At 56.1% G+C, this 137,092-nt stretch overlaps 5 protein-coding genes across 12 annotated transcripts in view; 3 read left to right on the plus strand and 2 right to left on the minus strand.

The window, feature by feature from the left end:
- Positions 1-298: 298 nt before the first annotated feature.
- Positions 299-4,435, plus strand: LOC311629488 (diamine oxidase [copper-containing]-like). The gene is made up of 4 exons (XM_084897586.1): positions 299-1,887; positions 2,737-3,022; positions 3,777-3,909; positions 4,117-4,435. The coding sequence occupies exons 1-4, from the start codon at positions 303-305 to the stop codon at positions 4,384-4,386; spliced, it is 2,274 nt and encodes a 757-aa protein (XP_084753712.1). The 5' UTR covers positions 299-302; the 3' UTR covers positions 4,387-4,435.
- Positions 4,436-45,624: 41,189 nt separating this feature from the next.
- On the minus strand, positions 45,625-78,830 carry KCNH2 (potassium voltage-gated channel subfamily H member 2). 7 transcript variants are annotated; one of them, XR_014796130.1, is made up of 15 exons: positions 78,377-78,830; positions 75,476-75,706; positions 61,214-61,378; positions 59,389-59,916; positions 57,831-58,042; positions 53,105-53,533; positions 51,894-52,281; positions 51,401-51,600; positions 50,474-50,726; positions 49,310-49,503; positions 48,987-49,086; positions 48,148-48,233; positions 47,885-48,071; positions 47,405-47,582; positions 45,625-46,197 (listed from the first exon to the last, which is right to left on the minus strand). XR_014796130.1 is itself a non-coding variant. In XM_084896807.1 (15 exons), exons 1-15 carry the CDS (start codon positions 78,450-78,452, stop codon positions 46,048-46,050), a joined length of 3,456 nt encoding a protein of 1,151 aa, XP_084752933.1. In that variant the 5' UTR covers positions 78,453-78,830; the 3' UTR covers positions 45,625-46,047. The 7 variants fall into 7 exon arrangements, 6 of the variants coding, with proteins under 6 accessions (XP_084752933.1, XP_084752931.1, XP_084752930.1 ...); XM_084896807.1 differs by having other exon boundaries at positions 48,148-48,420; positions 59,497-59,916; XM_084896805.1 differs by having other exon boundaries at positions 48,148-48,420; positions 59,470-59,916.
- Positions 78,831-92,011: 13,181 nt separating this feature from the next.
- NOS3 (nitric oxide synthase 3) lies at positions 92,012-109,890 on the plus strand. Of its 2 annotated transcripts, XM_084897201.1 has the most exons (26): positions 92,012-92,186; positions 93,371-93,473; positions 93,767-93,915; positions 94,090-94,252; positions 95,520-95,611; positions 95,690-95,831; positions 96,045-96,184; positions 96,291-96,465; positions 97,052-97,153; positions 97,639-97,833; positions 97,923-97,996; positions 98,125-98,269; positions 98,452-98,556; positions 102,237-102,304; positions 102,662-102,778; positions 102,874-103,048; positions 104,673-104,805; positions 104,929-105,007; positions 105,126-105,313; positions 105,776-105,948; positions 106,188-106,398; positions 106,486-106,573; positions 107,476-107,597; positions 108,347-108,495; positions 108,783-108,977; positions 109,072-109,890. In XM_084897201.1, the coding sequence occupies exons 1-26, from the start codon at positions 92,026-92,028 to the stop codon at positions 109,231-109,233; spliced, it is 3,606 nt and encodes a 1,201-aa protein (XP_084753327.1). In that variant the 5' UTR covers positions 92,012-92,025; the 3' UTR covers positions 109,234-109,890. The 2 variants fall into 2 exon arrangements, with proteins under 2 accessions (XP_084753327.1, XP_084753328.1); XM_084897202.1 differs by lacking the exons at positions 93,371-93,473; positions 93,767-93,915; positions 94,090-94,252; positions 95,520-95,611 and having other exon boundaries at positions 92,016-92,186.
- Positions 109,891-110,199: 309 nt separating this feature from the next.
- On the minus strand, positions 110,200-118,729 carry ATG9B (autophagy related 9B). The gene is made up of 15 exons (XM_084897204.1): positions 118,543-118,729; positions 117,446-118,076; positions 117,234-117,315; positions 117,058-117,114; positions 116,754-116,915; positions 115,451-115,592; positions 113,307-114,061; positions 113,014-113,167; positions 112,641-112,820; positions 111,859-112,095; positions 111,548-111,681; positions 111,274-111,370; positions 110,967-111,090; positions 110,742-110,880; positions 110,200-110,580 (listed from the first exon to the last, which is right to left on the minus strand). Exons 2-14 carry the CDS (start codon positions 117,993-117,995, stop codon positions 110,756-110,758), a joined length of 2,799 nt encoding a protein of 932 aa, XP_084753330.1. The 5' UTR covers positions 117,996-118,076; positions 118,543-118,729; the 3' UTR covers positions 110,200-110,580; positions 110,742-110,755.
- A 1,551-nt stretch (positions 118,730-120,280) lies between these two features.
- Positions 120,281-137,092, plus strand: part of ABCB8 (ATP binding cassette subfamily B member 8) — a 17,655-nt gene continuing 843 nt past the window's right edge. The window contains exons 1-16 of the mRNA XM_084897203.1: positions 120,281-120,477; positions 124,490-124,802; positions 125,153-125,308; positions 125,383-125,477; positions 125,611-125,716; positions 127,375-127,536; positions 127,632-127,717; positions 127,830-127,927; positions 128,278-128,383; positions 132,124-132,157; positions 132,289-132,425; positions 132,588-132,682; positions 132,817-132,950; positions 133,628-133,775; positions 135,296-135,546; positions 136,099-137,092. The exon at positions 136,099-137,092 is cut by the window's right edge and continues 843 nt beyond it. Coding sequence (XP_084753329.1) covers positions 120,383-120,477; positions 124,490-124,802; positions 125,153-125,308; positions 125,383-125,477; positions 125,611-125,716; positions 127,375-127,536; positions 127,632-127,717; positions 127,830-127,927; positions 128,278-128,383; positions 132,124-132,157; positions 132,289-132,425; positions 132,588-132,682; positions 132,817-132,950; positions 133,628-133,775; positions 135,296-135,546; positions 136,099-136,224 — 2,142 coding nt within the window. The 5' untranslated portion in view covers positions 120,281-120,382 and the 3' untranslated portion in view covers positions 136,225-137,092. The remainder of the gene's footprint in view (positions 120,478-124,489; positions 124,803-125,152; positions 125,309-125,382; positions 125,478-125,610; positions 125,717-127,374; positions 127,537-127,631; positions 127,718-127,829; positions 127,928-128,277; positions 128,384-132,123; positions 132,158-132,288; positions 132,426-132,587; positions 132,683-132,816; positions 132,951-133,627; positions 133,776-135,295; positions 135,547-136,098) is intronic.

Below are 137,092 nucleotides of genomic sequence, written 5' to 3' on the forward strand. Positions count from 1 at the left end.
TGTAGCCACGCTGAGATAATGCACAGATAAGGGGAAAGTGGAGTTGACATAGGACCATCTACAGGGGCTGGACCATCTGCAGGAAATGAGGCTTACTGACAAGCGAGGAGAGTGTGGAATTAAAATCAATGGAAAGCACAGATCTGAGCAGCCTGGGGCCCCAGCCGCCTTAGGATGGCCTCTGCCTGGCGTGGTGGCCAAGGGATGAAGCTGTGTCTATAGGGAAACTACAGGGCGAGCCTAGTAGAAACCCTTGTCTTCCCATAAAACAATTAAGTTAATCTCTCCCGCATTTTTGAGCCATGAGGCAAGAGAGCCCAGCCCTCAGCTGGGCCTTGGCTGCCATCCTGATGCTGCAGACACTGGCCATGGCGATTCAGTTCCCCCGGACCCTGCGCAGCCAGGCCGGGGTGTTCGCTGACCTGAGCGCCCAGGAACTGAAAGCCGTGCAGAACTTCCTCCGGGCCCAGAAGGACCTGAGGCTGGAGCCCTCCCGAGCAGAGACCATCAACAAGAACTCCGTGTTCCTCATTGAGATGCTGCTGCCCAGGAAGCAGCAGGTGCTGAAATTTCTGGACCACGGTCAGAGGCGGCCCGCAAGGGAGGCGCGTGCCGTCATCTTCTTCGGAGCCCAGGAGCATCCCAACATCACAGAGTTTGCCGTGGGGCCCCTGCCAAGGCCCCACTACATGCGCCTGCTGCCCCCCAGGTCTGGGCACCGGCTGTCCTGGAACTCCAGGCCCATCACCTCGGCGGAGTATGTCCTACTGGACCACACCCTGAAGGAGGCCACCAGGCCCTTGCACCAATTCTTCCTGGACACCACGGGCTTCTCCTTCCACAACTGCCAAACCCGATGCCTGACTTACACTGACGTGTCCCCTTCTGGATTGGCCTCAGGAGAGCGCCGCACGTGGATCATCTTTCAGCGCACTGTGGAAGGCTTCTTCTTGCACCCCACAGGCCTGGAGCTCCTCCTGAACCACAGCAGCATGAACACCCAGGACTGGGCAGTGGAGCAGCTCTGGTACAACGGGAAGTTCTACCAAAGCCCAGAAGAGCTGGCTCGGAAGTACCGTGCCGGACAGGTGGACGTGGTTATCCTGGAGGACCTGCCCCCAGAGGGCCCGGGGGCCAAAGGCAAGGGGGAGCCACCCCTCTTCTCCTCCTACAAGCCACGTGGGCATTTCCCCAGCCCCTTCACCTGGAAGGGTCCCCACGTGGTCCAGCCCCACGGCCCCCGCTACAGGCTGGAGGGCAACGCCGTGCTCTACGGCGGCTGGAGCTTCGCCTACAGGCTGCGGTCCTCCACGGGGCTGCAGGTGCTGAACGTGCATTTCGGTGGGGAGCGCATTGCTTACGAGGTGAGCCTCCAGGAGGCGGTGTCGCTGTATGGAGGCCACACACCCGCGGGCATGCAGACCAAGTACATGGACGGAGCCTGGGGTTTGGGCACCCTCACCCATGAGCTGGCCACTGGCATCGACTGCCCGGAGACGGCCACCTTCCTGGATGCCTTCCACTACTACGATGCCGACGACCCTGTTCGCTACCCCCGGGCCCTCTGTGTCTTTGAGATGCCCATGGGGGTGCCCATTCGGCGCCACTTTGACTCCGACTTCAAAGGAGGCTTCACCTTCTATGGAGGGCTCGAGGGCCAGGTGCTGGTGCTGCGGACCACGTCCACAGTCTACAACTACGACTACATTTGGGACTTCATCTTCTACCCCAACGGGGTGATGGAGGGCAAGATGCATGCCACAGGCTACGTGCACGCCACCTTCTACACGCCCGAGGGGCTGCGCTACGGGATGCGCCTGCACACGCACCTGCTCGGCAACATGCACACTCACCTGGTGCACTACCGCGTAGACCTGGACGTGGCAGGTAGGACTCCCTGGCATCAAACGTCCCCAGATCAGACATCCGTGTGCAGACTCTAACTCCACTGTGGAGATGACGCTGTGCCCCCCAGGCACACCATCAGGAGAACGTGCCCTGCCAGCTTCTGAGCCTGCAGGATTGATTCTCTGTGCCCCAGGAAGGATGACCGGGAACAGCACTCAGTGCTGCCCCAAGGTGCATCAGCCTGGACCCTGTGTCTGCCCTGGGGCTGCGCTGACCCCTGGGCCGGGTGGGTCGGCAGAAAGGTGCACTCAGGGTAGCAGAGAGGACAGTGCCTCGAATGTCAGCAAGGTCGCTGCTGCCTGGCACCTGGAGGTGGATGCAGTCCATGGGGGTTAGTCACTGTGTCTCCTGGGTTAGTGGTGTCACCGCGGCGTTGGGCAGGATGTGGCCTGACATCAAGTCAGAACCAGCCTCCAGGGCCAGTTAGCCGACTCCCTTTCCTAACTCCAACCTCCCCACCCGGCACAACCCCCTTTTCCACACCCCGTACACAGCAGGTTGGACACAGTCCCTGCCTGGGGACAGAGGAACGCCCTCTGGGACTGCAGGACAGGCCACAGCCTGGGGCCCAGGGCTCCAAGGAACTGCCCACAGTCCCACCACAACAAGCACAGCAACTGTGACCTATCTCATCGTCCTCTGGTTTCCCTGGTGGTTTTTGTGTTCATTCCTTTCCTTCCCCCACAGCAGGCTCCATACGAATCCCCAACATTCTCTTTGCCCGTGATGTGCTGCTGGATGTGGTCTGGGGTGGAGAACTCAGTGTAAAATGGGGCAGGGTGTTTTGGGAGCTGGATCCTCATTCTGCATCTCCTTTCACACATGCAGGCATCAAGAATAGCTTCCAGACCCTGGGCATGAAGCTAGAAAACATCACCAACCCCTGGAGCCCGGAGCACCAGCTGGTCCAGCCAACACTAGAGCAGAAGGGGTACTCCCGGGAGCGCCAGGCGGCCTTCCGCTTCGGACAGACTCTGCCCAAGTACCTGCTCTTCTCCAGCCCCAAGGAGAACCGCTGGGGCCACCAGCGCAGCTATAAGCTGCAGATCAACTCGATGGCTGAGCAGGTGCTGCCGCCCGGCTGGCAGGAGGAGCGGGCTGTCACCTGGGCCAGGTGAGGAGGCTGGGAGGCAGGGGGAGGAGGGGAGGCTGGAGGCCCTGTCCTGTGTTTCCCTGAACCAAGTCCAGCATGCTAGAGATGAACCTGAGGACAGGCGGTGAAGGATTAAAGAAGACAGACAAGAGAACTCATCTGAAACAAGATGGAGCACAACCTGGCTGAGGAAACAGTGACCCAGCCTGCAAGCGGAAGCTTTGTTTTATAGTCAGATTCCACACAGCAAAACAAGGGGAGTGGTCAACATGTTTGCAAAGTTCTTCCGAGTTTCAGATCTATTTCTTTTCTCCAGCCTTGGTTTGGCAGTACTTGCTGCACCTCCCACAGCCCATTAGCTACCCAGGAACAAAGGTGGCTTATAAGGCCAATCTTAACTGTTTGGGAGGGCTCTGCCACAGGTCAGTCCAAGGCTTGAGCCTGTAGCCTCTCCCTACATTTCCCCGTATCTGGTGTGGCTGTTTCTGTCTGTGAGACTCTGGGTCTATGTAGCAGTGTATCTGGATATGTGTGTGCACGTATGTGTGTGGGTGTGTGTGCATGTGTATGTTCCAGGAGGGTGGCTCTGTGTTTGAAGAGGAGAGTGGACAGCCTGTTCTGAGCACCTGAGCCCCAGCTGACCATCGGTCAGACTGACAGACCCAGGAGATGATGTGGAAATCAGGGAAAGCACCGACATGGACCCTGCAGATGTTCCCCGGGTGCAGCTAGGCCACCCCAGTTCCCAGAGCCTCCTGGCTGCTCTGCCCGGCAGGTACCCCCTGGCAGTGACCAAGTACCGGGAGTCTGAGCTGCACAGCAGCAGCCTCTACAACCAGCACGACCCCTGGGACCCGCCTGTGGTCTTTGAGGAGTTTCTTCAAAACAATGAGAACATTGAAGAAGAGGTACTGGCCCCTCCTTCTTTCTGCCCCAGCCCAAGACTAGAGCTGTGCCCCGTCCTGTCCCGGGACCTGTGCCAGCAGCATCTTGCTGTGTGGACAGCAAGCTCAGTGGTCCCCAGACCTGCCCATTCCTTATAAGGAGAGCTGGAGGGATGGCTCACCCCTCACCTCTCTGAGCCCATCAGTGCTGCCCACCCCTCTCTCCCACAGGACTTGGTGGCCTGGGTGACAGTGGGCTTCCTGCACATCCCCCACTCAGAGGACATCCCCAACACGGCCACCCCGGGCAACTCCGCGGGCTTCCTGCTCCGGCCCTTCAACTTCTTCCCCGAGGACCCATCCGTGGCATCCAGGGACACCGTGATCGTGTGGCCTCGGGACAAGGGCCCCAACTACGTGCAGCGATGGATCCCTAAGGAGGGCAGGCACTGCTTCACGCCTACCCCCCTTAGCTACAATGGGACTTACAGGCCTGTGTGAAGGGCTCCTGCCCCCAGCTAACTCCTCATTACAAGCCCAAGTCCCCCACCCCACCACCCAGGGACAGATAATAAACCCTCCAGAGCTCAGCTCCAAGTGCTGCTTCTTGGGGGGGAGGGGGGGGAGGGCCACAGCGGGCAAGACACACCCCTGCCCTTCCTTGGCTTCCATTCACCTTGGTCTACTCCATCCCAGAAAAGACCTCCATTACAAAGACAAATGGCAACCATTGAAACAGGAACTTTACCTGTCACATGGGTGTTAAATGCCTCTCTCCAGAGAAGTGACAGCTCCCTCTAGGGAGTTTGTGGGGAACTCCGCTAGGTCACCAAGGGGCGGGCAAATTAGTGCAACTGTAGGGAGATGCTAAGGGAAAAATATAGCAAAATTGCCAATGCCTCTACCCTTGGACATATCGATCAAATGTCTAGGGCTTTATCCCAGAGCTCTGCTCACAAACACAGAAACAAGTGTGTACACAGAGAATCACTGCAGAGCTGTTTGTCATAGCAATGCCTGGAAACAACCCAAATGCCCATCTATGAGAGAGAGCTTGTAGGTCTGAATAAACTAAGGCACATCCACACAGTGCAATTCTAGGGGATCATAAAAGAAGCGTGAAAGAGCGTGTTCTCTGTACCAATGGGGAAACCTAAGGAGGAAAAGAACACTAGCATAGAACAATCTCAACAGCGTGCCAACTTCCGCATAAGAGGAGAATGTATATTTCCTTAAAAGTCTACAGACGTGTTTATATTGATTTATAAAAGCTCTAGGAAAGTGGCTACCTGCCCTCTTAGTCCCGTCAGACAGCTATGACAAAATGCCACAGGCCGGGGCTTCTGGCCAGAAGTCTATTGCTCACAGCACTGCAGGCTGGAGATCCACAAGCAAGGTGCCAGCAAAGTCACATGAAGTCCCTCTTCTGCTTGCAGACTCTTGACCGCTGTCTGTCCTCACCTGTCCGGAGAAGTGGGGGAGCTCTGTGGTGGCCCTGAGAGCACTAGTCCTGCCCTGGAAGCTCTTCCCTCATAGGAAGCCACTCTCAGAGGCCCATCTGCTCCTAAATCTCAGGGTCGGTCCCAGGCAGCATTTAGTGGGTGCCCAGCCATGCTTGTGGAGGGACTGAGGGACCGACCCACAGCTTAGTAAATGCAAGTACACAAAAGTACACCTACTCCTCAACCCCTGCCCTCCCCACCCTGTCCCTTCTTTGTCCCTTGGCCCAAAACATGATTTGGGCTGGTCCCTTGGCGATGACCACACTGTCTCCCCCTAAGGAGATGGCAAGAGAACCTGAGCCTTGCCCCTGAGAAAGGAGCCCCAAGTACCCCAGAGAGTTCACTTCTCCCTCTCATAAGATCCGGTCCCTGGTGGTCCTCACTGGCAACCAGTTTCCCACCTCCTTCCCTTTAGTCCCTGGAGTCTACTTACCAGCATTGCTCTCATGCTTATCCTTGCTTTAAGCCTGATGCAAACCCAGGATACATAGGGGGACAAAGACAAGGAAGCTAGAATCCCATTCCTCAGAAGTCTGGGTCACGCTGGGGAGACAAGCCAGAGAGACAGGGCAGTGCCACTGAGAGAGCTGTCCCGGACGGTCATCTCATTTTGAGACTGGAAGTCTGGTCTGGCCTAGAGCACAGCTGTGACCCCAGAATTCCCAAGGGCACAGCATCCGGGCCGGGAAGGTGGCTCTATCCTCAGGCTCTCCTTGGGTGGGAGAAGGGAGACTACCAGATGTCCCTACCCAAACCTTGACCCTGACTCAAGATAAGGAGACCCCAGAATCCTCATGACCAGGCTGACTGGGCCTCTGAAAATATAGGTGCCCTGGAAAAGCCCAAGTCCAGCTACAAGGGGTGGCCCAGCTCACCAGCCAAAGGACCAGGACTTCTTGACAGGAGCCTGCTAGCACTCACAGGGGCTGAAGGCAGCAGAGATGGGACAAGGTTTCTACAAGAACCACAGTTAGAATGGTGTCAACCACGAAGTCCGTGGAGTTGACTCGTGGATACAGTACTGGTGGCCTTTGTCTAACCCACCAGGTTCCCTGTGGACCAAACCTCCAGTGTCATCCCCCTTGCCACTGGGTGCCTCGAATCTTCCTTGTGGACTTACACACATTCCAGAATCAGCCACCTGTCCTTCCTAGTGGCAGAGAAGTCTCAGCTTACATATAAGCCAGCAGCCTGGCCTGCTGGGGACAGCAGCCCTCTAGGACCAGCAACATAACTTGTGGCCCCAAATGAAACTGCAGGCCAGGCCCCTGGTTCACAAGTTAAGAATTTGAAGGTGGTGCCCTGTGGTGTGGCTCAGTTGGTTCGAACTTCATCCCATGCACTGAAAGGTTGCCAGAACACATACCCAGGTTGCAGATTCGATCCCCATTGGAGCACATATGGGAAGCAACCAATGTTTCTCTCTCACATCAATATTCTCTCTCTCTTTCTCTCTCTCTCTCTCTCTTTCCATCTCTATCTTTCTTTTCTCTCCTCTCTAAGCATGTCCTCAGGTAAGATTACAAAAAGGAAGAATTTGAAGATGGTGACAACAGAGAATTAAACTAAGTGTAGGCCCTTCAGACTAAGGCCACATGCCCAAGAGGCTGGGCCTGCAGCCCAAACCCTGGCCTTAGCCATTCCCCAGGCCTCTTCCTTTCAAGGAGCAACATAGCAATATGGCATGTGATCTGCAAAGTACTTTCTGCCTCCCAAAAGGAAATAAATATCCAATCAATATGCCTATTGCCATAATATTTCATTTTTACCTAAATTCAAGCTTATGCAAATTGCAGCAACTATACACTTAACCCTAAATTATCATGGCAATAAACTATTTTTGCTAAAACGACATGATTAGCCCTAACCGGTTTGGCTCAGTGGATAGAGTGTCAGTCTGTGGACTCAAGAGTACAGGTTCCAATACAGTCAATGGCATGTACCTTGTTGCAGGCACATAACCACTAGGGGGTATGTAGTAGGCAGCTGATCGATGTGTCTCTCTCATCAATGTTTCTAACTCTCCATCCCTCTCTCTTCCTCTCTGTAAAAAAAACAATAAAATTCTCTCTGCTCTCCAAGTTAGGTGTGATGTCTGTAATTTATTACTGCACATGAAATGAGTTGGATGCTCTATTGCATTGCATGATCCCCTGTCCTGGGGCCTCTTCTAAATCCACATCGCGTAATCTGCAGTTTCTTCTTTCCATTTTAGAAAAATAGATAAAACTAACCTGCACTTACACATGGCCAGCAGTCTTACTTTTGGGCATTGAGCCAAGAGAAAGGGATTCCTATGTTCACAAAAAAAAAAAAAAAAAAAAAAGACAAAAAACCACAAACTATAAACTAATGTTCACAGCAGACTTATTCATCACTAGAGGCCTGGTGCACAAAATTCGTGCATGGGGGCTGGGTGTCCCTAAGCCCAGCCTGTACCCTCTCCAATCTGGCACCTCTCACAATCCAGGACTGCTGGCCAATTGCTTGCCTGCCTGCCTTCTGGATTACCCCTAACTCATTCTGTCTACCAGCCTGATCACCCCCAAACCACTCTCCTGCCAGCCGGATTGATGCCTAAGTGCTCCCCTGCCAGCCTGTTTGCCCCTAACTGTTCTCCCCTGCAGACCTGGGTCCGCCCAACTGCCCCTCTCTGTACTCCCAGTCACCCCCAACTTCCCTCCTCTGTCCACCTGGTCAGCCATAACTACCCTCCTCTGCACGCTTGGCCCCTCTCAACTCTTCTCTCCTCTGGCCATCTTGAGCAGCAATCTTCTATAATTGAAAATTTGTAGCCTTGAGTGGAGTCCAGAGCCAGCCAGGGTGTACAGAAAGCTTGGCGTCCTCCATTGCCTAGGAAATTGAAGCCTCCTGCTTGCTCCATGGCCATAGCCAACTTGGTTGGGTCAATTTGCACACTCACTCCTGATTGGCTGATAGGCATGGCTTATTGTGGTATGGTCAATTTGCATATTACTCTTTATTAGAGAGGATAGTGGACTGGAAACAACCCAAATGTCCCTCAATGGAGAAATCCCTGAACAAACTTTGTACAGCAGAGCACTGATCAGCAATGAAAAGCAATGAGCTTGTGATCCAGGCATTATGCTTGGCAAAAAGAAAAGTCCACCCCAAGACAATGCATCCAGAATGATATCATCCAGATGGTATCTCGAAATGAGGAAACCATCAGGATGGAGAGATGAGTAGGAGTGGGCGATGCATGTGAATAGAAGAGGGAGGCAGCAGGTGAGTTTTGCATCTTGATTTTTGTGGTGGATTCACAGGTCTACGCCAGAGATAAACATGGTGGAAACTGAGTCCCTTCTGTGGCATAGCTAGCAGTGTACCAACATCAAGGTCCTGTTGTGACTTTGTACACAGCACTAAGATGTCACCACTGGGGAAATCGGGATGAAGGGGACTCAGATTCTTGGTACTATTTCTGCTATCCCTTGTGATTTTATAATTATTTCAAAATAAAAGGATTTTTTTTTTAACCTGAAAAAATACATGTGGCATTCCTCAAGCAAAGCAGAGTAAACGTCTTGTTACTTTTTCAGGTTTCATATTCCTTTAACTCTAAATTGTTTGAACAGACACGGAACTCAGAAACGGAACAGATTAGTAGTTGTTGCCAGAAATGGAATGGATGACAGTGCTCAAAAGAAACAAACCCGTAATGTATGTACACATATAATACCTTAATAAAAAAAAAAATGAGAAAAGAAAAAAAAAGGTACAAACCCCAGTTATAACCATTTCTGGGGCTGTAATGTACAGCATGGCTGTAGTTTACAATACCTTATTACACATTTGAAAGTTGGTAGGAGCATAGATCCTCAAAGTTCTCATCACAGGAAAAAAATTGTGACTCTGCGTGGTGATGGGTGTTAACAACTTGTTGCGGTGATCATTTGCATTATTTACATGTTTCAAATCATCACATCATACACCTAAAACTGATGCAATGTAACATGTCAGTTACATCTCACTACAACTGGGGAAATGGAAATTTGAAAGGAAAGAAAGGGGTACAGCGTGAACAAATAGAGTGGCGGGATATTTCAATAACTCTCAACTTCCCACACTCAGGAGCTGGGGCACAAGAACAAAACACTGCACCCAAGCAACCCAGCCATTCCTCTTTCAGTAACAGTAAGGACCCTGAAGAAGGACAGAGAAAAGAAGCACTATTTTTAAACCTCAGGCAGCAAAGAAGCATATTTTACAAGGACACGTGAATTCAAGGGTACATGTCAAAAGAGCAAGGGGCTTGTTTCTTCATCACCTCCCTACCCTCCCTCTGCCAGGACTTCCCAGGCACTGAAGGCCTGTTGTTTCTGGGCTCCCTTTCTTTGTTCTAAGGGGCAAGGCAGGGGCGGGGAAGCGATTTGCCGGCATCGCCACCAGCTGGGCACTAGGTGGCGCCCTGAGCTGCTGAGACTCCCCTGCCAAAGGTTCCCACCAAACCCAGGCTCTGAGGCTAGCCTACTGTTTGCAACACTGGGTCCAAGTTCATGTTCCTGACAGGTGTGCCTGGGGAGGACCTGGAGGCCTGGAAGGCTAAAGACAGAGCGGCCAGATGCCTGCCTTCCTGCAGCGAATGTCTTCAAGGCACTCACGTGTTTTATCTGTTTGTTGCACCCCTTACTCTTTCTGTCCTCTCTGACTCTCCATCCCCAGGCCCCGAAGACCGTGCCTTCAAACCTCTCGGGTTGTCTCAGGCCACCGTGTGATTCACTTTTGAGTCAAAAGGGCAACCAGCACTCAAAAGGGCAACAGGGGCACCACCAACAAGCACAGGCACTTCTTTATTGGCCAGGAAAGCACCATTTGTTGAATTGGTGAATTGTTTTAATTCTGTGGATTAGTCTCCTCTTGTCTTTACTTGAAGTAACAGAACCATCTCCAACCAGCTTATAAAGGGAGACTGCATTGGCAGGACATAGCCAAGGAGGACTGCATGGTGGGAGCCTGGGCCTGCAGGGAACTGGTTGGGAATCAATGTGCGGCAGGCTGGTCCCTGGAGACAGCCAGGTGCCTGGCCAGAATCACCCAAGTGGCTTTCAGAAGTGACCAAAATGCTCCTACGGCCACCCAAACCCCTGGTCAGCTAGACTTGGCCACCAAACTCAATAGGTTAACAAGGGACAATGCAAGCTAGAGGAGAAACCGCTTCCCCCAGATCCCCACCGTCCCCACACTTTCTACTCTGGTCTCAGAGAGCAGATGATGCACCAAAGGATGCAGCAACCTCCTCCCTCTCCCCCACGCCTCAGCATGAAGAGCTAGTGCCACCCTCAGCTGGGAGCTGGCCTAACCTTCCCGTTCCTGCCCTTTATCATCCACCCAAACTGGGGAGGGAAGGGGGGCAGCCCCACACACCCACATCATTCACTTCTCTCCCTTCTGAGCGTCCAGCTGGTAGGAAAGTCTGAGACTGGGCTTTGGAGGGGCGCACAGAGCCGCCCCCATTTCCTGCTGTGTTGGGTCCTTCACCAGGCTTGGGGCCCACTCCCTAGTGATAATCCGTGTGACCTTGCTTGCCTTTGCCTTTGCTTCTGGTTTCCAAGGGATATCTTAAGCAGACGGATCTTTGATCATGCCCAATATTCCAGAAACCTGCCTGAAGAGCTTTCACTTGTAGGGCAGTAGAAAGATGACCTTCAAACCTTTTATCCTCACATTATTGAGGTAAACATTCTGGGATTTGGACAAAGCACTTTTGTAACAACTAATACAATATTTAAAACATCAACAATTTTTATCTTGGTGATTTTTTAAAAATTTTTTAATCGTCCAAACATTGTATCAAAGCTTTGGAACCATTACAAAACAAAGGATTATAAATGTCATAAAAGGAAAGGGGAATAGCAAATCTTTCAGCATGAGGGCAAAAACATCTAATCTTCCTCGACAAAAAGGGCTAGGGGTTCAGTGAACAATAACTTCTTATAAAGAGAGGCCAAGAAGTCTACTTGCTTTGAAACTGTTTAGTTTTGACCTTCAGTCTTACTGAAGTAGTCAGTCACTGTGCTTTAAAAATTCTTTTTCTTTTTCTTTTTCTGATCACATTTTCATTGACTTAAAAAGAGTGTCTTCAGCATTAGCTAGTATACCTAGTAATAGCATCCCATATGCTAATATCATTCCTAACATCTGAAATATGCTATTATTAATCATTAGATTAACAAAACAAAAATATAAAGAAAAAAATACATACACACACAACTCAATAAAAAGATACATTTGAATACCATTTCTCCTTTCAGTAGATACAAAATGGCCAATAATCATATCAAAAGATGGTGAGCCTTATTGTTCATTAGAGAAATGCAAATCAAAGCCATGAAGAGATGCCCTTTCACTTTCGCCAGGAAGGCTAGACTCAGACAGACAACAGCAAGTGCTAAGAGCACACAGAGCAACTGGAGCCACCATATGCCATCGCCGATGGGCATGTAAAAGGGTGCAACTTCTCCCTCCTCTGTAGATTGCCTCGTACTGGAGAGTGTTGGGGAGAAACCGTGAGTGGCTGCTCAAGGGTATCCTGTGCAAATTGACCTAACGGCAGAATGACCAGTCATTATGATGTGCATTGACCACCAGGGGGCAGACGCTCAATGCAGGAGCTGCCCCCTGGTGGTCAGTGCACTCCCATAGGAGGAGCACCACTCAGCCAGAAGTTGGGCTCACAGCTGGTGAGCACACTGGTGGTGTCAGGGGCCTCTCCCACCTCCACGGCAACACTAAGGAGCAGTGAGCATGCAGGTGGTGAGGAGCGAGGGGTCCGAGACTGCAAGAAGGATCCCAGACTGTGGGAGCCCCTTTCATGTCCTGTGTGGTTCAGGGTTTCAGTTCAGGGTTCGGGTTCTAGAGAAGGCCGCACACAAATGAAAGAGACTAGAAAATAATTAATTTGGGAAATGGGGGGCCAGGCGGGAGTCCACCACTACGGGGAGGACTACCACTGTTCTGGCCTTGCTATCCCTTTTATTTAGGTTATGAGATACAGGCATATCCTTTAGGCAGGAAATTCCAATAATAGACAATCAGAAAGAATTTACATATGACTAACAGGTGGAGGCTGCTTTAACTACCAATGTCTCAACTAAACAATGAGTGATTAACTCCAACCATTTAGACTTTAGAGCAATTAAGGTTGACCAGCCTTCTGGATTTCCTTTCCACATTTCTCTACTAGTGACAATGATCGGTTTCCGGCACTGAACTGTCCAACTGCCAGCTTAGGCCTGATCCCCAGAGGGCAGGCAAACATCCCCCCAAGAAGTCCCGGATTGTGAGAGAGTGCAAGTCAGGCTGAGGGAACCCAGCCTGTGCATGAATTCCATGCACCAGGCCTCTAGTTGGGATAATAAAAATGTTCCAGTGTGGCAACTGTTGCACAACTCTGTGAATATATTAAAAATCATTGAATTGTGCACTTTGAATGGGTGAATTATATTGTATGTGAATTACATAAACTGTTATATTTTGTATTTTATTCATTGAAATTTGGAGGAAGAGGAAAGGAGGGAGGGGGAGGAGGAGAGAGCCATCTACTGGTTGCCTCCTATCAAACCTACAATTCAGGTATGTGCCCTTGACCAGGAATTAAACCCATGACTCTTCAGGACATGGACCTCTGGACTAATGCTCTAACCACTGCGCAACTTCAGCCAGAACAAGCTGTTATATTTTTTTTTTTTTTAGGAGGGAGAGAAGGGAGGGGACTTTTCACTCTGGAGAGAAGCATTCAACTTCTTTTCATTGCTTCTAACATCACAGGATCTGGAGTTAGGAACCATTTGTGCCCAAGCCACAAAGCTCTCTGCTCCTACACTGGATCCCTGACTGTGAGCCACAAACAATCCATGTCAGGCTGAGGGATGAGGGTCCGGGTGAGAGTTATACCCAGAGGGCCTGACCATCAGCCACCAGCCTGGTGTCCAGTGTTGGTGGCCAGCAGGAGGCTCTGGGCTAGCAAGCCAGGTCACTGCAGGAACAATTTATCACCCAGAAGTAAGTAAACAGATGTAGACTTGACCATAAGCTCCAGCAGATGCCTGAATTTTCACTGTTAGGGTAGGTAACTACAAAGAAAAATGAGAAAGAGACAACAGATCATTGAATGAGACCTCTTCGGGGTCTGTGAATCCTTCGTAAAGCCCGAAGCTGGAAACACCACCCACACAGGACCCACGAGTACTGTGAGGCTACACTGCCCCGTGCTGTCTCCTCCCCTTCCAGCATCGCAGGCCCCGCAGCCCCACCCTGGGTTGCTCCCGTTCCCTCCAGGGATAAACTCCCCCCCCACCCCACCCCACCCCCGTTCACTCCCCCGCCCTCCCTGACAGGGGCACTTCCTCAGCCCCTCCCAGCCCTGCCCTGAGCCCGGGGAGGCAAGGCACAGACAGCAACACCTGCCTATCCTCAGACCCAGAGTCAGGCTGAACTGGGAAGAAAAACTTTGAACTGGATGTCGGATGAGAGTTTTAGATTAATTTGACAAGCTGTGAAATACCCGATGTAATGAAACATCAATGGTAGGGCCTGCCCCGGGGTCATGAGGGCCAGAATGGAAGACCTGGGCAGACGGAGGGGATGGGGAACCAGAGTCTGGGGTACCGAGCACAGAGCCCACAAACCCAGGGGCCCAATGGCTCTGGGGACGGAGGAGCTGAGAAGCAGGCAGGGCAGGCCTTGCAGAGATGGCACCACGTCCAGCCTGGGGGTGGGGGGGCGCCTAGCTCACCAGGGGAAGCTGGACAACGCCCCCACTCCCATGTCTGGAGCGTAGAGAGCAGGGGAACCTCTCTTTGCACTTTGCACCCCACCTAGCTCCCAGTGTTCAGTAAGGGGGCTCATAGTCCTGCTGGCTGCAGAAAACAGGACAGAGAGTGCTCCGAGATGCCTGGGTGGCCTGTTCCCCAAGTCGCATGGGCCAAGCCACGAGGAGGAGTCTGACCTGGGGGTCGCGGGCGCCTCGAACCCGGGGGCAGCGAAGTGGAGGCTGCGCCGGGAGGAGCCCCTTGCTGTGTGTACCTGTGCGCACTCACACCTGCCAGAGGCTCCCACGGGGGGGTGGGGGGGGTTGGGGGGTCCCTCTGCATTTCCCCCAGGACAGAGGACAGGCGGGAATCCAACCCCAGCCCAGTCCTATGGGAGGAATGCTGGGGCGCCCAGGCCAGGCTTGGCAGAGATGCCCATGGGAGGGCAGCAGGTGAGGCCTGGATCTGGATTCTGAGTGGGAAATGGCATCCCGTCCTACTTGAACTTCCTAGGGCCACGAAGACCCGAGAGAAGAGAGAGGACAGGACTTCCACCCTCTGCCCGCCTCCTTCCAGCCCAGCATGTCCTGCTGCTGTGTTTGTGGCTCTGCTTCAGGTGGAGGCACAAATGGAGAAAGCGGAGAGAACTGTCTGCTTTGCATGAGGCGGGGCAGCAAGAAAATTTACAAAAACCTGCTGCTTCCAGAGGCCTTTCCTGAGGGTATCAAGTGAAGGGAGCTTTGGGAGGAGGACAGGAAAGGGGAGTCCTTCTCACCTGGCCAACACACAGAAACCCTTCTGTCACCCTGAGCTTAAAAAGGATGAAGAATCATGAGGCTTCCCTATTGTCCGGGTGCTGATTACAGACGAGCAGGACTCTGGACCCCAGCTCTACCCATCAACCCTGTACCGAGCTGTGAGGTCACACCACCGCCACGAAACCCAGTTTCTTCCCCTGTCACATGGCAGGTTAACTCTAAGGCCCTTCCTTGCAGCCCTGAGGTGCGTGGCTTCTGGACCAGGCAGTCTTTATCCCCTGGCCCACCCCAGGTCTCATTCCCTCTTCCAGCTCTGTCTGCCTCTGACTCTCCTGACAACTCCCACACAGGCTTACAGGTCCCTCCCAGAGAACTAAGGATTGTCATGAACCTGCTGAATCCCACCCTTCCATGTATCAGGGATCTACACACACACACACACACATTTGCCACAGACACGCAAGCATCTCCTTTCCACTCTGGGGTAAGAGCCAGAGAAGTCACCTTCCCGCTGTTCTTGCTTTTGCTTCTCCCCCAAAGCCTCTGCTGTCTCGTCTTAGTGACTGAGGGCCCCGCTCACTACAGAGGCCAGGGCACAACGTCAGGGCTGAAGGCGTTCCGGCCAGCTTGGGTACCAAGAGGAGGGAACCCAGAGAGAGAAGGTGGGCACCAGTCACACACTGTGGGTGGCAGTCTAGGTGTACACATGCGTGTCCAGGTGCCAGGGCCTTTGTGCCAAACCTCTCAAATTTCCAAAACTCCAAGACTGGTTTTGGCAATTTGAGCTCAGCTTTGGCCACTGTTGGCCTGTCGGGTGTGTGCCTGTGGTCAGCAGAAGGAAGCATTCATCAGCCACCCGCCAGAGCCCATGTTGCCAGAGGCTCAGGACCCCACATCCTTGTGTCCCTTGCTGCTCATTTCCTCTCAGCGAGGCTGTGAGTCATAGCCTCCCTGCCCTCCCCTCCCAGCTATTGCTCTGACACCAGAGTCTGCAGAAGGAGAGGTCACGCGAATCTTCGATTTAGCACAGGGAGCACCCCAGCAAAGGTAGCTGGAAACCACTCCCCACTGTCTGAGCACCGCGGGACAGTGGGGAATTCCTGGAGCTCTCAGAGGTCCACGAACATTCAGGACTCCGGATCACTCATGTTGTAACTGGTTAAAGATGATTCAGGGAACCAAGATGACAGTGTAGGTAAATGCCTATACACGCTGCTTCCCACAGCCACATTAAAATAACTAAACTACAAAACAACCATCATTCAGAACTGCTTGAAAGCTGGGTGAATGGAAGTCCTTTCTGTTCTACAACTAGAGAAGTAGAACAGAAAGCACATTGAGACTGGTAGGAGGGGCAAAGGCATGGCTGGGCTGATCCAACATCCACGTGTGTCATTTTTTTAATTGGGAGGGTGATCTGTGGAGAAGCTGCCTGTGAGAAGCAAGGGGTCCCAGCCCCACACCAGACTCCCAGCCCATGATTCCAGAGCTGGGGAGAGAAGTCCACGCAACTATGGGCTGTAAAAACACATGGGGATTGTGGCTGAGTGACAAGGAGGCTGCTAGAGACCCAGGTGTTCCATTTAAAGGGCACACACACAAACTTAGACTCCCAGTACTAGGTGGCTTTGGGGGACCCAGACACATATGGGGAGGAACTGGATTGTCTGGCATTAGGGTAGGAACTAGGGGGTGGCTTTCTCCCAGACAGGGGTATTTGTAGGAGTCATTGTTCCTATGCTGGAACCTCCCCCATCATAGGGCTGACTGGTAACCATATCTGAGTCTCCATCAGCCTGGAGCACACTGGAGCATCCTGGAAATTCCCTGAGACCCCACCCTATCCAATTTGCAGCCCCACCCACGTTGTTTACAGCAGCTTTTCCATATGAATGGCCTGTGCTGGCTCAGGTATCAGACTTAGCTAAAATCTCTCAAATAAGCAGCAGCTGGTAACAGCATGCAGGCCTCCTGCTCACTGCCCCCTGTGACTGCTCTTATGTTTTTTGATGGTTGAGAAAGATTCCTCCTAGGGCTTTTCTGTTCCACCTTCAAGTCTGTGTGACCCACCTTTCCCCATAGATGGTGGACAGGCCTTAGGGAACTGGAAGGGGCTCAGCCTGCTGCTCAGGTGGGACTTCACACTCACCCACTGGAGAGGGTTTTCCTGGCAGGTGTCCTGGTGCTCAGACCACGTGGGGCCCATCTATCTCAAGTGCTTGGTATTCTTGAAATGAATTTGAAGCACAGGGCCTTCCAAAGTGACTGTTTTGAGACATCTTTAGATAATTGTATATCAAGAAAGGGTGGTTGATGTGAAAATTAATGAGGGTTTAGTAAAAGATTGAGTTGTAATAGTTTTCTCAAAGCTGCATAGGTGCATGATATTAAATCCTATAAAACTCAATGTGCCTTGATCATCTTATTGCAATAGCAATTTACATAAAATGATTATTGACAGTCCAAGCACAAGGCAAGTTTTTATCTGTTTGTTTGTTTGTTTGTTTGTTTAATTTTATATTACAAACAATTGTTTAAACAATCAGCTTCATCATTTTATAATCACAGCTTATAAGTGAGTTGGAAGTCTGCGAGAGCCATCGCTAAGAAACCAGAGCAGGAGAATTTAGCATGATGTCTTACCATTATTTTAAAATTAGCACTAGCATAAGGTCTGGCTGCAAAAGACTTCGATGCTAACTGGCAAGGAAATCAGTCATTAGGGAAACAGTCTGGAGAGGGTTCGGGCAGCGAAGTGGCCGTATGTGATGGCAAAGCTTCCTCTTCCAGCTCCGTCAGGTGACGGGGAGCTGCAGGCGCTGAGGGGCCTTGCTGATTAGGGGCACTAGGAAGGTCAAATGGGGCCATTTTCATGGTCTTGAGTGGCCTAAGTGGAATGAAACTCTTAGCAAATGGGAGAATGGCCAAGTGCTTTATTTAATGTCAAACTGCCCCAGGCACTGTGACTGTCATTCATACAAGTTTGGCTTTCTGTGGGGCTCTGAGTGGCCCTAAAGAAGAGCTATGGTCAGGGCTGGTGACAGGAGTGTGGGGAATGAGGGCTGGGTTAAACAGCAATTAGAGACATGGCCCAGCTGCCCTCCCTCCTCCAGCCCGGGGTGGGGAGGGGGGGAGAGAGCAGAGGGGGCTTCCTTGAGGTGCTGAGAATTGGCTGGAGCCCCATCCTGTGGAGAATAGGGTGTGCCCATTGCCTCCCCATCTTGGAGTGCTGAGGGCGGAGGCTCCGGTTCCAATCAGTCCCCCAGTGACTTGTGACTCTGCAGGCACTTGTCCCCTAAGCATGCTGTGGCTCCTGCCACCTCTCTATCCCAGAACCCCACTAGCCACAGGCTGTTGCCTATAGCAGTTGGCAAATGCAGATTTGGGGGGTCATTGAGAGCACAGGGGAAGTTATCTCACAGCACAGCCCAGAAGACCACAAAAAGAGGATCTCAGGCATTACAGCCCAAAATTCTTGGCGTCTTCTTGTCCACATCTTTCTCACTGGTTGACCTTCCTCATCTTTCCAAGACATTCTTGCTTGGTTCCCATCTTTTTAAAGACCCTTCTCTGCCTCCCCCACCCCCATTTCCCTGGCTGGTTCCCAGACACTCAGATTGTCTTTGCTGATGGACAGATCTATTTAAGTTACTCCAGGCTGCTCTCAGCTGACCTTGTCCAGGTCTCTGCCCTTCTTCTTTTAAGTGGCCATCCCAGGCTAAGGGGGCACTATCCAGACCTGCATCTGATGGGCCCAGGACTAACGATACCACGAGAAGGGAGCAGTGCCTGAGGCAAAGTTCTCTCCCGCCCCTTCCCTCACAGCAAGCCCTTCCCGCACAGTAATAAGTAATGGTTCAGTAAGACAGCAGATGGGAGCATGGGGAGGATCTGTGGATGGCTTGGCCCTGTCCAGAGGCTCCTGTCACTGTTCTTCCACGCAGGTAGTCCTGACAGGCACAGGAGGAAGGGGCATGCTTGAGCTCAGGCAGAGCTACGCGGCCCAGGTCTTAGGAAGATCTGCTCTCGTGAGCCATTAAGCTTCTCTCCTGTAGAGGCACAGCTGCGGCTCCAGCCCAGGCCACCCTCCTGTGACCTCAGGCATTTGGTGAAGCAGCAGTGTCTGGTAGGGACTGGAAGAGACCCCGCTCACATCACACAAGACCTGGGGAGAGCCTGGGGTGAAGCACTGCTGACTGAGGACAGACGCCTCAATTCCCACTAACTTTTTGCCAACAGACTGGCAAGCACTGGATGTCTGGGTAACTGTCACATGTGTGGTTTGGGAAGGAATAAAATGCAGAAAAGCTGCAAGTGACTCTGGTGAGGAGGCAGCTCCTTTGACTCATTGCTTGGCAAGCCGCTGCTGCGCTAGGACGAGGCCTTGTCTCTGCACCATCCTTGCCGCTCAGGGGAGCGTCCTCGGAGAGGGAGCAGGGTGCCCTCCTCCGTGACGACACGTCCACTCCCACCTCTCGCCTGGACATGGGCACATCCTTCCTGCCCTTCTGGTGTGCCCGTCCTTCAGCCGATCTGCAGTGTGGCTGTGCCCAGGATCCTCAATTCCCAGGGTTTTCCCCCTGGATGCTGATGCCTCCAACCGAGGGGGAAGCGTCTCGGTGCCTTACTCCTCCTCCAGCTGTGTGTTGGCCAAGGACAACTTGTAATTAGTGGGAATGCCCACTCCCTCTTCAATAGCAGGGGCTCCCCTGACTGTGAGGCCTCTGGTTCCAGTTCTTGGCATCCTTTGTCCCCACAAGAAAGCTGGAAGCTGCCCCACGTGGGGCCTGGGGAAACGCCTTTCTGTGCTACCTGCTTACCTGAGATTCTGAGCTCACCTGTGGGCCCTGCTTGAGCACCAGGTGGTGTGCTCCAGATGCCCCTTAAAAGGACTGACCTTCCATTTCTTAATGAGAAGCCAGCGGAGCACAGTTTTCTGGACTAATGCTGTGTTCTCTGTGCTCTGAACGAGGGCTCAGGAAGGGGTCTTCCATATGCCCTGGCCGGTGTCGCTGAGTGTCGGCCCCACACCAAAGTCACAGGTTTGATTCCCACTCAAGGGCATGCACCTGGGTTGTAGGTTCCTTCCCTGGTCAGGGAGCAAAACAATATCTCTCTCTCTCTCTCTCTCTCTCTCTCTCTCTCTCTCTCTCTCTCTCTCTTTCTTTCTCTCTCTCTTCTTCCCTCCCTCCATCCCTCTCTCCCTCCCTGACTCCCTTCCACTCTTTCTAAAAATAAAAATAATAATAAAAGGAAAGATATCTTCAAGTGAGGATTAACAAAAGCTAAAGAAGGCAGGGAGATGGGGAGATTCAGTAGCCACAGCAATGCCATGCTGTAGGATTCTTTTCAGAACCTTTCTAACACAAACTTTCCCTCATAGGGAGGAATGCACAAATTGGGATCAGAGCCCAGCAGGGTCTCATCTGTCCGCTGGCTCCTCAGACAGGGCCAGTCTGATGAATTCAACTGAAGTCACACTCTGACACATGGCAGCAACCTGTACAGTGGGCTGGGGCTGGGGTTGCTCGAAAGCCAGCCAGGGGAGCGGAGGGATGAGAGTGTGAAATGCTCATATGAGTCTTAGTCCACTCAAGCTGCTATAACAAAAGTACCACAGACTGGGTGCCTTCTAAACAACAGACATTTCTTTCTCACTCTCTGGAGGCTGAGGAGTCCCGGATGGAGGCAGGTGCTGTGTCTGGTGAGAACCCACTTCTTGGCTCATTGGCTGAGAGGATGAGGGAGCTCTCTGGCTCTGCCCTCATGGCCTAATCACCCCCAAAGGCCCTACCTTCTAATATTCACCTTGAACATTAGGTTTCAAAGTATTAAATGGTTTGGGCGTTTGTTTATTTTTCTTGGGGGGGGGGGGTGTCACATATTCAGTTCATGGCAGATTGGACCAATCACAGCAGGATGATTCAATTAAACCAACTGACATACCCTTACATGGACTCGACCGCCACATTCTCCTTGGCCAGAGCGAGAAGAAAGAGTGCTATGAATGAACTATAAAAGATGGATTTGTTCCTGTAGAATTTAAAAGCTCATGTCAAGAGTTATAAATTATGAAACAGGTCAGGAATAAACCAAGTTATTTTGGGGCTACATTTTACAATTGTGGAGAAGGTGGCATTTTTCACCTTTGGCAAAATAAAGTAGAAATGTGTGCTAGTCTTGACTTCTCAACACGAGTATAAATTGCTTGGAGACAGGGTTAGGACTGGAGTTGAAATGAAAAGTGAGGGGCTATCTGAGAAAGTCTCTCACCAGAGGAGCACGTGAAAGGCCAGCTGCCACACAGCACTCCCCACCTCCTGCCTCCCTTGTCTCTGAACACAGCAAATAAAGACCTGGGGTTAGGGTTAGGGTGAGGCACATGGCCTGGGCTCCGTGAAGGTTGGCTGGATGATTGAAAATATCAGGGTTGGAGAACTAGGCTGTTGGAAAAACTCAATAAATGATGGAAAAGTAGCAGGATGAGCATGGAAACAGGCTCTGAGGGGCCAGAGGTCAGAGCTGGAAGACTCGAGAGCACTTGGCCACATCCATTCATTACAAGACCACGAAGCTGAGACGCGGAGGACATGCACCTCATCCAAGGTCACACAGGTCATTAGTGGCAGACAGGGCCAGGTCTAGAACACAGGTCTCTGGCCTCTCTATCTCACCAGATGCCCAAATTATGACCCTCCCAATCCTTGGGACTTGTTGTTATAAAAGCCGAACTAGACTCTTCTCACACCTCTTGTGTCTGGGAGTCTTCTCTGGGTTGGGGCAGGATTGAGTTGAGCCATTCAGCTCCTTCTACCTACTCTTCCAGGGGTGTCTCTGTCCCTGAGGGGTGCAGAGTGGAGGATCCTGGTCAGTCAATGTCTACTTGGACACCAGCATCTCCCCCCCAGCTCTACTGCCTCTCAGACCCTTCTACTACCCACTCTCCATGTCTGGCTCCCTGCTAGCTGGCCCTGGTCACAGGACCATCCTCAAGTGAGCTGTGAGGAGAGCCTTGCATCAGAAGGCACAGAACAAGGTTGTCTTGTCCTTTCCTATATCGGAGGCACGCCTTTCTACAGCCTTTGGTTCTCAAACAGAGGTGATTTTGCTACCCAGGATATGACGACATCTGGACACATTTTTGGTTGTCACAACTGGAGATGGGGGTAGGTGGCATCTGGTGGGTGGAGGCCAGGGATGCTGCCAAACATCCCACAAGGCACAGGGCAGCCGTCCATGACAAGGCTATCTAGCCTAAAACGTTAATACTGCAGAGGCTGAGAAATGCTGTTCTGTCCCTTCCCCTTACAATTGGTTGGGAAGAGGGATATTGCAAACTTCTTTTCCCCTGTCATGTGGTGAGTCAATTATGACTCCTACTTTGATGTTTTCTCATTGAAAGTGGAGACAGCCTTTCTATCCTCTACAAGTAACAGAAAAATTATTCCAAAAATCTGACTATAGTCAAGAGCATGTGCCTGCTAGCAGGTTCCTTCCCCTGGTCAGCAAACAAATATTTCACCATAGGAGAAAGGCAGAATATTATGCTAGGAAAGAACTTTAGGAATATCTTCATGGGCCTTTTTGGTTATTAAAAATGAGGTTCCTAGAAATAGGCCTGGCTAACTGGGCTGAGGCAGGGATGGAATAACAGAAATAATTTATGGGCATCCTGGAAGAGAGAGTTCAGGACCCAGAGATGAGAGGAAGATAATCCAGGGACTATGGAGACCCTGGCAGTAGAAAGCATTTTGGGGCGGGAAATGGCCAATGAATTTTTCAGAAAATTGATGCTTGATCTTCAGTGCTGTAGTGTTTCCTACCTGTAATAAAATCACTGTGCTGCACAACCTTTTAGAAGTCCACTACGCACATCACTGTGTGACAACAGTGCTCTGGAGATGCAGGAAGGGGAGTTTAGAGAGGAAGGAAGAGAGATAGAAACATTGACCAGCCGCCTCCTGCACACCCCCTCCCGGGGATGTGCCCGCAACCAATGTACATGCCCTTGACCGGAATCGAACCTGGGACCTTTCAGTCCACAGATCTATGCTCTATCCACTGAGCCAAACCGGTTTCGGCGCAACTTCCACCTTTTAGTCTTATGTAAATCCTTCCTGATGGGCTGTTATGCAGCTATTACTGGAATTGCCTGCCAAAAGGCTGTGGGTGTATCCCATAGTCTTTTTTTTTTTTTTTTTTAATATATTTTATTGATTTTTTACAGAGAGGAGGAGAGAGGGATAGAGGGATAGAGAACTAGAAACATCAATGAGAGAGAAACATCCACCAGCTGCCTCCTGCACACCCCCCACCGAGGATGTGCCCGCAACCAATGTACATGCCCTTGACCAGAATCGAACCTGGGACCTTTCAGTCTGCAGACCGACGCTCTACCACTGAGCCAAACCGATTTCGGCTATCCCATAGTCTTAATAAAAGGGATAGCAAGGCCAAAGCAGAGTGAAGTCCTTCCCCTTGAGTTGGGCTCCTGCCTACCCCCCAATATTTCCAAATTAATATTTTCTAGTCTCTTTCATTTGTGTACAGCCTCCTTCAGAGACCGAACCCTGAACCTTGCACGATGTTGGGGGAACGCTGGAACCTGCAGCCCCTCCCCCTGGATGGCCCCACCCCTGGTTGACCCCCCTATCTCAATAGGGGGCGGGACTGGCCAGCCAACCTCCTGCAGCCCCTCCCCCCACCCAGCCCTACCCCAGATCAGTCCCCCAACCCCAATCAATGGCAGGGCTGGTTGGCCAACCACTTGTGGCCCCTCCCCCTAGCCACCTCTACCCCATGGGCCCCTACCAACCTAATGGGCCCACAGCCCTTCCCCCAAGCCAACTCCACCCCCAATCGCCCCCCACACACACACTCCAATGGGGCAGGGCCAGCCGACCAACCACCTATGGCCCCTCCCCCAGATTATTGTCATAAATAGCAAGATTTCCTTCTTTTTATGGCTAAATAATATTTCATTGTATTATTTCCTTTATAAGTGATGTGGACGACTTAGCCATTGTTCAAAGATATTTTTCCTCTTTAATGTGCATTTGTCTGGCTTTTGTCATTGTCAGCTTATGCTGGGATGATTTTTTTCTTGGGGGGGGAGAGTGTACCATTAAGTACAGTTTTATGTATTTTTATTTCAGAAACAATTTTTCAAAATTTTAGTTTTAAGTATTATCTGCTTTTCTTCTTGGGATTCTAGTCTATAAATATTTGTTTGATCTTCTTCACCTATCTCCTGTTACTTTCTCTGGCATTCTTTTTATTTTTTAACTCATTCCTTTTAACTAAAATGTTTTCCTTTTTCATCTTTTATTTTACTTAAGCCTTAAGTCTTAAGGCATTATCCATTGTGTTTATTTGCATTTGTGATTCTTTTAGCTTGATCTTCATTTCTGAAATAATTTTGATTTCATGTGTAATTCTCCCCTCTCTTTTCATACTTTCCTTTTCTCCAGTCACCTCCTTTCTGAGCTTTTCTGATTAATGATGTTCTTTCCCAGCTTCTATCATTTTGTTTATGTTAGCTCATTTTGGAATGTTAAGTGACCAGCTTCTTTTACGTTCTGTCCTCGTCACTCTTATCTGTCTTTACTGGCTGTGCGGATGTCATGCTACCCCCATCTCTTTTCTTTTCATTTTATGTGTTCTCACTTGGTATTTAGGAAGATTTGAATTATTGTTCTAATGAGTGTATTTATTCTAATACCTTTACATGACACATTTTGTTCCTAGTGTTACTTACTTTTTATTAGTTCCCTGCTAGGAGCGATATTAAAATGAGCTGGTAACCTTTCCTTCTCACTCCCCTGTGTCTTCCTCAGCATATAATTGGAAATAACATTCTTTTGCTTCCTGTTTCTACCTTTGAGGCAACCAGCAAGCTGATTCTACACTTGACGTTCCTTCCCACTCTCTCCCTCCATCATTTTTGACAGTTGAATTATATCTACAGCATCAGACACAGCAGTTCCCTTCTCTGGTCTCCCATAATTATCACTGAGTCTGGGCACCAGTCTTGCTGCCTGTCCTTATCCTAGAGGAGGTGTCAAGGAGGTTCTTAACAGAATTCTCATTAATTTTCAGGTGTGCCCTTCAATATGTTGACTCATCAAAATGAATGTAGAGAGGGGGCAGGGTCATTCTCTGGTCACTTTCTCCTTTAAAGGATGCCATTAAAGGCCTGGGACGGAGACAGGTCTGCCCCAACATGGTCTAGAATGTATAAATCATTTGTTCCTAAGTGTCCTTAGTTAGGGAAGATAATATCTTATGATTCACTAGCTGGTTATAAATTGCTCAAATGGTTTGGCCTTGTTTAATTATTTTGTCTAAGTTTCCTGCATCCCGCCTGCCAAAGAGTTTCCCTAGCTTCTTACTATCCTGCCTCAGAAGTATGTACCAAGTGGTATTCATTAAATGCTAACCAATCATTGTATCCTGTGTGTTGGAAATGTCCTATTCAGGGCAAAGTGTCCAGAAGAGCAAACATAATAAAGATTTAGGGTCTGGCTGAAACCGATTTGGCTCAGTGGATAGAGCATTGGCTTGGGGACTCAAGGGTCCCGGGTTCGATTCCGGTCAAGGGCATGTACCTTGGTTGCAGGCACATCCCCAGTGCTGGGAGGGAAGGTGCAAGAGACAGCTGATTAATGTTTCTCTCTCATCGATGTTTCTAACTCTCTATCCCTTTCTCTTCCTCTCTGTAAAAAAACAATTAAAAAAAAATTTTTTTTTTAAAGATTTAGGGTCTGTATTGATTTCCTAGGGCTTCCATAACAAAGTACCACAAACTTGGTGGCCACAGAAGTTAATTCTCTCATAGTTCTGGAGGTTGAGGTATTGTCAGGCCACACTCCTTCTGAAGGATCTAGGGACAAATCCCTCTTGCCTCTTCCAGCTTCTGGTGGTAGCCAGCATTCCCTGGCTAGTGGCCTCATCACTCTGATCTCTGCCTCTGTCTTCACATGGTCTTCTCTCCATGTGAGTGCCTGTGTCTCTTCCTACCTTATGAGGACTCCTACCAGTCACACTAATGCAGTATGACCTCATCTTAACTTGATTTCACCTGCAAAGACTATTTCAAAAAAGCTTTCACTCACGGGTTTTGGGGGACATTATTCAACTCAGTACAAGAGTGTTAGACTACATAGATGTATAATGGAGGGTGATGGTTCCTAGACAAAGAAGAACCAAAATGTCTCCAGAAGAAGGGAGTCAGAAAATGTCAGCCCGCTTCCTCCCATCTTGGTCATCAATCCTGAGGCATGTTCCCCATTAGTGAGGCATGGCTGTGGTGACATGTTCTCTCCAGGCAGCTCAGGGCTCCTCCTGAGGCCCAGTGTGCCCTTGGCTGCGTCCTTTGGGCTCATCTCCATGTGGACCTTACACAGGGCTGGGAGGACATTTGGTTGGCTTAGCTCCCTGCCAACCTTCAGAAAGCTCATCACCTGGGAAACAGTCAGAGAGAAGCTCTCTGTGTCCACGCCCAGGGGTAGGAGCAGAAAGAAGGGCTATTCTGTGCTCCCTTTTCTGACCATAGAATTCATATAAAGGAGCTTCTTTCTAAAAGCCTGAAATGCTCACACAGGCAGAGAAGGAAACAAGGAGCAGTACAGGTGCCAAGAGCTATAAATTTTCCCTGTCTGTATGGGGCCATTATTCCATTGCTGCAGGCACTCGCTTGGCAGCTCAGAGCAAATCAGTCACATTCAGTCCAGGTGGGTGCACTGGTGAGTTAATTAACCGGATATACAGAGTCCAGGGTCCTAGCTCTGGCTTGGGGCCTCTGCCCAATTCTCAGTAGTCTAGAAATATCCCAAGGAACTTTTCCGACTGATAAGTAGAATCACTGTAGCCATACCTTTCTTGTTCTGCCTCAAAGCCACCCTCTTATCAGTCTATTTGAACAGCAGCAACAACAGAACAACAGTGACTCCACTCCAACCCACCATTTCTGGACACTGGGTGTATCCTTAGAGCATCTGCAGCTGCTTCACAATGAATTCAGGGGAGTCTCTTAGTTGACATGGTCTTATGCCTAATTAATGTGCCCTTTGCCTTTATAAAGCATTTTTTAAGAACTTAAATTCCATTGGAAATCAACTCTGTATTATCTTTGCAACCTTTCTGTAAATCTGAAGTTATTCCAAAATAAAAGATTTATTAAAATAATACATCTTTAAGAGAGAGAAAAAGCTAAGCCACAGTTTGGAAGACGATATTTGCAATGCATATGACCTACAAAATACTCACATTTAGAGTATACAAAGAATCCTTACAAATTAATTTTTAAAATGCAGATAAACCAACAGAAAAATGGATAAAAGAATAGAACAAGCATATTTACACACACCTCCAAAAAAAATGGCCATTAAACAGAAAGAAGTGCTTTTTATTTCATCCAGGACATGCAAATAAATTACTTATTTATTAAAATATTTTTTTTTTTATTTCAGAGAGGAAGGGAGGAGATAGAAGCATCAATGATGAGAGAATCATTGATCTGCTGCCTTCTGCGTGCCCCCTACTAGGGATGGAGTGCGCAATTCAAACATGTGCCCTGACCAGAAATTGAACCTTGACCTCCTAGTCAACTCTCAATCACTGAGCCACTCAGGCAGGGCTGAATTACTTGTTTAAGTATTTGTTGCTACTTGTTTTTCCTCTCCAGACCCTCCAATTATGTGTAATTTGGAGCTCTTTCACCTCCTCTCACATCTGCCATTTTCTCCCTTTATTGCCATTTGGTTTGCTTGTCCTAATTTATGTCCTCCTTGTCCCTGTACTCAGAGATGTCTGTTCTCTCTTGTACTGTTTCCAATGTTGTCTTCATTTCTGGGATGATTTTATTTTTGATTCTGCACTTCCCTGAGTTTTGACAACTTGGCTTTCGTATCCTTCTGTTTTCTCACCATCTTTTTCTTGAGCTGTTGCTTCATTAAGTTTAACAAATTCATGGCAAAATATTTGGATACAGTTTTTTTTTCTGTTCCTTGCAACACATTTTTTATGAGTAGTTTTCATCTGCCAGTTTTTCTTTTATTTTCTATGCTACTGTGTTTTTTTATGGTTGTTTTTTGTTGTTGTTTTTTGTAGTTCTAAATATTATCCATATTTGAAGCAGGTGAGTTTTTCCTGACCCAGATATCTTCAGAGGGTCCATAAGGATTAGAGTTCGGGGCCATTCCAGCCTAGAAAAAAATTTTCCTTATAAACTGTGTGTGTTTTTTATTTGAGTTTAATTCTTACTTTTCCCTACTAACTAGATAAAGAAAGGTATGGAGCTGGGCTTAGGGGAGGAGAGGAATTCCCAGCAAACAAATCAATTGGGCACTGTACTCCTTTAAGAAGGGGAGTGATGGGAACATTAGCTTTGGAGTCAGGCAGGTTTGGATTCAAATGAGCTCTAGTATGTGCTGGTTGCTGGTTGCTGGTTATGTGACCTTGGACATTGCTTAAAGTCTCAGAACGCCAGTTTCTGCATTTATAAAATGGAAGTGATATTACTTATAACCTCCACACACAGGGTTATGGAAACTTAAAGAATATGCAAAAGCCGAAACCGGTTTGGCTCAGTGGTAGAGCATTGGTCTGCGGACTGAAAGATCCCAGGTTCGATTCCGGTCAGGGGCATGTGCATTGGTTGCGGGTACATCCCTGGTGGGGGTTGTGCAGGAGGCAGCTAGCTCTCTATCTCTCTCCCTTCCTCTCTGTAAAGAATCAATAAAATATATATTTTTTAAAAAAGAATATGCGAAAAAGCAAATCACTAGTTATGGAAAGCAAGGTTATCTGCCAGGGCAGGCAGGATATCAGAGGCTTGATGCAACCATGGTTTGTTTCTTGCTAGTGCAAAGTCCAGGCTGCTCAGCTCCATATGGTGAGAGATGGAGTTGGTTAATCTGTGGCTCTGTCTCTCAACATGGGGTCTGCACAGATGCTGCCAAGTGGAACTGGAAGAAACATATCTGCTCTTTCTGCCTTGGGTGGAGCTGGCCACATGGCCTCCCCAGGACGCAAGGGAGGCTGGGAAATATAGGGAGCACAGGGATATTGGGGGACACTAACATTTACTCACACAGCTCGGTGCTTCAGCTTCGGTGCTTCACTCCACCGGCATGATAATGTTTGCCTTTCATCTACCATTTCCCAACAATTCCTTTAGAGTATCCCAACATTGCCTCGGCTGTAACAACAGGAAAGGGATTTTCACACTTTGAGACTCAGGCCAGTAGGGGGGAGACCAGGCATCACCCAGAGGATGTGGTGGTGAGGTTGGCAGCAGGGAAGACATTTCTAAAAGAGACTGTAAACATCTCTCAGAAAAACAAAGGGAACAGTAAATAGGTTGGAGGAATTAGAAACTCTCTCTTTTTAGGACAGAGGGAAAGAACTGGGGCTAGTGATAAATACAAATTCCCTCCTCTTGGAATATTCCGCCAGATCCACACAGAATGGAAACCCTCCCACTGCATCCCAGAGGCGCAGGCCTCTGGGCAGGGACGAACAGGTGCTGCTTTACTGGACAATGTTTATTTCCGTGATGAACCGTCTTCCTGTACCTTCCATTCGTGGGTCCTGTTTCTTCTCTGGGCAGCCCCACCCTGTGACAACAACTCCATGCGTTAGGCAGATACTCTCTTCCCCTCAGCCATTTCCTCTTCAGGCCGAACAATGCCCATTTCAACCACAGCTTGCAGGACGTACGTTTGAGATGCTGGCCACAAAAGGCTCGACAGGCCTCACGACGGGCCCAAAGGTGCTGGTCTCATTAGCCTGCAGAGCTTCGGCCCTGGGCACCCCACTGGGGAGGGTGGCAGGGGGGAATAGAGGCCCCTCAAGACTGAAAGAAAGCTTGATGCATAAAATCAACACAAATGGTAAGAGACAGTGCACCTCTGAGCCAAACATAAGCCAAAGAGATGTCGTTAGCAGAGCTAAAGAAATAATGTGATGGGGAAAAAAGGGATTTGGACATAGACGCAGCACAAAACAGGGAGTCAGAGACGAAAGTTGGCAGTGTCTGTCCAGTACAGTCTGGGGATTGGGGCATTGAGTCTGAGTGACTTGAGCAATCAGGTCACAGAAGAGCTGGTCAGCATGGGCAGAAGAGTCACCAATGCTCCTGCGTGGGGTGAAGTACCCTTCAATATCAGCCGCCTGGCTTGGATCTGATTCTACATTCACCAAGCAATGTTTAGATTAATAGTTTCACTTCCAGGTTCCCTGATACTAGGGAGGAAAATGTTCTGGTGGGAAGCACGAGAGTTCATGTCACTGAAATGCGATTCTGTGCACTGAGAATGAGTACAGTGGTGTTTGGTTAATATCTCAGTAAACTGGGAAATATCAGCAATTCCCTGCTGCAGTGATTACCCATGGGTACTGTGCATCACTGACAGTTGCCATCCATCTGTTTTCCACTCTTCCTTATTGATTGAGTCTCTTGTGTCCAGCTAAAAAGACTCATTTCCTCAGACTCCCTTGCAGCTAAAGGTAGCCATGTGCCACAGTTCTGGCCAATGCAATGTAGATTGGCCTATCTGGGGAGTGTGTTTCTTTTCTGAATAACAAAAGTAAAGCCTTAATAGGAGAAAGTGTTTTTGCCCTTTTTTCTTCTCTCTACCTAGAACATGGATGTGAGGCCTGGAAATACAGCAGCCATTTGGTGACAATGAGGACAAAAGCCATATAGAAGGATGATAGAGAAATCAGACAGAGGGGATCTGCTCTTTTATGACATTCATGAGCTGCTGAACCAGCCCTGAATTGCTTCTCTCCAGTCATTGTTAGAAAAATAAGCCCCTACCTGTTTAAGCCAAAATGGGTATGGCTTCCTACTATTTATAGCAGAGCATATTCTTCAGGGATACAGGTTGTAGGTGGAGCTTGTGAGTTAGCAAAGCTGAGAACAATACTCCAGAATGTGGCTAATTGACACAGTGATGCATTTCTGATGCTCTTTGGTAGTCATCTCAGTTTTCTTCTGATCATAAATATAGCTCATATATTCTGTGAAAATTCAAATGAAATAGTAAATCGTAAAGAATAAAGTAAAAAAGTCTCTCTAAAGCTCACCATCCAGAGATAATCATTGCTTGCACAGAAGTAAATGCCTTCATAGTTATCTGTAGGCCTATTTAAGTAATACGTTTTTCACATAAATAGGATTGATGTAACTTGCTATTCATTGGACAATGATGGATATCTTTCTAGCAATTTTGTGAAGAAAAGTTATTCTGGTTATTGTCTGATTAAATATAGATCCTCATTTTTAATTTTAACTATTTTAATATTAAAATACTGTTATTTAATTAGATATACTATAATTTAGCCAGCCAATCTTTGATTTTTATCTAGTTTTTTATATTATGTACTAGAGGCCCAGTGCACAAATTTGTACACAGGGGTCCCTCAGCCCAGCCTACATCCTCTCACATTCCGAGAACCCTCAGGAGATGTCCGACTGCTGGCTTAGGTCTGACTGCCTCTCACAATCGGACATCCCTCTCACAATCCGGGACTACTGGCTCCTAACCATTCACCTGCCTGCCTGATCACCCCTAACCCCTCTGCCTGCCTGCCTCATTGCCCCTAACCTCTCTGCCTGCCTACCTCATTGCCCCTAACCCCTCTACCTGCCTGCCTCATCGCTCCTAACACTCACTTGCCTGCCTCATCACCCCTAACTGCCTCTGCCTCGGCCCCTGCCACAGCAGCTTCATCTGGAATGATGTCTGGAAGGTCGTTCAGCTGTCTGGTCTAATTAGCATATGGGCTGAAGTGAAAGTTCTTGGGTAAACATCTTTGAGAACTTTTCTGATCATTTTCTAGAGATGGGCTTACTGGCTCTGAGGGTTATACAAGTGTACCTGTGTCTCCCATGTGCCCTCCAGGCCCCACTGCTGCCCACTGTGTGGCCCCTGCATTACAAGGTCATTCTAGAGACACCCTGGTTTGCCCTTCCATGTGTCTAATCTCTATGGACCCTGAGATTACTCAGCAGGGGTTTAATCACCACCTTTTCTCTAACACGTGCCCACAACAGCTGTTTTAGTTTCCACATTTCTTAAACTCCTAGTATGGGCTGAATTGTGTCCCCTCTCAAAATCACATGATGAAATCCTAACCCCCCAGTGCCTCAGACTATATTTGGAGAAAGGGCCTCTAAAGAGGTAATTAAGATAAAACGAGGTCATATGGGTGGGCCCTGATCCAATAGGACTGGTGTCCTTATAAGAACAGGAGATTAGGACACAGACACATGCAGAGGAAAGACCATGTGAGGACACTGGAAGCAGTTGGCTGTCTACAAGCCAAGGAGAGAAGCCTCAGAAGAAATCAACCCTGCTGACACCTTGATCTCAGACTTCTAGCCTCCAGAATATAAAACATAAAAAATCTGTTGTGTAAGCACCCAGCATGTGGGACTTTGTTACAGCTACCCTAGGAAATGAATGGAGACCCCCATCCCACCCTCTGGAACCACACTGAGGAGAGGGTTCCTTTTCTGTAGACCAGAATTAAGCTCAATTCAGGCTGTGTTTATAAGGCATTCTAAAAGATTCAGCTTTCTAAGGGAGACATTATAATAGACTTTCTTTTTAAAAAAAAAAATTATTGATTTTAGGGAGAGAGGAAGGGAAAGGGAGATAGAAACATCAATGATGGGGGAGAAGCACTGATTAGCTGCCTCCTGCATGCCCCTTACTGAGGATCAAGCCCGCAACCTGGGCCTGTGCCCTTGACTGGAATCAAACCCGAGACCCTTCAGTCTGAGAGTTGACACTCTAATCACTGAGCCAAACCAGGTAAGGCTAGCCTCTCTCTTGAAGAGGTCTCTCGGCACAGTTCTTTACTACACACACACACACACACACACACACACACACATACACATACGAGAGGTTGACAAAAAGAGGTTAGTCTGCAGGCCACCTGGGGCTGTAGCTGCACCAGTGCTTTTCTCCAGAGAGCCTGGCTTCTCCTTGCCCAAGCTGATGGACAGTGATGACAATAGATTTCAATGCCCTTGTCTTCATTGGAGGACTTGAGAAGAGGGCTTCCTCTGTTCTCCCACACAGGTATTGTAAAGTAATGAGCATGCAAAGTTTCTAACCAAACCATCCAATGTATAAAGAGGGAATATACTAATTGACCATCACTCCGTCACAAAGATGGCTGCACCCACAGCTGAGCCCAAGTTCCCATAAGGAGCTTTAAAGAGCAATTAGCAGGGGCCTGAGGCTACACCCTCCCCCACCCCCGTGGGACTTGACAGATGACCTCAGGCCTTGCCTCCCATCCAGCAGGGCTTGACAGGAGACCTCAGGCTGCACCCCCCACCCTGGCGTTAAGCTAGGGAACCTCAAGCCACAGCTCCTGCCCCAGTGTCAGGCCAGGGGACCTGAAGCCATGGCCCCTCTCTGGCAGGGCTTGAAGGGGGACCTCAAGGTGTGCTTCCCGTCCTGGTGTTGGGTTAGGGGACCTCAGACAGCTCCCTCTGCCCCAGCACCAGGCCAGGGGACCTCAGACCACACACCCAGCCCAACAGGGCTTGACAGGGGACCTGAGGCTGTGCCCCCCCAACCCTCGCCTGACAGGGCTTGACAGGGGATCTCAGGCCATGTCCCCCATCTGGCGGGGCTTGATGGAGGACCTCAAGGCACGCTCCCCACCCCGGTCTGAGCTGGAGGACTTCAGGCCATGCCCATGTCCTGGCGCCAGGCCAGGGGACCTGAGGCCATGCTTCCTTCCCAGCAGGGCTTGTCAAAGATAGGACTGGACAGGTTTGGATCTAGCCCAATAACAGGGGTGCTGGCTGGGTCTGGGTCTCACACAATTTTGAGGTGCATTTGGTGGGCAGAGACTCTGGATCCCGTGGTATGCCCAGACTCTGACAGGAGGAAGATTTTCATATATATTTTACTAATTTTCTTTCATCTCTGACACTTCAATTATAGATAAATGGCAAATAGCAATATTAAATTATTTTCTCTAATTAATCCCCTTTTAATGTGCACTGGGTCACTAGTCTATAATAATAATGTAATATGCTAATTAGACCAGGCAGCCGAACAACCTTCCAGATGTCATTCCAAACATAGATCTGGGTGAAGCTGTGATGGTGGGGGCCAAGGAAAAGACAGTTAGGGGCAATAAGGCAGGCAGGCAAGCAGTTAGGAGTGATCAATCAGGCAGGCGAGTAGTTAGGGGCCATCAGGCAGGCAGGTGAGTGATAAGGAGTGATGAGGCAGGCAGGCAGAATGGTTAGGGGTGATCAGGCAGGCAGGCAAGTAGTTAGGGGCATCATGCAGGCAGGCAGAGTGGTTAGGGTCAATCAGGCAGGCAGGTGAGTGGTTAGGGGCAATGAGGCAGGCAAGTGGTTAGGGGCAATGAGGCAGGCAGAGTGGTTAGGGTGATCAGCAAGTAGGCAGGCAAGCAGTTAGGAGCCAGGGGTTCTGGATTGTGAGAGGGATATCAGACTGTACATTTAGGCCCGATCCCACAGGGCTCCTGGATTGCAAGATGGTGCAAGCATGCTGAGGGACAGACATACCCCATGCATAAATTTTGTGCACATGGTCTCTAGTCTATAATAATAAAAGGGTAATATGCTAATTAGACCAGATGTCATTCCAGGTGAAGCTGGGGCCGGAACAAAGTCCAGGTCTTGGGTGCCTGTGGGAGGGAAGCCAGCCCAGGGCCCAGGTGCTTGCAGGCAGCCAGAGGGAAGCCTGGGTTCCGGGTGCTAGAGGGAAGTCGGTGCCAGCAGCCGGGGGAAGGAAGGCCTGCTCTTGCATGAATTTCGTGCATCAGGCCTCTAGAGTAAGACATAAAGACTAATGAACATCCTGGCCCTCCCATTTATCCACTTGTTATCATCTCCATTAAATATCTTGTGGGCCAGGACATCCTAGGCCTTGGGGTATTAGTCTCCCTTCAGGATAGTTTTCAAAATCCAAACATTCACAAGTGGGTAATATTATCATTGACAAATGGCCAAGGGCCATCCCCTACCCACCACTTGCGTAGGCTCACCCTGCTGTTCCCAGCACATCAGCTCTTTTATTTCCTCCTGAACAAAAAGAACGGGAGATTTCTGTTTGCATTATTTTTCTTTTAAAAATTTGTAGTAAAATACACAGAACATAAAATTTATCATTATAACTATTTTTGAGTGTAGAGTTGAATACATTCATATTGTAGTGCAACCGTCACCACCATCCATCCTCATAACTCTATTCTGTAAAACCGAAACCCTATACCAAATAATAACTCCCTATTTCCCTCTCCCCAAGTCCCCTGGCAACCACTATTCTACTTTCCCATGTTTATGATTTTGACTACTATAGTACCTCATAAGAATGGAATCATACAGTATTTATTTCACTTAGCATAATGTCCTTAATGTTCATCCATGCTGTAGCGTGTGTCGGAATTTTTCTTTTTAAAAGCTGGATAATATTCCATTTTATGTATTTATTACATTTTGCTTATCTATTCATCCATTAAAGGACCCTTAGATTGTTTTCAAGTTTCAGTTCCTGGGAATAATGGTGCTATGAACATGGGTACGCAAGTATCTCTTTGAAATTTTGCTTTCAATTCTTTTTGGTACATACCCAGAGGTGGAATTACTCAATTACATGATAATTTCATTTTTAACTTATTTTAGGAAACTATATTATGCTCCATAGTGGTTATATTATTTTCCACTCCTACCAACACTCACAGGGTTCCAGTTTCTCCACATCCTTACCAACATTATTTTCTGTGGTGTGTGTGTGTGTGTGTGTGTGTGTGTGTGTGTGTAGTGGGTATTATAGCATCTCATTTGATTTGCATTTCCCTAATTATTACTGATATTGAACATCTTTTCATGTACTTATTAGCCATTCGTAATCATCAATCGAGAAGTGTCTGTAAATCCTTTAGCCATTTTAGGTTGTTGAGTTTTAAGAGTTCTCTATATGTTCTGGATATTGATTCCTTATCAGATATATGACTTGCAAATATTTTTCTCCCATTATTTGGGTGGGTGGTGTTTTTTTGATGACCCCAAATTAAAAATGAGACTTCCTAAAGTCTCACCTGTCTTTGCTCTTGTTGTCACCTGCACTTTGGTGTTATGTCCAAGAAGTCATTGCCAAGGTCCATGTGTAAAGAGAGCATTTCCATTTGTTCACACGTTGTTTTCTAGGCTTTCTCCACATCTTCCTTTGGCTCTTCAAGCACCTTAAAGACAGTTGTTTCAAAGACTTCGCTTAGTATGTCTGCCATTAGGGCTGTTTCAGGGACAGTTTGTGTTGAATTGTTGTTTTCCTTTGATGAAACACCCTTTTTGTTTGTATGCCCTGTGATTTTGTTGTTGTTCCACAATGAACATTTGAATCTAATCATGTAGATTCCTCCTTCCTGAGGGTTTGCTTTTTTCTTTTCTTTTGTTTTCTTTTTTTTATTGTTGTAGGCTGTCTGTGTGCCAAAGATTAGCCTGAGGTGCAAACCTAATGTCATCTCAGGTTTTTTCTGAATCTTTTCCTGGGCATGCATGGTCACTTTCTAATTCCCTGTATATGCAGTTGTGTTTTTTTTAATTTTTCTTTATTTATTAAGGTATTACATATGTATCCTTATCCCCTCCTTGCTCTCTCCAACCCCTCAGGTCCTCAACCCCCCTGGTGTCTATGTCCATTGGTTATGATCATATGCATGCATACAAGTCCTTTGGCTGATCTCTCCCCTTCACCCCTACCTTCCCTCTCAGGTTTGATGGTCTGATCGATGCTTCTCTGTCTCTGGATCTGTTTTTGCTTATCAGTTTAGGTAGTTCATTATATTCCACAAATGAGTGAGATCATGTGACATTTATCTTTCTCCAACTGGCTTATTTTGTTTCCCATAATGCTCTCCAGCTCCATCCATGCTGTTGCAAATGGTAAAAGTTCCTTTCTTTTTACAGCAGCGGAGTATTCCACTGTGTAGGTGTACCTCAGTTTTCTAATCCACTCATCTGCTCATAGGCACTTAGGCTGCTTGCAAACCTTAGTTATGGTTAATGTGCTGCTATGAACACAGAGGTGCTGCAATTGCATTTTAATGTCCTAGTCTTTTATGTCAGACTCTTATGGAGGATAGAGTCTTACTTATGAAATCTTCCCTGAATTCAACCTCAAGTATCAAATACATTACAAAAACACATTATTGTATGTTTTTCCCTCTTAGTTTTGTAGTTATATCTTCTCCATTGAGATCTTTAATTTGCTTGGAACTAGTTTCCCCAACAATTATTTGCTAAACAAGTTCCTTCTCCCCTGACTTGTGGTAACGTCTCTCTCATGAACCAAATTCTTATATATACAGGGATCTATAGCTAAGCTCTCTATTTTGGGTTATGGTGCAAGACTTTATTTTTTTATTACGATGGCCTTGGAGTATGTCTTTTTATCTGATAAGGTCAATTTATTCTCACCCTTCTATTCTAAAATTATCTTAGTAATTTGGGAATTTATTCTTCCTTATAAATTTTAGAATAAGTTTAAGTTCCTAAAAAAGTACAGTTGGAATTGATTAGGATTATAATTATGATGATACTTGGGTGGAAAAGACATTTTTATATTACATAAATTAGTTCATTTGCTTAGATCTTCTTTTATCTCACTTAATAGAAGGTAAAAATTTCCTTCATTGAGGATGATGTATTTTTTCTTATATTTTTAGAGATTTTACAGGTTTTGTTGCTATGATGAATGTTATCCTATATTCTATATCCTACGTTGTCATATATTCTAAGTGGTTATTTTGGTCTAGAGGAAGTGCTATTGGTTTTTGGAAGTTGATCTGACATTTATCCAACAATGCTTTTATTAGTTCTAATAATTTGTTCAAATTTCTATGTAGATCATCATATTGTTAAAAAAAAAAATGACATTTTTAATCTCTTTCCTCTCAATTCCTATGTCGCTTATTTCCTTTTCTTGTTTTATAGCATTGGCCAGGACCTACAGTTTTTGTTACGTAATAGCAGTGCTAATGGGCATTCTCCTCTTGTTGCCAATCTTGATCAAATGTTTCTCAAGTGCCAGTAGGTATGATGATTGCTGTGGGTTGTGATATACAGCCTTTAAAAGGCATGGAGAGAACGCTGGCCATGAATCAGGCTGTTTTGGCCTCAAAACTGAGACCTGCCACTTACTAGGATGACGATGACAAGCTATTTGACCTCCCTAAGTCTGAGTTTCCCCATTTGCAAAATTGGGAAAATAACCATACCCACTTCCTGGGGGAGCCACATGGTAGGCTGTCAAATGTAATAATTTGGAAAACGCTTAGTAGAGACTAGTAATTGTCAGCTATTGTATTCTTAACCCACACAAGGAATATCATGAATGCTCACAAAGTTTCACGAGATTTTTAAGGATATGCAAAACGCTTTTGGTAAAAAGTTAAACAAAAGCTATAAACAGACTAAGTCAACATTTATTTTAAAATGTTTTTAAATCTGCATAAATAAAAGATTAAAGAGAACGATATTGAAATGAGGGGTTACAGGTGGTTTTTAAATGATCTTTTTATTTTTCTGGGCTTTTTTAAAATTTTTTTCTCATGAGCACAGGATGGCTTTTATTATCTTTAAGACATGTTTTCTGGAAACAAAAACTCAGTGTGAGTCAGCAATGACAAGGCTGCCAGGAAAGCTAGTGCCATCTTTGGCCACCCTGGAGAACAGATCCAGGGCCGGAGGGACGGCTTGCAGTGTTTGGCACTGGCCAGACCCTGTCTAGATCAGCGTTTTGTTTAGCTCTGAGCATAGGTAACCATGGGGACCTTAAATGTCAGGGAGGAACAAAAATGTGGTGAGTGTGTGAGGGCCTCACAATCTAGAGGAAAACAGGGCTGCAGAGGCAGGGAGGGAGTGAGGCCAGATTGGGAGAAGCAAAAGAGTCCCCAGCTTGCGAATGGGGGACAAGATGGCACATGGGGGTTGGGGTAAGGGGAGAAGAGATGGAAATAGAGGTGGGGAGAGGAGAGAGAGGGAGAGGAAGAAAGGGAACTGGGAGGGGAGAGATAGAGAGGGAGAGGAAGCGGGGAGAGAGAGAGATCAGCATGGGGAGGGGACTTCTGAAGGACCGCAGCTGGACCTAGGGCCCATCCATTGCTTTCCTTGTCCCTGATGCCTGGAACATTCTTCTGGGCACCAGGTAGTTGGCTCTGAGTTGCAAGGGGTCCCTGGTCCATTGATCCCAGCCAACAGGGTGTCCTTCTGGGGAGCTTGCACACTGGCCCTGGGGACAGAATTGCCCCCCAGGTGAGGATGAACTCACCTTGGGGGGGCGCAGGCAGCAGCTGGGCCCTAACCTCTGATGGTGGCCTGTGCTGGTCCCCACCAACCTGTCCTCCTCCAGGGCCTGGCCCTCTAATCCCCTGCACCCACCAGCTTTTCAGAGCAGATTTCTTGTTTCTTAACCTTCAGGCTGGGTTTTATCACCTGAAACCAGAACGGTCCAGAGGAACGCAGCATGACAGATGTTAGTGGTAAAGAGGAGCTAAAATGAGAGGCTCCAAGGAGGCTTCATCTTGGACTTCATAGAGCTCCTTTACAAGCCCAGGCTGCTTTTGTAAATATATTTTTATTGATTTCAGAGAGAACAGGAGAGAGAGAGAGAGAGAGAGAGAGAGAGAGAGAGAGAGAGAGAGAGAGAGAGAGAGAGAGAAACATCAATGATGACAGAGAATCATTGATCAGCTGCCTCCTGCATGCCCCACATTGGGGATGGAGCCCAAAACCCTGGCATATGCCCTGATCTGGAATCAAACTGTGACCTCCTGGTTCATTGAGGTCAACACTTAAACACTGAACCATGCCAGCCAGGCCCAGGCTGCTTTTTCATAAAACAAAACTTCTCTCTTGCTGAAGCCACTGTTTTATTTTTCTGTTAAATTCAGCTGAACTTAGTCCAGATGAAAACATTGTGATTCTGTGATGTTTGTCAAGCTGCAGCCTGGCACCCGGGAGCATTTCCAGGCGCTGCTGTGTTGATCTCTGGGGCAAGTACGCGTGAAAGGCCAGGTGCTCCTGGGAGCTGAGGGCTAAGGTGAGATTCGTCACCTGGTGCACATATGCCAGACAGCACCCCTTTCAAGGAAGGTGCAGCATAGCTGGAAGCTGGCATGCTCTCCTGGGCTGTCAGGCTTTTACCAGAAATCCTCACCCATATGCTAATTTGACTTCAGTCCCAAATCATCATTTTTTAAAAATCTTTATTGTTAAGAGTATAACAGATGTTCCTCTTTTTTCCACCCAAAACCCACCCAGTTTCTGCCCCACCCCAGTCTTCACCATCTTACTGTCTGTATTCATGGGTAAGATTTTTGGTTGATCTTATCCCACCCTCTCTCCCCACTTCCCTCTGAGATTCGTCAGTCTGTTCCTATGGTTCCATGCCTCTGATTCTATTTTATTCACCAGTTTATTTAGTAGATTTCTTGTTCATTTATTTTGATTTTTAGATTTAATTATTGATAGATATGTATTTGTTGCCATTTTATTATTCATATTTTTTTTATTTCTTCTTCTTCTTCTTCTTCTTCTTCTTCTTCTTCTTCTTCTTCTTCTTCTTCTTCTTCTTCTTCTTTTTCTTCTTCTTTTTCTTCCTCTTCCTAAAAAATACCCTTCAACATTTCATGTAATACTGGTTTGGTGGTAATGAACTCCTTTAGCTTTTTCTTATTTATGAAGCTCTTTATCTGACCTTCAATTCTAAATGAGAGCTTTGCTGGCTAGAGTAATCTTGATTGTAGGTCCTTGCTATTAATCACTTTGAATATTCCTTGCCACTCTTTTCTGGCCTATAAAGTTTCTGTTGAGAAATCAACAGACAGCTGTATGGGTGCTCCCTTGCAAGTAACTATTTTTCGCCAAAACTGGTTTGGCTCAGTGGATAGAGCGTTGGTCTGCAGACTGAAAGGTCCCAGGTTCGATTCTGGTCAAGGGCATGTACATTGGTTGTGGGCACATTCCCAGTGGGGGTTGTGCAGGAGGCAGCTGGTCGATGATTCTCTCTCATCGATGTTTCTAACTATCTATCCCTCTCCCTTCCTCTCTGTGAAAAATCAATAAAATATATATTTTTTTAAAGTAACTATTTTTCTCTTACTGCTTTTAAGATTCTCTCTTTGTCTTTAACACTTGGCATTTTAATTATGATGTGTCTTGGTGTGGTCCTTTTTGGGTTCCTCTTGTTTGGGATTCTCTGCGCTTCCTGGTCTTTTCTTTCACCAGGTGGGGTATGTTTTCTGTCATTATTTCTTCAAATTGTTTTTCAATATCCTGATCACTCTCTCTTCTACTTCTGGGAATGGGAATGTTGGTACACTTGAAGTTGTCCCAGAGGCTTCTTATACTATCTTCATATTTTTTTATTCTTTTTGCTCTTCTGATTGGGTGTTTTTGGTTTTGTTTGTTTGTTTTTTTGGGTTTTTTTTTTGTGTGTGTGTGTGTGTTGTTGTTGTTGTTGTTTTGCTTCTTCATATTCTAAACCATTTGTTTGATTTTCTGAATCCTCTATTGTTGAATCCCTGTAAATTATTTTTTATTTCAGTTATTATGCTTAATTTCTGACTGGTCCTTTTTCATGTCTTTGACATTCTCATGAAGGTCCTTGAAAATTTCATGAAGATCCTTGAGTAACCTGATAATCATGATTTTGAACTTTGTATCCAGTAGTTTGCTGCGTTCCATTTCTTTCATTTGAGACATGTTTCTTTGTCTCCTCATTTTGTCTGCTTCCCTGTGTTTGTTTCTATGTATTAGGTAGAGCTGCTATATCTCCTGGAATTGGTAGAGTGTCCATGTGTAGTAGGTGTCCTGTAGGGCCAGTGGCTAAGCCTCTCCAGTCACCTGAGCTGGGCACTCTAAGTGCACCTGTGTGGGCTATGGCACAGTCTTGTAGTTGAGCCTTGATTGCAGTTGGCATCACTAGGAGGAGTTGACCTCTAGGCCAATTGGCTTTGAGGACCAGCTGCAACTACAGTGGAAGAGCTACTGTGCAGGGAAAACCCTTATGGAGAAGGACTTGCTTCAGTGGGACTTCAGTGTTCACTGAGTTTGCCTCATGAGTGTGTTGCTTATGGATGTGTAGAGTTGTAATCTAATATGGTCTGAAGCTTTCCATAAGTGCACTGGCTCTAGGGCCTCCAGGGAGGTGCAAAATCAGTCCACTGCCTGGGGCCACCTATCAGGAGCTACAGAGGGATCTGCAGAGGTACTTATTTGGTACTTATATTGGGCTTGGAAATGCCCATGTGAGGACCAGCTGTGATGCAAGGCAGGCCAGTCCTACTACCAGGTCTTATACCTTTTATTAATAGGTTTGGGACATGCTGTCACCAGTTGCTGCTTGTTTGAGAGATTTTAGCAAAGTCTGGAGCCTGAACCAGGACCAGCCATTCCATAAGGAAAAGCTGATGCAAATAGCTTGGGTGGTATGGGTGGTATGGGCCTCTTTTGGTTCCTCTTGGATAGGGTGGGTCTCAAGAAATCCTCAGGGCAGAGCAAACAATGTGCTCCAGGCTAATGGAGACTCAAATATGGCTGTCAGTCAGCCTTGTGATGGGGGAGGTCCTGGAACAGGAACAATGACTCCTGCAAGCACCCCTGTCTGGAAGAAAGCCACCCTGGAGTTTCTGCCCCTATGCCAGACAATCCAGTTCCTTGCCATATGTGTCTGGGTCCCCCAAAGCCACCCAGTGCTGGTATTCGAGTAAGTATGTTCACCAGCCCTTTAAATGGAACACCTAGGTCTCCATCCAGCAGGCTCTGTGTCACTCAGTCACATCCAGCTGGTTTTTACAGCCCAAAGTTGCAGAGACTTTTCTCCCCAGCTCTGGAACCATGGGCTGGGGGCTGGTGTCAGGCTGGAACTCCTTGCTCCTCATAGGAAGCCTCCACAGAGACAATTTCCCTCCCAATTAAAAAACTGGCACACGCAGTTGTCAGACCAGCCCATTCCAGGCCTCCACCCCTCCTACCGGTCTCAGTGTACTTTCTTCTAGATACAGGAGTTTTGAATGATGGTTGTTCTATATTTTAGTTGTCATTTTGATGTGGTTTATTGTCAAGTACCTTTTGATGTTAAGGATGTTACTACTAATCATAACCCAAATGCATTTAGTAAGTTGCTGAGTGCCTACTCTTGGGGAACCACTGTGCATGGCTCTGGTGGGGACAGAGTGCAGCACAGAGGCATGAGCCCCTCAGATCCAGCAGTCCAGTGTCCTGAGAGTGGGGTGAGGAGAGCAGAGGGTGGGGAGGTTGCACAATGGAGCTCCCAGCCCAACTGAGGGGAGCTCCGAGCCTTTCCTAAAAGAGTCCCCTGAGGACTAGCAGGAATTCACCAAGCAAAGGGTGCTCCAGGCAAAGAAGCAGAAGTATAAAAGTCTACAGGGGAGAGAAGGTTCTAGAAATCCCAAAACCTTGCAATGATCTCCTAGTCACTGCCCCTTGAACAAAGGAAGCCGTGTGAGCAAGGGTTAAGCCAGCAGGTGATGGTTCAGACCGCCTGGTTCACTACAGCTCCATTCTCAGAGGCTGTGGGCTCAGGCAGCTTCCTGCATCCATGGGTGCAGCCTCAGCCTTTGGTTTCAGACAACAGGAACAGTACTGGCCACAAAAGATGTGCTGAGTATCAGTTCCTCCCATTTGTCAATGAAATGTGAGATCTGGGCTGAGTGGGGGCAGGAGTCCAGGTAAGGACAGGTGTGGAGCTTGCACCTGGAGGCGGGCGGTGGCTGAGTCATGGGGCTGGAACACACCACCAGGGCCTCACTCGGTTCCCAAGCCCTTGGTGCCCAGGTGGAGCTGGGGGAGGCAGCCTGGTCCTCTCCCTTTGGTTCCAGCCCCCCCACGCCTGACTATGTTCCAGCTCTAAGCCCTTCCTGGGTGCTGGCAATCACATGGAACTCCTTCCTTGCCCAACACAGCTCCTCCCCCTCCCACTCCTCCTCCCTGGCCCTTGTGGTTTGGGAGAACCTTCAGCTCTGGACAACAGGCCCCCAGCAATTTGGTGCTGAACACTACACCACCACCTGGCCCCACCCCATCACCCAAGTTCTTGTGGCTCTGCGAGCCCAGGTCATAGGGGAGACCAGGGAGCAGGCCAGAGATATGGTCACCAGGCTGAGGGGCCAGAGCCCTGGGAAGGTGCCCCTCTCTGCTCCCACCAGCCATGTGAGGCCTCCTGCAGTCCTGCCTGTCCAGCCCAAAGACCTCTGTCCCAGGGAGGAGGGTGCTGCTTGCATTCATCCATTCATTCGTTTGTTCTACTGAGCATGCTCCGTTCTGGTGGCTGACACTGAACCTCCACCTCACGGGGCTGACAGCCCACATCTCATTGCCTGCAGGCCAGCAGAGGAAACAGCCCATTTGTCTGACCGGAGCTGTCCTAGGATGCACAGTGGCTGCACAGTGGGCCCCAGGCAGTGAGTGGGACCCACCTCCTCCTTTCTCTCTTCCTGAGGCCCAGGCATTAGTTGCCCCTTAGACATCCCTTCTCCCGGGCTACTGTCACCCTTTCTGCCTGGCCTACCTCTCTCTGCCACCCCCTCTACCCTGACCCAGAGTCTCATACTCTCCTGTCTCTTTGCCCTGGGCAAGAGAAATTCTTTCCCTCTCTCCTATCAGCCCTGGGCATAGCAAAGACCCCTCCAGGCTGCTCAGAGACCTGGTCCTCCCAGCACCCCCCATCCTAGGCAGTGACGATGGCCAAGTTTGACTTTTATCAAGGTTAACAAAGCCACCTCACAGGGTCAGGGTGTGGGACTAGGTGGGCTCTGGAGTCCTTTGGCAGCACCTTCGCCCACCAGCAGAGTTGGCTGATGCACTTGCTCCTCAGGGAGACTGGGTGTCCTTTCGGGACCAGCAGCCCACACACACCTGCCCACCCACACGAGCACATGTAAGGGCACCACCCTTCACTAGCCCCAGGGCATGTTCTGACTTGTCACCCCAATAATGGGAATGAGCCACCCTCTTTTGGCAGCTCATCTGTGATCAAGGATCACAGGTGATCAGGTGATCAAGGAGAGCCCACCTGCAGCCAGACACCAGGGAGCTCTAGTCAGGGCTAAGGAACCAGTGTGTCCACAGGGGAGTTGGCATATATGGGGCCCATAAGAATCTGGATTAAGGTCAAGATAAGGCCAAGTTGAGGGTTTAGGGGTTACGGGCCAAGACTTGGGCCAAATCCAGCTGCAGGTTACAGTCAGCATGCCTGGGTTTATGAACTGTGTAGAAGACAAGGGCATGGCTGCATTAGTGGTCAGTGTGGGATGGGCTTTGGGAACCAATACCAGGCAGCAAGGCAACATGACCTGGAGAGGCTGGGCCCAGGCCTGCATCCCATTAGGCCTGAATCCATAGGACTGCCTTCCATTAGGACTGCCTCTACATTCAAACAGCTCAGGTGGTACTTTGCTTCGCTGAACCCAGGGCCCCTCGGAGGCAGGAAACCCCAGCATTGACCTGTGTCAGCCCCAGGGATACCCACCCCCGCACATACACCACATTCAGACAGCGAGGCAGTCCCCACAGGCCCGACATGTGCATTCCTGCAGAGGCCAGTGGGCACGGACATATGAACGTGAACACGGGCTACTGTGTGCTGATGCCACGCCCTCCCAGCACAACTGGAGTCAACTCAGGATAATTATTTATTATTCATAGTCATCAGCATCTTCATTAATTATTCATATGATCCTTAATTATTATCCTTAACAATAAGAGCAGTAAATAGCAGAAAAGTCCTTGAGGTGCCTAAGGCCTAGGGCGGGGTGTCTCCAGGCAGTTAGACCAGCTACTGCCCCCAGGGCAGTGGGGGGACCACAGACCCCCGTCCACTACCCAGCACTGCCCCTGCCCCTCCCACTGCAGGAGGAGATGGTCCCAAGAGCTGGGGAGGGGCTGTGCCTTGAGTTCCTCTCCCCTTTGAGTTCCTCTCCCCTTTGAGTTCCTCTCCCCTTCATGGCCAGGGCCTCCTGGGCAGGGCCTCCGAGGGGAGGGGCCCAGGCCGTGTGCTGAACCCTAGGTGAGCCACGTGTCCACACTGGGCCGCCCTACTAACTGCCTGGGTCTGAGCCATGTCTGTGCAGGGGCTGGGAGGTGAGGGCGCCCAGCTGGCCCGGCAGGGAGAGTCGTCGAGTAGGGCCATCTTGAGGGATCTCTGGGGTCCCCGGGGGGAGCTCCTCACACACCATGAACTGGGAAACCTGCAAAGAACAGAGAGTGTAAGAGGCAAGGAGCCCTCAGAGGGGGAAGAGGGGAATGGAGATGCAGTCGAGTGGATAGAGAGGTCAGAGTTTAGAGAGGGTCAGGAGAAGACAGTGACAGAGGACAGGAAGACAGAGGGGGTTGGAGAGGACAACCTGAAGGGCCAAGGCAGGCAGAGCAGCACGGGACTCCAACCACAAGGGCGGCTCTGAGGATGGAGGTAGAGAAATGTACTGGGCAGGAGCCAAACAGGGCAGCTGGGAGCTGTGGGAGCTTCCCTGATAGGGGAGAACTCAAGGCCACAGCTACTCCCCAGGAATGGGGCAGCTGAATCCAAACCAACCCAGGACAAAGGGCCCTGAGTTGGGACAGAAGCTGAGACTAAAAGAGAAACAAGGTTCCTTCCTCCAATCTAGAAAGAACTCAGGGACCAAATGAGGAAGGCCAGGGGCACACAGGCCAGCAGAGGGGTTCCCAGGGGCTGAGGAGTCTGTGTGAGGTCTGCGGGGGAGGCTGTGAAGGGAGGCTGGCACATTTGCTGGCGTGGGCCCTGTGTCTGAAAACAGGAGCTGGCAGCAGAACCCCGGGGGGGACTGAGGGGAGGAGAAGATGCCAGAAGAAAGGGCAGATCCCAGGCAGCTCTGGCAGCCAGAGGGGCCCAGACACAGCTGTCTGGTTAGGAGGCCATTCAGGAGAGGACCATCTCCAGCAGGAGGAGGGCAATGGGGCCAGAATGCTACCCTAGGAACTAGCCAAACACTCAGGACAACCCTGCAAAGCAGCCAGAGTGACAGCCACTGGCTGCAACAGTCAGGTCTGGGGGTGCCCTTCACACCAGAGACCTAGGACCCTGTCCCAGGGGCTCACTGGCACTCAACACCGACTACCAGGCCTTGGGGTCAGTTAGTATCCCCTGAAGACCACTCGTGGTCACCACACGCCTGCGGTGAGCAGATCGGGCCTCCAGTGGCATAGGGGAGCCCACACCACTCAGCCTGCTCGTGCCTCTGCCCAGCTGCCTGGGGACCTTGGTTTGGGGGCTCTGCTGCTTTGTGCCCACAGCTCCTGGGCTGCCCTCCTTTCGGAGCACGGTCTGGGAGAGGCCGGGGCCCACGGCTAAGCAGAAAGGGCAGCAAAGCAGGCCTGGTGGCATTGGCTCAGAAAAGCAGGGCTGTGGTGCCATGGCGGAGGGGGGTTGGAACTCACCTGAGAAAGGGAGTACTGGGTGAGGGTGGGGATGGGGCTGACAGGCAGCAGAGGGCAGGTAGAAGTGGGGCCAGGGCCAGGAGTGGTCACAGCACTGTAGGTGGGCGGGACCAGCGTCATCTGCCTTTGTAGCAGCTGCAGGATGGTGGCCATGTCTGCACTGAGCCGGGTCTCCAGCCTGGGGCAAGAAGGAGGATGCTCTGGGTCCCGGGGAAGTGGGAACACCAGTAGCTATGACTCTGAGACACTCTTGATGGGCCAGCTGGTCAACCCCAGGTGTGTCAGCCCCTGGCTCAGCTCTGGATGGGCTCAGCTCTGAATGGGCCCTAGGGCAGGGCTGGACAGAGCACACTCTCCAGTCTCCGTACAATGCAGCCAGGAACCCAGAGATCACACTGCAATATCAGCACCGCACAACTCACAGACCCCAACCCCCAACACACCGCTGGTGCCCGATGGGACCCCAGGGGCTGCCCTCACCTGTTGAGCTGCCTCTGGAGAGCATCCAGCCTGCTCTCCACGTCACCCCGGGACCGCCGGCCGGGGCTGGAAAGAGGGATGTTGAGGAGGCTGGGGGCGGGGGCGGGGCATCGAGGCAGCTCCTGGTACTGGCGGCCCCGATTGTCCCCCCAGAAGCTGAAGATGTTGGACACTCCTGAGAAGGCCCCTGGAGCCAGAGAGCTGGGTGAGGGAGACCAGGACAGACGCCCCACACCCCCGCCCCCTCTCAGCCCTCGCCCTACCTGACAGTGGGTTACAAGTGTCACTGCTCTTCTCACAGTCCTCAGTCAGGGGCTCCCCGCCCGGCAGCTCTGCAGGGGGCCTGGGGCTGGAGAAGGGCACCAGGCGGAGGGGGCTGGAGCTGCGGCCTGGGCCTTCGTCGTCACTGCTCTCAGGGCTGGAGGGGCCACTGGACGGGCTCTCCCCCCATGGCCCCCCTGGCCGACCCCGGCCACTAGGCGTTGCCCCCACCCGGCCTGGCCCCAAGGCCGACACCTCCCCTGGCTGCTCCGGGTCTGTCGGAAACAGAGAACGGGCCTCAGAGAGGGCAGGAGGCACGGAGGAGATCAGAGTGGAGAGGCGGGAAAGGGGGAGGGAACCAGAGCAGGCCCTGAAGCCCAGGTCCTCTCCAGCCGCCAGCTGCCTAAGAGGGGCAGCGGCAACATTGGGCCGGCCTCTCTGGGTCCCCGGGCCCTCAGCCCAGGACCTGCCCCCTCGCTCTCCTTTGTCCTGTCTCTTCTCCCCTCATCAGTTCAAGGCAGCATCCACCCAGATACAGCCCTGGGAGGACCAAAGCAGCTCAGGCACGCCCCTGCCGTGAGGGCAGAGGGCTTCCTGGAGGGAAGTGGCCTGAAAAGACGGGCTATGTTTGGACAGCTAAGGTGAGGGTCAGGGAGCAGGGAAGGAAGAGGCAGGAATGTCTGTGGAGCCTGAACAGAGCGGCACTACTGGACCCAAGCTCCACCCTCCTAGTCACCGGGGCCCACCCTCAGCTCCCCAGCTGCCTCCTGGACCCTGCCCACGCCCCCTCCCTCCACCCTGTCCCCTCCTCAAGGGGCCCGTCTGCCCCCCGCCGCCTCACCCTTGTCGGTGCGCCTGCGGAAAGACAGCTTGCGCTTGCGTTGCCGGTGGAAACCACCCTCCAGCTCCGTGCTGCCGGGAGAGCCGGGGATCATGTTGGTCTGGAACCAAGGCAGGTGTCAGGGCCCTTCCACGCCGCCCGCCCTGCCCGGGGTCAGCTCAAACCCCTCCTTCACGGGGATGGGGGCAGTGCTGTGGCCTCTGCCTCAGGACAAGGGCGCAGGCTGGGTTTTACATCCGGGTCAGACTCTATACGGTCTGACTGGCAGGGGAGCAGGCCCAGGAGGTCAGACAGGGCGCAGCCTGCAGGGGCAGCCCACTCACGTCTCGCAGGTTGAACGTGATCTCCAGGCTGGACCAGAAGTGGTCGGAGAACTCGGGGTACATGTCCAGCACCTCCAGCAGGTCGTCCCGGTGGATCTTGTGCAGGTCGCAGTAGGTGAGGGCCCGCACGTCCCCGTTGGACTTGCCCGGCCTCGCGTAGAGGTTCAGAGGCTCCCCAAAAATGTCGTTCTTCCCTGGAGGCCAAGGAGGGGGGACTCAGCCCCAGGGCAGCAGCAGAGACAGCAGGCACCTGTCTTCCCGAATTCTCACCCCCTTCCACACCCAGCCCCCAGCCCCCAGAGCCAGAGACCTATCAGCCAGCCCCCTCCTCCCTCCGCTCGCAGCAGTGCCTGGGGCGGGAGAGGAGGGGAAGAGGAGTCCGCTCTCCCTGTCTCCGCTCCCCCTGCCTCACAGCAGGACCAGCCAGATGCCCGCTGTGCCCACAGCCCAGGCTTCCTCAGGTTCTCACTCCACTCTCCCCCTGAAACCCATGTTCCAAACCTCCCCTGGCCAGTCCCTGCACCCTCATAACTGTTTTTCAGACTAGATCAGAACATAGTAGGGACTCAAGGCCCACATTGTGTTTACTGAAAGAAGAGAGGCCAGCATAGCTTAGCACAGCACAGCGCAGCAAATACCCATAAGGCTGAGTGCTGTGTAGAGAAACTGGTTTCGGGTGAGTTTGGGGGTGTCTGTGAATTAAAAATCTAACGTGGCCCTCCGTGACAAGGAAGAAGGCAGGAGGCCCCTGCCCAGGCACACTGCCCGGGGGCGGGTACGGGTGCGAGGGGAGGAAGGGCAGGACTCCCTTCGCTTTGCTGCCTGTGCTGGGCCGGGTTGCGTAGGGTGAGGCTGCAGAGACTCAGCACATTTCCTTAGTAAAATCAGATGCATAACCGCCCTCCACTGCCCGCCCCGGAGCAGGCTTTGCTGTTGCTCTGAGGAAGCCAGGTGCCCTGCCTGTGGGAGCTCCTGAAGGGAAAGTCTGGGAGCCCTCGGAGCTCAGCAACCCTCCCCGCTGCGGGGCTCCTCTCTGCCCCCTGGGGCCTGAGCCGGTGAATTAAAGGAGCCCAAGGCCCTGGTCCCCAGACCCCACATCCGTGTCCTCAGAGGGCTCAGAGCACTCCAGGCCTCGGCAGACATTCCGCCCAGGCCCCACCGTACCCAGGATGGCCACGACGATGTCACCCCGCAAGATCTCGATGGAGCCCCGGGAGATGAAGTAGAGGGCGGTGAGCAGGTCCCCCGCGTGCACCAGCGTGTCCCCCGGTGGCGCGTGTGTGGTCTTGAACTTCATGGCCAGGGCCCGCAGGCAGCCCTTGGTGGCCCCGCGGAAGGGCTTGCAGTGCTGCAGCAGCGAGCGGTTCAGGTGCAGGCAGATGTCGGCCTGCAGGCACTCCGGGAAGCCCTTCAGCACCTGGGGGTGGGGCCCGCTCAGCGCGTCAGCGGGTGCTCTGAGGACCCCCATCTCCCCACCCAGAGACCCAGGGAGGAGCATCAGGGTCCAGTTTGGGTAAGATGACCAGACGTCCCACTTTTGGCGGGACTGTCCCGATTTTTAACAATTTTTCCCGGTTTCCGCGGTGTTTTAAAAAAGTCTCAATTTTTGGAAAGATTCTTTTAAATCTTTTGGACTTTTTTAAAACACCGCAGGACTCGGGACAAATTGTTAAAAATCGGCACTGTCCCGCCAAAAGGGGGACATCTGGTCACCTTAAGTTTGGGGGAAAGTCATGGGTGCTAATTCCAGCTCCACTCCTTCTAACTAGGCACTGTGGGGCCCGCCTCATTGCCCTTAGGCCCCATTGGCTTATGTGTTCTGTGGAGACCAGTCCCGGGCAGGGCTGCTGTAAGGATCCACCATAGTGGCCATCATGAAACGGCTGGTCACCGCCTGCCCCAGAGCGAGAGCTCTCCCAGTAAGTGCGCTCCAAGGGCAAAAGTGGGGACCTCCCTCTCAGGGACTCTGTAAGCACTAGCTGTGCCCGCCTGAACCACAGAACGTGAGGGTGATCACTGCACCCGAAGGCGTTCCCACCGCCATGCCGCTCCCTGCAGCCCGCCAGCCCGCCCTCCGGACACCGGGCTCACCGCGTTCATGTCGATGCCGTTGGTGTAGGACCAGGCGTGCTGGAAGTACTCCTCGAGGCGCTGGCGCAGGGGGTTGGGGATCTGGTGGAAGCGGATGAACTCACGCACCCGGAGCATCTGCGTGTGGTAGCGGGCCGTGCCCGAGTACAGCCGCTGGATGATGGCCGACACGTTGCCGAAGATGCTGGCATACATGAGGGCTGGGGGCGGGGGCGAGTGGGGCTGTCAGCATCCAAGGAACCTGCCCGCCCCTGCGCCAGTCAAGGACACATGGAGTCACGTCTCCATGTGAGCACGCTCGCGAGAGTCACACACACAGAAGCCCAGGCCTGCACACCCCTGGGCTCTGCCTGGGCCCCTACCCCCGTGTCCCAGCCCCCAAACACACCGGGATAGTGGTCCTGGCGTCTCCAAGTCCCAGGGCCCCGGTCAGCCCCTCCAGCAGCTACCCTTTCCTCCTCCCGGGGCTCCTCCAACCCCAGCGCCCACTCACAGCCGATGAGCATGACGCAGATGGAGAAGATCTTCTCGGAGTTGGTGTTGGGGGAGACGTTGCCGAAGCCCACGCTGGTGAGGCTGCTGAAGGTGAAGTAGAGGGCCGTGACGTACTTGTCCTTGATGGAGGGGCCGCCCAGGCCGCTGCTGTTGTAGGGCTTGCCGATCTGGTCGCCCAGGTTGTACAGCCAGCCGATGCGGGAGTTCACGTGCGGCTGCTCCATGTTGCCGATGGCGTACCAGATGCAGGCCAGCCAGTGTGCGATGAGCGCGAAGGTGCACATGAGCAGGAAGAGCACGGCGGCCCCGTACTCCGAGTAGCGGTCCAGCTTGCGGGCCACGCGCACCAGCCGCAGCAGCCGCGCCGTCTTCAGCAGCCCGATGAGCTGGGGTGGAGGAGACAGTCCGCGTGGGCCAACGGAAAGTGCCCTCGGGGGAGAAGACTTCCTGCCAGAACTTCCTCCTAACAGTGGAAGCACCTCCCACGCACTGAGCCAGCACAGGGTCCCGCTAATCTTGGCGCTAGCTTTGGGAAAAGGGTTCGAGGCCCCCACAATAAGAATGAGGAAACTGAGGCTTGGAAAGGCACAGCACCCACCCTAAGGTGGCTGGCCAGAGGTCCCACTAGCTCCCGGGCACTTGTATGTGCATTAGAAGAAGTGGCCTCGCCGAAACCGATTTGGCTCAGTGGGTAGAGCGTCGGCCTGCAGATTGAAAGATCCCAGGTTCGATTACGGTCAAGGGCGTGTACCTTGGCTGCGGGCACATCCCCAGTAGGGGTTGTGCAAGAGGCAGCTGATCAATGATTCTCTCATCGATGTTTCTAACTCTCTATCCCTTTCTCTTCCTCTCTGTAAAAAATCAATAAAATATATTTTAAAGAAGAAGAAGAAGAAGAAGAAGAAGGAGGAGGAGGAGGAGGAGGAGGAGGAGGAGGAGGAGGAGGAGGAGGAGGAGAAGAGGAGGAGGAGGAGGAGGCCTCTTTGGACAAACAAGAAAACAGCACAACAGCACTCCCTCTGGACCTTGGCACCTGGTGGGTGGCTGGGGTAGCCAGGGACTGGCAAGAGCCAGCTAGGGCAGCCTCCAGGCCCTTGCAGCCCTCTTTCTAGCCACCCTTCACCCCACCTTCTCCTTACCCTTCCCCCACACCCTCCAGAGGCCTCTGCTCTCCTCCCCTCCCCTCCCCCGGCCTCCCTGCCAACCCACCTCCTCCGAGCCCGAGCCGAAGATGAGCAGGTCGAAGGGGATGGCGGCCACCATGTCAATGAGGAACCAGCCCTTGAAGTAGTGGACGGCGATGCGGCGCGGGTGGCTGACCACCTCCTCGTTGGCGTTGACGTAGGTGGTGCGGAAGTTGATGAGGATGTCCACGATGAACATGATGTCCACGATGAGGTCCACCACGGCCAGGGGCTGGCAGGCGTAGCCGCAGTCGGGGGCCGCGGGGCCCTCCTCGGTCTCCTTCAGCAGGAAGGCAGCCGAGTAGGGCGTGAAGACGGCCGTGTAGATGACCAGCAGCAGGATGAGCCAGTCCCACACGGCCTTGAAGGGGCTGTAGTGCAGGATGGTCCAGCGGTGGATGCGCGGCGCCTGCAGCTTGTACTCGGGCAGCACGTCCGCCCCCAGCGACAGGACCTGGGCAGGCGGGGAAGGTGGCGGTGAGGGGGCGGTGTCGGGAGAGGGAAGGCGGGCCATGGAGCCTCCGGGGTGGGAGCAGGTGGCGTCTCTGTTGGAGCCTCCAGAGAAGAGGCCAAGCAGAGGAAGGAGGGAGGCCAAGATGTTCTGATCAGAATGCCCGCTCCGTGGCCAAGTGGCCACAGCCACTGGCCACCCCTCAATCTGGGCACTCCAGTTCCCCATGCTGCACAGGGGACCCCTGGCTGGCTCCCAGTCCAGGGCACCAAGCAGTAGCGCCCAGAATGGCTCCCACCAGCAGCACAGACCCCTGCCTGGGGGTGTGCTCCCATCCATCGATCTTGCCCACATCTCCCCAACAGCCCCCCCCCCCCACACACACACACACACACACATACACACCATGCCACTGGCCCAAGGATAGCAGCCATCTAGACTCAGGCCCTTGGCCCCCAGGGGAGAGAGACTAAAACACCCAGCCCTGGTGGGGATTGGTAAGGTATGTACACATATAACACCTTAATTTTTAAAAATGAGAAAAATTAAATTAAAATAAAATAAAACACCCCAGCCCTACTCCCGCAGCCCCCTCTCCCCTGGCCCAGGGCAGCCCTCTCCCACTCCTACAAAGGCAGGCAGAAGACCTGACCCGCAGAGACGTGCCCACATGCACACAGAGGGACGCGCACACGGTAGGCGTCCAGAAGTGCGTAGACAGCCAGCAGAGGCTCACCCTCACACCCTGCCGCACAGCGTCGGGCACAGGCAGCTCACCACCCAGACCAGGTGGCAATAGCACGCCACTCTCTCCCCAAGCCAAACTAGGAAGAGCCGAGGCCAACTTCACCCTGTCCCGGGAGCCTCTGTGTGTCTCTCTACGGCCTCCCCCTGCCCCTGAGAATCCTCTCTCACAGACATTTGATTCAACCCAGGAGCCCCCTCCCCAAGCTCTCCTGGCCTGGCCCACCCTTAGAGCCAAGGTCGCCAGCCCTGCTTCTGTAGCACTGACTGCCAGAGTCCCTCCTACCCCCTTCACCCCGCTCCTCAGGCTTCTGGGCTGGGGAGGGCCATGTGGGTGGAGCCTCAGAGTCCTACTCACATTCAAGCTGGGATCCCCTGCCCCACCCTCACCAAAGGGACTGTTTGGGGAACATCGCCTTAGAAGTAACCGGAAGTTCTGACAGGCAATAGTTAGGGGGTTGTCCTGGGCTGGCCACAGGCTCCAAAGGCACACGATGGGTGGCAGGAGCAGCTGGGGCCTAGGGCAGGGAGGGAGCGTGTGACTTCAGGTCCCCGCTCTGCCCTGCCTTCACCCCGAGCTGCCTGCTCCCTGAGGCAGAGAGCATGGGCAGTGGCCTTCCCAGGGTCATGCAGAGATTGAGAAAAAGGAACTGACCAGGGCCCCGCAGACAAGGGACAGTATAAGGTAACTGCCTGCTCCCCCCGCCCCATTAGGTCTCCTCCAAGTGCCTTAGAGGCAAAACCACACCTGATAACAGAGATCAAGTCCCTGTAGTGTGCCCATAGCAGGATCAACACCACCCTAACACATACACACACGCACACACGTGCACACATATGTGCATACACACACACACTTATGGGGCAAGCCTGGACACAAGACCTGGACCTGCAGACATCACCTCTCAAGAACCAGACCCAGCTCTGCAACCACCAGTGTACTGTAGGCCTTGGGCCAGGTGTGTAACTTCCTGTGACCCACAGAATACCATTAAACCAAATCCTGGATCCTCCCCCGTGGGTGGGCAGGATTCTCCCAGACCTGTCCACCAGCTGGGAGGAGCAATGAGCCAAGGCAGAGAGTGTGGCCAGGTGGTGGTGCAGCGGTGGGATTCTCAGACTGACTCTTGAGCCACCTCCAGCACCCCCTCTGCCACCCTCCCCAGGCTCTCTGACATGGGATGGAAAGGTGGCTCTCAGAAGGTACCTACGGGCTCATCAGCTCAGGCTGTCCCAGGGGAGCCAGGTGCCTCAGTCCAGCTACCCTCACCAGCATCCAATGTCCTCTGACCCCGCCCTCCTCAGACTCCGGCCCCGAAGCCTGGACCACTGAAGCAGCCCGCGCCTCCCTCACCACCACGGGTCCTCCCCCGGCACATGGAGAAGAGGGGCAGTGGAGCCCACGGCTCCCAGGCCGGGCCTGGCCGCTGCCCACTGCAGGAAACGTGGTGGGACGGGGAGGCAAGCTCCTCTCCAGGTCTCCCACCATCCTCTCCGGCACCCATTTCACTCCCCCCATCCTCCCCTCCCAGAGCATTTTGAGCTGGAAGAGTGTGGGCCATGGGAGCCCTCAGCGAGGAGAGTCCTGCAAAAACAAATCCTATCTGCCAGGCCCCGCAGGCCTGGGAGGAGTGACCTGGAGCCAGGAGTGGGATGAACAGGGCTGCGGACCCTCTGGCTCCCCACACTGTCCTGCTTCTCCCTGGCCTGGAGCCAGAGTCCTCGGGGCTGCGTCCTGAGTCAGTGCCCGGCCTGGAAGGGAGAGGGAGGGGCTGGGGGTCACCTACCTCCTGGGCCACCAGGCTGGAGATGCGCACGGCCCGCCTGACCCGGCCTTTCCGGGCCCGGGGCTGCAGAGCCCCAGTCCTGCTCGCCTTCCCGGCGGAGGCCGCCATGGAGGACGTGGCTCCCCCCAGCCTGCCTGCCCGGGGGCCCGAGAGCCCGGCCAGCGCCTCACCTGCGCCCCAGCAGCAGTCCCAGCCCAGGCTGCGCCCCAGAGACTGGCGGCCTGGCTCCCAGGGCAGCCTCTGGAAGGAAGCCAGGATCGCTGGGGCTGGGCCCCAGGGCCGGGGTCACCCTGGCAGGGAGCGTGGACGGCCGCCCGCCTGGCTCCGGCTGCCCATGGCCCCTGGTACAGGCCCGGCTGCCAGGGTGCTGCGCTCTGCCTGCCGCCAGCCCGGCCGCGGCTCCCCGGTCAGAACCTCGGCTCCTGGCCCGCCCCTCCTCCTCCCGTCCCCACCCCCACCCGCCAGCCCGGCCAGCGGCCCCCTCCCCCGCAGCCGCTCCGGGCTCCTGCAGCAGCCGCTCCTGCAGCCCGCACCCCTCCCCTCCCCCAGCAGCCCGGCCTGTCACCACAGATTAATGGTCTCCCCGACACCCCCGCCCGCCCGCCAGTCCCGTACCCAGCCAGCCAGCCAAACAGACGGCCAGACGGCCAGAGACGGAGAGACGGGCAGAGCCGGGAACAGCGGACACACAGGCACACGCACACGCACAGACCACAAGCACACAGAAGCGCACGCTGTGGGCCAGGAGCAGGGCTCCAGGTGGGAACAGCAGAGCCAGGGGCCAGTGCGGGAGGGAAAGGCAGCCAGATAAGGGGCCTGGGGTGCGGGGGAACATTCTGGACTCAAGGCCAAGGGGCTGGAGACCTGGCAGGGACCCAGGAGCCGGAGGCAGCGGGAGCAGGGCCAGGAGGAGGGCTGGGGAGGCCATGCCGGCGGCTCTCTCCCGGGGCCAACTAGGGGAGTCGCTGTGGAAGGGGCGGGAGACGGCCGTGGGGTTGAGGCACGGCGGGCCAGGGCCAGGAGCCCCTGCCCCAGGCTTCTCACCCTCTGCCAGGACTTGAGGAAGGATCTGGAATGGATTGGGCAGTGAGGGTGACGCAGGCGATCTGGCTGCCGGGAGGGGGCGGGAGACAAGGCTGGCCCTGACACCAGGCAGTGCTGGGACGGCCCCCAGAGCCAGGGGCTTGGTCACTCCACAGCTGTGCCCCCACCACCATACCCTCCCCTCCCGGCCTTGCTGGGGAGCAGGGGGGTGGGAGGGGCACCTCCAGGCCACCCTGGCCCCTAGCACCAGCCCCCACCCTCTCTCTCCCTGGCTCATCGCCTTGGCCTAGAAGAATCAGGACCCCCAACTTGGGCCTCTGTGGCCCCTTCTAATCAAAGCCTCCTGCTGGTTGCCCCTCAGTACTCCCCTCATGACACCCTAAGAGCAGACCCTGCCATGCCCCTGTGGCTGCCTTTTCCCACCACCCTGACCCTCTCAGGGACCCAGCATCACCTGCACTGTCTCCCTGGGCCTGTCACCTGTTCTCTGTACCCAGCCTGTCCCCCGGCCACCTGCCCTCCAGCCTCCTTTTCTCCGGGACCTCCCAGACTGCCCTCTCCCCCAGCTCTGGAACCCCACTCCCACCCCTAGCCAGCAGGTCTGCCCACCCTCAGGAGGCCTCACTGTGGCGCCCCCCCCTCCCCCCGCACCTTTGACCACAGCCCACACCCAACCCTTCTGAGCTCCTCCGAGCTGAGGGGAGAGCCAGGGACTGGGCGCCTACCTGGGTGACCTTCTCGGTGACATTGTGGGTCCGCTCCTTTATCTTGGGCGCTATGATCTCCCGGTCGCTGGAGGGCGACGCCAGGAAGGGGTCGCCCTTGAGGTCCACAAAGTTGAGGGTGATTTGGGGGATCTTGCTAATGGTGCGGTAGCGCACGAGGTCCGAATCTGATGTGGAATTAAGCAGGCCACTGCGCAGGGGGTGCATGGCCCCTGGGTGGGGGGAGAGTGGAGTCAGGCTGGCAGGCAGGGGTGCATGGGCCTGGGGTGGGGGGAGAGTGAGGTGTGGGTGGCAGGCAGAGGGTGCCTGGCCCTGGGGTGGGGGGAGAATGGGTGTAGGTGGCAGGCAGGGCGTGCATGGCTCCTGGGTGGGGGGAGAGTGGAGTGTGGGTGGCAGGCAGGGGATGCCTGGCCCTGGGGTGGGGGGAGAATGGGTGTGGGTGGCAGGCAGGGGGTGCATGGCTCCTGGGGTGGGGGGAGAGTGGGTGTGGGTGGCAGGCAGGGGTGCATGGGCCTGGGGTGGGGGGAGAGTGGGTGTGGGTGGCAGGCAGGGGTGCATTGGCCTGGGGTGGGGGGAGAGTGGGTGTGGGTGACAGGCAGGGGGTGCATGGCTCCTGGGTGGGGGGAGAGTGAGTGTGGGTGGCAGGCAGGGGGTGCATGGCACCTGGGTGGGGGGAGAGTGGAATGTGGGTGGCAGGCAGGGGGTGCATGGCTCCTGGGTGGGGGGAGATTGGGGTGGGGGTGGCAGGCAGGGGGTGCATGGCCCTGGGGTGGGGGGAGAGTGGGGTGGGGGTGGCAGGCAGGGGGTGCATGGCTCCTGGGTGGGGGAGAGTGGAGTCAGGCTGGCAGGCAGGGGTACATGGGCCTGGGGTGGGGGGAGAGTGAGGTATGGGTGGCAGGCAGAGGGTGCCTGGCCCTGAGGTGGGGGGAGAGTGGGTGTGGGTGGCAGGCAGAGGGTGCCTGGCCCTGAGGTGGGGGGAGAGTGGGTGTGGGTGGCAGGCAGGGGGTGCATGGCCCTGGGGTGGGGGGAGAGTGGGTGTGGGTGGCAGGCAGGGGCCGGCATGACACGGGGGTGGAGGCCAGGCCTGCAGAGGCCAGGCCATGGGGGTCAGTGTGTCATGGAAGCCAGCCCCAGGGCTGGGCAGAGTCGCTGAGAAACAGGCCAGGCTCCTCCCCACGTGAGGGAAGCGCCGGTGAGCAGCTAGGAGACAGCGGGGTAGGACGAGCCTCCCTGGGCTCTGTTCTGGGCACTGTGACCCGCCAGAGGGCCAGGTAGGGGCAGGGACCCCAAGGCTGCCCCGTCCTTCAGACCCCCAGGCCATCCCCACTCCAGAACCGAGCGAGTGGGAGCCAGCTTCATGCCGAGCAGGCTCTGAGTGCGCCTGAATGGACCACGCTGGGTGGGCACTGGGTGGGAGTCCACCAGTGCCTATGGGGTTTCCCTTCCCAGCACCCTGGACGGGTGGAGACAGAGCTGCGGTCCTGGAACTGGGCAGGCCGGCGGCGGTGGGAGGGAGGGGAGGTGCCCCCACTGGTGGCGGGCGGGGAGGTGCCCTCACCGGTGGCAGATGGGGAGGTGCCCTCACCAGTGGCAGATGGGGAGGTGCCCTCACCGGTGGCAGATGGGGAGGTGCCCTCACCGGTGCCAGGCGGGGAGGTGCCCTCACCGGTGCTGGCGTGGCGCGGGGGCGGGGGCAGCACCCCCGCGCGCATGGCCTCGATGTCGTCGGCGGAGGAGGCGCGGCGCACGCTGGCGCAGCTCTCCCGGGAGCGGGTCCGGGCCAGGCTGCAGGTGGAGCCCGAGGCCTCGGCGCCCAGGCCCGGTGGTGGGTGCGGGCCAGGCTCGCAGGGGGGCGGGGAGCCGGAGGCCACGAGCGCGCGCTGCTCCTCCGCGGGCCGCAGCCCCGCCACGTGGTTGTCCAGGGCCGCGTCGGGGGCCAGCGCCTCGCCGCCGGGCGCCAGGTCCAGGTCCACGTCCACCACCACCGCCCCGGCCCCCGCGGCCCGGGCGCGGCCCCGCCCCGCGGGCTCCCGGGCGGTCAGTGCCAGCATGGCCGGCAGCTTCAGGCGGAAGGTCTTGGCGCGACCTGCGGGGAGAAGGGAGCTGTGTGGCCGGGAACAGGGGCAGCGGGAGAGGCAGGCCCCGAAGCCGGAGCCCCTGCAAACAGACAGGGAGGCCCCGGAGCCGGAGCCCCTGTAAACAGACAGGGAGGCCCCGGAGCCGGAGCCCCTGCAAACAGACGGGAAGGTGGGGAGTGGGAGTCTGACAGTGGGCACCTCTCCACCAGACTTCCGCCCATCTCAGAAAAGTCTAGGACCCGCTGAAACCGGTTTGGCTCAGGGGATAGAGCGTCAGCCTGCGGACTGAAAGGTCCCAGGTTCTATTCCGGTCAAGGGCACGTACCTTGGCTGCGGGCACATCCCCAGTGGGGGACGTTCAGGAGGCAGCTGGATGGGCACATCCCCAGTAGGGGAGGTGCAGGAGGCAGCTGGTCGATGTTTCTAACTATCTCTCACCCTTCCTCTCTAAAAAAATCAATAATTTTTTGTTTAATTCTAGAACCCAATCTTACCCAAGGCTCTGAAAATAAACTATTTCTTGAGCCAAATACCCCAGTGGGCTCTACGCAAACCGTGGGCAACGCCACTGCACTGCGGGCAACATTTCCCCTACCGACGCCGGGAGCGGGCACCGTGCACTGTGACTTGCTGGGGGCCACACAGCACCTGGTGGGCTACCTCCAAACGGGACAGACCTTCTTGCCAGACCCTGCCAACGTGCAGCGGGCCCCAGCGGTAACACTGCCAGTTTAGGGCTTGAGAGACTGCGAGGTGGACTCTTTGCCACGGCTCTAAAGGGCAAATTAGGCTTAAACCCAGAGGCCACGTCCGGGAGGAAAGGAGTCAGCCCGAGTCACCGGGCACGAGGTGAGGGTTCCGTGTCCCCAGCCACAGTGACCATTCCCCTCCCATTCTCTCCTCAACCAGCCCAGGCCACCCCAGGGACAAGGACCGGGGCAGAGGTTCCCCAGGAGGACGTCTGAGTCCCTGAGAGACGGGCCTTCTGAGAGCAAAGGGAGCAGCTCCGAGGGGTGAATGCCCTAAGCCTGGGCTGCAGAGCGCACCACACCCAGAGGACGCTGTGGCGGGAAGCCGCGCAGGTGAAGCTAGGACACCGGGTGCAGTCTTGCCCAAGGACCTGCGGCTCTGCCGCTCTGTCTCTGTCTGTTCATTTTGAACCAGAGGGTCTAGGCCGTGTCCTCAGGAACCTTTGAGGGACCCCACACACATTCCTCCCTGCAGGCCATTGGCCCTGGGTAGCCTCGTGGCCCCAGAAGAGGGAGAGCTCGTTACTCCTGCCCAGTCCAGTGTGGCTGCACGTACCTGGGGCCAGCCAGCTGGTGGGAGGCCCACGGTGATTGGTGTCATGGGCCGGGGACCCCACCATGTCCTTCTCCATCACCACCTCGAAGTTGAGGATAAACATGATGACAGCCCCATCCTCGTTCTTCACGGGTACCACGTCCACCAGGCACAGGAAGCAGCTCCCTGTGGAGGGGGGAACATGGCCACTGTGGCACCAAGGCCCCCACGGGGCAGAGCAGAAACCCGAAGGCGCCCGTCCACGTCTGCCTCCCCCGGGGCTCACACAGTTCTGCCCCTTCCTGGCCAAGTGTCCTGACCCACCCACCCACCCCTGCGGCTTTGTGCCTGCCAGACCGAGCTTGTGGCCTCAGTCTACCTGCTCTGGCTTGCTGCTGGCCAGGCATTCCCTCTCTCTCCCCATGTGCGTTCTCCCTCACCCTGGCTTGAACTCCTTTCTGCCTCCACCTGGCCCTCTCATTCTCCCTCGCCTCTCAATGTATCCTTGTGACCCTCACACAGGGTAGTGCAGTGTGGGGATTAAGCCCAGGGTCTCTGGGTTCAAATCCCACCTCTGCCACTTAGTCATTTATGCATCATGCGCAACTTAGTTAACCTTCCTGTGCCTCGTTTTCCACATCTATAAAGTGGGAACCCTAGTCCCTTAGTCCCAAGTTACAAAGATGAAGTCACCGCATGCTGAGGGCCTAGAGCAATGCCCGGTGTACACTCAACACTGCACACGGGCTAGTGATCGCTCTCTGTCCCCATCTTGATCTCTCTGCGTTAGTCCACAGCAAGATGCACTCAGAAGTTGAAAGCAAGAGTTTCAAAACCTTCAAGCAATTCGATATTGCCACGATGTCCAAGCATGTGAATTTGTACTTCACAAAGGTCTGTGATGTATTAGAAAGAAAAGTGATCCTTCACCAAAGAGCCGTGAAGCACTGCTCCTAAATCTTGCATCACTGTCTCTCCTTGTCTTTCTTTTCTTTCTTTTTCTAAAAATATATTTTTATTGATTTCAGAGAGAGTGAGAGAGCAAGAAACATCAATGACAGAGAGAATCATTGATTGGCTGCCCCGGGGATCGAGCCATAACCAAGGCATGTGCCCTGCCTGGGAATCGAACCATGACCTCCTGGTTCATAGGTTAACGCTCAACCACTGAGCCACGCTGGCTGGGCTCCTGTCTTTCTCTTCTCTCCCAGTCTCTCTCTCTGCCTGGCTCCCAGGGGAGACCAGTCCTCCAGGCAGATGTCCGCTCTCTGTCCAGCGCACAGCCTCTCCCCCTCCTCTGCCGACTTCTGAAGAAGACCCTGATGCTCATATTAACATCCTATTCTTCTTTCTCCATGTTCCCTGCGGGCTCCAGGCTTGTCCCTCATCACGCTTTCTTCTGGGGACAGAGACTTCTTTTCTTGTCCACCTGCTCAACTGTCTTCTCTGAAGAGCAGGGACCTAACTCACAGTGTGTGTGTCCCCTCTGCTGGCCTAACTCCTAGAACAACACAGCAGGGAGCAGGCCTTGGCCAGTGGGCCAGAGATGGGGCGATGCTGGTGGGAACGGTGGAGAGGAAGTATTGGTGGTGGGCTGAGTCAAGGGAGGGCCAGCAATCTGGAGGCTCTCTGGATAGGCGCTGGTGGGGAGTGCGGCAGCAATGGCCTGAGCAGACCAGGCGTGAAGGGCCTGGTTTCTGCAGAGCAGCAGTTCTAACAGCCGTGGGATTCACCTTGTGGAAGGAGATCCTCTGCAACCAACTGAAACAGGATGGGGGTGGGGGGGGGTGCGCCTGGACCAGGTGAGGGACTGACAGGGATTCTCTGAGGTCCTTCCACTCACCTCATCCCAGGCCCTTCTGGCTCAGCCCTCAGAACCTAAGCTGGGGGCTCTGTCTGGATCTCTCATCAGCAGCCTCTACTGTCCCCTGACCTCTGAAATGGCCCAACTGAAGCACAGCCGTGGTGTTGGGAGCTGCAGGGGGCAGGACCCAGCTGGAGACTGTTTGGCACCCAGACAGCCCGCCTAGAGTTCATGTCCTAATATGGTGATGGCCAACAGCGGCCTGAGCAGGGACTGGCCCTGATCTGGACTAGAGAGGCCAGAGACCAGGAAACCTTAGCCCTGGAGATCCCAGCCAGCCAGCCCCAGGACCCCAGCATCCAAGCTCCTGGTCCTCATTCCTCACGAGAAACTTGTCCCAGAAGTCCAGAGTCTGGAACCCGGAAGAGCCCAACCTCTCAGGACAGCCTGGTTTTCTGACCTTGAGGCCTCCGCACCCTGCCCACTCCATTCAGACTCCTCAGCGAGGGAGTCAGAACCGCTTCTGCCAGCCCACCCCATGCCTGGCTGCAGAAACTCAAATAGAAGCCTCTTTGCAGCTCAGGCTCACCCCTGCCCCCAGACACACACTCATCCGCTGAGTCCCCTCAGCCTCTCTCCCTTGGTGACATTCAAGGAATTTTTCCTTTCAAATAGCCCTGTCAAAGCCCAGCTTCTTCCAAAAATGTGCCCTGGAGCCCTGCCTGGTGGCTGCGGGACGTGGCAGGAGAGAGGAGGCTCCAGCTGTTGTTCTCAAGGAGACAGGGCAGAAAGGAAAGCGGGCAGCTCTGAGGCGCTGCCTGCCCGCCCCCACCCCCACCCCCGCTCGCTTGGTTGGCTGGTTGGTTAGTGGGGTCTTCAGTGAGGTCAGACCTCTGCCTGTAAACATCACTCTCCCCCAGCCCTCCCGCCAGGCCTTCCAGTGGACCCCATACTGGCTGTGAGTATGGGAGGTGGGGCTCCCTGAGGGCAGCTGAGGTTCAGACCCAGGTCAGGGTGGGGCGCAGGGATAGCAGGAGCAGGGTCAGGCCTGGTCTCTGACCCTCACACGGCAGAAATGTCGGCAGCCGGTGGCTATGCTGCTTCTGAGACCCAGGCTGACACTAGCACACACAGTACCTTGCCCCCACAGTCCTGCTCTTGGCCCTCAATCTCTCCTCTTCTCCCTCACACCTTGCCCTGCCCCCAGCAGAGGCTGACTGCCAGCCCAGCTGTGTGAGGTTGCAGTTCCGCAGAGAGCCACACCGTGGCAGGCGCGGCCCACACTCCCGCCGCAGCCAGAGCCAGAGGGTGCTGGGAGGAGAGGGGTGGAGGGATTCCCACCTCCCGCCCCCGCCCCCGCCCCCCCCCCACCCGCTCTGCCCACAGATAGGATATGGGGTTCCCCGACTCAGGCTGTGGAATCAAAGCGCCTTTGCTCGTTGTGTCAGAATGACCTTGGGCAAGTCACCTCACCTCCCCGCCCCAGCGTCACGCCCACCCCAGGAGGCTGGAGGGAGGGATGACATGTGTGAAGCAGAAGCAGGGCTCATGGGAAGTCCTGATCCTGGAAGGAGGAGAGGGAGAGCCAGGTGGATGGGTCTCCCCAGTGGAGAGGCCCCAAGCCATCTGGCTCTAGTAGCTGCTGCCAAGAGCCCTTACTCACACCCCCAACCCCCAGCCCAAGCTGAGGACACCTGGCTGGGGGGGGGGGGGGGGGGGCTGAGTGCCCAGCCCTTGCCCCCTCCTGGAGTCCAGGGCACGCTGGGTCCTTTGGGGATGGAGACAGGAAAGCAGGCACAGCCATGCAGCTCACCAAAGGTCACTGAGGAGGAGGGGAGGAGGGGACAGTGGGAGGGGCCCGGGGGAGAACCAGGCCTGGACACCTTCCAGGTGCAGCAGGTGCAGCTCTTCCTGACCCCAGGGAAGGGGCCGTTGTTCACCAGAACACAATGCCGGCCTACACTCATCTGCTGCCAACCCTGGGCACCATCTTGCCCAGTGTCCCAACCCATGGGGGGAGGGGGGACCCACTCGCGGTCCCAAACTGGATTTCCCACCTCTGGGCACCCCCGGCCTCAGCGTTACCACCCCCAGGCCTTATCCATCAGGGCGGTGTGGCCAGTGGTGGAGGAGCCAGCAAGAATTCGAGGGTCCTTCTGCAACCCCCCAGGTCAGACCTCTGCCTGTAAACAGGTCATGATGCTCCTTCATCCCCCGCGAGCAGTCACTGAGGGCACCAATGCCAAGCATTTGGGCAGCACAAACCACACAGGCCTGGCACCTGCCCTCACTGCGCCAGGGAGTCAACAGGACCCCAATCCGGAGCCCGGGCAAGATGAGGAAGAGAGGATAACCGAGGCAGAGGGCCGGGCCGGGAGCAGAGGTGACCTGCCCAGCCACCAGGAGACCTGAGCCAGAGCTGTGTGACTGTGGGCAGGCCGCTCGCCTCTCTGAGCGTCGGACTCCCTGGGGCACCACGAGGATGCGTGGTTCCTGCCCTGGCCGCCGGATGAGATGACAGATGGCTTGCGGGAGCATCCAGAGCTGCAACGAAACAGGACCCTGCAAGGAAGGTGACCTCAGGGAGGCAGCCATCCTGGCCCTGGTTCCCTCCCCGTCCTGCTCCCAGCAAGAGGAGCTGAGCCCAAAGTCACGCTGAGGGCAGGAGGCTGGGGCCCCGGAGCCCTGTCCGCCCCCAGGCAGAGACGCTGTCTCCGCGCAGGGCTGTGCAGTGTCAGGTTATATTTAGCCTGGTGGCGGCGACAGGAAGATGCAGAAGGAGCGACTCCTGGACGGGGGCCATCGTGTCACTAACATGGCTCTCATGGCAGCCTTGGGCCTAGGGGAGCCAGGGAGGGACATTGCAGGCCCGGGGGGCAGAGTAGGGGAGCCTGAGGGGCCAGTCAGTGAATGAGTGTGTGTGAGATGGGGGAGGGAGAGAGAGACCATCTTCTCTGCTGCTCCGGGGGCTGCGAGGCAGACGCGACGGAGAAGACTCACTGCAGGGCAGGAGCTGGGAGCCAGGAGCCAGACCCCGGCTCACACAAAAGAGGCATCCCAGACAGACCTCCACCACCCTCCCTGTCTGACAGCTTCCCAGGGAGTTAGAGGCCATGCAGAGGGTCTCGGGAGCCAGTCACCTAGACCCCCCAGGCCCCCTGCCTGTGGCCTGCCTGCATCATCTCCCCCTCCCCAACCACAGGAGAAGAGCTTCTAGAAAAGCTCTGGCCCCGCCCGGCCCTGCGCCAGTCTGCTGCCTGCCCCTCAGCCTCTCGGGGACACGGCCTCCTGGTCTCTCAAGTGGAGTCACCACCCTGTTCCCAAGGTGCCTCGGGAGATAGAGCGAGGCTGTGCTCAGGCGGAGAAAGCTGCTGCCGTGGATCCATCCCCTTCCTCCCCTAGGCCTGCACTCCCCCTCCCTCCTCCGGCTTCCTGGAGTACGTCCCCACTGAGAACCCTTCAGGGTCTGCCATTCTGCATCCCAGCAATCCCCGCACACACAGACACCTGGGACACGAGGGGGCTGGCCTACAGGGCGCCCCGGCTCACCGGGCCTCCCACTCCCCACAGCCCAACCCCTCTCCCCTCCGACTCAGCCATCCTCCAGGCCCTGCAGGGTGCTGCCACAGAGATCGCCTTCACTGCTCCCTCCAGCCCAGGGACGTTTCTCACTGAGAACCCTTCTAAAACTATATCTCTAATTTGGGGGATAACTGCGTGCTGGCTTCTGGAGGAGGTTCCTGCCTCTCCCAGAGTCAGAGCCCTGAGGAGAGGCTGGTCCGGGGAGGAGGTGTTTGAGGACGTGAGGCCAGGGCCTGCGCTAATAGCAGGTGTGTGTGAACAGGGCCATCTCCCACCCGCAAAGCTCTTTCAGATCCCAGGGCACCAACTGTCCCTTCACAGCATAATCTGTCCACTTCACACCAGCGGATAGCAGGCCAGGACCACCGAGGGACTCGGCAGTATCTGCTGATGGGTTAGGAATCGGGTCAGCAGTTAGCGTGGCGCATGGAGGCTGCCCGCCCAGGAACCCCAGGAGCAGCGGGGCAGGAGCCTCCAAGGTGGGGTTTCTGAACCTCAGACCCTACCAGCCTGCCTCGCCATGTCCCCACACAGACGTGTCCACCAGGAGACAACCTGGGGGTCCTGCCTTCCCCCAGGGCTCGGCAAGCTTCCAGAACTGTGCCTCATCTAAGCCCCAGCACACCCCAGAAAGCCTGGGGGGCCTTGAGAACACCTCTCCCCAACCAGCTCTCCACCAGCTACAGCTTCTCATCACTCAACCGAGACTTGTAATCCCTCCAGCACTCGCCCACCTCACAGGACTCTGAGGTGTGGCACCACCGACAGGCACACCTGGAAGCTTCCTGAAAGGTCCAGTGGAACATTCTAGCATCAGAACATATGACAATGACCCAAACGTAAACAGAAAACCGGCATTATGTGCAGATGACAGGGTCATCTCCCTAAAAACCAACCAAATCAAGCTAAACTAGTAGAACAAAGGATGGCGTTCAATGCAGCTGCCTGGTACAAGGTCAGCCCACAAAAACAGGCAGCCTTTCTCTCCGCCAGCATAGAGCTATTCAAATAGGTAGCCCAAAATAAGGTCCCTTCCATAACAGCAACAGAAGGATAAAATATCTAGAAATTGACCAGGAATGCACTGGCATTTACAAAGGGGGGACAAAACTTTAAACTAATAAAGGATACAGAAATAATCTGATAAGTGGAAGGATAATACAGGCCCTTGGATAGGAAAATTACTATAAAGTTGTCCTTTCTCCCCAAATTCATCTATAAAACCAATCTAATTCCAGTCAAAATTATAGTGGGGGTTTTCTTTGCAAAGGACTCAATAAAGGTTTTTTTAAAAAGTTTATAAAGAAAAAGAGAAGCCCACAAATCTCTATGTCAACCATTAGAATGAAGAGTAGAGAGAAAAGCCCTAGCCCAGTTTGGCTCAGTGGATAGAGCATCAGCCTTGGAACTGAAGGGTCCTGGGTTTGATTCCGGTCAAGGGCACATGCCTGAATTGCGGGCTCTATCCCCAGTAGAGGGCGTGCAGGCGGCAGCCAATCAATGATTCTCTCTCATCATTGATGTTTCTTTCTCTTGCTCCCTCTCCCTTCCTCTCTGAAATCAATAAAAACATATATTTAAAAAAAAAAAAAAAAAAAAAGAATAGAGAGAAAAGATGTGCTTTTCCAGATACTAAGATATACTAAATGTTGTTGGTTTTTTTTTAATGTGGTTTTGATGCAAGAACAGACAAATAAATATTTGGAACAGGATAGAGAGCTCAAAGACAGGCCCAAGATATATGGGTAATTAACTGGCAATGCAGGGAGCCCCGCAAACCAGTGGAAAAGAACAGGCTGTTTACTTGACATGTTGGGAAAATTGGCTCACTACATGGAAAAAAATCGAACTTGATCCCTCAGACACCACAGACAGAGGTAGGCTCAGGATGGATCAGAGACCCAACCGAGGGAGGTGAAACAAGTAAGTCATTAGAAGAAGGGGGTGTAGACTTTGCAGCCTCAGGATGGTGAAGAATTTCCTCAACAAAACTTCAAAGGCACAAACAAAGCTAAAACACAGGAAGTGTGTTTGTATCAAAATTCAGCATCTCTGTTGGATAACGTCAACAGACAACTGAATGGGAGAAAATGCTTGCGGTGTCTCGGTTCAGCAGGAAATAATGTCCGGAATATGTATGTTGAAAATTTAACTGTGCATTTGCATTTCTAGAATACACAGGCAACTCCTAAAAGCCAGGAACAAAAGACAGCGGCTTCAGGGGAAGAGTGAGCAAAGGATACAAGCAGGTGAGTGACAGGAAAGCAAACCAAGAGGCTATCCAGCCTATGAGATGGATGCTCGAACTCAGGTGAAGTCAAAGAAATGCAAATTCAAGCGGCAAGCTATCACTTCCACCGATTAGACTGGCAAAACTTGGGAAGGTAGATAATGCCAGGTGTGGCGGAGATAAGGCGGATGTGTGGGCAGGTGATGGTGGCCGCAGCCAAGCTGGTACTCAGCCAGACAATACTTAGTCGAATTAGGTGCCCACAGATCCCATGACCCAGCTATTCCACCTCTGGGGATGTATCCCAAAGACACCCTCACGTGAGTCCAAAAGGGGCCACAGGTGAGGATGGCCACGGCAGCATTATTTAGGGAGATGCTGTGGGGGGCCCTCCCCGGGAGAAAATTAGGTGGGTTTCCCCCCACAGAATATGAAGCTCCAGACTGGGTGTCAGTAACAGCCTGGGTGGACTAACAGGCACACTCCTGCGTAAGAAGAGTGAGCGCCAGGATACAACAGCTAGCACATCCATTTACATAAATTAAACCTATTACGCATCCAGACAAAATACACATTTTGCAAGAACATATGCAAGCAGCATATTCACAGGAAGTACATTTCGATGGTTGCCTAAGGGGAGGGTAATGGGACTGGGGAATGAGAGCAAAAGGAAAAAAAGAAAAAAGAAAAAAAAAGCAAGTGAAAGAGAAAGCAAAAACAATAACACACATAGCGTGTTTGCATGATTTGAGGGAGAGGCAGGATCTGGGGCGGGCAGGGTCCCTTGCAGGACAGGGCAGAGGGGCACAGGGGTGCTGAGACCCTGGCTCGGCTAACTCCCCTGCCGTGTGGAAGGCAGGATGAGCCTTGACACTGGGCTCTGCCTTGTTGGCATCTACCATCTGATTTGGGGCACCTCTCACAGCAGTGCCTGGAGGGCAGGTGTTTGATGCCATTTAGCAAATGAGGAATTGGGCTCTGGAACCGAGCTGAAAGCCACACTTCTTGGGGCCCTGAGCCCATCGTGCCCCCAAAGGACTCTCAGCTGGTGTGGCAGTGTTCCGGCTGCATGTGGGAGGGCTCTAGAACTGGAAGAGCAAAACTGGGTTTGCGTGCCCTCTCAGGTGCCCACCAGCTGGGTCAACATGCCCAAGTCCCCTAGCCTTTCTGAGCAAGTTTCCCTCCTGTGAAACGATGGAGAGGAGGCCTGCCGCTCAGAGGGCTGTGAGGACCACCTGCCAGAAAGCATGCCTCCCTCCTGGAAGCCGGAAGTGCAGTCACAGCTGCCACCACCGCCTCCCCAGCTTGGCTCCCCCCTCAAGCCTCCTCTGGGTGGGGGGAGGCTGGGAGTCCCAGATACCTTCTCAGTACGCCACCATGTCCCCCACACACAGCAGGCTGGAGGACTCCCGGGCCCACCTTCTTTCAGCCCGGAAGCCTCCCCATCCTCCAATCCTCATCCCTCTCAGATATTAGTGTAAGGCTTTTCACAGAGAGAGACTGAGGCCCAGAGATAGAAATGATTTACCCGAAGTCACACAGCAGCTCTAACTGGGCCAGCGACTGCTCCCAAGTCACTGCAACAACATCCTGCCCATCTTATTCACTCATTTTTTTTAATATATTTTATTGATTTTTTACAGAGAGGAGGAGAGAGGGATAGAGAGCTAGAAACATCGATGAGATAGAAACATCGACCAGCTGCCTTTTGCACACCCCCTATTGGGGATGTGCCCACAACCAATGTACATGCACAACCAATGTACATGCCCTTGACCGGAATCGAACCGCAGACCGATGCTCTACCACTGAGCCAAACTGGTTTCGGCATATTCACTCATTCTTTCATTCATTCATTCATTAATTCATTCAGTGAGCAAGCAAGCAAGCAAGCATATACTGAGCTCACGCTATGCACTGGACACATAGATTCAACATGGATTCCTCAGGGAGCTTGCAATCTGGTGGGAGAGTTCTGACATGGCCACCTCATCCAGACTGTGAATAAGGAAGATGTGGGCCAAGGAGAAGACACCACCCAGCCCTCAGGTGCTTCATGTCACCTAGACAAAGAGAGGTTTGCTCCGGCCAACAGTGCACAGCACAGAGACCTTCAGGAACCAAGGACCCGAGGGGCCGCTCCTGTACTCACCACCTGTCCCAGGTGCCCTCCACTCCCCCTGCTCTGGCCTTGACCCCAGGGCCCTCCTCCCGTGGCAGGGAGCAAAGTTTCTGCTAAGCTCCCACACACTAAGGGGCTAGATAACTCCATGTTCCTCCCTGCATGTGGGGGAGGGGTGATGAGAGAGAATGTCTTTTTAAAGAAAAAGACTCATTCTCCCTCAAGCAAAACGTTCCCTAATGGAGGTATTTGAGGCACCCTGTGTGGTGGGGGTTGGGGGGCAGAGGGTGTTTAAGTGTGAAAGGGGTTTCTTAGAACCTGTCACGCTGCCCTGGAAGCCACATGTGGGCAGAAAACATGCTGCTCTCCCCAGTCTCACCCCACACTGGCCCTCCTGCGGCCCGCAGCCACCCTCCCCAGAGCTCAAGGCCATCGCTAAACTCTGCTCCCATCCCGCCCGCTCTGTGCAAATATTTACATAGCTCCTCTCCGGGGTCCACAGCAGACACAACACGGAGGAGCCGCCCTCCTGACACTCTCCAGACCCCGTGTGCCAGGAGCGCTCGCACCCTCAGCCTGGCGGGCCTGCCTCTCGCCCCGGGGACGGGAAGCCTCATCCGGAACTGGAACTGTGAACAGGGCGCTGCTCCCTCTCAGGAATGACTCCCGCCCGGGAGGAAAGGTGCTGGTGGGGAGCCTGGCACCACTCCTGGCCTCCTGCCACAGCAGGTGCTCTCCCCGCCCTGTCTTGGAAGGCCAAGGTGAAGGGCCCCTCAAGAGCAGTGCTCCCTGTGTCTACCCTGTCCTCCGCTGTTCACTCTAGGCTGCCCCCATCTCAGGGGTGGCACCAGCCTGGGTCCTGCCCTGCCTGCCCAGCTCGATATGCTCTGGGGCTGCTTCACCAGCATCCCAATACAGGGCTTCCACACACAGCACACTGCAGCTAAGGGTCTGGGGCCTGAGGGCCATGGGCCTGGGGAGGGAGGAGGAGAGTGGGGGTCTGAGCTTGGAGAGAGGTCAGCTGTGCTGGAGGAGGGGCATGGGAGGAGGTGGGGAAATGGCCTGGGTGTGTGGAGGATCATGGGAGGTCCATTGGAGTGTCGCTGGTGCCAGCAGTGCCTGCATCAGCTGGGGTCTGAATCTGGGAACCATAAACCAGCTGGTATGGGGCCACCTCTGGGGCTCAGGTTCCCCACAGGCACTGGGGGCACCAGGGCACAGGCTGGCCCACTGGTCCCCACTCCTCGACAAACCACAGCTCAGCTGTTGCAGTAGGTGCCCTCTGACCCTGTTACCATGGCAACCAGCCTGCAGCTGGAGCAGAGAAGCAGACAGATTCTTCTCTAGAGACACCCCTGTCTCCACCCACGCATGGGCTCCTGGGGACACAGGGACACGGAGACCAGGCCAGTGCAGGCAGAGGTATGGAGGAGCCAGACAGAGCCCAAGGGAGAAAGGCTCAGGGGGGCTGGTGGGGAGAAGAAGAGACAGATGCAGGGTGGAGGAGATAAGGGTGCCAGCAGGGAGGGAGCCCTGGGGAGAAGGAGAGAAGGAAAGCAGCAGAGACCACAGCACGGCAAGGCACAGGCAGACAAGCTGGGCGCTGCAGGAGGCGGGGCGAAGAGAGACAGCGGGAACAAAGGGACAGAGAGCAGGGGGGACCTCCACCAGGCCCAGCGGAGGAGGGCAGCAAGCGAGGAGGAGCCTGGCTCAGAGGGGTCCCCGGCCACCCCGCCAGCCTGTGATGGGGGATGCAGATGTCCTCCAGCAGCACCTGTGCCCAGGCAAGGCCCCAGGGCGCTGCAGCCATGCCACCGCCTGCCAGCCCCACACTGCTTGGCTCTGCTCCCAGGGCCACCTTCATCCTGGGCCTGGCGTGAAGGGGCATCGACGTGGGGCCAGCAGGTCCCAGGCACCTCGTGTCTCCCCCTCCACCCCACACACCCCCAGTCCAGCCTCCCTACCTCCCAACAATCCCAGCAACTAAGTAACAGAGCTGTCTGGCTCCAGGCCCTGATACTGCACAGAGCTAGGCCGGAGGCACCAACACAGCACAGCTGTCCGCACTGGCGCCTGCCAGCAAACGGCCCCGCCTCCTGCCCAGCCACCCACCGCCCCGGGGCTGAAGCCCCGGGACCCACTCCCCCGGGGCTGGCCCAGGCAAAGACCCCGAGACAGGCCTGGACAGAGACAAGAGGCGGCCCTGGCCTTCTACACCTCCGCCTCCCTGCTCTGCCAGGAGCGAAGGCGTGAGCTAGTGCACATAAGCACACAGCACAGGTCAGGCCACACAGAACCTCCCGAGGGGCCCGGCGTCTCACAGCAGAGGGGGGAAGGCGGAGGAAATCTGGGGCCAGGACAAGCCGGGACTCACATGACCTGAGGGCCCAGGCCAGACTGCTGGCCACCGGGAGCTACCTGAGCCCATGGAAACTGTAAGGGCAGAGCAGGGGGAGGCAGAGATGACTGGCGCCGGGTTTCCTGGGTCACAGCCTCATTTGGAGTAGGAATCTGAAGAGGACAAAGTGATTGGACCCGGGCGAGGGGCCTGGGTTCTAGTCTCCCTCCCTCCACAGATCCACTGGTAACTGGACCTCTGCTTCTCAGTTTCTCCACGTGTAACTTGAGTGAGCTGGATTGTGATCCTCAGGGGCACCGGGATTCCATAGGATCCTGCAGAAAGGTCCCTCTCTCCCAGAGGAGCCAACGTGAGGAGAGGAAGGCCTGCCCCACACACACCACAGCGCAGACAAAAGCACGCGGGCCCCCCACGCCAACGGGCCGAGCAGATACCTTATCCCAGGAGAAAGGGGTTCAAGACAGTAACCGCCTTGGCCCATGTTATATGATTTCTGGTGTTGGACCTGAACCTGAGACTTAATGTGTTCACATTCTGTTCATTACATCAGTGGTTTGCAGATAACCCTGTACAGGGTGTAATTGGAATCTGTAGATGCCCCTGTAGTTAGCTGGTGTCATTTTTAACATATGACAGCAAAGCAGAGTGGGGAGGGCTCTGACCACACAGACACAGCTCCACTTCCCGCTCTGCCAGTTACTAGCTGTGTGACTTCGGAAAAGTTTCTTAATTTCCCCGAACTTGTTTCCTCGTCCATAAATGGAGAAAAAGTTACATCTACCTCCCAGGGTTGTTGTGAAGATTCTGTGAGATAATGTAAGCGAAACATTTAGTAGCACAGTGTCCAGCACAGAGAAGCCACCAGCCGACGTTAGCTAGTACTAGATGGCCAGGCAGATACAAAAGCAAATCGGCTCTGAGCTGGGTCCTGGGAGACATCAGTGGGAAAGCAGACAGAGGCCCTGCATTCAGGGTTTCCATCTAGTCTTGCAGCCCCTGCCTCCGAGCCAGAACCCCCACGTGCTGCCAGCTAATCCTCTTCCAGGGTCCCCTCTAATATCGTGATGTCCCAGGCTGGGCACCCCTACCAAAGCAGGGCCATCGGGGAGGCACGAGCCTTCACAGGCAGCCCCGGCCAATCCTGTGCACATAGGGGAGGGTCCAAGAGGCAAGGCCAGGGCCTGGGCTACGGGTTCACTTCACCCAGCCCCAGGGGGAGACAGAGCCTGCTGGCTCCAGCAGGTAAGTTCCTAAGGCAGGAACCTGCGTGTTGTTCACTGCTCTCTCTGCAAGACCCTGAGTTCAGCCAGTGCTGCCGGTAAGCACTAAGCAGCAAGGTTGGGGCACCCATGGGCAGTCCAGAGGCACCTTCTGGAGCCTCCTCCTAGCCCCCTGCAGACCGCCCAAAGTCCTGTGCCTTGAACTTCCGGAGCAAAGCCCACCAGCCAGGATGGACACGTGCGGGAGCAGCCCAGCCCAGAGCTCTGTTTATCCCATCTCCGGAAGCCCGGAGCAGCTGAGCTAGGAGGCGGCGGCTGAGAGGAGACACCTGGCGCAGGAAGGGATGGCAGGCGGGGCCTCGACAGATGAGTGAGACAAAGGGAACCGGGGCTGGGAAGAGGCACACACCTCATGCCAGGTGCAGGTGAAGGGCAGAGGGGGAGCGGGGGGGAGGGGGGGGACCACGAGAGGGGCAGCAGAGACTGAGCTAGCATCCTCAGCCCTCCCCACCTTGGCCCTCAGTGGCTTCTCCCCACACCAGTCAGGCACACGGCAGGGGCTGGCTGCTAGGGTACCTAGAGGCCTGTGGCAGAGGTCAGCGCCCAGCCGCCAGCCTGGCCTATTCTGTCCATGCACGCCCCTGCCATCCCGGCCCCATCCACCTCTAGCTCATCGTGCCCACATCTGCCCAGGGAGAGAAAGGAATCAGAGGCGCCAGACCTATAGTCCAGCAGCCCCTTGACTGCCCCGAAAAACCATCCCACCAGAGTGAGGTGAAGACTCAGACCGCCTGCAGCCCCAGTGCCCAGCCCTGATCTCCCACCTGGCCCTTGGCGATGGCCCCAGCTGGGGTCACGCTACTATGGAACCGGCCCAGGCTCGGGCCATTTTCCAGCCTCCCCCATCCCCTGGCCGCCCCGCCCCCCGCGGCCCCGCCCCAGGCCCCGCCCCCAGGCCCCGCCTACCGTCCTTCCGGTAGAAGGCGATCTCCACTTTGCGCTCCTCGGCGCCCAGCAGGGCCTGCGCGATCTGCGCGGCGGCGCGGCGCTGGGTGCGCGGCCCGTGCAGGAAGTCGCAGGTGCAGGGCCGCTGCATCACCTCGGCCCGCGAGTAGCCGCACAGCTCACAGAAGCCGTCGTTGCAGTAGATGACCGCGCAGTTCTCCACCCGAGCGTTGGCGATGATGAACTTGCGGCCTGGGGGTGTGGGGGGCAGGGGGGGCGGGGGGATGAGCAGGCAATGAGCGAGCAGGGACCCCTGCCTCGAGGGCTGCAGCCCTCACCTGCATTCTCCTGTCACTCGCTGCCTCCTGCGCCCCCCTCCCCCCCAGGACTCCCGGCCTCAGGGAGCATCGCGGAGCCGGTCTCCAGAAAGGGGGCGAACGCAGCTGCGCCCCAACACAGGTGCCTCGCCAGCCCGTCAGGCGGCGCCCCCCCGGCCCCCCGCCAGGCCCTCGGGCTGGCTCCGTGGCTTCCCCCGGGCAGGCTGCCAGAGGCCTGCCGCCCCTCCGCGCCTGGGGCTGGGGCCAGACTGGGCGGGTGTCAGCAACGTGTGTCAGCAGCCGCGGCGGAGGGATAAACACTGGGCCTGGAGAGGGAGGCTGGGAAGGGTCAGAGATGGCGGCCAGCCTTCCCTTTGCACCGACTCCCTCGGCTTCTCTTCCAGACACACACACACACACACACACACACACACACCCATCCCACTGAGGGGAGCTCCCTGGACACTCCTTACCCCGGGGATCCCCAGGAAATCACTCCCCCAAGTATCAGTGCTTCCTGGCAGGGCCGTCAGGGGCTGGGGAGTGGGCAGAGGCTGAGGAAAGTCCCACGTGAGCACCTGCTAGGCTGCATCTCGTGTAACACTGACAACCCCATAAGGCAGCATTCTCTATTATAGATGGAGAAACCGGGGCTCAAAAGAAGTTCAGAGCCGTGCCCACAGCTTGCAGCTTGTACCTGACAGAGCCAGCTTCTGAAGCAGTTCTGGCAGAGGGTGAGGGAAAGGCTAAGGGCCACGGGCAGAAGCCCAAGATCATAGGAAGCAAGGAAAGGGGTCTGCAGCACCACCCCTGAAAACACCCGGCTCCGGGCGCGCTGAGACAGTGGCCCGCTTGTGAGAAGGCAGATGCGGGAATGTGAGGGCTGCCTCAGTTTTGCCCCATGGAGGAGGGCTGCCCCAATGGACCTTTTCAGCTAGCCTGGGCTCGCCCTCCATGCCTGCCCTGAGGCTGAGCTGGCAGGTGAGCAGCGGGCAGGCAGCGGAGCTGGTGCCAGGGAAGATGCTCCCGGGATAAGAGCTTCTTATAAATGCGTAAGTTTCCGGCCACGTTGGCCTTTAATGCGGGGTCTCCTCCCTTCACAGGGGGCAAGGCCTGCAGGTCGCAGCCCCGGGCAGTCCCAGGGGCAAGGCCTCCCTGAGGCAGGCGAGGCCACAGGACCTGGCCGCCCCTGCCTTCCTCCGCAGTCCCCTGCCCTGGCCTCCAGGAAGTTACTTTCTGAAGTTGGGTCATCTTTAGGTCAGTTCCCTGGGCCTCAGGCAGTGGCCACCCCAGTCAGGGCTCTCTGTCACCTACAAAGACCCCAGATCCAGCCTCCATCTCCACCTCCGTCCAAGGCAATCCACCCCCCAGCTTCAGAGGAGGAAGGAAAACCACCTGGCACCCGCTGCGGGCCTGGAGAGAAGAGGAGTTTCTTCGAAGGCAGGCCCCACCCTCACCCCTTCCCTGAGCTCCTGGAAAACTGTCAGAGGGACCTGACGGGCTCCTTTCGTCTCATGCCCCCATTCGTCCCCGATGTGGAAACTGAGGCTCAGACAGGGAAGAGACTCGCTCAAGGTCACGGTGGCAGAAGAAGGGCCGGAAGCCAGGCCCCCAGATCCCAGCGCAGGTGCCTGCACGCTCCCCTGGAGCTTGTGGGAAAGAAAGCCCCTGCCCCGGGGCCCTCCGCCACCGCAGCCTCCTCCCCTCGGGATCATCGTGTTCCTCGCTCAGACAACGCTGTGCATCGAGCTGACCCCTCCCTCTGCCCACCACTGCTACAAGCACACGTTGTCCTGTGTCCACAGGGTCCTGGGCAAGGAATGTCACCAGCGCTCTGCTCCCCGGGCCCTGGGCAGTCACACCCACCACGGTGCACAACACACACCGGGCAGGTGCAAAGCCCACGCCAGCACCCTCGCCCAGCCTGGGACGTTCGTTTCTGGAAGCCTCTCCTCCCAGGCCAGTTCAGGGTGCTGAGTCCCCACCAAGGGGCTCAAGGCAGGAAAACCCACAACATGGGAGCGCTGCATTGGGGCCGTTAGACCCTCACAACTGGGGTTCAGCCTATGCCATCCTCTCACCCACAGTGTGTAGCCCGGTCTAAGACACCTCCCCATGCCCAGGCAGGGCCACACTCATGGGTGACAGACACACATCCCACACACCCAGGAGCAGGTTAGGCAACGATCCTGCATGCTGACGGGCACCCCTACGTCCTGTTGAGGTCCCACAGTTTGGGAGATACCTACTCCCCTGTCCCTGCACCCACACAGCCCTCCACATCCAGGCACCCAGAGTGAGGGATACTGCACACCCCCATCCCGTCTCCCTGCCCCGCACACTCAGCGTCACACACCCTCCCCGTCCCGGAAGACTGAATTAGCCTCCCACCCGGCGCCCCAACACCGGGTCCCGCGGCCCCCAGCACCAAGCCTCGCCCCCCTCGACCCCTGGCCAGCGCCCTGAGGACACCAGCAGCCCCTTTGGCTCGCACTTGGCAGATGCACTCGTCCCAGGCACGCCCCCTCCCCCCCGCCCCCCAGTCACACTGGGAAGAGCTCGCCCCCCGCCCCGTGCCCGGCCCGCCGGCCCCTCCCCCACTCACTCTGGCCCTCAAACTTGCGGATGATGGTGTCCAGGAAGGTGTTCTGCGGCGCGACGTGGCCCCTCCGCACCGGCATCCTGAGCCCATGGGCGGGCCGGGCGGGCCCCCACCCACCCCGGCCCGGCCCGGCCCAGCACTGGGCTTCGGGTGGCCCTGCCTCGCCGTGGTCCCCGTACCCCGCGGCCAAGCCGAGCACGGGCGGGGCCGGGGCCGGGCTGCGGGCGTGGAGTGCCCGGCTGCGCTCCCGACTCCGGGGGACGCGGGCCCGGCCTGGAGCCGCCGGGCTCGGGCCGCCCTCACACCTGTCCGCCGGCCCCCGCCGCGCCGCCGCCCCGCTCCGCCGCGTCCCCGCGCCGCGCTCCGCTCCCCGGCCCCGCGCTCCGGCTCCCGCCCTCCGCGCCCCAGCGGCTCCGGCGCCGGCGGCTCGGGCTGCGCTGGCGGCTCGGCCCGGCCGCGGAAGGGTTAACGCGGCGCGCGCCCCTCGGCTCCGGCCCCCGCCTCCCTCCCGGCCCCCTCCCGCCGCGCCGCAGCGCCGCCCTCTCCCCACCCCCCTGCACACCCCGTCCCCACCCCCCCGCACACACCCCGGCACCCGCCCTGCCCATTGGCTGCGCCGCGCCGAGGGCTCCCCCAGCCCCGCGTTCTGCCCCCAGTCCCCGGGGCGCGCGCCCCAGGAGGGGCAGGGGCCTTAGGGAACCTGCAGGACAGGTGCAGCAGCCGGCGGGGCGGGGCCCGGGGATCCCGCCCCCCCCCCACCCCTGCGCCCCAGGGCCGGGGGAGCCTGACATGAAGGGAGAGGGCGGGTCCCTTTGGCCCGGCTCCCCACCGCGCCGGGCGCCGCCGGTGCACCCCGCACGCGCCTGGGGATGGCCGCAGGTGACAGGTCGAGGCCTGGGCCAGAGAGGACGACCGCGGGGTCCGGGGAGACCCGAGAAACGTGAAGGGCAAGACAGTCTGGAGGCCCCGGCCAACCGCGAATTGAGATAACAGTGGGTGAGATTGAGGGGGGCGTGCACCCAGCAGGACGCCCTCACCCACACGCACACACACACACTCACACACACTGACACACACACACACACACACACACACACACACACTGACACACACGCACACTGACACACACGCACACGCACACACACGCACGCACACCCGGCCCTCTCGGGGGTTACTCTGGGCCCTCCTCTACGGAGAGGGACATTCTGACAGTTAGCTGCGGGATCAAAGAAAAGCCCCCGAGCGCGAGGTTCCAGCCTGGGGATCCCCTGTGCTAGCGGCCCCCCCTCCCCCCACCCCCGTCTGCAGCTCGCGGCTGCGGGGCAGGCCCAATGGGCGGGCTCGGGGCTGAGGCGCTGCCGCGGCCCAGCCCCTCGGAAAGCCCTGGCCTCGCCGCGGCCCCTCCCCCCCGCCAGCTGGCTTGCTGCAGCTGCAGCTCCCTTATTTAGGCAAGGAGGCCTGAGGATGATCAAGGGCAGGCAGGGTGTCTGTCTGTCGCCTCCCTGTCCCCTGCCTGGGTCTGAGTGAGGGTCTCCGGGCGCGGTGTCCCTGGCTCCAGCAGCCAGGCAGGGCCCTGGGAAGGCCAGGGCGGAAAGGTGAGTGTTGACAGCTGTACCGACAGGCGGGGACGAGCCGGCAGCCTGCCGGGTCCCCTTCCCTGCAGCCCAGATCAGAGACCCGGCTAGATGGATGGGGCCAAGTGGGGGCCCCTGAGGGCTTGCAGCTGCCTCTGTCCTTGGAGCTAGGGGGTGGGCCTTGTCACCAGGGAGAACCTTCCTGGGATGTGGGGGAAGGGAGGAACAAAGGCCAGAGAAGGAAGCGCGGAGTCTGAAATAAGAAAAGCGAAGAGAAAGAGGTCTTACAGAGACCTATCTAGACTCTCACCTATCACCCCGGAGCAAAAAGACACAAACAGTGGGGCCAGAGGCCAGCAGGTGACACCCTTTTTTATTTGCTGGTGGGTGGGCAGTGACTCAGGGAGGCAGCCAGTGGGAGAGAAGGAGGTGGCTCTCCCAGCTGATGCTAAAAAAGACCAGTCATCTCATCCCTTCGGCCCTCTCCACCTCCAGCAGCTTCCCCTCATGCATCTTCACTTGGCCCCCAAGATTCCCAGGGCCTTCAGTGGCACAGAGTCCCCGTCCTTTGTGCTGGCATCAGGCACAACAGCCCATCTCGGGTGCAGGGCAAAACCCAGCCTATAGTCAGACTGGCCTAGCACCTCCCCCACCCTCCACCACCCCCTGGATTACCTCCAGGGTGATTCCCATTTGAGTGGTGTGTTCGCCCCTCAGATTGGGGATCTAGAGAGCGAGAAAGGGCCTGCAGTAATGATGAGCGTGGGAGAGAGGACATGACAGTGACATCTGCAGATAGTGTCCCTCTTTCTCCAGACCTAAGGTGAGGAAGAGCCAGGCTGTGGGGGCTGGGGGGCGGGGTGCTACTCATCCAGCCCAGACAGCTGTCCACACTCCAGTACCCATGCTCCCAGGACAGGCATCTGCTCTCTTCCTAGCTGCTTAGGCGGACAGAGGAATCTGAGGGGCCCTTGGTCTTCCCAAAATAAAAGTGTCACGGCTCAAAGCAGCCCTCCTGGGCACAGAGGCAGGCAGGAGCTCGCTCTCTCTCTCTCTCTCTCTCTCTCTCTCTCTCTCTCTCTCTCTCTTCCAGGAGGCTGAAAGGAGAGCCTGAAGGCAGTTTCACTGAGCCACCCCCACAGCCAAGAACTGGGACAAGTAAGGGAGGCTGTCAGATGGGGACAAGCTCTCCCCAAAGGCATTCTTCCTGGGCCCACAGGTGTCAGGCACCAAAAGGCAAAGGCAACATGTGGGCTGAAGCCTCCCTGCCCCTCCCCTTCCCACTTCCACTACCCCTGGACCTGGGGGAAAGAGGCAAGTGCCCAACCTTAATACCCGGAGCAACTGGGATCCGTCCCTCCCCAACTTCCGCTCACAGAGCCATCTGCAGGGACCGGTCCTGGGAAGAGCTCTCCCCACCCTGCCTGTGGCTGAGAGACCCTCGCTGTACAGACAGTGAGACGCTAGGCTCCTCCCAGCTCACAGAGACAATTTGAGGAGGAGAGTCTGTGGCAAACATCCTGCCCATCCCACCCTCTGTGCTGCTCAGTCTGAGGGAGTCACGCCAGGACATCCTGGGAGGAAGAAAGAAACTGCAGCCTCCCTCTGTGGACCCCCAAGGAGCGAGCCAGGAGAGCAAGTGACAATCACAGGGGCTGGGGAGCAGCTGGGGGGATGGTGCCTCAGAGCCCCTGGGAAGGGAGAACACCACAGCCTCCCTGTGCACGGGAGCTCAGAGTGCTCGGTGGGGCCTTGCTCTTCCTGACAGTGGGGTCCTGAAGGTGCAGGTGCTTTCATATAGGGCCTAGTTGAGGAGAGAAAGAGCAATGAAACTGCATGTTTCTTCTCCAGAAGTGGGTGCTCAGGGCTTGCTAAAGGCCAGAAAGGATGGGAGGGAGGGGAGGAGGGAGGACGGGAGGAAAGGACCCACCTGAAACCCATAGCCAGGAACCTGTGCTCCCTCCTTATTGCCACCTGCAGCCTCACAAGCAGCGACCCCATCACACAGACCCCACACACCCAGGCCATACCCCAGGTCTTCTCCCACCAACCTGATACATACCAATGACGGGGCTTTTTCCTTGCTGTGGTGCTATAAAACGAAGCAAATAAGATATGCTGAGGAGCCCTGGCCAGTGTGGTTCAATTGGTTGAGTGTCATCCGGGCACCTAAAGGTTGCTGGTTTGATTCCCAGTGGTTAGGGCACAAGCCCAGATTTTGGGCTCAATCCCCAGTAGGGGGCGTGCAGGAGGCAGCTGATGGACCTTACCCTCTCACATCATGTTTCTCCCTCTCCCTTCCTCTCTCTCTAAAAATCAATAAAATTAAAAATATAAAAGATATGCTGGAGACTAGGACTCAGAAGACTTGACTTCTAATTCTGGTTCTGCTACTAGTTACGTCAACAAATGTTTACTGGAGGCCTCCTGTGTACTGGTCCCTGCGCCAGATTTGGGGGGGAGGGGTGGACTAGAGAAGAAACAGACAGGAAGATAGCCCAGGATCTCTGCTCCAGGTACTCAGGCTACTGAGGCTGAGAGAGGCAGTAGGCAGGCAGAACTGTGCGGTCTGCGCTGAGTGGGGTTACCAGAAAGTGTTGGCCACATTCACAGGAGGAGTGCAAGAGGACCTGGCGAAGGGAGAAAGTTTTGGAGCATGTCCCTGAAGGTCGAAGGTCGGGATGAGGCAGGATAGAAGCACGGCAGGTGGAAGGGACAACATGAGCAAAGGCATAGAGACTGGAGCCATTGGTGGAGGACTGAGAAGTTTGGTTTTTATTCTGTGTGCCAAAAAACAACACAAAAAATAGTGGCAACTGAAATGTATTGTCTACAAACATAGAAATCACGTGTGTATTTGAACAGACCCTAGCATGCATTCTGTACCTAATAAAAGTCAGTTGAAGTATTGAAACACGTAAAATAGTTTGGGGAAACAGGCAGATACGAGGTGTTTCAGTTACTGTTGCTGCCTGACAGCTTTGCCAAATCCCATGGCTTAAATCAATGGCAGCATTCATTCTGCTCATGGGTCTGCCATTTGGGCAGGTGCAGCAGGAACCACTTGTGTCTGTTCCACTCAACTCAGGTCTGAAAGGCTCATTCACTCTTCACGTCTGATGGTTGATGCTGGCTGTCAGCTGGGACCTCAGCTAGGACCGGGGCCAGAACGCCTACACGAAGCCTTTCCTCGTGGCTGCCTGGCTCCCTCACAGCATGGTGGCTGGGTGCCAAGGGCCAGTGTCCCAAGAGAGGTCCAGGCAGCAACTGCACCACCTTTAATAACTCGGCCTCAAAAGTTGCATAAATAACTTCTGTCACAAGCATGGCCAACCAGATTCAAAGAGGGAAACACAGATTCTACCTCTCAGTGGAGCAGTGTCTCTGACATAGTATAAGAAAAGCATGTGTGACGGGATCTGTTGGCACAACCATGTTGGAGAAATAACATCTGCCACGGAGCTGTGCAGCAGTCCAGGAGAGAGATGCTGAAGACTTGGACCAGGTTAGAGCTGATGGAAAGGGGCTCGCTGGTTGTGTAACTTTAGAAGGATCTCTACATGTCACTTTCCTTATACCTGTAACAAGAGGAGACCAAACAAGGTGATCTCTCATATTCCTTTCAGCCCCAACAGTGAATGATTTCTTAATGCCACACAATCATACTTTCCACCCATCAATGTCTCCTCCATTTTCCCTCAGTACTCATCTCCACCTCCACCTCCTGTCTCTGCTCAGGGATCCTAGGTGCCCTTGAGACCAATGGTTAGTCCACAGATAGCACCCTGGTCCATCCTACATATTTATTTCAGAGTTTAAAAAGTGGACTGGGAGAGCCTTAATGACATGTGAGAAGACCCTCAGGCTCCTCAGTCTCCTACTCCCTTTGCGGTGTGCTCTTCACTGGAGGGTCTGCTGAGAGAAGACATGTGGTATGGAGTCCACCTGCACGAAGTTCACAATCTAATGGGGGAGAGGGACCTGATGGGCATGGCATGTCATGAAAAGAATCTGGTGTGACCCTGTGTAACTGACTGTATGTGGAAGGGGTCTGGAGGAGGTGTGCTCTGAGTTCCCCGGGGCAGCCAGGAGGGCTTCCCAGGAAGGCTAGCCCTCCTGATTGGGAAGGGTTTTCTCAGGCACAGAGGGAGTGAGCAACTTCCTAAAGCAAGATCCCAGCAGGAGTCCTCCCACACATCTACTTACCCCCCAATGCCTGAGAACTCAACAGACTGAAGGAGGAGGCTCAGCCTCCTCAGACACCAGGAGGAGCCCTCCAGAACTTAGGGATTTGAAGCTCTAGAATTACTATATAGGAGTCACTGATGGGAAGGGGAACCGAGTGTAAGGGAGACTAGGACATGTTACTATAGGGTGTCTATGAGGGACTGAGAAAATACTGAGGCAAACCCCTCATTGGTGCCACCCTGTGTTGGTGCCACCCTGCGGGGCAGCTGGCCTGGAAGGAAATCCCAGGCCTCTGGACGGCTCAGGTCCTGCAGGGCTGGAGCTCTGTCCCTGTCCGAGGTGCTGAAAGCCCTTCTTGCCAAGCTGGGCAGGAAAGCAGAGAGGGCCACTCGGGTGATTAAGAATGGGGCGTCCGTGGAACACTGTGAATTAGACAGTCACCCCGAAGCAAGAAAATGCTTTTGGAACTGGTCAGTGGCTCCAGGAAGCAGCATATGCTTTTGGGGGAAAGAAATGGGAGATGGGAGACAATGTAATACTGTCAACAATTTAAAATAAATAAATAATAAACATTTTTAAAAGAGCTTGCTTTGCTAATCGGTGCTAAGAAGCCAGCGTTCTCACTTCCATATGTCCAGAATGTGCCTTCCCCTCCACCCCCACCTAAGCCGTCAAGAAAAAGATATAACTCCTCCCCTGAACTTTACACTTGCAAGCCGTGGGCTTTCCCTTGGGGGTTTCTGTTGCTTTGTGAAATACTAGAGCCAAAAGGCAGCATTTTCCTATTTAAAAACACTCAGAGCCCTACAGACCCACAGAGCCCCAAATCCAGAGGTGGCTACCTCAGCCCACAGAACTGGCCCTGCTCATTCTGCTAAGTTCATCAGGCAGAACTCAGAGCCTGCCCCAGCCTGGGTCAGGGGTGAGCATGTGGATGCTAACCCAATACTGGTCCCATCTCCTCAGGTAGCTACCCCACCCCATGGATCAGCAGCCAACATGAAGGGCCAGAAAAGAGAACTCGGGTCCCCCAGGTCCCCCAGTCCATCATCTCCTCAGTCTACTCATAAACAGTTACCCACCACTTTCCATGTGCCCCAAGCTGGGTGGGACCCATAGGGTACTATGAGGCATACAATCCAGGCTCTGGGCCTTAAGAAGTTTTCAATAAGTTTGGAAGAAAAGATGCTCACACATGAAGACAACATACAAGAGCCAAATACAACTCATGGCAGCCAACACAGAAGTGCCTAAATCCCAAATACCAACAGTGGTGCAGGCCATGAATGTTTTGACTTCAGAGAAGGAAGAGACCATTTTAAGGCTGGAAAGGGTGGAACCTTCACAAGGAGTGGGGTTTAGGGAGAGATCCACTGAGTGAGAACAGAGGTCAGGACACCTCCTCTCTGTCCCTCTGAAGAATAGCAGCCCCGTGTTGAGCCTTCCTTAGGAAGATAAAGCTGGGGAAGGTGGAAAGGCAAGTGCAGAGGCTGGTCACAGTGCATGGGCCCAGGATGTCCAGGAAGAGAGGACTCTTTCTCCCCGGAAAAAGAAAGGCTTGGAGAGCTCCCCCTTCTGGATCCACGAGGCAGAACACCATCTAAATCAGGATCCTCCCAGGGATGGGGACCACACAGCCCACCAGGCGGAGGGCTGTATATGGCCCACGAAATCATTGGGTCTGGCCCTGTCAAGGCATTAGGGGTGAGTTCATTAGACGTTTGACCAAATGTAGCAGCCAAATTTTTAAGTGGATAATTATGTGTGGCCCTCGAATGGTGTTAGGAATATCCAAATGGCCCTGGGCAGGAAAAAGATTCCCCACCCCCGTTAGGGACTGGAGTCCGCCAGTCCTTCAGCAGCCAGGCTGGACTTAGAGCACCAGACAACAGAAAAGTCAATATCACCGTCAGCAGCAAACATGCCAGGAACATCTCTCTGCTGGTCATTGGGAGTCACGGGCTGTGATCCAGTTGGGAGAGCAGGAAACAGACCACACAACAACTGAAGTTACATCAGGGTTTGGGGTCAGGGTCTCCATATCTCACAAATCAGTACAGGGATCACCCCAGTTTGGAGAGAGAGTCTGGCCCTTCCCCAAGCACCTGAGACGCAGGGGAAGGGTTTATGCCCAGCCAGTCTCCGGTGATGGTTGCTATGGAATTTCCAGGCTGGGCACACTCGATGCTCAAAGCCCTGGTTCCCAAGAGACCCAGCACCACAGCAACCACACCAGGAAACTAAGCCAGCCAGAGGGATTGAAAGAGAGAGGAGGAGGAGAGGAGGAAGAAGGAGCGCAGGGCCTGTCAGACTGATCCCTAACAACTGGGACCTTCTATGTAGGGCCCCCATGGCCTGAGACAGGGGCCCCCATAGTCATCATTTGAGAGACCTCCACCTGAACCTAAAATCTCCTCATTTTCACTCTGGATTCCAAGAATGAAAGATAATTTCAAGTCCCCATGGATGTGACAGCATTCATATTCACAACAGTGTTCTTGGTCCAAATTAGCTTTGGAGAGGCAGTACCAGGTGAGGAGGCCAGTGAATGAGTGAGCCTCAGGACACACTGCCCAGGGACACATGCACATGTGTGTTTACACACACATGCACAGTCACTCACACTTATATACATATACATATTCAAATATGTATGCAAAAATATACACACTCACACCCATGCACACTCACACATAACTTACACACACACACACACACCCCACACAGGCACAGAATCTGCTCAGGATGTAGTCCAGAAGGCAGAGTCTAACCCTCAGGACAATCAAGGTCTCAGGAATTAGTGCAACTCCCCCAGGAGCTCCCATGGGCAAGGACTTAGGGTTCTGAACCTAAAAACTCCTCATTTTCACTCAGGATCACAAGAATGAAAGGTAATTTCAAGTCCCCATGGATGTGACAGCATTCATATTCACAGCCGTGTTCTTGGTCCAAATTAGCTTTGGAGAGGCAGGACTAGGTGAGGAGACCAGTGAAGGAGTGAGCCTCAGGACACACTGCCCAGGGACACATGCACATGTGTGTTTACACACACACACACACACACACACACACACATATATATATATATATGCGCATACATGCATGCACAAATGCACATATACATATATGTATGTGTGAGAGAGAGAGAGAGAGAGAGAGTGTGTGTGTGTGTGTGTAAACACGCATGTGCATGTGTCCCTAGGTGGTGTGTCCTGAGGCTCACTCCTTCACTGGCCTTCACCCATCATCCCAGAGCAAGGACTTAGGGTTCTCAAAGCCTCTGGCCCCAGGACTTTCCTACCAGGCTGAGGACCAAGAGGCAGAAGAGTGTCCAGAACAGGGGCCATCTGCCCTCGGAGCCCCCTGTGGGACAGGGGCCTCTGCACACCTCCCCAGCAGCTGCCTCGAGGGGTTGGCTCTCTGTGTCTTCAGTACACCACACCCCGAGTGTTCTGTGCAGAAGCGGGGAGGTTCCTCAAGGGAAGGGACCCTGGGTCCTGACAGGTGGGCTGAATTTCAGGCTTAGTGAACACAGCTTTAGGGTCCTAGAGGGCTGGGCTGACTCTCCAGCACACGGTGCCAGGCACAGGCCACACTAGCCCTCACTCACCCTGGTCTCATTATCTGTCTCAGGGTGTCAGGGCTCAGGCCTCTGCTCCAATCTCTTCTCGTTGGCTCTCTGCTGCCCCCATGTGGCTGCCTCAAGAAGAGCCGGGGCTGCTGGATGGTCCTCAGTGCCAGCTAGGAGCCCCTTTCAGACAGGCTGCGCCTTCCACTGCCTGAGCCCCAGACACCCAGACCCTGCCCAAAGCCTTTCCCCAAATGCCCAGCCTCCGCCTTGCAATGTGGAAGCTGAGCAAACCTTTCTGGACCCGATCTCACAATGCAGCATGAGTTATATCCTGAGTCAGAGCGGGGTGATCCCCTCCCCTCTGCCACTTCCCCGCTCCCTCCCCTCCTGTCCCCTCACTCCCCACCCAGGCCTTGCCAGCAGGCAGGAAGGAAGCTGCTCATAGTGGGGAGGGTGGGGCACTTCCAGCTCACACCGAACAACCCCGGGTTGGGCTATAAAGAGCCAGGGCCTTCCGCTCCCATCACCCTCCACCCCCACAGCCCCCACAGCCCTACACACACCCCTGTGGCCAAGGCCTCCCCTCGCCCAAGGTCAGAGCGTCCACCTCGAGCTCTGCCCAGCTCTGTGCTCTGAGAGGGAGGCTGGAGCAAGGTTTGCCATCCTCAGGGTCCTGGATACTCACCCATAGAGGGTTTGTGGTCCTCATCTACCAGGGCCAATGGGGGTTGGGGTCTGGGCCAGCCTTCCCAGTGGCAGAAGACACAGGCCCTATCAGAGGCCAAGGGGCTAGGTTCGCCAAAGCCCTTGACAGCTTCAGGTCCCACCGCTTAACGTTAAAGTTCTTCCCTATCCGTGGGACTTTAAATCTGTAGTCTTGAAAAAAAATTTTCAGAAATTATTCTTTTTTTAATATATTTTATTGATTTTTTAAAGAGAGATAGAGAGTTAGAAACATCGATGAGAGAGACATCGTTTAGCTGCCTCTTGCACACCCCCCACTGGGGACATGCCCGCAACCAAGGTACATGCCCTTGACCAGAATATCATAAAAACCGGGACCCTTCAGTCTGCAGACCGACGCTCTATTCACTGAGCCAAACTGGTTCCGGCTCAGAAATTATTCTTTAAAATGCAACTACTGAGAAGAGCATTCAGCCACTGGGAGGCAGAAGCCTTAATGCCCAGCAGGACGGCTGACAAAGCAAGGAAGACAGAGCTGGGCAGGGTCCTGCGGAGGAGAGAGAGCCCTCCCAGAGGCAGAGGAACCAAAACCATCAGGAATGCCAGGGTCCCCCGGTGGCAGTTAGGACACGTGGGGTGGGGTGGCCGCAGCCCCAGGACAAGTGGGAGGAGGGAAAGCCCCGAAGAGAAAGCTTCCTCCTTCAACTCTGTCTGTGCTTTGGCTTTCTCCTCCTCTTCCTAAAACCCAGGTGGCTCCTTGGGCCCAGATCAATACCAGTTTAGGACTAGCTGGCTCCTGCCACCAGCAAAGCTGTGCTGAATTGTCCCCAACCTCCCCGTGCCCAGAGAATGCCCCCTTCTGGGGCCCTCGCCTTCGCCAGCCAGACCCCTTCTTTTGCCCACACAGACCCGTCCAGCCTTGGCCAACCCCCTTCTCGGTGGCCCCAGCACACACATTTGCGGTGAAACAAGCCAGTGTACACAAAGCACCTACTCTGTGCAGGGTCCTGGGCCCAGCAGGATCCCACAGGAGCAGCGCTTGACCTGTTATTCCAGAGCAACACGGTCATTTAGGAGAGAAATTCCAGACACAGAGCAAACTGCCCCAAAACCACCCCAGGAGGAACCAAGCAAGTGATGCTCCGGGGCTTGGGAGCATGGAGGGGGTGCTGAGCAAGGCCTCCCAGGGGAAGGATACCGGGCTGTGCATGGACAGAGCCCTCTGGAAGCACCTTGAGAAGGAGTTAGAGGCATAAGAGACTGAAAGGCTGAAACCGGTTTGGCTCAGTGGATAGAGCGTCGGCCTGCAGACTGAAAGGTCCCGGGTTCGATTCCAGTTAAGGGCATGTACCTTGGTTGCGGGCACATCCCCAGAAGGGGGTGTGCAAGAGGCAGCTGATCAATGATTCTTCTCTCACCGATGTTTCTAACTCTCTATCCCTCTCTGTAAAAAATCAATAAAATATTTTTAAAAACCATAAGAGACTGATGGGAGTAATGCCTGTGAACAATGACAGGGAGGCAGGGAAAGTCTGGGATGGGATGCAGGCCTGACAACTATGAAAGGAGAGAGGGAAGGAGCAGGGTCCGGTGGGGAGAGCCTCAGACCAGAGTGAGCTCCGTGAAGCTCTCTGCAAAAAGACGGCCCAGAGGAGCCCCGCTGGGCAGGCTGGTGAGCCCGGGTGCCTCCTGGGGCTCAGTGAGTGCTGGAGCTTCTGGGCGAGCTCGGGCCTTGGCTTGCACTCTGGGCAGATCCTGAAGACATCTGCCACCTGAACCTTCGCAGCAAGTTCTCTCCCGAAGGGAGAGCCGGGCCCAGAGTTGCCAAGGCTGAGCCACAAGGAAGAGGAAGAAAGGTTCCATTTAGTCAGAGGGCAGAGGGAAAGGTCAGTATAGGCAAGGGCCCGGAGGCAGGAAAACACAGGGCTGTTTGGGAATCCGTGAGGAAGCCCGTTTGTCTAAAACAGAGGGTGTGAGCAACGCGCTTGGAAAATAGGGGGCCAGGCCAATGTGTTGAAGTGGCCTTGGCCTTAGATTAAAGATTTCAGGGTGAGCCAAAGCATGAGGTAAGCACTGCTTTTGAGGTGAATTTGACAGCAGTGTGGAACACAGAGGGGCGGGGAGCCCCCAGGTCAGGGAGGGGCGGTGGTCAGTGGTGCAGGCAAAAGGTCAGCAGGACCTCCGTATCTGACGCCTATGCCCACCTTGTCCCTGAGGAGGCCAGCCACAGTTCCACTAACTGGGGGCAAGTGGGGTGGGGTTTCAGGCTCCAGGGTCTTGGGGCCAGGTTGGACTCAGCACAAACCTCGTTTCTGCCCTTCACCTGCCCCTTTACTGAGATGGGCAACAAAACTCTAGGAGCTCAGGCTTATCCAAGTTTACAAAGCCCCCTCACCCGCCTCCCTCCAACCTGGCAGACCCTACCTTCTTGGTGTGACCCCAGAGCTACAGCACACCCCTTCCTTCCGGTTGATCCGCCAGCCACCCCCCCATCCAGGCCCACCCCAATCTATCCTCCACTGCTTTCCAAAGAAATCCAGCCAACACAAATCTATGTTTGTTTGTCTGCCTGTCTGCCCCTCCTAGGCTCTGCCTGTCCTGTCTCTCAACTTCCACTTCTTTCTTGCAGTTTCTCTTAGTCTCTGTGGCCTCAAACCCACAAGGCTTGGACCCCTGTAGATCCAGATTCCCCAGCCCATGGCCTTTCTCCAGCCCACATGTCTTAGAACTACAAATCCCAGCATGCACTACTCTCTGAGGTGTCTGGAGAGTGCTGGTGTGCACCATCTGCATTCTGGGAATTGTGGTTTGCCTGTCTCCATTCTCTTGCTAGTGCTCTAAGCTCTCCCCAGTGGGCAGTCCCACCTCAGCCCTGACTGCTGAATCTATCTGCTGACCTACCTCCCCCAGGGAAACATACGTCACTGGATGACAGGGTAGGGGGTGGAGGCCCTGGATGGCAGCTTCCTGCAATTTTGTGTCCCCCACTTGAGTCACAGGGGGGCAGGGTTCCAGGAAATTGGGGCTGGGAGGGGAAGGGATGCCCTAATGCCAGACTCGAGGACAAAAGGTCACTGCATCCCTGCTGGGTCCATATCCCTAAGAACCCAAAAGGACTCAAAGCAGGGTTGGGCAGCACTTAGATGTAGGGAGGGTGGGAAAGGAGGTGCCTGAGGGGACCCTAGAGGCCCCTGTGGTCACTGAGAGTCTGCGGATCATCCCTTGTTGCTGACATAGTGCTCACCTTCCACAGGACTCTTCAGGGCACGGCAAGGGCCAGGGGGAAGGTCTCCCCTGGTCAGACCCCACTGAAGAGCCTTTCTGACCCTCTGGTTGGCCACTCTGCCACCCCCTGGCCCTGCACCCCGGCTCCTGGACTCCAGCCCCAGAACACCGCTGGACACCTGGGTTCCCACTTATCAGCCCTAGTCCTTGGAGCGGAACCCAGGCGTCCGCTCCCCACCCTGTGGGCGGGCGGGCATGGAGCCCGAGGCTTTAGAGCCTCCCAGCTGCCTTGTTCCTGTCCCATTGTGTGTGGACGGGGCGGGGCGAGGGCCAGCGCCGGAGAGCCCCCTCCCCTTCCTAAGGAAAAGGCCGGGCTCCGCTCAGAGACGCAGAGCTGGAGCGAGGTCGACATGGGCAACTTGAAGAGCGTGGGCCAGGAGCCCGGGCCACCCTGCGGCCTGGGACTGGGGCTGGGCCTTAGCCTGTGCGGCAAGCAAGGCCCGGCCTCCCCTGCGGCCCCGGAGCCCAGCAAGCCGCCAGCACCCGTACCCCAGCCCGCGCCGGACCCCAGGTGAGCCAGGAGCAGGTGACAGGAGAGCCCGAACACGGAGCTTGGAAGGGGGGGAGCCTGCAGCCCAGCCAGGAGGGCCAGGGTGCCAGGGCAGAAGGGCTGTCGGTGTGGACAGAGCAGGACCATGAGGGTTAGGGTGTGAGGGGCCCTCGAACAGGAGACCAGGACCAGGGCAGCAGGCAGCAGGTGGAAGTTTGGAGAGGGCACCAGCTTACCAGCTTTAAATGCTGCTCTGCTGCCAAGAGCTGTTTGACTTTGAGCAAGTTGCTGAAGCTCTCTGAGCCTTCACCCCACACAGTGGAGCTACTGCGCACCTACTCCACGGGGCTGCTGTGAGCTTCTAGCTCAGGACCAGGCTCCCACAAACAGGAGGTTATTTAACGGAAGAAAGTTGCTGGGGGACGGTTACAGGAGACCCAGGAGACAGGCCTCAGGGAAAGGGAGAGCCTGGTACAGGTCCTTGGGTGGGAGGCTGAGGTCTTTCTCCCCTGCTCTGGGCCCCTCCTCCCAGTGGCCATCGACCTCAAAAGTAATGGGGCGGCCCAGCCCCCAGAAGGGGCGCCCCTGGGGCAAAGGTCCCCGGAGGGAGGAAGCGGGAGTCCAGGTGGGGAGCCGGGCTGGCGGGCGGCTGGCTGCAGGCAGCTCCGGGGAAGGTCTCTGCACAGGCGCACCGCGGCCTGAGGCCCTCCCTTCCTCCCGGGGGCTGGCCTGGCGGCTCTGGGAGGAAGTGATAAGGCCTCCGAGGCTTCCCTTCACACGATGGCTACTGTCAGGAGGGGTGTGAGTGAGGAGGGCAATCTGGGCTGAGAATCCCTGCCGGGCACCGGCCTCTACACCTTCCAGGCAGAGCTCATGGCAGCTTCGGGGGCTTGGACACCCTGTGTTCAGAAGGGGTGAAGTGGGCCCAGCAGGGGGGTGAGGACCCGGCCTTGGGCCAGCAGCCCCACGTGGAGGGTGGGGGGTGGACAGGGCCAGCGCTGCCTGTGCGGCTTCTGGCAAGATACGTAACTTCTCTGAGCCCCCAGTCCGGTCCCCCCTCTGCGAATGGGAGGCAAACATCGCCTACCTCCGAGGGCTGTCGGGAGGGGAGGGAAAATGTAAGAAAGCAGCAAGCCATGGGTGTTGGTGCTGCCAGTGGGGCCCTGGGTTCATCCAAAGGGAAACACACTCCCTGCTCCCAACAGCCCCCCGCTGACCCGGCCCCCGGAGGGGCCCAGGTTCCCTCGTGTGAAGAACTGGGAGGTGGGGAGCATCACCTATGACACCCTGAGCGCCCAGGCTCAGCAGGTAAGGGGAGTCCCCGCCCCGTTGGCTAAGAGCTGGTCCCTCCTGAACTGGCCAGGAGACCAGACTGAGAAGACCCGGAGGAGGTGAAGGACGGGCAGGGCACTCAGGACTCCCAGCCGCCAGCCCTTGCCCCAAGTCCTGCCCTCACCCAGCCCAACCTCATCCTGTTTCCAGTCTCCGCCCCAGCCCTGAACTCACACCTACTGACTCAACCTCCCTCTGCCCCCCACCCCTGGTTCCTGCACCTTGGCCTTGTCTCCCTGCCCTCTCCACCTCTGCTCCCACCAACTCAGGACGGGCCCTGCACCCCACGCCGCTGCCTGGGCTCCCTGGTGTTTCCACGGAAACTGCAGAGCCGGCCCGCCCAGGGCTCTCCGCCCGCAGAGCAGCTGCTGAGCCAGGCCAGGGACTTCATCACCCAGTACTACAGCTCCATCAAGAGGTGTGACCCCACCTGACCCCACAGCCCCCGTCCTCCCCGGCCCACCCCCCATCGGATATGGCCCACACGGAGCCCGAGCTCAGCGCCACGGGCCTCCCACACACACACACGGCCCAGGGGGCTCTCCACGCGCCCCCCCCCCCCGACTTCCCTCCGCTCCCCTCTCCTCCGCAGGAGCGGCTCCCAGGCCCACGAGCAGCGTCTCCAGGAGGTGGAGGCCGAGGTGGCGGCCATGGGCACCTACCAGCTCCGGGAGAGCGAGCTGGTGTTCGGGGCCAAGCAGGCCTGGCGCAACGCCCCGCGCTGCGTGGGCCGGATCCAGTGGGGGAAGCTGCAGGTGTGGCTGACCAGCAAGCACCCAGGACGGCGGGTGGGGGGCACAGAAAGGGAGAAGAGGGGTGCAGGCAGCTCCTGGTGCTTCCCTGGGGGGTCCCAAGCAGTGGGGAGATCCCCACTGTTCCCCCAGAGACGGGCGCCCCCGGGAACCCCGGCCCAGGTACACCCCCATCGCTGCGGCAGAGAAACACCCTCCTCACCGTGTCCGTGAGGGGCTGTCAGAGCCATGGAGCAGCCTTCTGGAAAAGCCCAGACTGCCTCTCCCATGTGGGCCTCCCTGGCCCAGCTAGTCCCCTCACCCCAAACACACTGCTCCCTTCCAGCCCCCCTTCCCATGCCTCAGCCCATGCCCACCCCCCCTCACCCTCACCTCCACCCCCCACCTCCACGCCCACCCTCACCCCCTACCCCTCCACCCCCAGTGCCTCAGCCCACGCCCTCTGTCACAGCCCTGCCGTGTGACTCAGAGCACGCCTGGGCTCCTGGGACAGTCGATGGCACTCAGGGGAGCAAGCTGACCCACAGGGGAACTGGCTCCTGACTATAACTGACCACCAGAGAATTTGGAATAAAGCCACGGGCTTAGCCAATCCCAAAGGAGCCTCCAGTGGAGGGAGAGCCATCTGCCTGACACGTGCATGGCCCTTTAAGTGGTTCAGAGCTCTAGCTCCGTTCTGAACCCATCAGAGCCTCCATATTCGACCCCACTCACTGCTGTATCCCTTCCTTGGCCCCAGGGCAGCCCCTGCCACCTCCTGCCTGGTCACCAACAGGAGGCCCCTCCGCCCTCAGGCAGAGAGGGAAGGCTCCCCTGGCACCAGAAAGCCAGCCCACGCAGCCACCTCCCTCCCCAGCGCCCATGTGCGGGGAGAGCCGGTGACCGCCTGGCGTCACCTGCCTCGCTTACACACCGTGAATAATAGGGAGCCACCACCCACACCTCCAGGTGGCCTCCCGCCCCTTGGTGCCCCTCCCCAGGGCAGTGACTGGGTCCCTCCGCTGTGCCAGGTGCCAGTCTTCCTCTGTAGGGTGGGATAAGGAGCAGACCAGGCCATCCGGGGGTGGGGCTCAGGGCAGGCAGGGTCCGTGTGGCTGCAAACAGTCAGGGAAGCTCCTGAGGAGAGAGAAATGGGCTCCCAGCAAATGGCCCCCAGCCTTCAGACGGGGAGATCCAGCTGCAGACGGAGGTCGGAGGTCGCTGGTCTCCCTGCCGCCAGCCCTCCTCCTGGGCTGGCCTCACCCTGCCTCCCTCCCTGCCTCGGGCCCAGGTGTTCGACGCCCGGGACTGCAGCTCCGCGCAGGAGATGTTCACCTACATCTGCAGCCACATCAAGTACGCCACCAACCGGGGCAACCTCCGGTGAGTGTGCGGCCTGCCAGCCCCACCCGCCCCAGGGCTGGAGAAGTGGGACTGACCGTTCTCGTTCTCTCCCGCCAGCTCGGCCATCACCGTGTTCCCCCAGCGTGCCCCTGGCCGGGGAGACTTCCGGATCTGGAACAGCCAGCTGGTGCGCTACGCCGGCTACAGGCAGCAGGACAGCTCCGTGCGAGGGGACCCGGCCAACGTGGAGATCACCGAGGTGGGCACAGCGCGGGGAGAGGGCCGGCCATCCAGCGAGGGCTCCGGGGAGGGTGCAGGGTGGGCGGTCAGCGGGGTCAGTGCAGCAGGGAGAGGGAACCTCACCAGATGAAGGATGAGTGATGCCAGAGAGGGGTCCCTGGGCGGGGCAGAGACCCAGCCCCTGAGGGTCCCGGGAGGAAGGGTGGCGATGGCTAATGAACGGCGCCCTCAGCTCTGCATCCAGCACGGCTGGACCCCCGGCAACGGCCGCTTCGACGTGCTGCCCCTGCTGCTCCAGGCCCCGGATGAGCCCCCAGAACTCTTCACTGTGCCCCCCGAGCTAGTCCTCGAGGTGCCACTGGAGCACCCCACGTGAGCACAAGCGGGAACGGCCCGGTGGAGGGGGGGCGGCCCCGCGGGTGGCCAGGCAGCAAGTCTGCCCAGGGGCCTGACCCCGAACCCGTGCCCCACGCCCCAGGCTGGAGTGGTTCGCGGCCCTGGGCCTGCGCTGGTACGCCCTCCCGGCCGTGTCCAACATGCTGCTGGAGATCGGGGGCCTGGAGTTCCCCGCCGCCCCCTTCAGCGGCTGGTACATGAGCACAGAGATCGGCACGCGGAACCTGTGCGACCCTCACCGCTACAACATCCTGGAGGTGAGCCCGGCTGCGGGGCGGGGGCGGTCCGGGCACTGGTGCCCTGCCCAGTAAACAGAGCCGCAGGATGCAGCAGAGGGAGAAGCGGAGCTCGGTCAGGCCAGGCTGCCCCCTAGGCCAGAGCTGCGAGGCATGCCCTCAAAGCGCCAGGGCTGTGAGTGCCTGCATGCGGGAATACAGCTGGCCCTTGAACACCACGGCTTTGAACTTTGAGGGCTAGTTGAGGAAACCAGCATCTATGAGGACCGGAGCCATTTGAACCCCTGATGTTCAAGGGATAACTGTATTAGTCGTTTTTCTGGGAATAGAACCTGTAGTTCTACAGCTTTCATCAAATTCTCAAAATGGACCTTGAAGCCAAAATTGGAAGACCCGTTTTAGAGATGAGAAATCAAGGCCCAGGGCTGGGAAAGCTCTGACCCAAGGTCTCTGCTCTGCGGTGCCCCTGCTGGCAAGGACCAGAGCCAGCACCAAACTAGGTAGTCAGGCCCCCCAGAGGGCCACCCACTCACCTCACTGAGTTTGAAGCAAAGATGCTGTCCGACAACTCCCCACCCCGTGCCTACCCACGCCCCTCTGCTCCCAGGATGTGGCTGTCTGCATGGACCTGGACACCCGGACCACCTCGTCCCTGTGGAAAGACAAGGCGGCCGTGGAGATCAACTTGGCCGTGCTGCACAGCTACCAGGTGCGCAGGCCCAGGTGGCCAGGGGGGCACGTGTGCGGGCAGGGCTGCCAGGCAGGGAGGCCCAGGGCTGGAGGCAGTGGGAAGGAGTCCCACAGCCGGGCACCACGGGCACACGGCACACACTGCTCCAGGGGCTGCACTATGGGCGTGTGTGTGCCGGGAGCCCAGCGGACGCGTGCGTGCTCAGGAGTTCTGGTCCCCAGGCGACCCTGAGCACCGACGTCTGTGCAACCCACTGGATTCTGGAAACTCATGCCAGCGAGCACGCCGAGCGTAGTGCCTGCTGAGCACTGCCAAGGGGCCTGGAGGGTTTAGGATAGTGGGCTTGGGGCGGAGCTGCTGTTGTCTGCTGAGCTTTGAGAGTGACCTGGTATGCTGACAACAGGGGTCACATGCGGTTGGGAGGACACGGGGTATGTCGGGTTTGGGGTGACGGGCAGTGGGGCCTGCGGGCTGAGCCTAAGCCACGCCCTCCCCTCGCCCAGCTGGCCAAGGTGACCATCGTGGACCACCACGCCGCCACCTCCTCCTTCATGAAGCACCTGGAGAATGAGCAGAAGGCCAGGGGGGGCTGCCCTGCCGACTGGGCCTGGATCGTGCCCCCCATCTCGGGCAGCCTCACTCCTGTCTTCCATCAGGAGATGGTCAACTATTTCCTGTCCCCCGCCTTCCGCTACCAGGTGCCCACCAGGCTGGCCCCCAGGGCGGCTCTAACCAGACAGCCCCCGGGCTGCTGTTCTCATTACTCACCCCTCCCCCACCCCCACAGCCGGATCCCTGGAAGGGCAGTGGAGCCAAGGGCACCGGCATCACCAGGAAGAAGACCTTCAAGGAAGTGGCCAAGTAGGTGCCGCCCTTCACCCACCCCTCCACGCCTGCCACTCAGGCCCCAAGACCTTGCTTGGCCCACGCGCCTGGGGAGACCCCAGCTCTGTGTGCCTGGGCCCCCCTCACCCCACCCTCGTCCGCAGTGCGGTGAAGATCTCCGCCTCACTCATGGGCACGGTGATGGCCAAGCGTGTGAAGGCGACGATCCTGTACGGCTCCGAGACCGGCCGGGCCCAGAGCTACGCGCAGCAGCTGGGGAGGCTCTTCCGGAAAGCTTTCGACCCCCGGGTAGGACTGACCCCGGACGGGCAGGGCTCTGAGGGGGGCAGCCCTTCAATACGGCCTGGAGGATGGGAGAGGGTCACAGGATCCCGGAATCCACAGGGAATCGGGGACGGAGTCGGGGCCTGCGTCTTGCCTGCCCGCGTGAGAAGGGCCAGGCAGTGAGGACATCTGTCCTCCCACCGCAGGTCCTGTGCATGGACGAGTACGACGTGGTGTCCCTGGAGCACGAGACGCTGGTGTTGGTGGTGACCAGCACGTTTGGGAACGGGGATCCCCCAGAGAACGGAGAGGTGAGGCCTGCAGGGAGGAGGTGAGGGGAGAATCAGCACCTGGTGGCTGAGCCAGACCCCCCATGATGGAAAGTGGGCGAGCATGAGAGTCCCCCAGGTGTGACCTGCACGGCCACACTCCAGCCCACCCCGAGCTGCTGGCTGTTTGACTGCGTCCGGAGGGGTTTCCATCCCCAGCGCAGGTGTTAACGCGCTCCAGGCGCCCTGCTCGGTGTGCTGGGACACTGACAGTGAGGGAAACAGGACTGCTCCATTTCACACGCAATCTCAGCTTCCTTCTTAACAGAAGCAAATAGCCCTGTTCAGATGTCAATAGGTTAGGTAACTTCACTTTCTGAACAAATATTAAAAGAAACAAACAAACTTGAGCACCACCATCCAGTCGGTTATTGTTAACTATCATCTTTCAAGCTCTCTGTCTCCATCCATCCCTGCCTCTGGCTTCTCAGTGCCTGAAGTAGGATGCTGGTGTCAGCCTGTCCCCTGCCTTGCTGCCTTGTTAGCCCTTTTAAAGAGAAATAGAACCATGAACTTTTTTTTTAATATATTTTATTGATTTTTTACAGAGAGGAAGGAGAGAGGGACAGAGAGCTAGAAACATCGATGAGAGAGACATCGATCAGCTGCCTCCTGCACACCCCCCACCGGGGATGTGCCTGCAACCAAGGCACATGCTCTTGACTGGAATCAAACCCGGGACCCTTCAGTCCGCAGGCGGATGTTCTATCCACTGAGCCAAACCGGTTTCAGCAGAACCACGAACTTGTGTTTAGTGTAAAAGTATTTACACCCATGTGACCGCAACACTTCCCAGATCTAGAATATTTCCATCACCCTAACAAGTTCCCATGTCAATAACTCCCCTCCCCCATCAACCCCTTCCCAGACAGCCTCCCCACCCCATCCCCAGCCCCGCAGGCCTTCTGACTTCTGTCGCCTGGTTAGTTCCATCTGCCTGAGGAAGGCAGGAAAGGGGAGCTTCTTTCGCTCGCCCTGCTCTCAGGCTTGGGGGGGGGGGGGGGCGCTGCTGGTGTGGTCTGTAGTGTGGGCAGCGGCGAGCAGCGGCGCTGTGTGACCACCCCAGTGTTTCCCTCCGCTCTCCTGCGGACCGACACTTGGGCCGGGTCCAGAGCTCAGCTATTGTGAGCCAAGCTGTTATGAACATTCCTGTGCAAGGCTTTTGTGGGCTCATGTTTTCATTTCTCTTAGAAAAATACCCAGGAGTGGAATGGCTGGGTCATCGGGGAGATGTATGTTTAACTTTTTTTTTTTAACTGCCAAACGGATGGAACTACACCCTTAACGCCTGTGCATTTCTCTGTATGCAAAGTGTGCCTCAAGTTTGGAGCAAACCTAGGAATACACCCCACAAAAAGTGGGATATATTCACTAAACGCAAAAACAAGAATATTCCTCACAGCATTGTTCATAACCCCCCCACACCGGAAATTACTCAAGTGGCTGTCAGCCGCAGACTGGATACGGAACCGCCTCACAGTGAGGAGAGTGGACAGATTGCAACCACACAACGTAGTGTAGACTCAAAACCACACTCGGAGTGAGAGAAGCCAGGCTCCAAAGCGCACACCCCGTGGGCCTCGCTCTGTCTAAAGCCACAAAGAGGCGGCGCGCACCTGTGCAGCTGTGCTCAGGCCAGCGAGGCCCCGGGGTCGGGCCGGTGACTGGAGGGGGCACCAGGCTGACTCATAGGACACTGGTGGCTTTTCTTGGTGGGATGCTGATTGCACAGTCTGTTCGGTTTGTGAACATGTCTGATTTTCTGTCTGTACGTCGCACTTCAACAAAATGTTTTAAAAATCAAATTAAGGCAGGACAGGCCAGTTATGTGAACCTGACAGACCCAGATACATCTGCAGTTGTTGAGAACCACTGGCTGCGATGGCCTGGCCGCATTTTGCTGTTTCCTGCACGAAGGTTGAGTAGTCTAAGCTGTGTCCGTGGCAGCGGGGATGTGGCTCGGCCTCCTGGAAGGGGTCCGTGCCAGCAGGACCCGGCGGTGCAGGGAGACCGTGCTGCTTCCGCCTGCAGCACTGGCTGAAGCTTTAGGACTCCTGATGCCCAGTGCGGACGGCAGCGAGGAAGCGCAGTCCTCTGGCCGGATGCAGTCCTCTGGCTCAGCAACCCCACTTCCAGGCCCACCCTCCTGAAACAGGCAAAGGGGAAGCAGTGTCTGAGCCTCTGAGCTTGGTCATAGACCACCCAGATTCCTCAGTCAGAGGGGGGTCTCATATGTGAAAGGTACATGTCATGGGAGACAGCATAGCCATGCAGGAGGGAGGTCCATGACAGACTAGTGATAAAAAGCAGGTAAAGTCCTGGCTGGTTTGGTTCAGTGAATAGAGTGTCAGCCTGTGGACTGGAGGGTCCCGGGTTCAATTCCAGTCAAGGGCACATGCCGAGGTTGCAGGCTCGATCCCCAGTAGGGGGCGTGTAAGAGACAGCTGATGAATGATTCTCTCTCATCACTGATGTTTCTCTCTCTCTCTCCCTCCCCTTCCTCTCTGAAACCTCTTAAAAAGCAGGTAGTTTAGTCCCATTTTTACTTTTAAAAAAATTATAAATGCAGGTATGTGTGTACAGACAACAGGAAAGGGCTAGAGCAGTGGTTCTCAACCTTTCTAATGCTGCAACCTTTTAATACAGTTCCTCATGCTGTGATGACCCCCAACCATAAAATTATTTTTTTTAATATATTTTATTGATTTTGTACAGAGAGGAAGGGAGAGAGATAGAGAGTTAGAAACATCGATGAGAGAGAATCATCAATCAGCTGCCTCTTGCACACCCCCTACTGGGGATGTGCCCGCAACCAAGGTACATGCCCTTGACCGGAATCGAACCTGGGACCCTTCAGTCCCCAAGCCGACGCTCTATCCATTGAGCCAAACCGGTTTCGGCCATAAAATTATTTTTGTTGCTACTTCTTAACTGTAATTTTGCTATATTTACATCGTAACGTAAATATCTGTGTTTTCTGATGGTCTTAGGCTCCTCAGCTGTGGTTGACAACCACAGGTTGAGAACCGCAGCTGAGGAGCCTAAGACCATCGGAAAACACAGATATTTACATTACGATTCATTAACAGTAGCAAAATTACAGTTATGAAGTAGCAACAAAAATAATTTTATGGCCCTGACTGGTTTGGCTCAGTGGATAGAGCATCAGCCTGTGTACTGAAGGGTCCCACGTTTGATTCCGGTCAAGAGCATGTACCTTGGTTGCGGGCACATCCCCAGTGGAGGGTGTGCAGGAGGCAGCTGATCAATGTTTCTCTTTCATTGATGTTCCTAGCTCTCTATCCCTCTCCCTTCCTCTCTGTAAAAGAATCAATACAACATATTTTTTTTAAAAATAAAATAATTTTACTGTTGGGGAACACTCGCGGAGGAACTGTGTTAAAGGGTTGAGGCATTAGGAAGGTTGAGAACCACGGGGCTAGAGGGTCAAATGCCTGTCAAGCGTTCATGTGCCTTCGGGTGAGACTGGGGGGAAGATACAGGCACAGATTTCCTCCTCTATTACTTTACACGTTTCTGGAATGTTCTCAAAAAGTCACTTTGAAAATTTCAAAACAAATTAAAAATTACAAATAGCAATGAGGTCCAGCCGGGTTCTGTCTTAAGCTTCCGTATAACTAAGACTGAACTTCCCCTCGCAGAGTTTCGCAGAGGCCCTGATGGAGATGTCAGGCCCCTACAACAGCTCCCCGCGGCCTGAGCAGCACAAGTGAGTGGGGGGAGTGAGGGGGGGGGGGCCAGGGGAGACGGGAAAGGAAAGCAGGTGTGAAGAGTTCCCCCTCTGTGCCTCCAACCAGCTGGTGGCCTGCCCCCCTGCAGGCCCCAGGCCTCTAAGAGGCGTCTGTCCCTCAGAGAGGGGAAGGAGGCAGAGCAGAGCCCAAGGCCTGGAGACCCTGGGACGCTGACCCTCAGCCTCCACCCCAAGACAGCTCCAGAGAGCAAAGCCCAGCCCAGGCGGGGCCTTTCCCGTCCCCAGTGCAGAGACCCCGAAGCTGTGCCCTGGCTGTGGGGCCTGGGCCCTGTCTCCGGTCCCCGTGTCACCCTTGTCTGTGTCCTCTCTCGCCAGGAGTTACAAAATGCGCTTCAACAGCGTCTCCTGCTCAGACCCGCTGGTGTCCTCCTGGCGGCGGAAGAGGAAGGAGTCCAGCAACACGGACAGTGCGGGGGCCCTGGGGACCCTCAGGTCTGGGGCCTCCGGGAGGGAGGCGAGCGGGAGGGCAAGCCCCGGGGCGCAGGGGCTGGACCGGGCTGGGTCCCCTGACAGCTCCCCGCCCCCAGGTTCTGTGTGTTCGGCCTGGGCTCGCGGGCGTACCCCCACTTCTGCGCCTTTGCCCGCGCGGTGGACACGCGGCTGGAGGAGCTGGGCGGGGAGCGGCTCCTGCCTCTGGGCCAGGGCGATGAGCTGTGCGGCCAGGAGGAGGCGTTCCGCGGCTGGGCCCAGGCCGCCTTCCAGGTGAGCCGCGCCTGTCCCTGACCCCTCACTGCTCCGGCCCAGGTCTCCCTCCCTCAGACCTGCCCCGCCCCGCGGAGACCTGCAGCACTATCCAGGCCTCACTGCCGCCCAGTCCTCTGCGGGTTTTGGTCCCTTCCTGTTCCTTCCAAAGTCCGCCTTCGTTTGGCTCAGTCCTGAGTAGTGGGTGGCACGGCCCTAACCACATGGAGCCTGCTGGCCGGGACAAGAGAGGGCAGACAGGCCCTGGCAGGAGGGGCCCGAGTGCACAGGGGGAGGGCTCAAGGGGGCAGGATGGAGGGAGAGGGAAAGGATCGAGAGGGCTGGGCAGAGGTGAGTGTAGAGCTGAGGCCGGCACAGAAACGGGGAAATCGAGGCCAGACAGGCTCGGGGCGGCGCCAGGAGTCCCAGGCCTGTGACTTTCCAAGCCGGGCTTCCTGCAGAGGCCGCTCTGCCTGGTCTGAGAATCACGCCTGGACCTGCAGGAGGCTGGTTCTCCCAGTGCTGACAGTGCTCTGGGCAGTGCTGGTCCTGCTGGGGGTCCCGGGCTTGAGTGCAGTGGGTGTGGGGGAAGGAAAGGAGGAGGGTGCCCAGAGGTGGGCTGGGCGGGCCGCCTGGCACAGGTGGAGGTTTGCTAGGGAGAAGGCCAAGCTGGAAAAACAGGCTCTGATTGGAGGAGAAGAGGGGAATGGAAAACAAGACTAGGAATCTGGACACCAGGAAGCACCGGAGGTCAGGAACGGGACAAGAGAAGGGGCACAACTGAAGTGGGGACCTGGTCTAGGGGCACAGCGGGGCGGGAGGTGCACCCCCTGGAAGCAGGAAGGCTCCGGCTAACGGGGTGGCAGCAGTGGGGGAAGGAAGGAAGGGAGGGGGCCCAGGAAGGAAGGAAGAGATATAAGACTTCACACGCACAAAGCAAGATTAGCAGGGCTGGCGGTGAGGGTGAGAAGAGAGGCAGTGACCCAGCTGGGTGAGCCTGCGATTGCAGGCTGGGGGCTGGCCACATGGTTTGCCAGACTTGTGCCTGAGCAGAAACTGATGGACGACAAACCCTCCAGGGCTGGGCTGCAGCGGCTCCTGCGGCCCCTGTTGGGTGCAGGGCAGAGCGGACTGCCAGAGGCCCCTCCACGGCCTCTTAAGAGCTTTACATAAAGTATCTCGTTTCATCCTCTCCGGACCCAGTGAGGTGTGAAGACAGGGACAGTTTACTGTGAGGGCAGGAGCAGCATTTGACTGCAGGTCTGAGCACAGAACGGCAGGCTCATTCAGCTGTGCTCCCATGTCCCAAGCACTGTGCTCCTGGGACACGAGACTAGCACTCCCCAGATCACAGCACTCGTGGCTGAGACAGAAATCTGTGCAGAGGGACCGCGAGCACCGCGGCCCAGGCGGGACGTGGCCTCCAGAAGGAGGAGCCACGGCCGCAGCCTCCGTTTCAGCCCCATCGTCCCTCCTGCCACGATGGCAGCCGATCCCAGGCATCTGTGAGCCTCAGGGGGTGCCCCCCACTCCCAGGCGCCTCCGCTCCCACAGTCCCAGGAAAGTGGCAGCTAGGGACCCAACAGGCCAGCCCCACCGCCCCGTCAGCCCCCTGAGTTTCACCGCCCCTGTCACCGCCCCTCAGGCCTCCTGCGAGACCTTCTGTGTGGGAGAAGACGCCAAGGCCGCCGCCCGGGACATATTCAGCCCCAAGCGGAGCTGGAAGCGCCAGCGGTACCGGCTCAGCGCCCAGGCCGAGGGCCTCCAACTGCTGCCAGGTGCGCCCTGCCCTGCCCTCCCGCTGACCCTGCTGGCCCTCTGGCCCCTCCAGGTCCCAGGACCAACTCTGAGGCACCCGCTCCCTGGCTCAGACTTGGTCTCCCGCCCCTCCCCACACCCAGGCCTGATCCACGTGCACAGGAGGAAGATGCTCCAGGCCACAGTCCTCTCAGTGGAAAACCTGCAGAGCAGCAAGTCCACGTGAGGAAGACTCCCCCGACACACACCTGTTCCAGCCCCTCCGTCCCCGGACCCTGGCCCCCTCCCATGCCCACATGTTGCCTCCCACTCCCTGTAACTGCCCCTCTCCTCCCCGCAGCCGGGCCACCATCCTGGTGCGCCTGGACACCGGAGGCCAGGAGGGGTTCCAGTACCAGCCCGGGGACCACATCGGCGTCTGCCCGCCCAACCGGCCCGGCCTGGTGGAGGCCCTGCTGAGCCGCGTGGAGGACCCGCCGCCCCCCGGCGAGCCGGTGGCCGTGGAGCAGCTGGAGAAGGGCAGCCCTGGTGAGGGGGCTCGGGCTGCGGCGTGGCACTGAGGGCCGGCTCATCCCCACAGCGCCAGGCTCCCGGGGTTCAGGACCCCGCCAAAGGCGGCCACATCAGCTCAGCTGGCCAGTCCACAGAGGAGGCTCCCCTCTCTGAGCCCGTCCCTGCACACTGTACCCCAAAGGCTGCCTCTGCCCCGGGCTCCTCCCAAAGCTACCCCGGCCCCGGCCTGCTCTGTCTGCATTCCGCTGCCCCGAGCCTGGAGTGGGAGTCAGTTGGGTGGGGGAGAAGTAGAGGAGCCCAGACCAACCCAATCCAACCAGGGCCCCCAAAGACACAACGTGGGGGCGGCCAGACAGTTCCAAGGGCGCGGTCACCGATGACACGAGGCATGGCCAGGCCCCATGTCCTCTCCAAGAAGCAATCACCGCCCCAGTCTGGCCGCCCCGTCCTCAGCGCTCCCCTATGCACGACCCCCAGGTGGCCCTCCCCCCGGCTGGGTGCGGGACCCCCGGCTGCCCCCCTGCACGCTGCGCCAGGCGCTCACCTTCTTCCTGGACATCACCTCCCCGCCCAGCCCTCGCCTCCTGCGACTGCTCAGCACCCTGGCCGAAGAGCCCGGCGAACAGCAGGAGCTCGAGACCCTCAGCCAGGTGGGGGGCCAGGGGTGTGGGGCACAGGGGCTGGTGGGGCTGGATGAGCGGGGGGAGGGGAGCCTGCCTGGCTAGCCAGCGAAGACCCGGCTCCAGAGTTGCCAATGCGTCTCCGATGCTCGGGGTCTGAAAGCGCTGGGCACAGAGACGGTGCCCGGGAAGGCGGGGCGTGGGTGGGGCCAAACGCGGAGTCAGCAGGCGGGACGGGAGGTTCCAGCACACTGCGCCCCGGCCCGCAGGACCCCCGGCGCTACGAGGAGTGGAAGTGGTTCCGCTGCCCCACGCTCCTGGAGGTGCTGGAGCAGTTCCCGTCGGTGGCGCTGCCCGCCCCCCTGCTCCTCACCCAGCTGCCCCTGCTCCAGCCCCGGTACTATTCCGTCAGCTCCGCGCCCAGCGCCCACCCGCGGGAGATCCACCTCACCGTGGCCGTGCTGGCATACAGGACCCAGGGTGAGCCTGGGAGGCGGGGCAGGGCCAGGCCCAGCGCCACAGGGGCACCCTGGAATGGGCCCCTCACTGCTTCTCCTCCCAAACCAGACGGGCTGGGTCCCCTGCACTATGGGGTCTGCTCCACGTGGCTCAGCCAGCTCAAGGCCGGAGACCCCGTGCCCTGCTTCATCCGGGGGTGAGTGAGCCCTTCGGGGGTGGGGGTGGACGGACAGGAAGAGAATGTCTTTCCGAGCCGGGGAAAGTGCCACATGGGCGGCCAGGACAGAGGGAGGACTCTGTGGGGGCTGCGCTGGGGGAGGCTGGAAGCGTTGGAGAGGGGGTGACTGGGAGCAGGGAAGACCACGTCATATATCGGGGGGGGGTAGGGGGGGTGTGTCAAGCTAAGCCACTTCAGAACGTGGGCTAAGCCATGGGCCTTTGGCCATTTGGACGTAGGGTTCCACTCTGACACGGCGGCTCCCGCAGGCAGGGCTGGGGTTCCGCCTGCGGGCGGGAGGCGCAGCACCTGGCACTGTGCCCGTTCAAGGACAGGCCCCTACCCGCCCAGGAAGAGCTAGTTCAGTTACCGTGGCATCAGGAGGACTCAGGCTACCCTCCCCTCAGCCGTGTCAGTCTGGCCCCACCTAGCAGCGAGGAGCCGAACGTCTCAGGGGGGGCAATGAAGAGTCCCCAGGATGGCACCAGCTGGGCCCAGTGACCCAACCCCATTCCGGAGGCGAAAGTACAATAAGCTGTGACCTACTCAGTACAAACACCGGCCAATGTGGAGACCAATGAGCACACTCAGGGAACTCATAAACAAGAGACGGCCTTCCCTTCCCTCCCCTAGTTTCTGAATCTCCTCAGCTGAGACATCAAACTGTCCTTCAGCTCAGGTGTGAGCACATTTCCTCTCACCAGCTGGCAGAGTTCAGTCACTAACCACGGCGTGCTCGCTACGGACTAGACACGGCCACAGCCCCTGACGAAGTATCCACTCGGTTGCCCACAGAAACTGAGCACTCTCTCTGCACCTGCAGAGGTGGTAAGAACGGGAAGCTGGGAAGCAGGAGGCCTGATGAAATGTCTGTCCGCTAGGGCTCCGTCCTTCCGGCTGCCACCCGACCCCAACCTGCCCTGCATCCTGGTGGGCCCAGGCACCGGCATCGCCCCCTTCCGGGGATTCTGGCAGGAGCGGCTGCACGACATTGAGAGCAAAGGTTGGCTGGGGCCAAGGGAATGACTGGGTCACCATCTGGGGACAAAGAGGTGGGGGCTGGAATGCAGGGACCTGGTAGGAAAGAGGGCAACGAATGGGCCAAAGGGCGAAAAGAAGCTCATTAGATCGAGGGGAGGGGAGGGCATGAGGCCAGGGCAGTGCCCAGGAGGGCTGGCCTCCTGGTGCTGGGCACAAAATTGGGGTTGGATTGGATTGAGGACAAAGAAAACTGGGAGGGGATGGGGCTGAGACTTCGAAGACAGGAATGTCCCCAGGGAGACTCACCCAGGTGAGGCCAGGACCCAGAGGCACAGGGTGTTCAGGATGGGCACAGGGTGCCCAAGGCCTCCGGTAAGTCACAGGAAGGGGGCTGAGGCTGGGAGGAAGGTCAGGAGTGTGGGAGCTCAGGGTGGGGGAAATATGGGTTGGAGCAGGGAAGGAGCCACACAGAATCCTGGAACTGCAGCTCAGACGGTGCCAAGGACAGCAGCTCTGAGTACTGAGCCCCAGGTTCCAGCGCCAACACTGGCCACGGGGCCCAGGAGAGGCACTGCCTCCGGTGAAGTTGGGCTTCCCTGTGAGTCAGGATCAGGCAGGAAGGCTTCTGAGAAATGCGTCCTGTGCTCACCTCGGAGCCACACAGCTCCCAGTGACTGTTTCTGCCCCAAAGGCGGGCTGTCAGCCTGGGCGGGAGTAGCAGCAGGAGGTGCACCCCGGAGGCCGCTCTCCCAACCAGCGTGCCGCTTGCAGGGCTGCAGCCCGCCCCCATGACCTTGGTGTTTGGCTGCCGGTGCTCCCAGCTGGACCACCTCTACCGCGAGGAGGTGCAGGACGCCCAGCAGCGCGGAGTGTTCGGCCGCGTTCTCACCGCTTTCTCCCGCGAACCCGACAGCCCTAAGGTGCGGGCCCCTTGCGGGCACAGGGGAAGCTAGGGATGTAGGAAGGACCGCTGAGCAGTGGGGGGGGTGGGGGGGGGAGGCGCCAAACCCCAGGCCCAAGCCCAGCCCCTCCCCTCCAGTGAACACCCTCCGCCTGGCCCCTCAGCTCCCGCCCACGCCCATCACTGGCCCAAGGCCCCTTGGGGTCTCACCCCCCTCCCCAAGCCCCGCCCCTGTTTCACCCACCTCTCTAGACCTCACCCCCGCTCACTCTGGCCCGGACGGGCCCCTAACCCTGCCCCCTTCAGACCTACGTGCAGGACATCCTTCGGACGGAGCTGGCTGCGGAGGTGCACCGAGTGCTGTGCATCGAGCGGGGCCACATGTTTGTCTGCGGCGACGTCACCATGGCAACCAGCGTCCTGCAAACGGTGCAGCGCATCCTGGCGGCAGAGGGCGACATGGAGCTGGACGAGGCGGGCGACGTCATCGGCGAGCTGCGGGTGCGAGGGCGAGGGCAGCGGCCGAAGTGGGTGGGGGCCGGGCGTGCTAGGCCGGATCTCGCCGCCGGGTTCTGACCTGTCGTTGTCCCCACAGGATCAGCAACGCTACCACGAGGACATTTTCGGGCTCACGCTGCGCACCCAGGAGGTGACCAGCCGCATACGCACCCAGAGTTTCTCCTTGCAGGAGCGGCACCAGCGGAGCGCAGTGCCCTGGGCTTTCGACCCGCCCGGCCCAGAAACCCCGTGCCCCTGAGAGCCCTCCTCTTGCTTTCCACCCAGTTCACGGAGAGAGGCCGTATCCATACGGGCGCCGCAGCTCTTCCTCGGCCTGCCCAGGCCCGGCCCCCTCTCCCTCCCTCCCCGCGTCTGTGTAGAGTCTGCGGACACTCGCCTAACACCTGGGGATGAGCGAGGTCTTTCTCCCTCTCGGCTGGTTCCCTACCTCGGGTCTCACTCAATCCGGAAGGCCCCTCCCCGCAGTGGTATTCCAAAGCCTCCTGTCACCTGCTTCGTGTTCTTTTTTAAAAATAGTTTTTTATTGCGTTCAGAGAGGAAAGGAAAGAGATGGATAGAAACATCAATGATGAGAGAGAATCATTGAGCAGCTGCCTCCTGCACGCCCCACACTGGGGATGGAGCCCGCAGCACGGGTATGTGCCCTGAGCAGGACTCAGAAGGTAACCTCCTGGTTCGTAGGTTGATGCTCAACCACTAAGCCGCCCTCTCCGTGTTCTTTGGGTGGATTTTAGATCTCCCTTTCCTCCCTCAGGAGTATCTTATCTTGAACCCTAACCTCCAAATCACTCAGATATTTATTATTGAAGATTCACCATAAGAGACTGGACCAGGTGTTATGAGAGCCACTGAGATGCCTCACCCAGCCCTGTGGATTAAAATTACAGAATGACAAGCTCTGTCTTTTAACTTGTGCGGACGTGGGGTGGTGGTTCTTGGAGAGCAGTCCTATCCTGCATACTCCGCTTTGACTCAGCTCTGGGAGTGAGGCTCTGTCAGGCACAGGCACTCCCAGGAGCTACTCCCTCACTCTTGGCTGAGAAGCAGTACCGCCCTCTGCTGCCAGGAATGGGAACACTGGAGACCAAGGTCGTAAAGATGAGCAACCCTTACCACTGGTTTCAGGCAGGATGGGGAGCCACACCCACTTCCTCAACCGTCACACCGATGCCGAACTCCAAAAACATCAGCCCTCGCTAGTCTTTCCACTCCCAAGTCCCCGTGTCCCCTCCACAAGTCCCATGGGAACCTGAAGAACCAGCTGCCTCCAGTCACGTCCCTCACTGTTTCCCGTACACTTAGCTTGGCCTCCCCACCTTGAAGCCACTCCCCAGGCACTGTCCCGGGACAGCTAATGGGGGTGAGGGTTCCCCTTCTCCTCTCCATGTGGGGATTGTCTCTAGGACTTGTTTCCAGATGCCCTTGGCATCTCCTCTCCTACTCTTTCTCTGCTCTCTGGGGCCAGTTGGTCATTGCCCCCCAAGTCCTGCCCAACTGAAGCATCTCTGGGGCATCCCCAAAGAGGGCGTGGCGGGTTCTTCCACTCCACCTCTTCCGATCTCCTGGGCTGGAGAAGCTGGGGAACCTGAGGGAGGAGAAGCCCCTTGGCAAGCAGTCCAGGGGGTTGGGTTCCAGAGATGACCACCCCCCTTGCCTCAAATACCCACCCCTGTTCCCATTCCTCCAAGTCTGATTCCATCTAACTTCCTCCTCATCCCCTCCCCCGCCCCATCAGACAATACTGACTCTGAGGAGCCCTCTCAGGCAGTGCTATGGGCCTGGCCAGGCTCCTTCTGAGAGTTCATGGTCTGAAAGCCTCCAGGGAACAGATTCTGGGTCCTCTGGGTTCTCCATTGCTGTCTGGGGCTGGAGGCGGGACTGGAGCCTAATGAGAAAAGCCGTCAGCTGGGCGGTGCCCCGGTGCCTGCTATCCGCCCAGGACCCGTCCCCTGCACACCCTGACCGCCTCACCATCACTGGACCAGGATGGCTTCTCCTCATCAGGCGAGAGCGTTTGCGGGGGGCTGGACCAGGGCCTGGACTGGGAGGAGGCTGAGGCCTCGCCCCACGGTTCCTGCTGCTGCTGCTGATGGAGCTTCATGGAAGGAAAAGGAATGAGGACTCCCTCCCGCTCCCAGCACGAGGCCCAGGCCCTGGGCTGGGCACAGAGGGCTGTGAACCCTCCTCCCCCGGCCCTGCTGGGTACCCCTTACCCCTCCTCAGCCTCTACTTTGGGCAGATGCTTTCTCCCCACACCTTTCTGCACCTCTGTCCTCACCTGGTGCAGGTAGATGGCATGAAGACTCATCTCAGCAGAAGCAAGCTCTGGTAGCTGGGCCAGCTTCGGGCCCCCAGTCCCTGCAGGGGACACACAGCTGGAACAGAGGGTGGCACAGATCAAAGACATGTCCCTCCCCCAGTATCCCACAGGGAGGGCCAGGCTTGACCTCCCCTTCCCAATCACCCACAGCGCTCCCACACCCTGCACCCTCCTCTCGGAGGACCAGCCCCACCACCCCTGCTCCCCTCAATTGGAGGCCCCCAACCCTCACCTGTGGTCCTGGCCAATTCGGGAGATGGAGGCCAGGAGGCTGGCAGTGGCTGCAGCTGGGCCGGGGGCTGTGGGGCTCAGGTCCCGGGGAGGCAGAAAGGGGTGCACCAAGAGGTTAGCCAGGAAGGCCTCCGGCTGGGAGCAAGGGAAGACTGGTCAGAATAGAGGACAGAGTGGGAGGAGGTCTCAGCAGGGCCGGAGAGCGGGCGGGAGCAGTGAGTGAGCAGGCTAATAAATACAAAAGGTGAGGCAGAGGGAGGGGAGATGGGCGGGGCGGAGGTGAGGGCGGAGGGCCTGCCAGGCTTGGCTCACCAGAGGTGAGGAAGAGTCGCTGAGTACTCCCGGAGTGACAGGGCTGCGAACCGAGGTGGCGCCCAAAGCGGCTGCATCCTGTTGGACCCGGCCTCGAAGCTGCCCCAGGAACTTGGAGCTGTGCCCCGGGGGGCGCCATTGGGGGTGCACCAGGGAGAACCTCATCAGGGAGAGCTCAGTCTTCCCGTCCTCTGCACGCTGAGCCTGCGAGGCCTCCGTCTGTCCCGCCGAGAGCCACTGAGAGAGAAAAAGCCGCGGACACTGCGTTTGTCACTGCAGTGGAGCCTCGTGGGGAATGAGGGGCAGGAAACACTAGTCCCCGAGTTCAATGAAAGAACAGAGGCCACAAGAGACACTTGCTCAAGGTCACCTGAAAATACAGCAGCAGAGCTGGGACCTGGGTCAAGGCCCAGCACAGAAGTTGGTGTGGGCTCCGTGTTTTGCCAACTACACACAGCAGACCCTAGGGCAAGTTGGGCCTTGGTGGGGAAGGCCAGTCTTACTCCAGCCCCAACCACAGACCAGCCCATTTCTCAGTCTCTCTGTGGCCTTCCCTCCATCACTGGCACCAGGATCACACACACACACACACACACACACACACACACGATGTCGTGTAATCCTTACACAGCCCGGTCCATTGGCTACAGTCATTGTCCTCAGGGACACTGTGGCACAGGGAAGGGAAGTGACTAGCTCAAGGTCACAGGTGGCAAGCCAGCGAACTGGGAAGCAACCCCTTATCTAACCACCACCCCGCACATCCTGGGAAGGACTCTAACCTGAGGGTGGCCGTGGCGTTTCACATCCATGAGGGCAAAGGAACAGATGTCACCAACCCCAGCCACATCCACAGTGAAATGATGGAAAAAGTCAATAATCTCCAGGGCACGAGGGCAAAACCAGAAGAGCAGGAACAGTGGGGTGAGGAGAGGGGACAGGAGCTCCTCCAAGAGGGAGACCTGGGGAGGAAGGGGGTTAAGAAGGGATTGCTGAGGGTGACCATGACCAAGAGGTCCCCAGGATGCTAGCCAGGGATGCTGGCCAGTCACTCCCGGGCTGCCAGCCCCGGGCCATTTGTCCCAAGCTCTTCCAGAGACCAGGAGGCTGCACAGCTTCCCACCGGAGCAGCCCCGCTGGGGTCTGGATCCTCACCGCTCGGTATTGCAGCAGCCGCGCCATCTGCCGGTAAGCGCTGGTCCTGCCGGCGGCCCCGGGCTCCTCTGGGAGGTAGTGCATGTGGGCCAAGGCCGCCTGCAGCAGGAGCTGCGGGGAACGCGCCTGGCACTGCTCCTCGGGAATGAAAGACCTGGAGGGCGGGGTCCGGGCGGGAAAGGTGCCTGAGGTTAGCAGGCTGTGCGGACGGGGAGGCAGGGCTGGGGGAGTGGGGGAGAACTCGGCTCCAAATCGGAGGAATGCCCCCCCTCCCTGGGCAGCTCCCGTCGCACCTGGCCACGGTGGCCGTGACCCCGAGCGCGGTCATGGCGGTGAGCACGTGCTCCACGGCGAGCACGTCCTCGTCGTAGACGGTGAGCAGGAGCAGCGCGGCGAGGAGCGCGCCCGCGAAGAAGACGAGCTGGCGGGCCAGCAGCGCGCGCAGGGGCGCGGGCGGCGCGGCGGCGCGCAGGAAGGCGGCGGCGGGCCTGTAGGCGCGGGCCAGGCGCGCGCGCAGCTCGTGCGGCAGCTCGTTGAAGTGGCGGAGCTGCAGGCGGGCCAGGCGGGCCCAGCGCCGCGCCCCCAGCGCGCCCGGCTCGCGCCGCAGCAGCTCGGCGTGGCTGTAGAAGGCGTGCAGCACCTGCCAGGCCAGCACCAGCGGGCTCAGCGCCAGGTTGGCGGCGGCCAGCAGCAGCACGGTGCGCCGCCAGCGCGCGGCCAGCGCGCCCCGCTGCTCCTGGCGCTTGTAGGCGTCCGGCAGCTCCCAGCCCCCGCGGAAGAGCGAGAAGGGCCCTCGGAAGAGGAGCAGGTCCACGTTGAGCGCCAGGCCGCGGCTGAGGAAGGCCAGGCTGCCTCCCCAGGGCAGCGCGCAGCGCGCGGGCAGCAGCCCCTTGTTGGCCAGCGCCACCTGGTAGTTAGTGTAGCGCAGGATGCGGTGGTGGACGTCCAGCTCGGTCAGCGGCCTCGGCTGCACGCACAGACCCCCGCTCCTCTGCAGCGCCAGGAGGCGCGACTGCACCTCGGCCCAGGGCACGGAACTGAGCTCCTCCTGGGGATGGGGGGAGGGGGAGGGTGAGAGCCGCCATCTGGGTTCCTCTGCACGGTGATGCCCACGCTCACCAGGACCAGAGCTACACCCAGAGCTAGCGCCTCCACCCCGCCCCGCCCTCCCCTCTGTCGTCCTCAAGTGGGAAGCCCGTCACCAGTCTGCCCCCCTTGCCCTTCCTAAACTGTGTCAGCACCTGGGGCACTTCCTACTTCCTTTCATCCCTGTCTGCATTGTTCCCCGTGGCCCTGCCACTCCTGAGGCCCTGAGTCATGTGCTTCCCGCGACACCTCATAAATGAAGCTCTTCAGGTATTTGCTCTCAGCTCCTTCAGAGCAGAGTTCCCTGAGCCTCCCTCCCTCAGTCCCACACACAGAGGACACTGCGGCCTCAGTGCCCGGGGGCCGGCCAGCACTCGCCTCTGGCCTCCACATGCTGAGAGGGGCCAGCCCCATCCCATGCCACCCCCACAGGAACCTTCCCAAGACACTGCTGTGTCCACGTCTGGGGGGGCCGTCAGATCGCACGGGGATCTCCTGCACACCTCATGGGAGCCCATTTTCACCCAGCTGCCCCAGGCCGGCTTAGACAAGTCCCTTTGGGCCAGCCTCTCCAGTCCATCCCAGGGTCTCCCCTTCCCCTGGCAGGAAGAGGGGAGGAGGGAAGAGAAGAGACAAGGAGAAAGAGAAGGGTGAGCCGTGGTCTAACTCCTGCCCTCGCTGCCTCTGCTTCCCTGGCCCTCGGACCTTCCCTGCGCTATGCTAGGGCTCCCCTAGAACCTCTCCCCTTGCTGTACAGGACACGCAGAAGGCTCTAGACTTCTAGGCGCAGCGAGGGAAGCTGGCTGCAGAGGTAGCCTTAGAGCAGTGCTTTAAAGGAGGGACTTAGATACAAAACAAGGAGCATGAGCAAGACAGGGAGGAAAGAAAGAGCAGAGCAGGACCCAGGGCCAGTGAAGGGGTCTGTGCAGTTGCTGGGTGCACAGGGGGCAAAGCCAGAACGGGTGTGGGATCACCCCACAGGCCTGGACACAGACGCAGGCCGTGGGCTGCTCTTCGCACTGCTGCCCACAGAGACTCGTCACCTCCCTGCTCCCAGCACCCGGGCTCGGCCTGTCTCCAGGCCTCCTGTCCTTCCAGCCCTCCCCTCCCCCCTCCTGTAAATATCACAAGCACGTGACTGTACGGAATTTTCTATAACCCATCTGAACCCACCTAGCTTCACTAGCGGGGGGCCCGTGTTTTGTAATGGTGGTGCCTCCTAACATTATTCGGGCCCAGAGCAGGTGACAATGAGGCCTTCCGCCAGCTTTCCAATGGCCCTTCTGTCCGTACAGCCCCTCCTCCTCCTCCCATCATGGCCCCCTCCACACAGACACACCACCCAGCTCACCGGGGGGATGTGCAGGGCCTCCCTGTAAAACACCTGGATGTCCCAGTAGCTGAAGAGGTTGCAGACGGAGCGAAGCAGCTGAACCAGCCAGAAGGCTGCAGCCAGGATCAGAAGGAAGACCAGAAGAGGGCTTGAGTGGATCCTGGGGGGTAGAGAGTAATAAAGCGAGAAAGTGGGACCCCCACAGAGAGGGAGACAAGGCTTGGGAGTGATGGAAAAGTCATGAAGAAGATCCAGCAAGACCAGCGGTTCTCAAAGTGTGGGGTCTCACACTTTGAAAATGTCTGCAAGGTCAAACTTTTCAGGTAATACTAACGTTTCTGCCCCTTTTATTCTCATTCTCCATGAATAGACATAGTTTTCCAGAGGCCACACTGACAGCCAGTGGAATGTGTGCTCTTAGGTTTTGCAGCTGTCCTCAGCTTTCATCTCTAATAAGGTGTCTACAAATATGATTCTCATAGGCTAAGGTTCCTGGAGTTCTCAATAAACTTCAAGAGTATAAAACAGGGATGGGGAACCTTATGTCTGCCAATGGCCATTCAGATATTTATAACATTATCTGCAAGGCCATAAAAAATTATTAACTTAAAAATTAACCTGCTGCCGAAACCGTTTTGGCTCAATGGATAGAGCATCGGCTTGGGGACTGAAGGGTCCCGGGTTCGATTCCGGTCAAGGGCATGTACCTTGGTTGTGGGCATATCCCCAGTAGGGGATGTGCAAGAGGCAGCTGATTAATGACTCTCTCTCTCATCAATGTTTCTAACTCTCTATCTCTCTCCCTTCCTCTCTGTACAAAATCAATAAAATATATTTTTTTTTTAAATAAATAAATAAATAAATAAATAAAAAATTAGCCTGCTGCCCTAGCTAGTTTGGCTCAGTAGATAGAGCGTTGGCCTTCGGACTCAAGGGTCCCAGGTTCAATTCCCGTCAGGGGCATGTACCTGGTTACAGGCACGTGCCCTGTGGGGGGGGGGGGTGCAGGAGGCAGCTGATTGATGTTTCTCTCTCATCAATGTTTCTGACTCTATCCTTCTCCCTTCCTCTCTGTAAAAATTCAATAAAATATATTTTTCAAAAATGAGCCTGCTATATTAGTTAACTCACCCCTAATGCCTGGGCAGGCCAGACCAGATGATTTCTCTGGCCTTACATGGGGCCAGATGTTCCTCAGCCCCGGAATAAACGGTCTCCTGAGACCCAAGTCTTGGAGAACCAATGATCCAGCCCAGAGACAAAACACAGGCGGCTCCTGTCTGCCCGTCTCCCTCACCCACCCCCACCAGTGGTCGCTCACCGCTGGGCACACTGGGACGACGGTAGGATGACATCCGACAAAGTCACTTTGCTGTGAGGCAGCCCACGTCTCGTTCGGTTATTTGGTTGCTTCGCAAAGAGAACGTCGTAATCCACACAGCGAAGGAGGAAGGTCGTGAAGGTGATGATGAAAACAAATTGCCTGGAGAGCCGGGAGTTCGGCGATTAGCCCTGAGAGCAGGGGGCTGCTGCCCCGCCTCCAGGCCCACTCAGTGGCTGAGCCCCGGCTGCTGGGGAGGCTCTGGGTGGACCAGAAGCACAGGGAATCCCGGGACAGCTCTCACCCCAGCTGGAAGACATCCTCCAGCAGGATGCAGGCAAAGCCGTTCCGCTGGTGGTAGCTGTAGATGTGGCAGGTGCGTCAAGAAACAAGCCTGAGGCAGGATGGGCCTTTCCAGAGCATACCCTCCCCTCACACGCCAATAAGTCCCCCACCCACTGCACCCTCACGTCCTGCCACAGATGGCACCTGCCCTGCCAGGTCCATACAAAGGATATCTTGGTGAAGAAGCTGTCCAGGTCCTGGATGTGGTGCCAGGAGCCTGGGCACAGAGGGGAGAGTGATGGGGATCAGCTCTCGTCTAAGCAGGCTTCCCACACCCTCACCCTGCTGCCTCAATCCCCAGGCCTTCCCAACCCACACACCCCCCAGCCCCACCCCCATACGCTCACCTCGGAGCCCTTCAGGCACATGAAGCAGGGGCTGCTGCTCCTCCCCATGGAGGGGTGAGTCTTGGGACCCCTCGGGGTCACAGTCCTCCAGCCGCTCATAATCCTGCTCAGGGATCAGAGGGCCTATCCGCAGCCCAGGATTGTCCTGGGAGCATCGGCGTGAAGGAGGGGCGGCCACCGAGGCCAGGGGTGGGGTGGAATGGGAACCCCAGGAGCGGGGAGCAGTGATGGGTGTCACCACAGGCTCTGCCCGTGTTGGGGGTGTGGCTGGGGTGGGGAGGGCACTGTGTGGAGATTGAGAAGCCCCTGGGGTCTGTACGGCTGGGCAGGAGGGCCCCAGGACTGGGGGAGGAACCGAGGAAGGCACACTTCTTGTGTGAGGAGCAGGGGACAGAGAGAAGATGGAGAGCCTCCCTCCCCCGGGCCCCCGGCGCGGAGGAGGAGGAAGAGGAGGCAGTGGCATGGGGAGGAGGGGCACTGATCCAGGCCCCAGGTCTCCCCATTGCCCGAGCTGTCCCCTGCTCCTCCCCCAGCCCATTCGCCTCACCATCAGGCTGGTGGCTTCTCCTGAAAGTTTGGAAGGATGGGAGCCGCTGCTGCTTCCACCGAGGTGTGAGGGGCCGAGCAGGAACTTTGACAAGACAGTGACAACAACACAGTGACTCAGTGGGGGCAGGCCCCAGGCATCCTAGCTCCCAGTCACCTATGCAAGCACTCACACCCCCTTCCAGGGCAGCCTGCACCTGAGCTCTCCGCCCCGCCTCCACACCTGGGCGGGGCATCAGCCGGGGAGGCGGAGGCTGAAAAACAGACCTGAGGAGACATCTAGTGTCCCATCCTCAGACCTCCAGAGGACTGGAAGGGGAGGCTAGAGAGTGGCAGCCAAAATAACAAAAGCAAAAAGAAAACCCATCAAAGGATTCTAGGACTATGGGGCCAAGATAGCAAATCTTTGATTTCTTAAAAGCATGTCTTCTCTCCCTACACACACACACACACACACACACACACACAAAAACACACACACACAGTGATCAACAGAGAAATGCTTTAAGACCAAGAACAGGAAGGAAGAAAGGAAAGGAAAGGCTGCCTACTTTGTCTGATGATGCTCAGGAAGGGAAGAGGGAGACTGCCCAACGTTGCATCCAGGTTGGGGGCACTGAAAGGAAGGAAGGGGAGAAAGGAGAGGCAGCTATTTGGTGTGTGAGAAGTGGGCTCTTGGAGCTTACAGTAGAAAGGTGGGGTTCCTTAGGGGGGGGGGGAGTCCATTATGTTTACTTCTTTATCCTCTTGAACAATGAAACCCTCTCCCCCGATCCCTGATCCAGGTTTTATTGGGCCCCTGAGAAGCATTAGGACTGAACCAGCAGAGGGAAGCAGGGGTCAGGGATCTGGAACAATAATTTGGATGACAAGGAATGAATTGACCGAGTTGTGTTCTTTGTTGACACATCAGTGAGGAGGAGGAGGCAGCTGGTCCGGCGGCTTGTCCAACGCCATTCTTGAGGTCCTGAATCACCAGGTTTCCTACTGAAGCCCATGCCTGAGGTGCTGACTCAGCCTCCCAGGTGTCAGGCCTCCTGGGCTGAGGGTTAGGGCTGACGTAGGGGCCAGTGCCCATGAAACGGAGAGTGGACAGATTGTTCACTGGAAGAATATGGAAGCAATCACAGAATTGCCCACAACATTTGAGTCCAGAAATGCCCATTTTTCCTTCTGTGCCTCCTTCCGGGGGGGGGGGGGAGGGCGGAAAACACAACTGTGATCTAGCCCAGGTCTAGCATAGTTTCATCCCTGATCAGGAGGCAGAGCTACGAAAACAAGACCTGTCCTTTCTAGAGATGTCACACTAGTGCCCCAAATGGAATCCCACATTGTAGAGGGGTGAGGAATTCCCCTTGAACTTTCAGACATCTGTCCAGATGGATTCTGTGGGGTTTCATCTGTTCTCCCTCAACCTCAATACTTTGCTACACTCACTCTAGGACCCCTCCCACCCACCCTCTCCATATACCCAGCCCGACCTCAGCCTAATCCTGGAACCTTTTCTCACTGAGTTCCACCCCACATTCATCCCTTCAAGCCCCCCTCAAGTCCATTTAAAGGGCACTTTTTCCTGCCGGGCATTTGAAGGGGATGGGGGAACAGGTGACTGAGACAGAGCCACTACTGAAAATGAAGTCGCAGCCGGTGGGGGAAGCAGCTACGACGCAAACAAGTAATTACACGGAAGGAGTTAGCACTAAACAGGTTCAAGAGCCGTGCTAAGGTGAGAGCCTTGTCAGCCCGGCCTGCGGTGAGGAAGACCCCTGTGCGGAGATGCGTCTGATAAGCCACCGCACCTCCATATCAGCGGTTCTCAACCATGGAGTAGAGGGAGTGAATCAAAATCACCCGGGGAGTTTTTTCTCAATTCTACGTGGCTCCCGCTCCCGGAATTCTGACCAGCCCAGGAGAGCGGGGTGGGTGGCAAGGCACGTGCACTTGTTTTGAAAAAGAACTCCCCAGCGGACTTTTGCCCCTTCTTTCCCCAGAACCAGCGCTCTGCAGTCCCAGGAGACCCTGGGGGCTCTAGAGTCCTCCGGGAGCACGGGTAGAACTGCAGGGAGGTCTTCAGCTGACGCGTTACTATGGATACCCTGGGTAGAGCGCACTCCAGGCTTCCACCCAGGCCCCCGTCAGGCCGCGGGCGAAGGCCCCGCCCCAATCTGTTAGGCCCGCCCACAGCCTGGGCGGGGCAGGTGGCTTTCTCCAATCACAGTTCCGAAGGGAGAACTGACAACGTTTTCTCCAATCATAGCCTGCAACGACATTGCTGCCAATCATCACCGAGTCGCGAGGGGGTTGTCGGGATGGTGGCCGCAGCCAACATGGAGTCCTCGGTGGGATAAGGGTGAACCTGCTGTTGCCGGCCGCTCCTGTTCTCCCCCCATCATGTTGGTGCACTTATTTCGGGTCGGGATTCGGGGAGGCACTGTCCTAGGCAGGCCTCTAACCCCCCTCCGCTTCCAGACATTCTCGTCCGTCAGGTAAAAAAAAAGACCTACTAAGAGCGCGGGGGCCATTGACCGGCTGGCCGGGAGATGGAGTCCCGGGCTCGCCCGAGGCCTGCTGGGAGTTGTAGTCCGACCGGGCCACGGGTGGAATGTCACTCCCCGGAGAATTGGCCTCAATTATTTATAAGGATGAGCCTGGTGCCAGCTGGAGGCTCCGCGCATCTGGGTCCGCTCTGGTGTCGGCTGAGGGAACGCTCTGGGGCCGCGACCATGCCCGGGCCGTATCCCTCCCCACCAGGGGGCGCCGAGCTGCACAGGTGGTGGCCCTTCCGGTGTTCCGGCCCTGTTACCTTCTTGTAATTGGTCTAACAATTCGGATAAAAATTACTCGGCTCCAGGCCCTGGCTTCAGCCTCAAGTTGTGAAGTGCAGAATGGACCCCAGGACAACCCTGCCGTAGGCAGCGTCTGGGTCAGACCCAGGTCCTGCCTCAACGACGCAGCTTTCGCAGTCTGACCTCGAGTCTTGGACTGCTGGTCTTGTTTGGTTTTCCACGGTGTGGGTTTTTTTCTATTTCATCTTGGATTGTAAACGTGTAGAATTAAATCATATTTCCTTGTGGGGGAAAAATGATTCATGCCCAGAGACACTTAGTATTAGTGGTGCTCCCAAGATTCAAAGTGAGCTGAACAAAAATGGTTCCTAGATGTGGGTACTTTCAGCAAAGACAGTCAGTCTAGTAAGTTGTCCATGTGTGTTCTTGTATGTTCACTGTGCACACATTGGTCCAAAGAGAGAGAAAGAGAGCGGTGGGAAAGGAAAAGGACCCTGAACGGAGACTCCAGTGTAAATGCTTTATGAGAAGTCCTGATTCCTTGTGATCCTGGAGTGAATAATCTGAAGGTCAAGCAGCAGCAGATTGCCAGGGTGGGTGGATGTGGACTTGTGCTTTGGTAAATCCATCCGATTGATACAGGGCAGGAGCTGGGTGGAGCTGGAGCCAGAAGTACTGGTGCTGGGAAGTAATCTGCAAGTTCTTGGCAGTGACCAAGCTCTGCTTAGACTCTAAGCCTTAGAGCCTTCCTTTGGAGACGATAAGAAAAGCTGGAGCCAAGTGGGCGTGGCTTAGTGGTTTAGTGTCGACCTATGAACCAGGATTCTGGCCAGGGCATTTGCCTGCACTGTAGGTTGGATTCTCAGTAGGGGGCGTGCAAGAGGCAGCCAATCAATAATTCCCTCTTATCCTTGATATTTCCATCTTCCCCCTCCTTTCCTCTCTCTGAAATCAATTTTTCAAAATATATTTTATTGATTTTACACAGAGAGGAATTGAGAGGGATAGAGAGTTAGAAACGTCAGAAACATCGACCAGCTGCCTCTTGCACACCCCCCACTGGGGATGTGCCCGAAACCAAGGTACATGCCCTTCATCAGAATCGAACCCAGGACCCTTCAGTCCCCAGGCCGACGCTCTATCCACTGAGCCAAACCAGTTTCGGCTGAAATCAATTTTTAAAAACCAACATATTAAAGAAAAAAAGCTGGAAACTATTAAAAGGTTTGAACAATCAGTAGGAAAAGAATAAGACTATTAGTATATTTTAAGCCAAAGAGAAACCCAAGGAAAGAGATCCAATAATATTCAAGTATTTGTTTATTCATTTGTTCAGTGTTTTTTAAATGTTCAAGTCATAACACAATAGATCATCAAATGAATTTAATGGGTTGGAACCATTTAAAAGTGAATGTAATAAAAAATAGAATACATATTTAAAAATAGAGAAAGTATTTTGTGAAGCATTTCAACTTTGTGTGACATATTTTCGTTGGGTACTGGGTTACTCTGTAAAGTGAATTTTTTACTGTCGGCCTCAGTAAATCTGAAACTTTGCAAACACTGCAGTTGTGTGTTAGGTCACGTGGTTCTGCATCTCTAATGGCATTCACTCAACAAACATTTCTTAAAGACCCATTAGGTTCCTGAGCACTGCTAAGTGGTGAGGATGCAATGGGGAATAATACAAGTTCCTGTGACTGTCTAATGGGGAAGTTGGACAATTACACGGGGGCAGAAGGAGAGGGAGCTCCTCTGTTTACGCCTTAGGACAGCCCTGGCTGGTGTGCTCAGTGGTTAGATCATTGGCCTGAGCACCAAAGGGTGGAGGCTTCGATTCCTGGTCAAGGACATGTACCTGGGTTGCAGGTTTGATTCTTGGGCCCCAGTCCCTGGTCAGGGCGCGTGTGAGAGGCAACCAATCAATGTAGGATTTTTCTCTCTCTTCCCCTCCTGCTCTCTAAAAATCAATGGAAAAATATCCTCAGGATATTAACAAAACACAAAAAACAACAACAATAAAAACCTTAGGACAGACATAAATTACTCAGTGAAAACAAGACCTAAACGCCAGGTCGGGCAGGTGTGAGTGGAGGCATAAGGTAGAGATGTTAAGAAGCATGGGCCTCCAGGAGGAAGGGAAGTTTGAGGTGAAGTCTGCAGTTAGGAGGGCCTGGAAGTATAAAACACTATCACCGAAAAGGATACACTCACTGCCTTGCCCCATTAATAATCTCATTTGGATTTTTGAGCATCCCACTCTGTACTCTTGGCTATGACTTCTGCTCCTAACAGGCCGCTGTAGCCAATCTTGTTCTCTTCCAGCCACATCCCTCTGCTATGATGTTTGAAATGCAACTCTGACTATGTCACATGCCAGCCTAAAAACTTGAGCTGGTCCTCACTGCCCTCCAAAGTCCAGCTGTTACAGGACTGTGGTGACTGCTGCCTGGCCACCTTTCCCCACTCCCTCAGACAGGGCAGTCCCTGCTCTGCACCAGGAGTGCCCCGTGCCCCTCGGTTCCCCTGCCCCACTGTCTGCCAGGAGGTGCTCACTTGGTCTCCTGTTCAGCGCCTGCTCTCCCTGCCTCACAGCGGAGCACTGGGCACAGGAGGCACACAATCTACATTGCTGTTCATAGACACAGAAGCTGCAGGGAGGAGGAGGTGATCCTGGCCTATTATGTTATTTGCATTTTTATTCTTTTTCTTCCTTTAGCTGGCAGAGAGGGAGTGTGTGATACTTTTCCCCCCTACATTGTCACATGAGCACTGGAGGCCTGGGAGGAACCAGGTGATGGGATGCAAAAAGCATTGACCAGCCCTAACCGGTTTGGCTCAGGGGATAGAGCGTCGGCCTGTGGACTGAAAGGTCCCAGGTTCTATTCGGTCAAGAGCATATACCTTGGTTGTGGGCACATCCCCAATAGGGGGTGTGCAAAAAGCAGCTGATCAATGATTCTCTCTCATTGATGTTTCTAACTCTCTATCCCTCTTCCTTCTTCTCTGTAAAAATTAATAAAATATTTTTTTTATAAAAAAAACAAAACAAAACACTGACCAGTAGTCGGAAGTCTTGGGTCCTGGCCCTGCCACACGTGGCCTTGGACACCTCACAGAGGACAGATCCTGGAATCATGTGTCTGGGTTGCCCTCTAGTCCCAGTTCTGCTGCTTGGGGACAGTTTATTAGCTCTGTCAGCCCCACATGATTTGTCGTCTATCAAGTGAGAATAACGGCATCTCCCTCCCAGGGACTCGAGGTGAAACGTAGACCATTAGCACTTTGGGGCAGGGCCCTGGCCACAGGCTGGGCGCTCTCCCCTCTTCTCTGAGCCGTGTGCACTCACGACTCCGGTATCCTCCACCGGAAGGGAGTGCCATGAACTAGCTGCCAGGGAGGGCGTCCCAGCTCTGCTATCCTGGGTCCTGGGATCTGACAGCATGTGGGATGCAGCCAGTCCCTGGTCCAGAGGTGCCTCCGGAGGCTGAGGGCCTGGCTGTCTGAGTGACTGCACGTGCCCCTGTCTCGTCCCGCAGCTACTTTGCATGTGGATGTTTGTTTCAGAAACAGGTTGCTTAAGAAATGCAGCGCACGGCCTGGCCGAAGGGAAGTGCTGCCCTCCAGAGGGCTCACCCCGGGCTCGGCTGGTTCGTGACCAGCTGGAGAACAGTCGGGGCCTCGAGCCATCAATGCCGTTCTCTCCCTACAGGCACTCTGATGGCCGCCACGGCTCCTATCTCCTCAGGGCTGTGGCCCAGCTGCGGTCCCAGCTCCGAGCTCGCCTCCCTCAAGTGCCACCAGGTCCGGGCCGAAGCCCCTCTTCCTGGTGCTGGGTTGGGGGAGTCCTCCTGGGCCCTGTGGTGCTGAGTAAGTGCCCCCGCCTCTGCCTGGTGGCACTGTGTGAGGCAGAAGAGGCCCCTCCTGCCTACTCCAGACCCCATGGCACGGAGACCCGCTTTAACTGGAAGCTCTTCTGGCAGTTTCTGCGCCCCCACCTGCTGGTCCTGGGGCCAGCCATCGTGGTGAGCTATTCCCCTAAACCCCTAAAACCAGGGATAGGGACCAACTCAGTCAAGGGTTTGCAGAAGCCCCGGCCAGAGCTGCGTGGGGACAGCTTGCCTGCCTCGTGGAGTCTTCAGCGACCTTGGGAAGCAGCCTGGGCTGGCTTGAAGAGGGAGGCCAAGGAATACCAGGAGAACCTGGGCAGGGGGGCTGGGTGTACAGGTGCAGGGGTCCCCAGGGCCTGGCAGCCTGAGCTTAGACTCTCAAAGAGGCACAAGAGCCGAAGCATGGGCAGCAGCAGGAGAGGAAGGGCTAAGGTCGGAGCTGGGGGTGAAGAGTCTGGCCCCTCTCGATGTCTGTGCTCCCCCAGCTGGCACTGGGTGCGGCCCTGGTGAACGTGCAGATCCCTCTGCTCCTGGGCCAGCTGGTGGAGATAGTGGCCAAGTACACAAGGGACCACATGGGCAACTTCCTGAGAGAGTCCCGGAACCTCGGCACCTACCTGCTCCTCCTCTACGGCCTCCAGGTATGGCAGGAGGGGAGGGCCCGGCGGACAGAGAAGCGCCCGGACGCCGCTGAGTGCCCCTGCCTCTCTCCCAGGGATTGCTGACCTTTGGGTACCTGGTGCTCCTGTCCCGCATCGGAGAGCGCATGGCTGTGGACATGCGGAGGGCCCTCTTCAGCAACCTGCTCCGGTACGGCCAGCTGCAGGCTGCGGCGGGAGAGACCCGGGGCCCCACGGGGGTCCCGCTGGATGTCTGGAGGTGGGGCCTTATCCTGAAGTAACGTCTCTCTCTCCCCCACTGCTGCTCCCGGGCCCACTGCCAGACAAGACATTGCCTTCTTTGATGCTAAAAAGACAGGGCAGCTGGTGAGCCGATTGACCACTGACGTGCAGGAGTTTAAATCATCCTTCAAACTTGTCATCTCCCAGGTCAGTGCCTCACTGGGCCAGCCCGCCCATCCTGTGGGCCCCACGCCTGGCGAGGGGTGGGTGAAGGACTGGGGAAGTTCAGGGAAGAAGGTGCCAGGGCAGTGTCCAAGGTCAGGATAAGCTGTTTCTCTCCCGTTCTGAAATCCTACCTCCCCCGGAAACCTTCCCAAGGACTCAGACAAGAGCCTTTCCTGGCCCAGCTTGCCAAAAGCAGAATCACCCTGGCCCCCAGGAGGCCTGGCACATTGGCAGCGCTGATGAGAATGAGCGATGGCTTTTACTATATTACTGATGTCCTCTCCTCGTCCATCCTGTTGGCACTGTGGCTGATGGATCACAGCAGACACCAGCCCACAGTGTCAGTTTCTAGAGCAGAAAGAGGCACACTGGGATCTGTCAGGGGAAGGAAGCCATGTCCACAGACACTTTCATCCAGCCCCTTCATGCCTACTTGTCAAGCAAGGGTTAAGGCTCTAGCCCGTTTGGCTCAGTGGATAGAGCATCGGCATGTGAACTGAAGGGTCCAGAGTTCAATTCTGGTCAAGGACATGTGCCCGGGTTTTGGGCTTGATCCCCAGTGGGGGGCTTGCAGGAGGCAGCTGATCAACGATTCTCTCACATTATTTTATTTTATTTTTTAAAATATATTTTATTGCCGAAACCGGTTTGGCTCAATGGATAGAGTGTCGGCTTGGGGACTGGAGGGTCCCGGGTTCGATTCCGGTCAGGGGCATGTGCCTTGGTTGCGGGCATATCCCCGGTGGGGGGTGTGCAGGAGGCAGCTGATCGATGACTCTCTCCCATTGATGTTTCTAACTCTCTATCTCTCTCCCTTCCTCTCTGTACAAAATCAATAAAATATATTTTTTTAAAAATATATATATTATATATATTTTATTGATTTTGTACAGAGAGGAAGAGAGAGGGATAGAGAATTAGAAATATCGACCAGCTGCCTCTTGCACACCCTCCACTGGGGATGTGCCCGCAACCAAGGTACATGCCCTTGACCAGAACCAAACCCGAGACCTTTCAGTCCGCCGACCGATGCTTTATCCACTGAGCCAAACTGGTTTCAGCTCTCTCATTATTAATGTTTCTATCTCTCTCCCTTCCTCTCTGAAATCAATAAAAATATATTTTAATAATAATAATCCTATATAATAAAAGGGTAATATGCAAATTGACCAAACAGTGGAATGGCTGGTTGCTGTGACACGGTCAGCAAGGACAGGGACTCAGCGCAGGAGCTGCTCCCTGGTGGTTAGTGCACTCCCACAGGGGGAGCGCAGCTCAGCCAGAAGCCGGAGCCTGGCTCACGGCTGGTGAGAGCAGGGCTCCACAGCAGCTAAAAATGTCCGACAGCCGTGGGGAGCAGGTCTAAGCTGTCAGACACCACCCCCATTCCCCCCAGGGCTCCAGGACTGCAAGAGGGCACTGGCCAGGCTGAGGCCTCTAGTAATAAAATGTCAAAAACCATTTACTAAAAAAAGAAAGGATTATGTTCTTGAGGCTAGTAGGCCACCAGTTGGCCTTCCAGGAGTGAGACCTGTATCCTTGGCCTTGTAGATGGAGAGCTGTAGCCAGCTGACCCTTCATAACACCCCCCATGTTGTGCTGGTGCCAAACTGCCTGCCTTCCTCCTTCCCTCTACCCAGGGACTTCGAAGCTGCACCCAGGTGGTTGGCTGCCTGGTGTCCCTGTCCATGCTTTCCACACGCCTCACACTACTGATGATGGTGGCCATGCCCTCCCTGATGGCAGTTGGCACCTTGATGGGCTCGGCTCTCCGAAAATTGTCTCGCCAGTGTCAGGAGCAGGTACCAGAATTCCCACCCATCCTCCTTAGCCTACCCTTTCTCTGCTGTCACTCCTCCTCACCAACCTGACTTCCTATCTCCTGGCATCTTTGCAGGTAGCCAGGGCAACAGGTGTAGCAGATGAGGCCCTGGGTAACGTTCGGACTGTGAGAGCCTTCGCCATGGAGCAGCGGGAAGAGGAGTGAGTCCCGGGCAGGGGTGGAGCCCAAAGCAGGGAGGTTCCCCGTATGCACTCCCATACCCTGCGCCCGGCTGGCTGCTTCCTGAGGGCTGGGCTCGGCCTCTGTCCCCAGACGCTACGGAGCAGAGCTGGAGGCGTCCCGCTATAAGGCAGAGGCACTGGGCAGAGGCATCGCCCTGTTCCAGGGGCTCTCCAACATCGCCTTCAACTGTGAGTGCGCAAAGGCCTCGCCTCGCCTGGGGGGCAGGGCTGGGAGGAGCAAAGGACAGGTTCCCGCAGGGCAGCCCTCAGCTGCTTGATGCCCTTAAGTGCCAGGAGCCAACTAGTCACGCAGGCAGGCAGTGGGCAGGTGGGCTGATGTCACAGCCGAGCTATGTGTCGCACGGCCAGGAGGAAGCAAGGACGTGGCCCCTCCCCTGACTACTTGTTTCCAAAGACAGGGCCGTTCAGGTGACTCACCGAAATTCTAGTCCGTGGAGGCACAGCAGGGACTGGAGCTGGGGTTCTGCCCTGTGCTTCCAGCTGCTTCCTTCCTAACCACCTGTCCATTCCCCACGCAGGCATGGTCTTGGGCACCCTATTTGTTGGGGGTTCCCTGGTGGCTGGACAGCAGCTGACCGGGGGAGACCTCATGTCCTTCCTGGTGGCCTCCCAGACAGTGCAGAGGTGAGTGTGCGGCGGGGCCCTTCCTGAGCAGCCCTGGGGTGGAGGGCCGGCTGCTCCCTCAGGGCTCAGGCAGCCCCTCCAGCTGCTTTGTTGACTCCACTCAGAAGTGCAGCCTTCACGTCAGCCTTCCAGACAACTCAGGAGCTGTAAAACGTTTTCTTGTGTTTTCTTTTGTTAATCCTCAGCCCAGAATATGTTTTCAATTGATTTTTAGAGAGAGTGGAAGGGAAAGATGAGAGTGGGGTGGAGAGAAACCAATGTGAGAGAGACACATTGATTGGTTGCCTCTCACACACATCAACATGGCTAGTGATTGAGCCTGCAACCCAGGTACATGCCCTGGATCGGAATCAAACCCTTGACCTTCAGTGCTCCCAATGCTCTAACCACTGAACCAAATTGGCTAGGGCAGATTTTTAAAATTATAGTAAAATACACATTTTTACTGACATGAAATTTGCCATCCTAACAAATATATATATTGATTTCAGAGAGGGAGAGATAAAAAGATCAATGATGAAATCATTGATCGGCTGTCTCCTGCGTGCCCCCCACTGAGGATCGAGTCCACAACCTGGGCCATTTGCCCTGATCGAGAATTGAATCGTGACATCCTGGTTCATCGGTCAATGCTCAGCCACTGAGCAACACTAGCCGGGCTACCATTTTAACCATTTTAAGTTATAGCTTAGTAGTGTTATATATACTCACACTGTGGTGTAACCATCACCACCATCGTCTTCAGAACTTTTCATCTTGCAAAACTGAAACTCTGTCCCCATTAAACACTAACCCCCATGCTCCCCTCTCCCAGCCCCTGGCACCCACCACCCTACTCTCTGTCTCTGAGTCTGACTACTCTGGGTGCCTCCTAAGTGGGATCACACAGGATTTGTCCTTTGTGATTGGCTAATTTCACTCAGCATACATCTCCCAGGTTCATCCGCAATTAGCCTGTGTCAGAATTTCCTCCTTTGGGGCAGAATAAGACTCGGATGACCACCTCCGTAAGAGCAGGCCTTCCCTCCTCTGCCTCCTCTCCCCGACCTGCACCCTGGTGGCTCCTGTGCTGGTGGCTCTGAGACCTGCTGCTCCTCCACCCCGCCTGCTGTGGGCAGCCCAGAGCTGGCTGACTGCCCCAGATGGCCTCAGGCCCCTTCCCTGTACTTCCTTCCCCGTACTTCCTTCCCCAGAGACAGCAGTGCCTTCCGCCGCTTCTCCACACACATCCCATGTGCACAAAAGTGTATAAAACGTATGTTTGTGTTCCAACAAATAGTAGGAGATTGAATATTACATAGTAAATCATGAAGAGTGAAGACTTGTGTTACCATCAACCTGGTCAAGGAAATGGAGCCTCTCCTTGGGTGAGGATTAACCAACCCCCCAAAAAATCTGTTTTTCCTTTATTTTATTTAATTTTTACAGAGAGGAAGTGAGAGGGATAGAGAGTTAGAAAAATCAATGAAAGAGAAACATCGATCAGTTGCCTCCTGCACACACCCTACTGGGAAGGTGCCCACAACCAAGGTACATGCCCTTGACTGGAATCAAACCTGGGACCCTTAAGTCCACAGGCCGACGCTCTATCCACTGAGCCAAACCGGTCAGGGCTGTTTGAAAAAAAAAAAAAAAAAAAAGGAAATAGAGCCTCACCCCAGGTGTCTTCCACCCCACCCCCCCACCCCCGCCCTATACCGGCTGCTCCCCATTCTGATGGCAATTGGCACCTAGCTGTGCCCCGTGTCTCCCACCTGTTCCTCACAGAATCCCTCACTGCCGGCCTTATTGTCCCGGGAAGAATGGAGCTAACCCCGGACAGGCAGATGGAAAGGACTTCCGTCCTCGGCCCCATTTTTCCCGGTGCTTTCTGATGTCGGCCTCTTCAGCCTCTACTCCTGGGTGGCCCCATCCTTCCCAGCCTGGGAGCTGTTCCTGGTGGCCATGGGACTAAGAGACTCTGACTGTTATAGTGCAGGGACTTGGGGCCTCTCAGTTTAGTCCTGAGGACCCTTATGAACCCTCCGACTCTCTTCATGCCTTCACCAGACGGCTTCCATGGAGCAGTGGCGGGAAAGTCTTATAAGGAGGGAAGCTGCACCCTCCTCAGACTCGCCTTCCCTTGGCCCCGCCCAACTCCCTTCTGGCCTGAGTACCAGCCCTCCTCTTCCTCCCCCTGCTCACCCAGCCAGTTAACAGAGTTCATGACAGACGTCTCACAGGCTGCTAGGTGGGCCGCTCCCACAGCCCCGGGCCTTGGGCCCATCCTTTTAGGGGCCGTCACCTCATGGGAATTTCCACCACCCACCTTGGAGGAATTGGGTTTCATTTTATTAAAGAAGCTGGTGTGTTTCCTCCTGGGAGAAGAGGAGAGAAGGGAGGGGTGGGGAGGAGAGGAAGGCAGTGCTGCCCTGCCTTCAGGCTGCCCAACCTTTGGACCCCATCCAGGTATTCTTTTTGGTGGTGTTGGGGCCCCCAAGTGATGGGGAGGCACCTAGACTACAGTCAGAGCCACGCCAACTGTCCATATCCTGGTCTCGGCTCACCTGGCTCCCCCCACCCCTGGCCAGGTCTCTGGGGAGAGCCGAGGCCTGGCTTCTGGGCCATCTCGGAGAGCAAGGTCATGCTCACCAGCGAGTCATGTGCATCTGGTTTTCGGTTGCTGCTGGCACCTCTGCCAGGCACTAATGGCTTCCAGATCTCTCCCTTCTCACCCACAGATAACGCTGCCTGGCTCCTCCTCACTCAGTGCATCCTGCTCCCTTTGGCAAGTGCTGGTGCTCTGAGCCCGCCAGAACCACTTCCCCCAGGCTCGTCCCCTCCCCCGCACTGGGCTGGAAGAAGTGAGATTGCTGAGGAGTCAGCCTTTCCTCAGGAAGGCCCTGTGCACGCAAGCACGCTGTCATGGGCCGCCCAGGCCGGTGCGGGCCTGGTGACTAAGAACAGTGACTCACCTCCCTCCCAGCAGCCAGCAGCCCTGCACAATGGAGGAGGTGGCCCGCTGTCTAGACAGATACACACACGCACCATCCCTGACAGAGGGCAGAGCCATCATAGTGTCCCCGGGGTGTCCCGGAGTTTGCCCTGAGGTGCACCTGTTTGATGGTTTGTTAATCCTCACCGGAGGATATTTTTTCATTAATTTAAAGAGAGGGGAAGGGAAGGGTGGGGGAGAGAGAAAAATCAATGTGAGAGAGACATCTATTGGTTGCCTCCTGCACATGCCCGACCTGGGCTGGGAATTCAATCTGCAACCCAGGTGCATGCCCTTGACTGGGAATTGAATCCTCAACCCTTGGGTGCATAGGCCAACACTCTACCACTGAGCCACCCTGGCCAGGGCTTCTGTTTTCTTTCTAAAAGAACTAACATCCATCCATCCCCCCCCCTTAGTTAGCCTTTGCTTCCCCCGTGGGTCAACATCTAGATCTGACCTGCCTTGTGGGCCTCACAGCCCTGACTGCTGCTGGTGGTGCAGGCCGGGTAGGGCCCAGCCCCACTGAGCCCTGGAGTCCTGGTCCTAAGGCGGTGGCACTCGTGAGCCTCCTGCCACGAAAGAAGGGATGTGGCTCCGAAAGGAGAAACGCCGGGGCCCAGGGCTTCTAGGGTTGCCCATTCCAGGACCATCCTCTGCGTTTGGCTCCAGCCCATGTTTCCCAGACACAGCCCACATGTTCCCCAGCTGAGACCCAGGCCTCCCTCTGGTGCCAGCCTTCTCAGCCCTTCCCTGCTCCTCACAGGTCCATGGCCAACCTCTCCGTCCTGTTTGGTCAGGTGAGTGGCAGAGTCGGGTGTGGGTCCGGTGGCCGCCAGGGTCACCTGTGTACCGCAGGAACTGGGTGTGGGCCGAGGGGTGCACACCTGCCTGCGTGTGACCCCTCACCGCACCCTGAATCCCCTCCTAGGTGGTGCGGGGGCTCAGCGCGGGCGCCCGGGTGTTTGAGTACATGACTCTGAGCCCGTGCATCCCGCTGTCCGGAGGCTGCAGTGTCCCCAGAGAGCAGCTGTGTGGGTCCATCACATTTCACAACGTCAGCTTCAGGTGTGTCGGTGGGTGGGTGAGGGGTCATTCCCTCCAGGCTGGGGCCTGCAGGCCAGTGTCCCCTCTAAATCAGCCCCCCGGTTACAAGGAGACTTCAGGAGGGACTGGGGCAACCAGGGACCAGGAACCTGACCTGACTGAGGGTGTCTTGGCTCCTCCCAGTTACCCCTGCCGCCCCGGCTTCCCGGTGCTCAAAGACTTCACCCTCACGCTGCCCCCCGGCAGGATTGTGGCCCTCGTGGGCCAGTCCGGTGGAGGTAAGAGAAACCCACAGCCTCTCACCCTGAGCCTTCCCTCCTGTGGTGGCCGCTCAAAGCCAACCCCTCCCCTGCCACCCCTGAACCCATGCCCCCCCCCCCCCGACCGCTGTCTCCCTGACCCTACTCCGCAGGAAAGACCACCGTGGCCTCCCTGCTTGAGCGCTTCTACGACCCCACGGCAGGCAGGGTCACCCTGGACGGGAGGGACCTGCGGACCCTCGACCCCTCGTGGCTGCGGAGCCAGGTCATCGGCTTCATCAGCCAGGTGTGGAGAGGAGGCTTTCCTCATTAACTCAGACGCTCCCTCCTCCTCCAGGCCCTGCCTCTCAGCTCTGGCTCCGGGCCTTTTCTCCTTCCGCCCCTCGTCCCTGCTCTGGGTGGGGAGGCTCTCCCCATCTTCGCTGGTTGCCCGGCATTCCGTGGGGTCTGGGCTTCCACCGCCGGGACCACCGCCTTCTGCCCTGGTCTCGCTCAGGGCTGCTCTCAGTCGAAGCCAGGAAGGGCTGGGCTGGCTGTGTCAGGATCCCTGGTTCTAACCGATCTAGAAGTGCCCTGTGATGTTGCTGGTGCTGCTGGCGGCCACTCCCTCCCTCAGCCGGGTCCGACACTGCCTCTGCTTGAGGTGGTGCCGCCCAGAGAGGGTCCACTTGCCCGCTGGGCGTGGGTTACCCGGGCACCTACTAACCCACGAGGCTGCCCCCACGGCAGGAGAAAGCCGCAGCGCACGCCCTCTGTGCCCATCCCTGCTGAGGGAAGGGGCTCAGCGGGGAGCCGGCCCCGCCCCCCCAGCTTTGATGGGCCTCTGTTCTCACTTGAACTGTAACTGAATTGGCCCTGCCTGCCCTCCAAGGGGTTCTGGTTTGTCCAAAATAGCCTCTCCTGACACCCCTAGGGCTGGGGCAAAGTCAGAGGGTTTCCTGTGGACTCCCCCTCCCACCCCAGGAGCCAGTCCTGTTCGGGACAACCATCATGGAGAACATCCGCTTTGGGAAACTGGGCGCCTCTGATGAGGAGGTCTACGCAGCTGCCCGGGAGGCCAACGCGCACGAGTTCATCACCAGCTTCCCCGAGGGCTACAACACCGTCGTCGGTGAGTGCCCAGTTCTGCTGGGCCTGCGGGGCCGTGGGGTGAGGCTGGGCTGAGGGGACAGGAACAGGCATCGCATCGGGGAAGCGAGGCCACAACTGCGGCCGTGGGGACGGGAGTCCAGGCACGAGCGGGCTGCACAGGCAGGCAGACGGGGAGGGCAGGCACCGGCCGGCCGCATGACAGTGTCCTGTCCACACCGGACCGCATGCAGCACAGGGAACCCGCACAGCCTAGGTGCGTGTGGGCTGCACAGCAATAAAAATCGCCAATGACTCATTTCTCAGAATGTGTTTTTTTTTTTAATCTTCACTTGAGGATATTTTTCCACTGATTTTTAGGGAAAGTGGAAGAGAGAGAAAAATCGATTTGAGAAACACATCAATTGGTTGCCTCCTGCATGAGCCCCGACCAGAGCCCAGGCCGGGGAGGACCTTGCAACCAAGGTACTTGCCCTTAACCAGAATTGAACCCAGGATCATTCGACCCGCAGGTCGACACTCTGTCCACTGAGCCAGACTGTCTAGAGCTCTCAGAACGTATTGAATTGTTAAGTGATGTGTAACGGTACAGGACCCGCCAGGGACACAGTGGTGGGGTGTCGGAGCCTCTGTGTCCTGAGACCCGAGCAGGGGTGTGATCCCATAGACCTTCCATCGTCTGGCTCCTGCGCCGCTCCTGTCCTCTCTGACTTAAAGGAGTGTCCTCTCTGACTTACCCAGCAGAGGCCTCTGTGGGTCTGGAAGATCCCCTAGACGCACTGAGAGAGTCCCCATGGCTGCTTGCAGCGTCGCTCATCTCAGAGGTCTTCTCTCGGCTTCTGGGGCGTTACCCCGTCTCTGGGCTCTGGCTCATGCCCCGCATGTCTCTGGGCACAGGCATCCCAGGTTCTCAGCTCTCTTCTTGAACTTTGGCCTCAGTCTAGCTGAACTTCTACCTCCGAGGGGTGCCCCATCTGTAGCCATCCTTCATGTCCTGTGTTACTGACCAGCGGGTTTGCTCGCTGCTCAGATTCCACAGCCTCTTGGGAGGCACAGTCGTACCTCTCCCCCGGCATGCTCCAGCTGCTCTGGGCTTCAGGCCGCCCTCCCTGCACTGACTGCTGTCACCTGGAGGCTCTTTGGCTCCGAGGCTGCCACCCCTGCTCTCCCCAAATGTGGTCTCCCCGGAACGCCTGGGTGGTGGGCTTTGAATCCTGCTGTGCTGTCACACCCCCAGGAGCCTCTATCAGGTCTCGGATGTCCCCGCGGCAGCAGAGAGCCGAGGCCAGGGAAGGCGGCTAGAACCTCAGGCCCCATCCTGGCTCTGACACCCGGATTCCTACCATGTGCACAACTCACAACCCCTTGCACGAGTGTGTGTGCATTTGCACAGGGATGTGGAAGCCGGTGCAGAGGCAGGGCCGGGGGGACCCCAAGGGGCCAGATGGGAAGTTCCCAGGAGACCCAGGGCCCCTTTGCAGGACCTCCCCCAAGTGCAGAGCTGAGGACTGCTTCAGGCCTGCCCTGGTCCTGTCTCCCCAGGTGAACGGGGCACAACCCTGTCCGGTGGCCAGAAGCAGCGCCTGGCCATCGCCCGCGCCCTCATCAAGCAGCCAGCAGTGCTGATCCTGGACGAGGCGACGAGCGCCCTGGATGCAGAGTCCGAGCGGGTCGTGCAGGAGGCCCTGGACCGAGCCAGCGCCGGCCGCACCGTGCTGGTCATCGCCCACCGGCTCAGCACCGTACGCGGGGCCCACCACATCGTCGTCATGGCCCAGGGCTGCGTCTGTGAGGTTAGTGGGTGCCGGGGGGTTGGGGCAGTGCTCAGCCGAGCTCTGAGGGTATGGCCAGTCCTGGGGGCTTAGGGCTATCTTCTACAAGCAGCACCCCATGTGGATCCAGAAATTTCTGCCCTTCGGTAAGTCCTGGCCTCTCAGGTCCCCAGAGTCTTCCTCTGTCCAGGGTCACAGGGAAGTGTAGTGTGCCTGGGGCTGAGGTACCGAAGAGGCAGCCCCAGGGACCAGCAGGAGCTGCACCCAGAGGCAGGGTCTGCAGCAGGCTTGGAGGCTGCATGGGGTCTGTTCAAGCCGAAGCTGAAGGTTTGCTGGGCCCTGAGCTGGGGGTCTTTGGGCTGTTGAGGGGCCTGGAGGACAGCAGGGAGGTGGGGCTCACAATACAGATGTGCCAGTGGCATCTGTAACCACTTGTGCTTTGGTTTCATAGTGTCCCTAGAAGAGACACTGGCCTAGGTGACAGTGAACCCGATTGCCGATATGAAGCCAGCCTTTGTAGGGCCTGAGCTCTGAGCTGTGTTGGGTGACCATCTGCCCCTCCTTCCTCTCCAGGAGGGGACCCATGAGGAGCTCCTGAAGAAAGGTGGACTCTATGCCGAGCTCATCAGGAGACAGGCCCTGGGTACCCCACCTCCTGAGGCACCCAGAGATCCTAAGAACTACCATCCAAAGTCCTGAGAGCAGCCCTCTGCAGTCTGGTCACTGCCAAGCATTAGTGCCCAGGGCTGAGGACTGAGCTCCCCAGAGGGCCGGGCCGGCTGTGGGCTGCCCCGCCCCTGCCCACAGTAAACCCAGGACAAGCCCTGGGCTGGAAGGAAGTTGAACTGCTGCCATCCCCTCTCCCATCTACCTCCTGGCTGCCTCTCCTGCCAGAGCCCTGTGCACAGGGAAGGAGCAGAGTCCCGGGCCCATGCTCTGTTCTCTCCCTCCCCACCTCAGGAGCTCTGCCAGCCTCCCTCCTACCCGACAGCGGGCCCCAGCTCTGAGGAGACTGCCTTCAGGGTCAGGGGGTGCGTAAGAGAATTCACCCTGGGGTTCTCCCCCGCCCCATGTCAGACCTCAATTTCCTAGGCTGATCCCAACACCCTTTTGTCCCCACAGCCTCTCTGGACCCTTAAAGAAGGAACACACACACACACACACACACACACAAACACACACACACACGGTCAACCCCTCACACCCCCAATCCCCATCCTCAGGACAGTTTCTCTTCCTTCACACAGCCCTTGTTTCTAGATTTCACCCTTCCTCATCCAAACAGGACAGATGCCTGATAGGCCCTCAGGGAGGGAGTGGAGGGGTGGGCACTCCCTGTGGTCCAGCCTGGCTGTCTCACCACTGCCTACCCCCTCCCCCCGAGTCTGTAACATGGTGAGATTGTAGACAGCCTCCTCTACATGAGGACACCAGCCTGAAGGGGACAGAGCAAGAGCCGATACACCCACAGCTACAGGAGCACATAGTACCAGCACCAGACCACAAGGGAGGGGCAGACAGAATAGAAAACCAGGGGAGGAGGTCGGACCAGGGAGCCAGCGGCCCC

This window comes from Pipistrellus hanaki (assembly GCF_964339955.1).
Source record: "Pipistrellus hanaki genome assembly, chromosome: 10".
Lineage (NCBI taxonomy): Eukaryota > Metazoa > Chordata > Mammalia > Chiroptera > Vespertilionidae > Pipistrellus > Pipistrellus hanaki.

Coding starts and splice junctions, on each gene's coding strand:
- LOC311629488 (XM_084897586.1), top strand. CDS start 303: ATGAGGCAAGAGAGCCCAGCCCTCAGCTGGGCCTTGGCTGCCATCCTG. Junction 1,888..2,736: donor CGTAGACCTGGACGTGGCAG/GTAGGACTCCCT, acceptor TCACACATGCAG/GCATCAAGAATAGCTTCCAG. Junction 3,023..3,776: donor CGGGCTGTCACCTGGGCCAG/GTGAGGAGGCTG, acceptor TCTGCCCGGCAG/GTACCCCCTGGCAGTGACCA.
- KCNH2 (XM_084896803.1), bottom strand. CDS start 78,452: ATGCCGGTGCGGAGGGGCCACGTCGCGCCGCAGAACACCTTCCTGGAC. Junction 58,043..59,388: donor CACCTCCCCATCTGCCACCG/GTGAGGGCACCT, acceptor CCCCCCACCCAG/GGGCCATGCACCCCCTGCGC. Junction 53,534..57,830: donor TCACCGAGAAGGTCACCCAG/GTAGGCGCCCAG, acceptor CCGCCTGCCCAG/GTCCTGTCGCTGGGGGCGGA.
- NOS3 (XM_084897201.1), top strand. CDS start 92,026: ATGGGCAACTTGAAGAGCGTGGGCCAGGAGCCCGGGCCACCCTGCGGC. Junction 93,474..93,766: donor TGAGCGCCCAGGCTCAGCAG/GTAAGGGGAGTC, acceptor CCACCAACTCAG/GACGGGCCCTGCACCCCACG. Junction 103,049..104,672: donor GGGCCCAGGCCGCCTTCCAG/GTGAGCCGCGCC, acceptor ACCGCCCCTCAG/GCCTCCTGCGAGACCTTCTG.
- ATG9B (XM_084897204.1), bottom strand. CDS start 117,995: ATGGTGAGGCGAATGGGCTGGGGGAGGAGCAGGGGACAGCTCGGGCAA. Junction 115,593..116,753: donor TCGTCCCAGTGTGCCCAGCG/GTGAGCGACCAC, acceptor TCTACCCCCCAG/GATCCACTCAAGCCCTCTTC. Junction 110,881..110,966: donor GCCATCCTGGTCCAGTGATG/GTGAGGCGGTCA, acceptor TTTTCTCATTAG/GCTCCAGTCCCGCCTCCAGC.